General features: G+C 63.9%; 9 protein-coding genes across 14 annotated transcripts in view; 1 reads left to right on the top strand and 8 right to left on the bottom strand.

Annotated features, from left to right (window-relative positions):
• Window positions 1-2,552, bottom strand: part of TOP2A (DNA topoisomerase II alpha) — a 27,252-nt gene extending 24,700 nt beyond the window's left edge. The window contains exons 1-4 of the mRNA XM_068166998.1: window positions 2,447-2,552; window positions 1,912-2,058; window positions 1,667-1,757; window positions 395-458 (exon numbers count right to left, since the gene is read on the bottom strand). Of these exons, the coding sequence (XP_068023099.1) occupies window positions 395-458; window positions 1,667-1,757; window positions 1,912-2,058; window positions 2,447-2,479 (335 nt within the window). The 5' untranslated portion in view covers window positions 2,480-2,552. The remainder of the gene's footprint in view (window positions 1-394; window positions 459-1,666; window positions 1,758-1,911; window positions 2,059-2,446) is intronic.
• A 951-nt stretch (window positions 2,553-3,503) lies between these two features.
• Window positions 3,504-10,457, bottom strand: LOC137455867 (collagen alpha-1(XVIII) chain-like). 3 transcript variants are annotated; one of them, XM_068166999.1, is made up of 23 exons: window positions 10,245-10,457; window positions 9,874-10,016; window positions 9,494-9,565; window positions 9,276-9,338; window positions 9,126-9,191; window positions 8,670-8,888; window positions 8,100-8,462; window positions 7,881-8,000; window positions 7,745-7,798; window positions 7,542-7,568; window positions 7,288-7,389; window positions 6,634-6,678; window positions 6,379-6,459; window positions 6,209-6,250; window positions 6,073-6,100; window positions 5,810-5,868; window positions 5,581-5,715; window positions 5,371-5,433; window positions 5,190-5,258; window positions 4,943-5,008; window positions 4,556-4,750; window positions 4,207-4,319; window positions 3,504-4,015 (listed from the first exon to the last, which is right to left on the bottom strand). In XM_068166999.1, exons 1-23 carry the CDS (start codon window positions 10,414-10,416, stop codon window positions 3,805-3,807), a joined length of 2,508 nt encoding a protein of 835 aa, XP_068023100.1. In that variant the 5' UTR covers window positions 10,417-10,457; the 3' UTR covers window positions 3,504-3,804. The 3 variants fall into 3 exon arrangements, with proteins under 3 accessions (XP_068023100.1, XP_068023102.1, XP_068023101.1); XM_068167001.1 differs by having other exon boundaries at window positions 8,100-8,459; XM_068167000.1 differs by having other exon boundaries at window positions 9,494-9,562.
• Window positions 10,458-12,925: 2,468 nt separating this feature from the next.
• On the top strand, window positions 12,926-22,119 carry IGFBP4 (insulin like growth factor binding protein 4). The gene is given in 5 exon segments (XM_068167008.1): window positions 12,926-13,266; window positions 13,268-13,373; window positions 18,843-18,997; window positions 19,156-19,290; window positions 19,573-22,119. Coding segments are annotated over 5 exon segments (783 nt in total). The 5' UTR covers window positions 12,926-13,008; the 3' UTR covers window positions 19,702-22,119.
• A 2,688-nt stretch (window positions 22,120-24,807) lies between these two features.
• TNS4 (tensin 4) lies at window positions 24,808-45,701 on the bottom strand. 3 transcript variants are annotated; one of them, XM_068167002.1, is made up of 13 exons: window positions 45,609-45,701; window positions 37,819-38,436; window positions 33,805-34,195; window positions 33,189-33,604; window positions 32,291-32,377; window positions 31,599-31,718; window positions 31,018-31,110; window positions 30,595-30,672; window positions 30,026-30,097; window positions 28,033-28,201; window positions 26,243-26,311; window positions 26,000-26,026; window positions 24,808-25,461 (listed from the first exon to the last, which is right to left on the bottom strand). In XM_068167002.1, the coding sequence occupies exons 2-13, from the start codon at window positions 38,306-38,308 to the stop codon at window positions 25,332-25,334; spliced, it is 2,142 nt and encodes a 713-aa protein (XP_068023103.1). In that variant the 5' UTR covers window positions 38,309-38,436; window positions 45,609-45,701; the 3' UTR covers window positions 24,808-25,331. The 3 variants fall into 3 exon arrangements, with proteins under 3 accessions (XP_068023103.1, XP_068023106.1, XP_068023107.1); XM_068167005.1 differs by having other exon boundaries at window positions 33,189-33,601; XM_068167006.1 differs by lacking the exons at window positions 24,808-25,461; window positions 26,000-26,026; window positions 26,243-26,311 and having other exon boundaries at window positions 28,093-28,179.
• Window positions 45,702-65,975: 20,274 nt separating this feature from the next.
• On the bottom strand, window positions 65,976-78,124 carry CCR7 (C-C motif chemokine receptor 7). The gene is given in 4 exon segments (XM_068167007.1): window positions 65,976-66,671; window positions 66,673-67,205; window positions 69,930-69,979; window positions 78,042-78,124. Coding segments are annotated over 4 exon segments (1,128 nt in total). The 5' UTR covers window positions 78,052-78,124; the 3' UTR covers window positions 65,976-66,136.
• Window positions 78,125-87,449: 9,325 nt separating this feature from the next.
• SMARCE1 (SWI/SNF related, matrix associated, actin dependent regulator of chromatin, subfamily e, member 1) lies at window positions 87,450-106,123 on the bottom strand. Of its 2 annotated transcripts, XM_068167108.1 has the most exons (11): window positions 106,039-106,123; window positions 104,397-104,447; window positions 103,723-103,766; window positions 100,709-100,813; window positions 98,230-98,310; window positions 95,894-96,025; window positions 94,063-94,234; window positions 90,965-91,137; window positions 88,953-89,054; window positions 88,360-88,570; window positions 87,450-87,690 (listed from the first exon to the last, which is right to left on the bottom strand). In XM_068167108.1, exons 2-11 carry the CDS (start codon window positions 104,401-104,403, stop codon window positions 87,479-87,481), a joined length of 1,239 nt encoding a protein of 412 aa, XP_068023209.1. In that variant the 5' UTR covers window positions 104,404-104,447; window positions 106,039-106,123; the 3' UTR covers window positions 87,450-87,478. The 2 variants fall into 2 exon arrangements, with proteins under 2 accessions (XP_068023209.1, XP_068023210.1); XM_068167109.1 differs by lacking the exon at window positions 100,709-100,813.
• A 1,034-nt stretch (window positions 106,124-107,157) lies between these two features.
• Window positions 107,158-113,196, bottom strand: KRT222 (keratin 222). Its single transcript, XM_068166951.1, has 6 exons — window positions 112,991-113,196; window positions 111,717-111,845; window positions 110,858-111,078; window positions 110,409-110,485; window positions 110,106-110,217; window positions 107,158-108,947 (listed from the first exon to the last, which is right to left on the bottom strand). Exons 2-6 carry the CDS (start codon window positions 111,819-111,821, stop codon window positions 108,734-108,736), a joined length of 729 nt encoding a protein of 242 aa, XP_068023052.1. The 5' UTR covers window positions 111,822-111,845; window positions 112,991-113,196; the 3' UTR covers window positions 107,158-108,733.
• Window positions 113,197-114,781: 1,585 nt separating this feature from the next.
• On the bottom strand, window positions 114,782-119,087 carry LOC137455832 (keratin, type I cytoskeletal 12-like). The gene is made up of 8 exons (XM_068166948.1): window positions 118,427-119,087; window positions 118,070-118,152; window positions 117,516-117,672; window positions 117,009-117,170; window positions 116,780-116,905; window positions 115,998-116,215; window positions 115,692-115,774; window positions 114,782-115,183 (listed from the first exon to the last, which is right to left on the bottom strand). Exons 1-8 carry the CDS (start codon window positions 119,057-119,059, stop codon window positions 115,086-115,088), a joined length of 1,560 nt encoding a protein of 519 aa, XP_068023049.1. The 5' UTR covers window positions 119,060-119,087; the 3' UTR covers window positions 114,782-115,085.
• Window positions 119,088-121,050: 1,963 nt separating this feature from the next.
• On the bottom strand, window positions 121,051-126,583 carry LOC137455834 (keratin, type I cytoskeletal 20-like). Its single transcript, XM_068166950.1, has 8 exons — window positions 126,125-126,583; window positions 125,128-125,210; window positions 124,113-124,269; window positions 123,073-123,234; window positions 122,868-122,993; window positions 122,033-122,253; window positions 121,766-121,800; window positions 121,051-121,329 (listed from the first exon to the last, which is right to left on the bottom strand). The coding sequence occupies exons 1-8, from the start codon at window positions 126,530-126,532 to the stop codon at window positions 121,232-121,234; spliced, it is 1,290 nt and encodes a 429-aa protein (XP_068023051.1). The 5' UTR covers window positions 126,533-126,583; the 3' UTR covers window positions 121,051-121,231.
• Window positions 126,584-130,189: the final 3,606 nt, after the last annotated feature.

Here is a 130,189-nt window from a genome sequence, read left to right as displayed (position 1 = left end):
ACAAAAGCTCTGGGGAGAGGCCATTTCCTGAGCAGAGTGCTCGGCGAGCGCAGCAGCCGCCGGCAGAGGGAGGACAAGGCAACAGCAAAAGGCTCAGCCCTGCGGAGAGGGAAAGAGACCACCACAGGGAAAAGTCCTCCCTCTGCGCTCAGCTACACCACCAGGAGGTCGGCAGGGAGAAAAGAGGGCAGTGGCCCCAACGGCAAGCAGCTGTTTCCCAGGGCAGCCCTCGGTGAGAGACCCCAGGGCTCAGCAGGGAGCTTTCACAACTGCCTGGAGCTGGACTGGCCCTGAGCCCCTCCAGTGCTGCAGCAGCTGAGGGAGCAGCACAAGCAGGGACACATCTGAGCTGCTTCAGCTGGGAAAGCAAGGAGCCAAACCGAAATCCACTTACACATCGATGGTGACCCTGATGCAGGACATGTTTTTATCCCTCTGCTTGTTGTCTGCAGCGTTGACTGGAAGGGAAGGATCACTGCTGTTAGGGCAGGGTCTCCAGCGAGACCAAGCTATTAGCTGTGAAGTGCCTTCCAGCAGAATGAATGCCAAACGCCCACGAGCTGCTAACAACCATCCCGGGGGTGCAAATGCCTTGCAAAGGGCAGCCCCACGGTTTCAACACAAAAGGGAGAGTTTGGGGGCTGCATGAAACTGGGTTTGTAACAGAATGTGGCCAGCAGGCTGTGGAGGGGATGTGAAATAGAGCTGCTGGAAGGCCAGCAGCAGCCAGGATTTCCAAGTGGGAGCATTTGATGGGGGAAGATGATGCTGAAGGTGCATGCAGGGGGACCTTACTTGGCCAGCAGTACAGCTGGACATCACAGTATCACAGTATCACTTAGGTTGGAAAGGACCTCGAGGATCATCGAGTCCAACCTATCAACACAGACCCCATGCCTAGACCATGGCACCAAGTGCCACCTCCAATCTCCCCCTGAACGCCTCCAGGGTCGATGACTCCACCACCTCCCTGGGCAGCCCGTTCCGATGACGAATGACTCGCTCGGTGAAGAACTTCCTCCTCACCTCGAGTCTAAACCTCCCCTGGCTCAGCTTGAGACTGTGTCCCCTTGTTCTGGTGCTGGTTGCCTGGGAGAAGAGGCCAACCCCTTCCTGGCTACAACCACCCTTCAGGTAGTTGTAGAGGGCAATGAGGTCACCCCTGAGCCTCCTCTTCTCCAGGCTAAGCAACCCCAGCTCCCTCAGCCTCTCCTCACAGGGCTGTGCTCAAGGCCTCTCCCCAGCCTTGTTGCCCTTCTCTGGACACCTTCAAGTGTTTCGATGTCCTTCTTAAACTGAGGGGCCCAGAACTGGACACAGGACTCAAGGTGCAGCCTAACCAAAGCAGAGTACAGGGACACTATGACCTCCCTGCTCCTGCTGGCCACACTATTCCTAATGCAGGCCAGGATGCCATTGGCCCTCCTGGCCACCTGGGCACACTGCTGGCTCATATTCAGGTGGCTGTCGATCAGCACCCCCAGGTCCCTCTCTGTTTGGCAGCTCTCAGCCACTCCGACCCCAGCCTGTAGCTCTGCATGGGATTGCCGTAGCCAAAGTGCAGCCCCTGGCACTTGGACATCAGCACACCCGGGAACTGTTCACGTTTCCTAAGGCATTCTCAGAGCCACTGTTAACCTCCTCAACTCAGCAGGGGTCACCTTACCTAGAATCTCATCGAAGATTTTGTACAAGCCAGGCACAAAGGTCACATCCCTGCAGTTCAGCCCCACGTCCTCGTCAAAGACCCACATTTGCTGGAGACAAAAAAAGCCAGGCAGGAAAACACACATTAGGGCCCCAGGACCACCACCTCCTCCTCTGGGCCATCTGCTTGGTACGGCAGATGTCCTGTGCTTCAGAAGCAGATGTTCACAACCCTCCCCCCCCCGGGCTGCTCTGCCCCCGTACCTGGGTGACCAGCTCCACCGAGCCGATGTAGGTGTCGGGCCGGAGCAGGATGTGCTCCAGCTGCGTCTTCTTCTGGTAGATGTGCTCCACCGAGAGCTGCTTCTTGGGGCCATCGCCCTTGGGCAGCCGGAGGTTCTCGTCCGCCGGCTGCTCAGGGAGGAGACAGCGGCGGTGAGGGACCGGGAGGGGAGCCGGGAGCGGAGCCGGGAGGGGAGCCAGGGAGACGCGGGACGGGAGGGGAAAGCAGAGCCGGGAGGCCCCAGAGGGATCAAGCCAGGGAGGGAGGAATCGGAGCGGGCCTGGGCGACAAGGGGGCTAGCGGAGAGGGGATCAATCAAGAAGAAAGCCCCCGGGGAATGGAGGAGACTGGGGGGGGGACACAGTGGGGGCCGCCCCAGAGGATCAGGGCACCAGAGGCCGTGGGGAGGACCGCGGGAGGAGGCCTTGAGGGTCCTGGGGAGACCCCGAAAGGGCCCGGAGCAGCGAGGGGAGGGGGCGGCGGAACCGAAGCCCTGCAGGGACGGAGTGGACGCACTCGGAGGGGCGCGAGGGTCTCCTGGAGCTCCATGGCGGCGACGTGAGGGCTGCTGAGAGAGGCGATGGCGGCGGCAACGGCGCGGGGCCTTTCAAACCTCTGCTCAGCCCGCCGAAACCCTCCGCCAGTCACCGCCCGCCAGCCTCCGGAGCGCAGCCAATCGCAGCGGGAAGGCGGGGACAAGCCCGCCCCCTGCGCTCCCTCCCGCCACTCAGGAGCTACTCACATTCAAACTAGCCACTCAGAAGGGGCGCTTGCGGGACGGGCAGCGAAATTGACCAATAGAAGAGAGAAGAGGGAGGACAGTGGGAGGGAGAGCCCAACGCCTGGCCGGGGGCAGTTTGTGTGCTTGGGTAGGCTGGGCAGTGCCCGGGGTACACTGGGTGGGTTTAGGGGACACACTGGGGACACGAAGGCACAGTTCTACCTCTTCCACAGGTGCCAGCCCCCGGGGTGTGCCCAGATGCCAACCCCAGAGCCACCACCTGAGCAGGGGGCTGCTGCCTTGGCAGGTGGAGCCCCAAATTTTGCCGCTGCCCAGCCCCTGTGCTTTGCCCAGACCCCTCTGCAGCGCCCAGACCCCTCTGCAGTGCCCAACCCCCGTGCCCCAGCCCTGCCCTTGCCTTCCCACTGCCCGCGGAGGAGGATGATGGTTTCCGCGCCTTGGACATTCTGCCTCTGTCCGCTGTCTGTGCACCAGGAGAGACAAATTCTGCTGCCTGCACTCTGGAAGGGGCAACCCCCCTGCTGCCTGCACCACGAGAGGAGCAAAGCCCTGCCCGGTCTCCAGCCGAAGCAAACCCTGCTGCTGGCACTCTGGCAGGGCTTGCTGTGGTGCCTGGCTGCCTAGCAACGGTGGCATCACCCTGGCTCCATGGTATCCCCTCTCCACCCAGCCCCACCGTTAGCACCGAGCCCAACTGGGCTGAAACCCACCGAGGCTCCAGACCCTCTCCCAGCCCCTGGGCTGGCTGCAGTGTGTCCCCTGCCGTGCCCCTTGCTGCCCAGGCAGGGCCAGCCATAGCTGAGCACCGAGGGGCATCCAAAATACCAACTTTGTAGTGTCTTTATTTGTTGGGCAGTGACATTTACTTTGATGAAAGCACAGGGAGGCAGCTGTGCACAGCCTGGCATCACCCTGCTGCCCTGTGGCATGGGCATCGGTGGGGATGGCACAGTCAGGGGCAAGCACAGGGCAGCCTGGCTGCAGGGTTGGCATCCTCTCGGTGCTCTCACATGGCTGCCACGCCGCAGCTGTTGCCTTCGTGCTGCTCCTGGGCTCCCAGGGCTGTTTCCCCAGCTCCACAGGACCGGGGGTGCTGCCTGGGGCATGTAGCTGGGGGGCACTGCTGCCGAGGTCACCACATGTGCCGGTAGGGGAAGGCCACCTCCACGCAGAGCACTGCCAGCGCCTCGGAGCAGTTGTGCCGGTGCCCAGCCAGCAGCCTGCCCTCTCCCAGGGGGGTGGCCAGGCCCTCCCCGGGGCCGGAGCTGCGCCAGCCCTGGCAATCCCTCCTGCGGGCATGGCTGCCCCGTGGGGTGGATCCGTGCCAGGCCAGCCGTCGTGGCCTGTAGGTGGGGATGGGGCTGAGAGGGGCTGGAGGACACCACCCAGGGCACCTCCAGCTCTTTGCACTGGTTCCTGTGTCCGTGCAAGTGCCAGGGGCAGGGGGGCCCGCTGCAGACCCCCACCCTGGCTCCCGGAGAGGGTGAATGGTTCAGGTATGCCCTGCCAGTGCCCACCCCGTGGCCAGACTCACCAGAGGGCATCTGCCAGGACGTTGCGCCCGTTGAAGGAGTAGATGGGGGCCCGTGGGGTGGCACCGGCTGAGCCCTCGAAGAGGGAGCTCCAGGACTTGGCCAGCAGCTGGCCCTGTGGGGCAAGCACTGGTGCTGAGCTGGAGGCTGGGGAGATGCCCTTGTGCCCCCCACCTGTGAGCTGTGACTGGCTCTGGGTTCCCCTCTGCTGCCCAGAGCACCGGCGTGGAGCACAGCCGGGGTGCGGCAGACCCAGCACAGGACTGGGCAAGGATCCTCCTGCCGAGGCTCAGCGGGGGGCTGCAGGGCTTGGCCACCGGCAGCCCCCACGGGGGGCAGGGGGGTACCTGCCTTCAGGTTGACGATGGGGAGGTTTCTGTCTGTCCTCTTGACGATGGAGGCCAGGTCCTGGGTGGGGGCCGAGAGGAATGCCCGGAAGGTGCCATAGAGCTGAGCCTCCTGGGACTGCCGGTAGCACTGCAGGTCGGCCCCGCGGATCCCGCTGGTGTCGCCGGCGAGCGGCACGTTGAGGGCGGCCAGGCGGAGCTGGGGAGGGCAGGCAGGGCAGCGGGGAGGCTTGGGCATGGCCAGGTGTGGAGGGCTCTGCTTCCTCCTTCCCAGGAGGGTGGGAGCCTCCGGCAGTGCCAGCCGGGCATGGGGAGGTTCCCTGGGCACTTCTCCCCTGTCTCCCGTGGCTGGGCCACTCATCTCCCACCCCCGGGGCTGGGCATTGCTTACTGATGGGATCCGTGGGGCGATGGTGGTTGGCAGGAGCTGGGGCAGCCCTTCTCCTTCCTTCTGGACCTGGAATAATGTGGCCCAGGTCAGCCGTGGGCACCCGCCCCTGTGCCATGAGTGCTACTGATGCAGCACCCACCCCATCCCAGCCCCAGGATCTGTGTGTGCCAGGCTGGTGCTGCCCTGCCAACCTCTCCTCTCCACAGCATGTCCCATCTGGCACGGCCAGAGCCACGGCAAAGCTCACCAGTGAGTGTGTCAGGGCTGGCATGGGCTGTGCCATATCAGGACCTCTGGTCTGCACCCTCTTTGCCTCCTGGATGGACAGGAGAGGACAGTCCTGTGGGGTCTGTCCCCCTCCAGCTGGCAGAGGGCTCTGTCCCCTGGCTGGGACATGAGAGGACCCGGTAGGTGCCCGCCCCCCTCACCTGGTACTGGGGGGTGGAGGCAGAGGGGTCGTCACCGGCCAAGAGCGACTCTGAGCCCTCCACCTGCACAAGGCAAGGAGCAGAGGATGGCTTAGGGGGAAACCAGCTCCTTCCCAGGGCTACATCCAGCCCGGGGCCAGCTGCCAGGGCTGGAGCCTGGTGCCCTGCTCTGTGCAAGGCACCCCGAGGGGCACCCTCGGTGCGCGGTACCAGGAGGCGACTCCAGCCGGTGGGGGTCCGGAGGAAGGCGCTGCCCCCTTGCCGCACGTAGCCCAAGCTGCCCTCGGGCATGGCGCTGCCCAGCTTCAGCATCTCCTCCTTGGAGCTGAAGACCCACGTCTGGCGCTGGGGGGGATGCAGAGGGTCGCGGCCTGGCTGTGGGGCGCGGGGGGGGCCGGGCAGCCTGGGGGGCTCGCCCCTGGCCACAGCCAGGACGCACCCGGGGGTCAGAGTCGGGGTCTGGCAGCTCCGTCCGAGAGATGTCAGCATCTGGAGAGCCTGAAGGGGGGGCGTGGGGGGAGGTGTCACAAGGTGCCCTGGTGCAGGGGCTTGGTGCTCCCGTGGGAACCAGCCCCGCAGGGATGTGGTGGTGGCAGTGCCAGGGGAGCCGTGCAGGGTGGCACAGCCCCGGTGCCCACGAAGGGATGTGGCATCGGCACAGGCAGGAAGCTGGAGCTCAGAACACCTGGGACCTGCCCTTACCTGCGGCCCAGCCTGCGCTGCTGGCTGCCTGTGAAGGCAAGGGGGAGCCCTTTACTGCCACCGGGCACAGGGACCCCCTCCCTGGCACACAGGGAGGGGACAGGTCCCTCCTGGGGGCAGTGTGGCCATGGCTTACCGGCTGCTTGCAGGGGGGCTGGGCACGGACTGGGTAAACCCTCTGGAAGCACAGACGGGGGTGTGGGGGGGTGGGCAGCCCCTCGTGCCATGCACACTCACACACGTGGGTGCCCTGGCACGGGTGGGTGCCCTGGCACAGGTGGGTGCACAGCCTCTGCTGGGACTTACATTGAGGTAGAGGAAACCTGGTGCTCCAGGGGGGCCAGGGGGGCCGGGGGGGCCGGGGGGGCCAGTGGGACCTCGAGGACCCTGCAGTAGAACAGTGTGGAGATTGGACTGGGGGACTTTGATGCTGCCTTTTGGGGGGGGCAGCTGTAAGACACCCCATCATTGTCCCCTCCCCCTGCCGCTCCATTCCCCTCCTGGGGCTCAACCCCCCAGGACAGGGCAGAGCGTGGGGGGCAGCCTGGTGCCAGGTCTCACGTGGGGGATGATTGCTCCATAGATCTCTGCATCCTCTTTGCTGCCCTGCAGAGAAGGTTGAGGCTGATCTCCATCCTCCACCTCTCCATCCTCCATCCATCCCTCCATCCTTCATCCCTCCATCCTCTCCCTCTTCATCCTTCATCCCTCCATCCTCCACCTCTCCATCCTCCCCCTTTTCATCCTTCATTCCTCCATCCTCCCCCTCTTCATCCTTCATCCCTCCATCCTCCCCCTTTTCATCCTTCATCCCTCCATCCTCTCCCTCTTCATCCTTCATCCCTCCATCCTCCACCTCTCCATCCTCCCCCTTTTCATCCTTCATCCCTCCATCCTCCCCCTCTTCATCCTTCATCCCTCCATCCTCCCCCTTTTCATCCTTCATCCCTTCATCCTCTCCCTCTTCATCCTTCATCCCTCCATCCTCCACCTCTCCATCCTCCCCCTTTTCATCCTTCATCCCTCCATCCTCCACCTCTCCATACTCCCCCTTTTCATCCTTCATCCCTCCATCCTCCACCTCTTCATCCTTCATCCCTCCATCCTCCACCTCTCCATCCTCCCCCTTTTCATCCTTCATCCCTCCATCCTCCCCCTCTCCATCGTCCCCCTCTCCATCCTTCACCCCACATGCCATCTGGGGCAAGGACTCACGGTTTGGTACCCCCTGATAGGCATCCAGGAGCTGGGCTGGCTGCCAGTGCTGGGGAAGGGCTCCTGGCCTGGTTTGCACTCCTGTTCCCCATAGCAGCACCCCTAGGGGAGGCAGGGTTAGAGCCTGGAGGTGGGGGGGTGGGGGGGCATGGGGTGTGCCCTGTGTGTGTGCATGGGGGCTCACACTTGGGGTGCAGGTAGGGGACCCCCCAGCCAGCTCCCCCCATGCCAGTGCAGTGCCCGTGGCTACCAACCCGCTCTCCAGGGTCTCCCTTTTCTCCCTGGAAGGGAAGCAGAGAGGTTCCTGTCAGTGCCATGGCTCCGGGGGTCCCTGGGCACAGCACTGTAGCAGCTGCCGTGGGGCTGTTTGGTTCTGGGGAGCAGCCATGGGTGGTGCTGCCCCCCTGTGCCCTCGCTGCCAGCACCTGGTGCCCGCAGTGCCCCTGCCCTGGCTCACCTTGGGGCCGGGGGGCCCGGCCGGCCCGCGGTGCCCTGCGTGGTGTGAGTCACACTGCGAGGAGAGGATGTGCTGGGGTGAGCGTGGGGCTGCCCCCCAGCCCTCACCACCCCCAGCCCTGAGACCCCCTACTCACCCTGTAGTCCCCCGGTGGCCCTGGTGGCCCCATGGGCCCGGGCATGCCCGGGGATCCTGTCTCTCCCGTCCTGCCAGGGCTCCCTGGCATGCCTGGCAGTCCATGTTCACCCTTCTCGCCCTGCCAGACCACACGTGTGGGTGGTGAGCTCGGGGGCTCAGCCCCCCACGACCCCCAGGTGCCGCAGCAGCAGGGCTGGGGCAGCCCTGGAGCCCTTACCTTCGGGCCGGGGTACCCTGGCTCCCCCCGGAGCCCTGGTTTGCCAGGCAGGGATGCAGGTCCTGTGGGACCAGGGGGTCCTTCGTGCCCAGGCAGCCCGGGGGGACCTTGTGGCCCTGGGAGCCCTGGTGGCCCTGGGGGTCCGTCTGGCCCAGCCGAGCCTGGAGGTCCTTGAGGTCCTTCGGTCCCAGGGAACCCAGGTGGTCCCAGAGCCCCGGGTGGGCCAGGGGGTCCTGGCTGCCCATCCCGGCCAGGGACCCCCGGGGGGCCATCGTGTCCTGGGTATCCTGGGGGTCCGGGCAGGCCGGGAACTCCGGGGGGGCCTGGGGGTCCTGGGTTCCTTGCAGACCCTCCCAGCTGCTTCTTGAGTTGAAGGGAGAGAGGAAGGAGAGAGCAGAGTCAGTGAATGTTCCTGACCCATCTCCTGCGCCCCCCCCCCCCCCCCCCTCGAGCTGCCCCCTCCCATGGCCACATACCCCAGCCCTTCCCCATCCCAGACCCTGCAGCCAGCACTGGCATCACCCACCTGCCCTGGCATTGCCAGCCTGTGCCCCCCATGCCATCACTCACCTCGTTCTCCAACCCCCTGGAGGGGAGTGCAGAGAGTGCAGCTGGGCTCCTGGCTCCCCAGGTTCCTGGTGGTCCTGGGGGCCCTGGTGGTCCTGGAGGACCTGGAGGGCCGCGGGGCCCCTGGTGACCTGGCTGCCCCGGGCTGCCGGACTTTCCTCTGTCCCCGGAGGATCCGGGCTGGCCTCTCTCCCCCGGGAACCCTCGGTCACCTTTCTCTCCCTGAGAGGCAAAGACAGAGCCTGGCTCCTGGCTCCTTCCTCGGCCGTGCCCCCTGCGGGGGACTCCCTGCACCCCTGCCCGGGGACACCTGAGCCTCCCCCCGCCCTGATCCCGGACTGAGAGTTCCAATTCTGAGCACAAAAGGCTTTGCCTGGCCAGCAAAGCTGCAGCATTTCTCCCACTGAGTCCCACTGAGACCCATGGGTCCCCGTGCCCCCGAGCCTCTGCCCAGCTCACCTTCGGGCCAGGGGGGCCAGGGGGGCCAGGACGAGCGGGGCAGACGCAGCTGGAGCTGTTGTGCACCTGGAGGAGGAGACAGAGAGGAGCTGTGGGGATGGGAGCCCTGGCTGCAGGGTCTGGCACGGCTGTCCTGTGCCCACCTCGCACCTGGGGAGCAGGGTCCACCTCCGGGGGCGGGGGCACCCTTCGGGGCAGCCCCTTCGCTGTTGTCTGTGCAGAGGAGAGGAGGGGCTGAGTGTGAGACCCCTGAATCCCCTTCCCATCTCACCCACCCTGCCAGCCCACATGCCCCAGAGCCCCTCAAGTGGGTGCCCATCCCAGGCTGCCCCTTGCAGCCCCCCTGGGGAACAGGACCCCTCCACCACCTTGATCTGCAGGAACTCCTCTTCCTCAGCACTGCCTTCGAAGATCTCCGGGGTGGCCGTGGGTTGGTGCTGCTGGGGTGGACAGGAGAGCTCAGTGCAGGGCATGGGGCGGGGGGGGGGGGGGTGTCCCGGGGGGCACGTGGGACCCTCCCGCAGCCATTGCTGCCCACAGAGCTGCTCTGTGTCGGGGGGGACACTGAGAGCTGCTGTGGCACCGTTCCAAGGAGGCAGAGGCAGCTGAGCCAGGGCTTGGAGCCAGAGCAGGGCACAGATAAAGGGGGGAGGTGAGGAGGAGCCCAGCAGCAGCTGGGGAGTTTTGGGAGGGCACGGGGGAGGGCGGGGGGGGGGGCAGGGAAGGGATGCTGCCCAGGGAATGGCACCTGGCCTCGTGTGCGTGGTGGGGCATGGCCCGGGCCCTTCACTGCCCCCCTGGCGAGGGGCTCCCGGCGCCTGGGGGCTGTGGCCAGGGGGGGTTTGTTCAGGGGCATCTTCCGCACGGGCTCCACACTGAGAGGGTCTCCGTCTGCAGGAGCAAAGGGGAGATGGGGCAGGAGGTGCCAGGGCTGGGGGGGGGTGGAACAGCACTGCCAGTCCCAGCACTCTCTGTGGTTGCAGTGGTGCCACCAAGCTGCCCCACACCCTGGCACCCCGTGAGTCACCCTCCAGCCTTATGCTGGAGATGCCCCCTCCCTGCCGGGGTGCAGGAGCTGGGGGTGCCAGGGAAGCTGTGCCCCCGTCCCAGCGTGCCTACCTTCATCCCTGTCCAGTCTGTGTGCCGCGGGGGCCGTGGGGCTGGTGCCTGGGTCCGCTGTGGTGTCCTCCGAGGCCGTGTTAAACCAGGCCGTGGTGGGGGGCAGGTGCCCGGCCAGCACCAAGAGGATGCAGAGCGTGCAGAGGAGGTGCTGGGGGCTGCTGGACCCCATGGCACTGTCCCGGGGCCAGGCTGCCCAGGGCAGGGGTGCTTGGCTCATGCCACTCGCCCGCGCTCTGCTCCTCTGGCCCTGGGCCGGCTCCCGCTGTTATCACCGCGGCCCCCGCACCGCCCGACACGCCCCCCGGGCCGCATCCAGCGGGGGCTGAGCACCCATAAAGCCAAGTCACCCTCTGCCCTGCTGGCGAGGGGCAAGGAGGGCAGCCAGGAAGGGCTGGGAGGGTGCCAAGGCCAGGAGGAGCTACTGGGACTGAGGCGTGGGAGGGCAGGGGAGAGATGCTGCCTGGAAATGGGGAATGAAAGCAGGGAGGAGGGGAGGGGAGGAAGGGGCTGGCTGCCAGCAAGGGTGGTCGGCTGCGGTGACAGCAGCTGGGTGCCAGTGCCCGGTGCCAGGAGGGGACAGAGCCTGGGGAGGGGGCTGTGAGACCCTGGGCGACGTCCTGCAGTGGGTGCCATGCCTGTGCCCTGTGCACTCACTGTGTGCCACTGTGGGTACAAACCACCCTGAGTCTCCCCAGCTCCCTCAGGGACACCCTTGGCTGGGGGTCTGCAGCCATCTCTAGCCCCCAGCCCCAGTTCTGTCCCTGCCCTGTGTGACCTGAAGCCTCTCCCCAGGGCTGGGGATTGCCTCAGAGCCTGCTGGGGGAGTTTCAGGGAAACATCCTGAGCCCCCCCCCCCCCCGTCCCCCACCCCTGCCATCAGCCTCGGGACCCCCAAAGAGGTTCAGAAGGAGGTGCTGGGGGCCCACAGAGCCCCGGGCTGGGGGCACAGGACTGCCCTGTCATGGGGCACCGAGCACTGAGCTCTGTGTGCCAAGCACTGAACCCCATGCCAGAGGATGGGGGTGGCACAGCTGTGGGGTGCACCAGCCCAGCCCCTCCCCATGGTGCAGGATGGTGCTGGGACAGGGAGCTGGGGCTGTGTGCCCTGCAGGCCTCGCCAGCCGCTGGCACTGCCCTGCTGCCTCTGCCTGCAGACACAACAGTCTCCCCGGCGGGCACTCGGCGCTGCCAAGGCCTGATAAGGAGCTGCCACCCGGGCAGGGCTGGGCACCTGTTTGGGTTTGGTCCCCCCTTGGACACCATGCCAAGGCTGGCGCCTCTGCCCCGAGTCATGGCCACTGTGCAGCAGTGCCAGGTGGGGCAGGGGCTCCTGAGCAGTGCTGGGTGCCGATGCCTTGCTGGGCACTGTGCCAGCTGGGGGGGGGGAGAAGGGGAGCTGTGGACCACAGGGGACATGGACTCTGCCTGCCTGTGTGCTGCCTGCATGCTTGGCACTGCCCAGCTCACTGGCACAGGAGAGAGGTTGCTGGGAGCCCCTGCAGCCAGTGCTGGCGCCTGAGACTTGAACTGCCACTCGAGCACTAGATGCACTCACCCATGAGATGAGTTTGGGGTTCTCAGACCAGCACTCGGATGTGCCAGGGCCTGTGGGACAAAGTTCCTCATCCCATGGCATGAGATCGTTAAGTGCCAGTCCTGCTGCAGCCTGTCCTGCCCTTGGGTAGCATGAGGGAGTCTCTGCCCCCCTGCCACTCCCAGCAGTGAGCCTGGTGTGTGTGGCACAGGCCTGCCAGGGCACTGTGGCAGCTCACACAGGGCAGGGGTAGTGAGGCCGTGCTGGTGCCAGGGACTGTGTCCAGCACCCTCCTAGTGCATCCGGGCAGGTCCCCCCTGGCTGTCCCCTGCCTGGCGCTGGCTGCGATGCCCCTGGGGGTAGCTCAGGGCTCACCAGGGGCTCAGGGGATGCTCGGCAAAGTGTCGCCCACCGGGCACAGAGCCTGGTCCCTGCCCTCTACCGAGCCTGCCACCTCCCGCCGTGGTGCCCGGTAGCCCTTACCCAGGCGCTGCGCGGACCGGCGGGGCCGGTGTGCCGGGGGAGGCCGCTCGGGCTCCCAGCCCGCTCCCGGTTTTCCTGAATAGCCACTAGATGCCGGCACCTTTCAACTTATCCCGGGACAGTGCGGGGCCGGGGAGGGCAAGCGGGGAGCCAGCGGCCGCGGGGGCCGGGGTGGGGCGGCTCAGGGAACCGGAGGGTGCCCTGGAGCGTCGCTGGCAGCCGGGGCTGAGCTGCCAGGGATGCTGCTGCCGGCAGCGCTTTTGCTCCTGCCGGGGACCCCGAAGCCCCCAGCCCACCCCGAGGCTGCCCAACGCTGGGGGGCTTGGGCACAGTCCCCGCCGTGTGTCCCCGTGCGGTGTGCCCCTCTCCCAGGTCATCCCAGCTGCTCTCAGAACCGGCATGAGCGTCGGTGCGGCCGCCGGTCTGCGGGGCAGGGGGCTCAGGAGGACGCAGGGTCGGGGGTCTCCGCGCTCTCCGGCGTCGGAGCTGCCCCGCCGGCAGCCCCGGTACTGAACCCTCCTTCCCCGGTGCTGAAGCCGCCGTCGGCGGGCAACGTCTCTCCCCTATGGCTTCCCGGTGGCGGCGGGGGCGGCCCCGCCGGTGGCCCCGGTGCCGGCGGCGGGAGGTGTGGCCAGGGGCCGCATAAAGCCGCCGCCGCCGCTGCCGCCGCCCCGCGCCCGCCGCCAGCCCAGCGCCGCCCGCAGCGGGCCCGGAGCCGGGGCCGGGGAAGCGGTGGCCGCCGCCATGTGCGGGGGCACCGGTCGGGCTCTGCCGCCGCTGCTGCTGCTGTTGCTGGCGGCGGCGGCGGGGCCGGGAGGCGGGGAGGAGGCGATTCAGTGCCCGCCGTGCTCGGAGGAGCGGCTGGCTCGCTGCAAAGCACCGCAGGGCTGCGCGGAGCTGGTGCGGGAACCGGGCTGCGGCTGCTGCGCGACCTGCGCCCTCGGCCGCGGCACCGCCTGCGGGGTCTACACCGCCCGCTGCGGGGCCGGCCTGCGCTGCTACCCCCCCCCGCGGCGTGCCGCGGCCCCTCCACACTCTCATGCACGGCCAGGGCGTCTGCACCGACCTGGCCGACGTCGAGGCCATCCAGGAGAGCCTCCACCCACCAGGTAAGGCCGGTCCCGGGGCGCTGGGTGGGTGCCCGTGGGGCCTCGACCCCCGCGGGGTTGGTGGCATTGCTCCCCCGTTGGCACCAACCTGCTCTCTGCTTGCTTGGCAAGAGGTAGGGACGTGGGGCTGAGAGCTGGGATCCAGTGGCAGGCTGGGATGGAGTGGGACAGCCAGGGACGGGCATGCATGGAGTGTGTCCCAGGGGAGAGCGGTGATGTGCTGTGATCTCTCACATCTGGGTATCAATGGGTCACACTTGTGCCATCCTTACCCACTGTGGGCACAGGCAGTGGCATGGCACATGCTGGACTGGTTCACAGGGACTTGTCACCCACCGTGGCCTGGCTGCAGAGTGCTCCTGGATGGCAGAGCAGCCCAGGGTCCCTGGGGACAGGTTTCAGCTGCTGGGGAAACTCTTGGTGACCTCTGTGCTGCCCCTTCCCTGGGATGCTCCTGGCTGCTGCTGGGAGGAAATGGGAGGGAGGCCTCAGGGCACCTGCGTCCCTCGCAGACAGCTGGGGCTGGGCTCTGCTCTGGGTGCTGCCAAGGGCTCTGTCCTGCCTGCAGCTGGACAGGGCAGCAGGGTGCAGGCAGCCAGCAGGGCCAGGCCAGGGAAACCAGGTTCTGCCTGCAAGTATCTGCCCCAGGAACCTCTTGTAGGTGTTGACTGTGGTCCCAGTGCCACCCTCCTGCTACTCCAACAGGGTCTAAGGGCCAAGAACTGAGCTGGTGGAGGGAGCCCAGCCCCAGAGCTGTGCAGGTCTCACCATGACCTTGGCAGTTGGAGTGGAGCTGCTCACAGGGGTTGAACATGAGACCTGTCCCGTGGGACTGGATGCTGTGCTCCCCCTTCCCTGTCCTGCAGGATGTGATGGGGACCATGTCCCCTGGAGCTGGGGAGCAGCATCCCACCATGGGACAGTCCAGGGCTGGCCTGGCCCTGTGTCCACACAGCCACCTGGGGCAGATGGGGCTGGAGCAGGGTCTGTCCCTGTTTGCCTGAGGGCTGGATCCCGGCTCCATTCCCTCCTCCACGGCTGCTCCCTGGCAGCTCTGCTGATGTCCCCGTGGTGAGGAGGACCCTTTGAGGCTGGGCCCCTCTGCCTGCCCCTCTCCATGGGCAGGAGTTGGCTGGGAGTGCTCAGCGTGGGCTCTGCTGCGGAGCCCCCTGCCCTGCCTGGCTCTCCTTATCCCACATCCTGCAGGAGCTGTCTGGGCTGCCTGGCCCGGGGCTGTGTGGAGCTGCCAAGGGCTGTTGGTTTTGGCTGTGCCCTGTAACGCAGTATTTTTTTCCCAGAGCCTTTAGGAAACAGACTTGCAGTTTTTTCCCTTCCTTCCCGCTGTGTTTTGGCCTTGCTGGGCTTGGGTGGGTGGCCGTGGGAGCCGGGCTTGCCCGCTGGGCACTGTGCCCACCTGTAGCATCACAGGTGGCAGGACAGGGGAGCAGGCAGCAGCAGGGAGCCTCTTCACCTGGGACAGCCCAGCAGGACACAGCACTCACTGCTCCGTGCAGCCCTGCTGGGACGTCCAAGCTGCAGGTTCCTGCTCTGGCAGCCTGGAGCCAGTGGTTATGTGGAGCTGAGTTCCATCTCTGTCAGCATAGCCATGCCTGGCACAGCCAGGGCACCCTGGCATGGGCACTGCATCTGTTGTGTGCCCTCTGCATAGGCAGAAGGGAATTAGATGCCTGGTTAGGGGCAGAGGTGTATGGAGGAGTTGCCCTTGGGGCTCAGTGGGTGTCCAGTGGGAGAGGGCTGGGATCAGCAGGGGCTGGGCTGAGGCTGGGTCTTTCCCAGGGGTTGGATGATGCCTCCTTGCCCCGTGGTCAGGGCAAACCCTCTCTGCTTGCTGCCTGGACCCTCTCCAAGCAAGGCAGTGGCTACCCACTCTCCTGACTCAAGACCCTCTCCTGTGGCTGGGGGTCTGGGTACCTTGAGCAGGACCCTGCCTCCCCCTGCCAGCCGTGCCAGCTCTGGGCTGGCTCCTGGCTCATCCCAGTGCTCAACTGGAGCCCTGCAACAGGAGCCTCCAGCCCGCGAGTGCCCCGGGGAGGCGGTGGCTGAACCCCGGCGCGGCGGCCGGGAAGAGGTGAGGACACTTCCCCCCAGCACGCGTGATGAGTGATTTAATGCTGGGTAATTAATTATGTCTGGGAAGGACTGACCCCGCGGGAGTTGCGCTCATCCCGTAGCAGGAACGGATCCTGTTACAGCGCTGCGCAGCGGCTGGCAGGCGCTGCGCTGTCCCGGCCCCAGCTGCGCAGGCAGCAGCGACAGGCTGGCTTCAGCCTCTGCTGGCAGCCACCCCCCGTGCCTTCCTCACTGCCCCTTTTTAGCTCGGTCGGGAGGGGCAGGCAAGGCTGGTGCCCTGCCCCTTCTGTCCCCTGGGATGAGGATGCCCACACTCGGGTTACTCTGGGGTGGGTGCAGCTCCCAGCAAGGTCCTGGTCCCTGCAGGAAAGGTTCTGCATCTGCATCCTGACTCCCTGCTCTGCACCCTGACTTCTCCCTCGGGCTCACATCAGGTGCCAGGCTGGAGGTGCAGATGCATTCGGCCGCGTTTGGGCACGGCAGGGCTCAGCAGCGTGCCCTGCAGAAGGGGATGGGCCAGGTTTGCCAGCCGGTGCCCAGCCACCCCCCGAGCCCTGGCTCTGCCGGGGCCAGTGCTTGGCAGGACAGCAGAGACTTCCCTGTGCTGCTGCCTGCCAAATCGAGGCTGCCAAGAGATCCGGTGCTGTGCCTTGGCACTGCCAGGGCCACCCACAGGTGACACCAGGGGTGTCAGACAGGGAAGCAGATGGTGCTGGCACCCACCGTGGCTCATGTGCTGAGTCGGCCACAGACACTTGGATGTGTCCCCTCTGGCCCATGGGGCATGGGTCTGGTTGGTCGCTGGGGACTGGGGCTGGGGTGGCCCTGACACTTGTCCCTCTCTCACACAGAGCCCCAAGGCCTTGCCCACTGCCCCTGGGCTCTCCTCCCATGGGAGCCGCGCGGTGGAGCCGGAGCCCTGTGGTGCTCCTCGGGAGCTCAGCCTGCGGCCAGCCTCGTTTGCTGCTGCTGTTAATTGAAGGCGACGCTGAATGACTCATTTGTGTCTCCTGTCCGCAGCCCGGGCAGAAACCCTCCTCCTGCCAGGACGAGGTGGCCAGACTGCGCTGCCAGTGAGGGCAGCACCCGTGCCCAGCCCCTTGGCACCTGCTTCCATCCCGAACCCAGCAGAGGGGAGGCTTTCCCCAGCCCTCTGCCAAGCAGGGACTCCCCCTCTGCTCTGCCTGTCCTCCTCTGCTGCCCGGGCACCTCTCTGCTGGCACAACCAGGGTGCTGGTGGCTGCTGCATGGGTGCCCTGCGTAGCCGAGGCTGCCACACAGAGCAGGAGAGGGGAAAGAGGTGCAGGAGGACTCGAGAGCACCACAGTGGCATCAGTGCTGGGGCAGAGTGGGCTGCACTGGGAGCTGGGGGGAGGCTCCAGGCTCCACAGAAGTTGCCTTGTCCGTGGCTTTGTGCTCACTGTGAGGAGCTTCCTTCTCCAGCCGGTGCCAGAGGATTGCTAGAGGAGGCCAGAGCACCCCCGAGCTGCTGCGTGTCATGTGGGGGTGGGTGGGAAAATCACCCCAAGGACTGCAGCGATCCCTGCTGCGGGGAGGGGTCCTGAAGCTGGCATGTCCCGGGTCCCAGAGCCCTGTCCCCAGAGCTGAGCGCTGGCAGGAGCTGCCTGGCTGCCCGCAGGCACCGGCGCTTCATGTGACCTTATGGAGACGTCAGCCGCATCTGGTTTTGCTTAAGCCGGGATTGGACTCTCCGGAGGCGGCTGGCGGGGGGAGGAGGGGTCCCGGGGCAGAGCGGGCAGCGGCTGGTGCCTCCTGGTCCTGCCTTCCCGTGGCACAGGAGCAGCTCACGGAGGTGCCAAGACTTGCATGGCATGGTGGTCCTCAGCGGTGCCAAATCTCCCTCCCGGATCTTCTTTGCGTGCAGGGGGGAGGCAGGGGAGGGGGGGAGTCCCCCAAGCCCCTGCCGGGGCTCTGCTGCCAGCGCCCGCGTTGCGCCACGGCCCCCCGGTTAGTGCCGCCGGGGCTGGCATCGCTCTGCGCGGGGTCCTGGAGTCTTTGGGTTTGTGTTTCAAATTTCAAGGGCATGAGTCGTTTCCTGGAAAAAAAAAACCTGACAGATTAAGCAAAAAGCAAATAAAGTGAACCAAAGAGAAGCTTTGATCAGGGCTTCGCCGTGAACTTTAACCAGGCTGCTGGGAGCTGCTCCAGGAGCCCTCTGCTGAGGTGCCGGTGGGAGACCGGGGCCGGGATTCCGTGGGGCTGCTGCGGGCAGGAGAGTGTGGATCCGACCCTACTCCCTGCCTGCTGCCTGCCCGTGGCGCTGGGCATCACCCTGGCAGCCTCCATCCCCGGTGCTGTGAGCCCCTGGGGTGCTTCCATCCGTGCTGCGTCATGGCCACCCCCAGCCCCAGCTGGGAAGGTTTTTCCCAGTGCAATCCCAGCTCCGGGATGAGCTCGGGCAGGGATGAGCTCGGGCAGGGATGCGCTCGGGCAGGGAGCCCTGGCTGCTCTCCTCCTCCTACAGCCCAGGCAGGCTGGGAGTTCAAACTGCTCCTCGGGCTGTGCCTGACGTGGCTCCAAACCCAGGCAGGACCCCAGCCCCAGGCTGTCCGCTCTCCACAGAGCTTTCATGGGCCCCAAACCGGAGGGACTGGCAGCCGCCTAAGCACTAAAGCCGCGCCGAGAGCTCGGGTCTCATGACACTGCGTCCAGCTGCCAACATCTGGGATCGCAGTTTGGCCGCGCTCCTGGCGAGGCTGCCAAACTCCTCCTTCTCAGATCGGCCCCGCGGGAGATTAACTTTTCTTATTCCAGGAATTTCTTTCATGTCTTTGCGGGGGCTGTGCCCCACGGCAGAGCGCTGCTCCGCTCCTGGCTGCGGTGCCCGGCGCTGCCCCGGGAGCTCAGCACCACACGGGTGCCGCCCCGGTGCCCCAGTTCCCGCTGTGGTTCCTCAGAGGCAGCTTTTTGGGGAGCACTGAGGTCTGCCTAGGTGTGCATCCCAGGGTCACCTTCCAGCCCAGTGGGTCCGGTGCTGTGGGTGAGCACCTGGTGCCCGGTGCCATGTGGCTGGTGAGGGGCACGGCCGGACCCGTGTGCCCTGTAGCACCCTGGTGCCATTTGCCCGCTGCTCTGGCAGCCCTGCAATAGCAGACACGTGGCAAGGAGCCTGTGAGTTGTGGCTGATGGGTGGCAAGGACTCCCAGGATCCTTTCCCAGTGCTCAGCCTGGGGCCCGGGGCTGGGGGTGACACCCGTGGGGACTGAGAAGGGCAATGTGGGGTCTGGCAGCACCAGCTGCACGTTGTGCTTGGGGCTGCAAGTAGCTCTGCAACTGCCAGGGCATTACGGGGGCACTGCAGCTGTGGCACTGACCCCCCCCCCCCCCCCCGCTCCCCCCCGCCGTGTGTCCTTGCAGAGAAGGAGGAGATCGACCACCCCAACAACAGCTTCAGCCCCTGCAGCATCCACGACCGCAAGTGCCTGCAGAAGCAGCAGGCGAAGAGGGTCAACAACGGCAACAAGATGCGCAGCAGCGGCAGCCCCCAGCACCGCGAGGAGGCGCGGCCCATCGTGAGCACCGCGGGGCACCGCGGCGGGCACCGGGCTGGGGAGGGCAGGATTGGTGCTTCCGGGGTGCGCTGCAGGGCTGGGGGACCTGTGGTGCTGGGGGACCCAGGGTGCTGGGTAGGTGCAGCCCTGCTGCCGGCTCAACCCCTCCTTTCCTGCAGGCACAGGGTTCGTGCCAGAGCGAGCTGCACCGGGCGCTGGAGAGGTTGGCAGCCTCCCAGACCCGCACCCATGAGGACCTCTACGTCATCCCCATCCCCAACTGCGACCGCAACGGCAACTTCCACCCCAAGCAGGTAGGAGAGGGCCTGGGGGGCCTGCTCACGTCGGGGCATTTTGCAGTGCCAGGGTGAGGCTGGGAGGGGGCACAGACGGATGGTGCCAGTGCTGGGACGTGGCAAAGCCCATCCCTGGCTCCTGAGGTGGGTGGGAATCATCCTCTGGATGTTGTGAGGCCTTTTGCAAGAGCCCTGGGGTGGCAGTGGGGTGGCAAAGGCGCCAGGGAGAGCTCCTGAGTGCCCTGAGCAGGCAGGCTGGGGGGCCAGGCTGGGTGTCCCTCACCAAGGCTGTGCCCTCAGTGTCACCCGGCGCTGGACGGGCAGCGGGGCAAGTGCTGGTGCGTGGACCGCAAGACCGGCGTGAAGCTGCCAGGCTTCCTGGAGCTGAAGGGGGACCTGGACTGTCACCAGCTGGCAGACAGCATGTGAGCGCCACCCGGTGCCCCCCGCCGTGCCCAGGACACCCAGGGGCGCCGCACAGGCCGGGAGGAGAGGAGGGGAAGGTGGCTGTGGAGCGGCTCCCCGGTGTCGCAGGACCCTCGGCACGCTCCCCGCGCCGCCGCCGTGCTCTGCACCACAGGCTGCCCCTGGCACGGGGCATGGCACCGCTGCCCACGCCATGACCACTAACTGCCACTGCTGAGGGGCCCCTGGCACGTCCCAGCGGCTCCTCCACCCGCACAGACACTTTCTTGGACAGATGCTGCCCTGGGGCTGGTGCCAGGCTGCCCAGGTGCAGTGGGGGAACAGCACCCACGATGCCACTGCTCGCCTGCCCTGTGGTGACCCCCCCCCTCCACCTTGTGCCCTGGACCCTCCATGCTGTGGCACAGCTGGGGCACCTGGAGCCTGGCAGCTGTGGCAGAGGCTTGGCTGCTGCCTCAGCCCAGCCTGGCCCAGCAGGCAGCCATGGACACGCTGGCACCTCATGAGGTGCCAGGCTGGCACCCCTGCCCACAGTGCATTGCTGTCCACGCCAGAGCTCAGCGTGTGGCAGCAGGAGAAGTGCCTCATCTTGCCCTCCCTGGCTGTCCTGGCAAGGACTTGGGAGGCTCAGAGAGACCCCTCCCCACTACCTGCCTGGGGCCCTCCTACCAACCCCCTCCCCCAAAGCGTGTGTGTGCCACGGGCATCACAGCCACACCGAGCAATAAGAGACCTTCCCCCTGCCCGCTGCTGCCCCCAGCCCAGCTGCTGCCTGCCCCATGGCCCAGCCCCAGCCTGCTGCCCCGCAGGGACACAGCTGCTGGCTGCAGCATTCCTCACCCCCTTCCCTCCCTGCCTTATCCCCAAGGAGGTTGGCACCCCACGGCCCTCGGGCACTGCAGGTCCGAAGGGGAGGGCCGGGGGATGAAGGCTGCCCAGGAATCTCTTCCCAAGGCTTCTTTTATTGCCTTTTTTCCCCCCTTCTATTCCCCAAAGACGTTTGATATTTAAAGCAGTGTCCTTGGTGGGGCTCTCAGGAGTGGCCTTGTGGCTGAGCTCCTGCGGCCTCAGCGCCCTGGGCACTGCCAGCTCCGGGTTCTGTTTGCTCTGCTTCCAACTTGGCCAAGGTGCCCAAAGCAGGATGAGTTTCTGGAACATCTCGGTGAAGGGATCTGTGGATTTGGCCAGCACCAAGTTCTCAGCTGAGAAATTCTCTCTGGCTTTGTAGCTGTTGCTTTTTGCCCTTTTTTTCCCTCCCCTTTCCCCTTTGGTCCTTTTGGTTTTCTTTTGGTTTTCTTTTCTTTTCTTTTCTTTTCTTTTCGAATCTGAGCTGGAAATTTTTCACCTAAAAAAAGGCCTTTTGGGTGAGAAGTGTCCATGCTGGCTGCCCTGGCAAGCCTGCCAAAGAAGGGGGCATTTGTGCTGGTCCTCCCCTCAGCCCATGCCCTGGCTCCCACGGCTGCAGAGGGAGGTTTTGTTTTGCCTCCTCCCCGCTGGCAGCTCCCGAGATCCCTGATGGGAATGAAGTGTTTCAGTTTTAGTGAAACGCCCCCCCCCCCCCCCCCGCCCCGGGCCCTGGCAGCTCCCTGGCACAGGTGGGCATGTCCCTGTGTGGCTCTGTGGGTGGGGGACAGGGACTGGCAAGCGGCACCATCCTGCTGGCCGGGGGCTGGCGGGAGGGCGAGGACGGAGCGAGCCGGGGACAAGGGCTGGCACTGGGCTCAGCATCGCGGCTCAGCAGCGCAGCTTCGGTTTCTCCTGCAGGTGACAATGTCCCCATGCCATTCCCCGTGTCCCCAAGGTGCACGTGCCCCAGTGTGGCTCCAGCACCTTCCACTGTGTGTCCCGTGGGGCTGCTCTTCTGCCCCTGCCCTGCCGCCAGCCCTGGCAGAGTCTCTGCTTGGTGCCTTGCCAGTGACTGCCCTGACACCCACCCTACCCTGCCCTTGTGCCCTCCCTGCCCTTGTGCCCTGCTGGATCCTCTTCCTGCCCTTGTGCCCTGTCATGGGGCCCATGGCTGAGCACAGCCACACCAGCAGCACCGCCGCGGGGTGCAGGATGCAGCCCCAGAGCCTCCTCGCAGGCAGCCAGGGCAGCGCTGGCAGACCCCACGGAGCCACTCCCAGTCTTGGGGTGGCCAGGAAGTGACTGGGGGATGCTGGCGCTCCGCGGGACAGGTCCTGTGCCCAGCTCCGAGGGCTCTGGCGGTTTTCCTCCTCTCTCCTCTAGTTTAAGGCAGTATTTACACACCGTCATGTACCAGCTCCCCGCCCCCAGCGGCGTTTTTCTGCCCCGTCGTGATTTCTGTCCGTCCCTTTGGACCCCCTCTCCCCCCTAGCAGCCCGTCCCCTCCTCTTCTGCAGTAAACTTGAACCTTTGTATCGTCAAACAGAACAAAAAGAAAGAAAGATCAAAAACGGAGCAGTTGCTGTGTTTGATCTTCCCTCTCCTTCCTGGCGACTGCATTTTATCTTCGCATCGCTTTAAAGCGAAGGAGAGGGGAGGGGGAGCGAGGGGTCCGCGGGGATCGCAGCAGCTTGGAAGTGGAAAAAATGCCTGAGCCGAGGGCGTCTGGTTTGGAGATCCCGGGATGGGGCTGCGGGAGCGGAGCCAGCTCCTGCCTGCGCTCGGCCGCACCCGCAGCCCGCGGGGCTGGGGGCCAGCGCCGGGCATCCCCCTGGTGTGGGGCCAGGCTCGGCCGCGCTGCCCCTGTCCGGACACGCAGCACCCCCGTCCCCTCCTCCCCCCACAGTCTGGAGACCCCGAGCTGGGGGTGGGGTTCAGCAGCCCTGAGAACCCCAGCACCCCGGAAAGCCTCGGGAAGAGCTGCACCGAGCAGGGGTGGGGGAGGAAGAGAAGGATTTTGTGCCTCCTCTTGAGCGCCAGCTCAGCCTCTGCGCGGTGCCACCGTGGTGCCAGCAGCCCAGCCCAGCAGCACGGGGAGGGCAGTGCCAGGCTGGGACGGCACACGGCGCGGGAGGTCACATCGCCGGACGGGACGGGTGGGTGCCCGGTGCGGCGGCTGCCCGGGGCAGGTGCCAGCCCGGTGCTCCGGTTGCCGGCTGCGGGCGGCCCCGGTGCTCAGGGTTGTGCAAACAGCTGGAGGAGCTGGGCCGGAGGCCGCGGCTGCAGCCAAGGCTGCAATTTGCTGGCGCAGCAGATTGCAGCCGCGGCAGGGGCGCCGCCAGCTCTCCCGGAGCCCAGCATTGCACTGACGACTGCCCAGGGCTGGGGCTCCCCCGGCCCTCCTTTGGGGTCCCCTTCCAGTTGTCCGCAGCCCTGGCAGCTGTGGGGGCACTGGGCTGAGCTTGGGAGCTGATTGGGCTGGAGAGACCTCTGTGTGTCCTGGGCAGAGCCACTGCCAGAAACATGGGGGCTGGTGCCATGGGGGGCTGGTGCCATGGGGGGCTGGTGCCGTGGGGGCTGGGGGGGGTCTTTTGTCCCTTCCTGCACCACTTGCAGGCTGGGGGAACCCACCTGGCTCCCCTGCATGCCCTGTGGCCACTTCCCTCTTCTGGAGGTCACCAGGGAGCTGGTGGCAGGAGGAAACCAAACCCTTTGCACCCTCCAGAAGTGCTGCTGGCTGGGACCCCCGGCAGGACCCCACTGGGATGGGATGGGATGGGATGGGAGAGGTGGGTGATGATGCTGACCCCTGGCCAGTGTCCCATGGGTCTGGATGCCAGCTGAGCCAATTCCACATCTCAACGGGGGGCAAAGCTCCATCTGCAACAGCCAGCAGCTCCCCCTGCCCAGGGCCTTCCCCAGGGCAAGGACCTCCCTTGCAGGAGCCCTCACGGCCACCGTGCTGCCACCTGCCCTGCTGCCACCACAAAGCTGTGTTGGGGCTCAGTTTGTCACCCACACAGGGGCACAGCTGCCTGTGCAGGGTGGGTGGGCACCAGCAGGGTCTCTGTCCCCATCCCCGGGGACCAGCCCTGCCCCCTGCTGCAGCGTGGCTGGGGTTGGGGTCTTGTGGCATCCCCTGCCGGCAGCAAAGCTGCTGGGAGCCAAGCCGGGAGCCTGGCCAGGGCAGGGGCTGTGCTTGTTACAACACATCTGGAACTGGACCCAGGGACCAAACCCAGGAGCTGAGCTTCCAGGAAGCTTGGGACACACTCTGGAAGCCACCAGGAGCTCAGAGAACTGTTTGCTGTTGGTTTTTTTCCTGAATCCAGGGGGTTTTGGCTGACCTGTCCTCAGCCACTCTCAGCTGGGAAAGGGTTTGAAATGAACTAAAAGTTGCCCTCTGCAGCAAGCTGGTGCCTGGAGAGGGGCAAATGCCCATCCCAGAGGGAGCCAAAGCAGCCATGGGCCCACTCCCTCCTGGCTGTGGCAGGAGCACAACCCCCACTGCCCTGTGAAGGAGGTAGGTTTGGTGACAAAGGGGAGCAGGGCTGGGGGGGGGGGCAGCAGTGTGATCCCCCCCAAAGGGCTCCATGAGGTTCCCCAGCCAGGGTGGCTGCTGCTTTCTGTGCCAGGGTGGGCACCACTCAGTGTTTGAGGGCAGAGCAAAGTGTTTTTTGGCCACTGCCAGCTCTGCAGGGTTCATGGTGAGGCAAATCATAGAAGCTGAGGATTGCTTGGGTTGGAAAAAACCTCTGAGTTCATCAGGTCCAACCCTCAGCCCACCAGCACCACCCCCGTGCCAATCACACCGTGCCCACAGGTGCCAGGAGAATGCCCCTGAGCAGGGTTTGGTGGCACAGGGGGCAACACTCAGCCACCAGAGAGGCAGCAGGTGAGGCAGGGCCCAAGCAGATGAACCGTGGTGGAGTGGGAGCTGCTCTGCTCCACTCTGAGCTTACAGCCAGGGCTGGACCTCCAGCTGGTGTAAACCACAGCGGCTCCGAGCCCGGGGCCAGGCCGGTGTACGTCAGCTGAGGATCCGGCCCAGCCCCAGCCCCCCCGCAGCGATTTACTGTCATGCAAATGTCAGCTGCCCCTCTCAGCTCTCCCTGCTGCCCCTCTCAGCTCTCCCTGCTGCCCTTGGACCCTCCCCCCTGCTCGGCAGCAGAGGGCAGGAGGCTGCAGCAGCACTGGGCACAGCCTCCCTGCGCTGCCCTTCCTGCCTCCCCCCTCCGGGGAAGGAAGATTTTCCACCCAGGCTTGGTGATTTTATAGGCTTTGATGTACAAAACTCCTCCTGATGCTGAGGGGGGGCTCCACCCCCTGCCCTCCCTTCCTGTGGCACTGGGGGAGGGGGGTTAGGGCTGAGCCCTGAAGGTAGGAGCTCAGCTCCACCGAAGTTGGGCACCCTGAGTGCCAGCATCCCCTGCTGCGGTCCCAGCGCAGGGTCCCCGCGGTGCTCCGAAGCCAAGGGGAGGGGGAGGCAGGCAGCAGTTCTGTATGGTGAGCACAGCTCCCATCCTGCAGCCCTGCTCCCAGCCTGGCACGGCTCCCCGTGGGTGGCACTGCCCCCGTGAAGCCTCGGGGAGGGTCCCGGAGGAAGATCTGCTGCCAGCAGAGCTCACAGTCCGTGACTGGGACTCTCAGCGCCACGCTGCCCAACCAGCTGCGATAAATAGGAGCTGCTGCCCACAGGCAGGGCAGGAGCAGGGCCAGGTGAGCAGGAGAGGCTGAGCAGCACGCAGGCAGCTGCCAGCCCCGAGCTGCCCTGGGCTTTGTGTCCCCTATGGGCCTGGCAGGAGCCGGCAGAGCAGGCGGAGGAGCGGCGCCGCGGGCTGCACGCTGTCGTACTCCGCAAACAGGTGGCAGAGGTTCTGTGAATCCGTCTGGCTCTTGGCCACAAAGCCAAAGATCCTTTGAGGAAGAAGAGAGGATGAATCAGTTTTGCATCCAGGAATCCGAAGGAATGGGCTGCAAGCAGCCCCAGCCACCAAGCCAAGCCCCAGCCCCAGCGGTTCCACCTTGGCCTGCTCCCCAGTCACGTTTCCTTTCCTTGGGAGCAGAGCAGCCCTGAGAAGTGTTTCTGGCAAAGCTTCCCCAGCTGGGAGCAGTCTCCTGGACACAAGGTAGAGCCAGACAGAAACTCCCTTCCTGAGCCCTGAGCAGGGCTGGGTTTGGCTCTACAGCAGGGGATGTGGAGGGCTGGGCTTGGCCAAGCCTCTCAGCAAAGCCCACACAGTGCAACCCCCTCCCCACCCCGAGCTTCTCCCATCTGTGCCTCCTCATCCTGCCTCCACCTTCACTTTGCTCACTTCAGTTTTAAGCTTTGACTCTTTGCTGCTCTCAGAGCTTTGCAGGGCAGCCTCTGGAGAGGCCAGGATGGGCCAAGGCAGCACCCAACCCCCCCCCCCCCCCCAGCACATCTCAGCTGTGTCCCCCACGCAGGCCTCACCTCGAGGACTTGCAGTACTTCTGCCACCTGAGGGAAGAAGAGGATTGGGGCTGTCAGAGGCTGAGCTTTGCCTCATTCCAGCAGCTGCAAAGCCAAGGCTTAGCTTTAGCTAAATCCTGCTGCACCCAGCCCAGGGCAGGGATCTGGGATGTGAGCAGCAGAGCAGTGCTGGGAACCCTGAGGAATCCAGCACCCAGCAGCAGCCCTGAGACCCTCAGCCCCCCAGAGCAGCCCCAAACTCACTTTCTGTTCTCAGGATCCATCCCACAGAACCTGAGGGCAGCCAGGGGGTAGTGCCTCCTGAAAAACACCCTGCAGGGCAGGAGAGTGAGGGGTTTGGGGGGGGAGAGAAGTGCCTGGGCAGAGCTTGGGGTGGGGGGAGGAGGGGGGCAGCAAAACCAGGGGTCTGCAAATTCAAACCCTGCTTGGAATGTGGCTGCTGGGTTGGGGGTGTGGGACAGGGAGGGTGGGAGGGGAGGTGTGAGGATGCAGCTCCCCAGGGCTGGAGGCTGTGCTGGCAGCTGGCAAGGTGCTGTCAGCTCTTGGGTTCAGCCAGCTCCTGGCTCCCACCGCTGAGATCTTCCTCCCAGCCTCCCGCCCCGGGGCAGCTTCCCTCTGTGCTGCAGCAGGGCTCAGCCCCAGCCCTGCTCTGCTTGAGCCAGCCAGCCCCTGCCGGGCTGCAGAGGAGCACCGGGCCAGGCTGGCAGGAGGGAAGGCAGCTGGGGGGGGGGGGGGGCTCAGGTGAGCTGCCCCTCCAGGAGCCATCCAGCTCTGCCCTGCACCTCAGCACCAGCTGGCCGGGTTGGATGAGGCCTTGAGCAGCCTGGGCTAGGGGGAGGCAGCCCTGCCAGTGCCGGGGCGGGGGGGGGGGGCAGGCAGCCCTGCCAGTGCCGGGGGAGGTGGGGGGCAGGCAGCCCTGCCAGTGCCGGGGCAGGGGGGGGGGCAGGCAGCCCTGCCAGTGCCGGGGGAGGGGGGGGGGCAGGCAGCCCTGCCAGTGCCGGGGCAGGGGGGGGGGGCAGGCAGCCCTGCCAGTGCCGGGGCAGGGGGGGGGGGCAGGCAGCCCTGCCAGTGCCGGGGCGGGGGGGGGGGGCAGGCAGCCCTGCCAGTGCCGGGGCAGGGGGGGAGGGAGGCAGCCCTGCCAGTGCCGGGGCAGGGGGGGAGGAGGGGAGGCAGCCCTGCCAGTGCCGGGGCAGGGGGGGGAGGAGGGGAGGCAGCCCTGCCAGTGCCGGGGGAGGTGGGGGGGAGGCAGCCCTGCCAGTGCCGGGGGAGGTGGGGGGCAGGCAGCCCTGCCAGTGCCGGGGCAGGGGGGGGGGGCAGGCAGCCCTGCCAGTGCCGGGGCGGGGGGGGGGGCAGGCAGCCCTGCCAGTGCCGGGGCGGGGGGGGGAGGGAGGCAGCCCTGCCAGTGCCGGGGGAGGGGGGGGGGCAGGCAGCCCTGCCAGTGCCGGGGCCGGGGGGGAGGAGGGGAGGCAGCCCTGCCAGTGCCGGGGGAGGGGGGGGGGCAGGCAGCCCTGCCAGTGCCGGGGGAGGTGGGGGGCAGGCAGCCCTGCCAGTGCCGGGGGAGGTGGGGGGCAGGCAGCCCTGCCAGTGCCGGGGGAGGTGGGGGGAGGGAGGCAGCCCTGCCAGTGCCGGGGGAGGTGGGGGGCAGGCAGCCCTGCCAGTGCCGGGGGAGGTGGGGGGCAGGCAGCCCTGCCAGTGCCGGGGGAGGTGGGGGGCAGGCAGCCCTGCCAGTGCCGGGGGGAGGTGGGGGGCAGGCAGCCCTGCCAGTGCCGGGGGAGGTGAGGGGCAGGCAGCCCTGCCAGTGCCGGGGCAGGGGGGAGGGAGGCAGCCCTGCCAGTGCCGGGGGAGGGGGGGGGGGCAGGCAGCCCTGCCAGTGCCGGGGCGGGGGGGGGGGGAGGCAGCCCTGCCAGTGCCGGGGCGGGGGTGGAGCTGGGAGATCTTCAAGGTCCCTTCCAACCCAACCCACTCTGTGCACCCAAAGAGCCCTTGAGCCCCTCCCCCTGCTGAGCGCCCCCCAGGCAGCTCTGAGCTCTTACTTCCTCTGGATGTCGGTGAGGGTGATGCCCTGCTCGGTCACTCTGAAGTGCACCAGGGTGGGCGTGGGGAGGGGCTCCAGCTCGAAGGTGCTGGAAATGGCCTTCTGGATGGCTGGGGCTCCCGTCAGGGTCTCCACGTTCACAGAGCTGAGGTAGAGGACGTTGCACACTGCCAAGGGGCAGCAGGGAGCCTGAGCTCAGCGTGGGGCTCAGGCTGGCTCCTCCAGAGCAGCAGGGCCAGAGCTGAGCTGAGTCCCAGCAAGCATCACCACCATCACCCTCATCATCATCACCATCAGACCTGGCCACGGCTCTGACCTTTGTTTTGGCGAACCAAACCAAACCAAAACACAACCAAACCAAACCAAAACCCCCCCCCAAAAGGGTTTGGTGACTCAGAAATTCCTCAGGGGTTGATCTTTGGTTTGCTTCAGCTCCTTGCACCAATTGCTGTGAAGGTCCAAGGCTCTCATTTCCGCTCTCCAAATGTCACTTTGGGGTTTCTCTCTCCCTCTCCCTCTCTCTTTCTTGTGCTTTGTTTATTGCATATTTCCTTTAATGAAAAGCAGAACCCCCCCCCCCCAGCACCTCCAAGCCAGCAGAGGGCTGAAGGCCAACCTGCAACATGACATTTGAGGCTGCCTGAGCTGTTTGAAGGCCTCTGCTGGGTCAAACTAAACCTTTCTGCTGGCCAACTTCTCCTTCAGAATTTCCATCAATGTAAAGCAGCTCCTGGCCCCCTCCCCACCCCTCCCCCAGTGGGCTCCTGGCTCCCTCCCCACCTTTCCCCCAGTGGGCTCCTGGCCCCCTCCCCACCCTTCCCCCAGTGGGCTCCTGGACCCCTCCCCACCTTTCCCCCAGTGGGCTCCTGGCCCCCTCCCCACCCTTCCCCAAGTGGGCTCCTGGCTCCCTCCCCCAGTGGGCTCCTGGCCCACTCCCCACCTTTCCCCAACTGGGCTCCTGGCCCCCTCCCCACCCCTCCCCCAGTGGGCTCCTGGCCCCCTCCCCACCCTCCCCCAGTGGGCTCCTGGCCCCTTCCCCACCCTTCCCCCAGTGGGCTCCTGGCCCCCTCCCCACCCTCCCCCAGTGGGCTCCTGGCCCCTTCCCCACCCTTCCCCCAGTGGGCTCCTGGACCCCTCCCTACCCTTCCCCCAGTGGGCTCCTGGATTCCTCCCCACCCCTCCCTGAGTGGGCTCCTGGACCCCTTCCCACCCTTCCTCCAGTGGGCTCCTGGCCCTCTCCCCACCCCTCCCTGAGTGGGCTCCTGGACCCCTCCCCACCTTTCCCCCAGTGGGCTCCTGGATTCTTCCCCTCCGAGTGGGCTCCTGGCCCCTTGCTCTCTGCTCTCAGCTCAGTGTTAAGGGCTGGAAGGGACCTCCAAAGCTCCTCCAGTCCAACCCCCCCCCGCCAGAGCAGGGTCGCCCAGGGCAGCTCACACAGCAGCTCTGCTCTCCCTGCAGCCCACCCACTGCTGCAGGAGGGAGAAGCCAAGACCCTTCCTCATCCTGCTGAGCCGGTCCATGCGTCTCCCATGAGCTCTCTCTGTGATTTAACGACCTCCCCCCCCCCCCGCGCCCCCCGCCCTCCATTAACCCTTCCCTCTCCTGGAGCCTCCAGATCTCCAGCAGCCATCAGCTGAACGCTGCCTGAGGCCAGCCGGGAGAGAGGCTCAAACCTCAGAGGCTGTTTAGAGCTCTGGGGTGGTCTCTGATCAGCCCTGGGAGCTCAGGAGCTGTCACTTCAGGCCTTACCCTACCCCCACGAGGACCTGAAGTCTCTTTCCATTCAACCCCTCAGGTTCCCTTGCAGGCCAGGAGCTGAGGGGGTGCCAGGAGCCTGCAGGCTCCCCCAGCCCCGGGGAGGAAGCCAGGAGGGGGATGTGGCACCAGCACCCACAGCTGCTCTGGGGTGCCCTGCACAGCTCCCTGGATTCCCAGCTTCTGCTGGGCATGGGGTCAGGGTGGGGCCCGTGGGACCCTGCTCCTCTGCTCACCAGCAGCCTGCTTCAGTGGGGCCAGGGTGGGCTCCGTGGCACACTCGGAGCTGTCTTCTGCATCAGCGAGATCTGCCCAAATGAGAAGCAGGAGCACAGCTCAGGCTGCTCTGTGCCACCTCCCTCTGCTGGGGGCTGATTCCTTCTCTCACAAGGAGGCCCAGAGGCTCAGGGACCACTTTTAAGCCAAAGGGGCTGAGAGCAGTAATTAACTTAATTGTCCTCCACCCCCTCCTCTTGTCACAGAATCACAGAATGGGTTGGCTTGGAAGGGACCTTTGAAGGTCCTGGCTCTTCATCTCTCATCTCCCCACCCCTCCTTCCCTTGCCCCTGCCCAGTGGTCTCCTGCTCCTTGCTGACCACTCTCCAGCCCCAGCAGAAGTCACCACTCTGCTGGTCTCGGGTCAGCTCTGGCAGGTCCCTGCTCCACCTCCCGCCAGGGCAGCCAGCCCCATTGTGGGGGCCCCTGGGCAGCTCCCCCCGCCCTGCCCACTGCAGGACCATTCCCACCTCCCCAGCTCAGCAGGGGGGAACCATTTTGAGCACCTCTCCTGCCCCCAGCACCTACCTCTGGTGGGGATGCTCAGCTTGCAGGGCAGTGCCAGGGGGGTGATGGCATGCTGGTACACGAAGGCAGAGAGGCTTCCTGCAACACAGAACTGCCGCTTGGGCTGGGGGGTCCTGGTCCTGAGACCTCCCACCCTTGCACCTCTGGCCCCCCAGCAGTGTCCCAGGCAGCTCAGAAGTGGGAGAGAGGAGGCCCAGCTGGACTCCTTGGGGCAAACAGAGGTTTTCCAAGCCCCATCCCATGCTCCTGTTCTGCAGCCCACTGCCAGAGCCTCGCTGGCAGGGGAGTGGGGCAGGAGCTGGGGGCTGAGTGCAGCTTCCCCCAGCACTGCAGAGCTGAGGAGCAGCCTCGGTGCTGGGTGGTGCCTCCAGGGGCTCTGGAGGCAGCTGCTGGGGCTGCAGCAGGCCCTGGCACTGCCCTTACCAAAGTAGAGCTCCTCGCTGGCCCCTCGCAGGTGCACTCCCTTGGCAGAGGACTCGATCAGGAAGTGCCGAACCAGGTCCCCACTGCCATCCCCTGCAGGTGAGACCCAGGGCAGTGTCAGGCACCACAGCTGCTGTTTCACCCCTCCCCAGCCCACCAAGGCTCTGCTCTGTGGTGCCAGCCCCTGTGCAGGGGTGGGAAGGGCACTCCCAGACCAGCATCTCCCAGCCAGGCAGAGTCCTGCAGCTTCTCCCAGCCACAGCCTCCCAGGATGGGTTGGGCTGGAAGGGACCTTCAAGATCAGCCAGTTCCATGGGCAGGGTCACCTCCCACCAGCCCAGGCTGCTCAAGGCCTCATCCAGCCTGGCCCTGAACACCTCCAGGGAGGGCACATCCACAGCCTCCCTGTCCCAGTGTCTCCTCACCCTCACTGTCAAGAATTTCTTCCTCATCTCCAGCTTGACTCTGCCCTCCCCAAGCTCCATCCCTTTTCCCTCTCATCCTCTCACCTCACTTCTCACCTTGCTTTAGCTTGGCTGCTTTCAGCCCAAGCCAACCCCACCTTCCCCAAGCCCCTCTACCTGTCTGGCTGCTGGGGGCAGCGCTGGGAACCTTCATGGCCAGCCCGAAGGACCCCCGGTAGGACGTGCTGTCCCGCACCACGAACGTGCCTGGCTCCTTGTCCCGCAGCAGCTGGATGGCTGTCAGAGCACAGGCAGAGGCTCAGCCAAGCAAAACAGGTGGGGACCTCCCTGCTGCGCTGCGCTGCCGGCCGCAGCCCTCCCGCAGCCCTCCCGGAGCCTTCCCGGAGCCCTCCCCCGGCAGCAGCCAGGAGCTGCCGGCCGCTGCCCTCCCGCAGCCCTCCCGCAGCCCTCCCCCGGCAGCAGCCAGGAGCTGCCGGCAGCGTCTGCTGAGGACCTGCAAGTCCCTCCTGCGGGCACCCCCTGCGGACTGAGGGGTCCCAGCTCGGTGCTGGGGGTCTCTGCGGTCCCCAGGGCACGCAGCACCCAGCCGGGGCCGTGCTGGGCAGCAGCAGCAGCAGCGGCAGAGGCAGGAGAAGCTTTGCTGGGCTCGGGGAGGGGACGGAGGGGCTGTGGCACACTGAACCTTCCCCCAGCACCTCTGGGGGGGGGGGGTGTCTCTCCATGCCTGTTAGCCCCCAGAACACTTCAGACTGCCACCAGAGTCCACACAGGACCTCAGGACGGGCAAGAGCTGGAGCCAGGCGCCGCAGGGAGCAGCCCTGGGGGCGGGGGCAGCCCTGCAGCCTTACCTTGGTCCCTCGTTAAGCTGGGCTTGAACCAATACTTGGATGTGTCCATCACGAACTTCATGGTGGGCTGCCCAGCCCCGAGGGGACCTGCAAGAGACCTCACAGTGTCACTGTGGGCCCTGAAAGCCCTTCAGAGCAGCCCCAGCCCTGGCAGGGAGATGTCTCTTTCAGGCTGGCCAAGGTTGAAAGGTTTTTGTTGTGTTTTTGTCTAACCCTTTGGAGCAGAGCTTCCTCCCCTCAGAATCATTCGTCCCCCACATAATTATCTCTCTTGGCAGGCTGTGCTGGGGCACAGAGAGGCAGCAGATGGAATCCCTCAGCAGTGCCAGCCTGCCTGACCCTGCACAAGTCCACTGGCCCGTGGGGGTTTACACCAGCTCAGGATCTGACCCACAAAGTCCTCCTGCTGGTCCCATAAGAATCCCAATTAAAAGCCTCTGCCCTGGGAGCTGCCTCTGCTCATCTCCTCCAGAGAACAAGGACCTCATTGTCCCCCCCTGAATGAGGACCTCAGGAACTGTGGTGTCCTCCAGAGCAAGCTGCAGCCCTGTCCCCTCCTCCCCACCCACTCTGGGCCCCCAGACAAGCATTGGGTGAGGGAAAGCTGGGTCCCATCCTCAGGTGCTAGCAATGACTGCACCTCCTGCAGAGGGGCAGAGCCCTTCTGCCTGCTGGGCAGCTGTCCTGGGACCCTGGAGGGGCAAAACACCACAGGCAGTGCAGGCTCATCCCCAGCCTGGGGAGCCTGCAGCCTGGGGAGGTACAGCAAAGCTCTCCAGCTGTCCTTCGTGCCCGTGAGGCAGTGTGAAGTGGGATTTGCTCCTCGCTTCCTGGCAGCCATCTGGGTCCGCAGCTCCTTTCCCCCCCGGCGCTGCCCAGGGGCATTTAGGGGACTTACTGTCAGGGACACAGGAGAGTGCTGGAGCCGACAGAGCATTGTTCAGGCCCCCGAGCCTCAGGGTGGGGCTGCAGCCGCGGGGAGAGGTCTGCTTGGCAGAGGCTGGGGGCTTCTTGGCCGGCCTGGGAGCTTCCTCTGCGTGCTCCGGGCAGCCGTTCACCAGCAGCACTGGGATGTCGCCTGCGGGGTTGAGGATGGAGGGGGGGCAGCTGCTGGCCTGGCCCTTCTGGGCTGGGGAGGCGTTGGCTTTGGTGGAGCAGGCTGCCCTGGGCTGCTGGGGACTCAGGCCAAAAGCTTCCCCAGAGTGAGCCCTGATGCTCGGGGAGGGTGGGCAGGGGCTGCCCAGGGAGCTGGCAGGGGATGGGCAGGCAGCAGGGTGGGCGTCCGAGTCGTCAGTGAGGAGCGAATGGGAGCTGCTGCGAGAGGGAGAGAGAGAGAGAGAGAGAGCAGGGGGAGGTCAGTGGGGAGAGCCCACCCAGGACCACGCCAGCCCTGTGGGCATCGACCTCCAGCCTGAGGAATGAGGTCCTGGGCAGTGGGACTTGGGGCGATGACCACCCCCTGCCCTTCCCATCCCCATGCCCGACCCGAGCGTGGCACACGAGGCGGCATCTACCTGCCAAGGACGTAGCTGGTGTCCGAGCCAGGGCTGGTGGAGAGCGTGGAGACCCAGCTGCCCCTCTGCTGGGCCTTCACCACCTGCACAGGCTTCAGCAGGCCGTCCAAGCCCGGGGAGGTGCCGTAGGAGATGCTGTCTGTCTGTCCGGCTGGGCAGGGCTGGGGCGCGGCGGCGCTGCGGGGTGGGGAGGCAGCAGCGCCCGGGCTGGGGCTGGGGCTGGAGGGTCCGGATGGGCTGGAGAAAACCAGGCTGCCACCGGCGCCGTAGGTGCCTCTGAGCCCCCCTTGGTGGGGCAGGAAGCCGTTGCCCTGGGGGGACCTGGTGGAGGGGCTGGGGCAGCCCTGCGGCCCCTCGGCTCCGCCCGCTGCCAGCTCGATGCAGTTGATGTCTGCAGGGAGAGAGAGCAGCTCAGCCCCGGGGGCTCAGCGCGGCTCTGCTCCTCCTGGCTCCGGTTTGCACCCCACACAGGACCCCGGGGAAGACCCCAGGCTCTGCAGGGAGACCCCCGTGGCCCACCAGCAGCCCTGGCTGAGACCCTCCAAGGGCTGATTTCTTCACAGACACCCAGCCCCAGGGACCCACCCCAGCGCTGGCAGGCTCCCAGGGGAGGGAGAGAGGTTAGCCATGGTCATGTCTGCCTGCACAGCCCCCCCCCCCCCCCCAGCGCTGCACAGCCCCTGCCTGCCCAGACCTGCAGCCAGAGGAGGGAGTTTCCTCCTGCAGCTGCTCTGTTGGTGCCTGACTCAAGAGAAAAACATCTGCCTGCCCCCCCCGGGGACGACAGCAGGCTCGGGGGTGCCCATGGCAGCAGTGCATGGCCCTGCAGGGTGTGGGGGCTGCCTGGGTGGAGGAGCATGGGGGGCATGGTGCCACCCACATCACCCACGCCAGCCATGGCATCTGCACCACTGGCACCACGGCTGTGCAGCAGGAGGCAAAGGGCAGTCACAAGGCTCTAGCTGTCACCTCTGGCCCAGAGCAGGGGCCAGCTGCTCCCCCTCCCCCTCTCCCACCCCGCACAACTCTTCAGAGCTTTAGTTGCCAAGGCAGAGCCTGTGCCCTGCTGTGGGTTTCCTCCTGCCCTCTTTCCCTGCCATGATCCTCATGGGCACACACCTGGCAGAGCATCACCTGCCCCAGGAGCTTCAGTGAAGACCCACAGCCAGGACAAGAGGGTGCCTGGCACCCCAGGTGCCCGATGGAGGCCAGGCCCTGGGCATCAGTCCTGGCTGAGCTAGGAGAAGCCCTTAGCAAGAGGCACTCAGGCTGGAGCTCAGGGCTTGCAGCCATGGCAAACTCCTGAGCTGCAGGGGAGCTGCTGGGTGGTTGGTACCTGCCCTGCCTGTGCCTCCCCACAGGCCTGAACCTGCCCAGCTTTGTTTCCAGCTCCTGCTTCTTGCTCTGCCATGGAGCTCAGAGAAGCTTCTTACCTCAGAGGTGTCTCTGGGACAGAGGAAAAGCTTTCAGCTGCAGCAGTGGCAAACTGCTCCCAGCAGCCCTGAGCTCCCTGGCAGTGGATGTGGAGTGCCCTGGGAGCTGGCAGTGAGGAACTGCCCAGGGCAGAGCAGCTGGGGGGCTGTCCAGGGCTGCAGGCCTTGGTTACTGCCAGGCACAGCCAAACTTCTGGGGCACAGAGCTCCAGCAGCAGCAAAAGCACCAAAGTTACTCTCTGAGCCCCTTCCCTACACCGACACCTGCCTGGGCCTGGGTTGGCACAGCCAGCAGGGAGATGCCAAGGAGGCACCAGGTGAGCCAGGGCTGGTCCCAGTGGGGACACAGCTGGACCCTGCACAGGAAGGGGCCACAGCTGCATCTGTCCCCCCCAGCACCCCACTGCCACTGGCAGCAGCAGCAGCCCCTCCAGAGCAAGTCCTTGGAGAGGCTCTGGAGCTGCATGGGGCTGGTGCCAGGGGGCAGACCCTTGCAGCAAGCTCTTGGCCTGATGCCTTTTGTCCAAGTCCCTGTCAAAAGGAGCAGAGAAATGGGGATGGGAATGGGGCTGTGGAAGAACTAAGTGAAAGGCCTCTGTGTGCTGGGCAAACAGAGCCTTTTGCCTCCTGCTTCTCTGCCTTCTCTGCTGCTTATCAGGTGTGGTTAAACCTCAAATATTTGCTCAAGACCTTGGCAACTTCTTCAGCATCAAGGAGTGGCAAAAGCACTGCGAGGAGCTGCCCAGCTGCCACGCAAGCAGTGAAGCTCCTCCTCTCCAGGGGGGCTGGGCACTCTTGGAGGTGCTTCCTGCTGCTGCAGAAGACAAGAGCAAGGCTCTCTCTTGGGCTCTGGGCACCACCAGCCTCCTGCCAGCCCTCACATCAAGTGGCTGCTTGCAGGGACTTTAGACCTTAGGCCAAAGGAGAGGCTGTGGGGCTCTGTGCAGGACCCCCTCCCCCAACAGCCAGGGGAGCAGAGGGAGGCAGGGGATGGATGGAAGCATTTCCACAGGGCCAGCTGGGCTGAAGTGGGAGCAGCAGCACAGGCAGAGGCTGTGTGTCTGGAGCAGGAGGAGGGTGAAGGAAGTTTGTGTGTGAGAGTTAAAAGCAGAGGAAAGCTGAGGTGAGGCTTTCCCCACGGGATCCAGGGGCAGGCTCCCAGATGTCCAGGCCCACACTGTGAGCCAGCTTCTCAAAGGCAGCAGCAGGGCACCTGCTGAGCTGCTGGGGACTGCAGCTGGAGCAGTGCCTGCAGGAGGGGCACTGAGCACCCCCTGGCACCCTCTGAGCAGCCAAGAGCTGAACTCGCCCTTTGCCACAGAGCTTTATCTGCAAGGCCAACCCCTTCCAGCCTAGTGGGCAGCAGGATGCCATCTGCTCCAGAGTCACCCTGGAGGTGCTTGCCCTGCTCTGGGCCCTGTGCCCCCTGGCTCTGGCTCAGCTGCTCCATGCTTGGGCTCTGGGCTCTCCCCAGCTGCCCTAGTGCTGCAGGACCTGCACCTTGTCCTCCTCCAGCCCTGCATTCCTTGCTCATGAGGGCTCAGGGAGAAGGGGATTTTTCTCATGCCTTCCACATCCTCTCATTTGCCTTTCCCCTGGGGAGAAGCCTGGCTCAGGATTTCAAGGTATTTCCGTGCCTAGGGACACAGACACCGGGGGAGGCCCTCAGGCACCTGAGCACACCGCGGGGCTGTCCTCACCGCCCCTGAGCCTCCGCAGCTGCCTGCAGGGTGCTGCCTGCAGGGTGCTGCCTGCTGGTGTCCCCCTGTGCAGGGAGAGCTCTGCAGCTCTCACACTGCAAGAAAGCCAGGGGCCAGTGCCCGGGTCAGGAGCAGCACAGGCAGCAGAGCCTTGGCTCAGGGGATGCCAGGGCAGTGTTGCCAGAGGGGTCACATCAGCAGCCCCCAGGCATGGGAGCAGGGAGAGAGGGTTGCTGCATTCTGCTGGTGCTGTGCCCAGCCTGTGCCAGGTGTGCTGCTGGAGGAGTGCACGGCCCTGGGGAGGTGTCAGTGGGGTGCTGGTGCAAGGAGCAGTACCTTGGCCCAGGGCTTTGGAATCTGCCTTCCAATCCTTGTGCTTCCACAGGGCAAAGCTGACCCTGGGCAAGGCTCCGCCGCGAGGCTCCTGGCATCGCATCCCGAGGTCAGTGCCTGCCCCTGGTCACTGGCAGCAATAACTTGGGTTAGGCATCTGCTGAGAGCTGCAGGTCCCTTTGCTAATGGGAGATGTGTCCTCCAAAGCCAGGGAACCAAACCCCAGGCTGAGCCAAGGCTCTGCTCCCTGCTTCCCTTGGCGTCCTGCCGAGCTGGGCACAAGTGGGCAGCCTGGGGCTACCTAAGCGTGTGAGCCAGGCAGAGAGCCTGGCACAGCCTCTTCTCCTGCTCCTGGACGTGAAGCTTGGGTGTCAGGAGAGAGCAGCCCACGCTGACCCCGCTGGGGGATGTCGCCAGTGCCCTCCTCAGGAGCACAGGACCTCATCCTGCCTGCTGGGGCTGGTGCGTGGCCAAACCTCTGCTCTCTGAGCTTTCACTCTGCCCCTTGCAGGGGGCTGCCCCTGGGTCTGACCTGCCTCTGGCCTCACCTATTGGCTCCGGCTCTGCTTTCCTGGTGGTAGCAGCGTCGCCCTGGGCAGCAGGCTGCAGCTCCTCCCTCGGCGGCTCGCAGCGCAGCGGCTGGAAGGTTGGATCGATCTCTAGGATCAGCTGGTTGAGGCTCTCTATGGAGATGTCCAAGGTAGGGGACACCAGGTGAGCCTCAGCATCCGGGCTGGTCTCCTCCTCCTCCTCCTCCTCTGGCTGGCAGGGGGCCGTGGGGGTCTCCACAGAGGTGCCCAGCGAAGCCAGCCCCGGGTGGGCAGCACCCAGCCGGGCACCGGGGCTCAGCCGTGTGCTGGTGGTGGGCAGCACGGAGGGGGCGCTGGCCCAGCTCTCCCTGGAGTAGTAGACACACTGGATGGGCAGGGCAGGGCAGCCTGGGTACCCTGCTGGGCTCAGGCTGGGGCTTTTCTCCCGGGAGGAGACGCAGACGCTCTGGCCCACACGCAGCACATGGTTCTGCAGCACCTGCGACATGCTGCGGGGGCTTTGGAGTCCACGGCAAACCTTCCTCCTCCTCCTCCTCCTCCTCCTCCTCGCCTGCCCTCCTTCAGCAGGGACCTCAGAGCCCTTCTCCTGTGCAGCGTCTGGAGCAGCAGAGGAATCTGAGGAATGCAGAGCGAGAGGAGCGGTTACAGAGCCCGGGGCAGGAGCCGGCTCCAGCGAGGAGTCGATAAAGCGCCGGGATCTGGAGCGCGGGGCTGGAATTCAGCTCCTGACTAAACAACAGCAGCTCCTGGGCTGCCTCTCTGCCCCCCACCCCCCCGCAGCCTCGGCTGCCGGTGCCACAGCGCAGCTGGGCAAGGGCAGGGAGGGTTTAACTCGCAGCAGCCGCTCCGGCCCTTGCCTCACCCCCGCGGTCTGCCCAGTGCTGATCCTCTGGGGCAAAGCACAGCCCCAAACGTCCCCGAGAGCCGCTGCGGGGACCCTCGGATGCCATCCCCAGAGGTGACAGCAGGCAAAGGTGCCACCCGGGGTGGGCTTGCAGCGGGAGACGGAGCAGCTGCCAGGCCGTGCCCGCCGGGTGGGTGCCCACTGAATGCCAGGGTTTGTTTTGCTGGTGCTGAGCCCTGGAGCTGCCTTCTGAGACCTGGCTCAAGGAATCTGATTGCTGCTGGGTTTGGAATTCCCATCAACCCCTCACCCCGGGCACAGGGCAGCCCTCCCCTGGGGGGGTTCTGAGCCTGAGGAGGCCTCAGGACACCCTTTGGAGCTGGAGAAAGTCATCCAACTGCAGCAGCAAACAAGTGGGGTGCCCCCAGCTGCTCCTCTGCAGGGAGGGAGCTGCTGTTCAGCAGCAGTCACTGCACCAAACACTCAGGAGGAGCCTCCCACGTTTGTCTCAGGACAGCAAAGCTGTCCCCTCCGTAGCCACCAGGGCAGCCACCCCCCAGCCTCTTGCACACCACAGCCAAGCAGATCCCCCACCCTGCACTGGCTGTGTGGGCCCCACAGAACAGATCTGGCTGGAAGAGAGCTCCAAGATCCTCCATCCCATGTGCCCATCCTCCCCAGACAGCCCTGCTGGGGGCCAGGGGACATCCAGAGCTGGAGCCCAAGGCTGACAGCGAAGCCTCCAGCTCAGGGCTTCCCCCTCCCTGCCCTGCGTGGCTCTGGGCTGCCACACACCCGCAGTGGGCTACCCTCGGTGGAGCTTTTGTGCTTGCCTGCACGAGGCCTGGCTGAGTGCCTTGTTTGCTCTCCTACCTCAGCCTGATTCACCCTGGAGTCAGAGGATTCGGGGGAGCCAGGCTGCTGGGGGGCAGCGGCCCCAGCGCGGGCGCAGGGCTGCCGGCTGCGTCACGTCTGGGCAGCGGTGACTCACAGCCCCGCCGGGTGCTCGGGGCTGGCATGCAGGTGGCCTGAAGGGGCCAGCTTTGCCCTCAGTGCAGAACATAACCCTGAGGGAGCCTTGCTAGAGACACCCAGAATAGCACAGCCCCACAGAGCGGTCGAGCAGGAGCCAAAGCCCTCTGCTGCTGCTGCTCCCGGCACAGCGCCGTGAGTCACAGCGCTGAGTGCTCCCAGAAGGGCCTGGAGAGGTTTTCAAGGACTTGCAGGAGTGAATAAATACTTCAAACCCATTTAGCTTCCTCCCAGCCCCAAACCTCACTGTGTCTCCTGAGAGGTTTTATTTCCAGGCCTGGCAGGCTGCTCTGCCAGCAAGGCTGCAGGGCAAGGACGTGTCCTGCGCCAGGCCCTGCGCTGCCGGAGGGAGAGCAGCTCTGGGAGGGACCTGGTGCCCCTTGGGCTGCAAACCAGGCAGGTCCATGGCACCTCTGAGACTGTAACCGAGGCATTAATGCTATGGGAAAGATCTGCAGCCCCCCCCTAGGCATTCAGGGCTGTGTCCTGCGAGCCAGGGCTGTCCCAGCCCCCATGGGAGATGGACAGAAGCTGGAGCAGGGCATCCCCAGGCTGGGACCTGGAGCAGGGCAGCCCCAGGGCTGGGTTGGCTGTCAAGGGGTTTTTAATAGCTGCAGGGATGTGGTGCTGAGGCCCATGGTTTAGCCTTGGCAGAGTTAGAGAAGGGTTGGACTGGATGAGCTGAAAGGACTTCTCCAACCCAAAATGATTCCATGGGGGCTGGACATCAGGGTCCAGGGGCAGGTGGGCACAATGCAACAGGCAACACTGCTGGGGTCCCTGCTGTGATGCAGCCCAGGAGCTGCCCAGCCCCTGGTGCTTTGCCAGCCAGCTGTGCCAGCACCCACCCCTTGCTCTTCCTTGGCCTTTCTGACCCTAAACCTTAAGGGGCAGAGGATGCAGGAGTGGGCTGGGACCTCAGGACCCCTTTCCCACCAGCCCAGCCACGGCCAGGCCCTGCCTGCAGAGCTGTGCCAGGTCTGGCCCTGCCTCAGGACAGGTCTGTGCCTGAGGCTGTGAGCAGTGCAGGGCTTGGGGGAGCCTTGGTTAAATATAAAGAGGGAAGTCATCCCAGGTCAGAAACACGAGCTGGATGGAGTGAAAATGGGATTCTCCCCTGGGGAGAGGAGCTGCCTGGCTCCAGCCAGCGTCCACAAGCCAAGGCTGCTTTCAATTTGGGTAGGTACAGCAGCAACGTGCAGCACGCATGCAGCGGGGCTGCAGCGGCTTCCAGGAGCATGCACGCAACAGCTTCCCTCCTCCTGTACTCCTGCCCCGGGCTTCCAACCTCCCTCCTGCCTGCTGCTGCCAGAATCGGCCTCCAGAGCTCAGCTCTCCTCCCTCCCCTGCTCTGGGTTACAGGGAGAGCTCCCCCAGGCTCCTGGCAGCTGCCAGCTCTCCTGCTCCGAGGAGCAGAGGAGGAGCAGGGCTGGGCTGAAGGAGGTTAATCACAGCCTGGCCGCTGGCCACCGGCGTGGTGCAACCCTGAGAAAGACAAACAGTGCCCCCAGACACCAGGGCTCCCCAGCAGCAGTCGGCAGGAGCGGTGCCAAGGCTGGGCAGTGCCCGGCTGTGCCCCTGCACAGGGCAGAGGGGTTGGGCTGCTGCCCGAGCACAGGCAGGGAGCTGCATGGGGCGGCTGTGCTGTGCCACCACCTCTGTGCCCTGCCACCAGGCATGAGGCTGTCACTCCAGCGGCAGGAGCAGCAAAGGCTCTGCAGGAGTAGCCTGGCAGCCCTGGCAGGGGCACCCCAGAGCCAGCAGATGCCTCGCAGGGCTTGGCTGAGCTGGGGCTGGGGGGCTGGGGGCAGTGGGGGCAGGAGCACTGCTGTTGGAGCCAAGAGCAGGCCAGCAGGAGAAGAAATGGCAATGAGCTGCCCCCAGACATGTCTGGGCTGGAAGGGGCAGAGCCTCTGCCTCTGGAGCAGGCTGGGGGAGAGGATTCCCTGCAGGAGGACAAGGCACAGAGCCTGGGTGCAGAGGGACACTCAGGTAAAGGCTGCTGGCTCTGGGGGGCAGGAGCTGCCATGCAGCCCAGGTAAACCCAGCCCTGCCCTCCACCTCCAGCCTCCTGACAGGAGAACACAACCCCCCCTGCCCCAGAGAGCTGCTGGGCCTGTGCTGGGGGTGGGGCTTGGGAGGGCTGCAGGCTGCCTCCTGGGCGGTGGTGGAGACGCAGGGTGCCCTTGGGCCAGGGCTGTGCCAGACACACCCTGGCTGTTAGATAACTGCCTGCATGCCCTGCCCAAAGCCACAGGCATGGCACAGCCCTGCCAGGCTGCCACAGCCACGTGGAGCCAGCCCCTGAGGATCCTGCATGGAGCAACATCCCCTTGCCCAGGGCCCTGTCCCGGCTCGGTCTGCTGGAGAGCAGTGAGCTCGGGGTGGAGCCCAGCTGCATCTCCTGGGGCTGTGCTGGGCAGCTCAGGGAAGGTCCCAGCAGTGCCAAAAGTGGCTTCAGCTGGCAGCTGCCCAGGCAGAGCCCTGCATGTCCCAGTGTGGCTATTTGGAGCTGAGACATCTGAGCTGGGACACAGAGACCCCAAAACAGCAGAGCCAGCTGCCAAGCCTGGGTTGTTTTTCCTTGCAAGAGGAGCCCTGGGAGCCTCCTGATGACAAGGCTCCTCCAGATCCCCTCACAAGCAGAGCAGGAGGAGCTGCTGGGACACCCAGCTCCTGACACACTGGGAGGGCTCTGGGTGCCTGAGCTGGGAGTGCTGCTGAGCCAGAGCAGGAACCTCCCCGGGGTCCTGTGGAGCTCGGAGCCGGGCAGTGCCACCCAGCAAACACAGCTGGGGCAGGGGGGCAGCCCCTGGAGCAGGAGGCAGCTGGAGGGGGGAGCAGGGCAGCTGGGGGTGCAGAGCTGCCTCCTCCCTGCTCGAGCAGAACCGTCAGGAGCAAAAGGAAGCCTTCAGGGCACCCAGAGAGCAGCGCTGGCCCCCGGGGTCCGGTCAGCCCCCGCGGCAGGGCCGCATCTGTGTGACCACTGCCAGAGGAGGACTTTTGTGCTGGGGAAGCTTCTCCAACGCAGCCTGGCAGCATCCAGCAGCAGGAACCAGCCTCCCCCATTCCCCCCCAGAGCTCTGCTTGTTTAGCAACATTTCAGGCTCCTGAGAGGGTCTCCGGGGGGTTGGCCAGGGAGGGCTGTTAGCAATGTCGAAACTGCTGCTCAAGGAGCTCCCCCTCCCCCCCTGCCCTCTCCATCCCCCTTGGCAAACTCTCCTCTGGGCAGAGGGCAAGCAGCAGAGCTCCCAGCGCGGCCAGGGGGGCTTCCCCTCCAGGGGGGTGGTGGACATGGGGAGCTCAGGGAGCAGGCAGCAAGGAGAGCATCTTTGGAAGGTTAAAATAGAGCAAGTTAGCCAAGCCTGGGGACGTTTGCCACGAGTTAGAGGAATGAGAGACTTTCCCAACACATTAATGAGCTCCTTGGAGCACCAGCCTGGAACTCTGCCTTCTGAGCCCACGGTCACAGCTCCCAGCTGCATTAGGCAATGTGATGATGGAGGCTGCAGCACAGCAGAGGCTGTTTGCCTGCACGTTGGAGGTGCCAAGGGAGGGGAGAGGCTGGGAGCTGCTGCACAGAGAGCTCTGCAGTCTCAGAAGGGCACTGAATGTCTGCAGCCCCCCCTGCACCCCAGGGCTTGAGCCCCTCTGGAGCAGCAAACCAGGCTCCAAGGGACAAACAGCAGGAGGTGGGAGCAGATACTCCTCCTCCCCTCCTCAGACCTCATTCTTCCTGCCAGTCCATCTGCCTCCATGGGCAGGGGGCCTGCAGTGCTCCTCTAGAGACCCCTGGGTGCACAGCACCCACACCCCCATCCCCTGATGCTCTGCTCTCACTCGGGGATGGAAGCCCAGGGCCAGGCTTCACCTCCTGGTGCTGCCCTGAGCCATGAGGCTCTGGCCTTGCTGACTGCCAGCAGCCTAAGCAAGCAGCAGGGTAGCACAGCCCCGGCTGGCTCTGCTGCTGAGCTCTGCACCAGCCCCTGCCTGCAGCCGGCCCCTGCCTGCAGCCGTCCACTGCCTCCGGCCACTGCCTCCAGCCCCTGCCTGCAGCTGGCCACTGCCTCCAGCCCCTGCCTGCAGCCGGCCCCTGCCTGCAGCTGGCCACTGCCTGCAGCCCCTGCCTGCAGCCGGCCACTGCCTGCAGCCCCTGCCTGCAGCCGGCCCCTGCCTCCAGCCCCTGCCTGCAGCCGGCCCCTGCCTCCAGCCGGCCACTGCCTCCAGCCCCTGCCTGCAGCCGGCCACTGCCTCCAGCCGGCCCCTGCCTCCAGCCACTGCCTCCAGCCCATGCCTCCAGCTGGCCACTGCCTCCAGCCACTGCCTCCAGCCCCTGCCTGCAGCCGGCCACTGCCTCCAGCCGGCCCTTGCCTCCAGCCACTGCCTCCAGCCCCTGCCTCCAGCCCATGCCTCCAGCCGGCCCCTCCCTGCAGCTGGCCACTGCCTCCAGCCCGTGCCTCCAGCCGGCCCCTCCCTGCAGCTGGCCACTGCCTCTGGCCACTGCCTGCAGCCCCTGCCTCCAGCTGGCCACTGCCTCTGGCCACTGCCTCCGGCCCCTGCCTGCAGCCAGCCACTGCCTCTGGCCACTGCCTCCGGCCCCTGCCTCCGGCCCCTGCCTGCAGCTGGCCACTGCCACCAGCCCCTTCCTCCGGACACTGCCTCCAGCCCCTGCCTCCGGACACTGCCTCCAGCCATCCACTGCCTGCAGCTGGCCACTGCCTCCGGCCACTGCCCGCAGCCCCTGCCTGCAGCTGGCCACTGCCTCCGGCCACTGCCCCCAGCCCCTGCCTGCAGCTGGCCACTGCCTCCGGCCACTGCCCCCAGCCCCTGCCTGCAGCTGGCCACTGCCTCCGGCCACTGCCTCCGGCCACTGCCTCCGGCCAGCCACTGCCTCTGGCCACTGCCTCCGGCCACTGCCTCCGGCCACTGCCTGCAGCCGGCCACACTTCTTGCCCCCATGTGGCATTTGCACTGCCTTCAACTCCCAGCACTTCAGTGCAGCCCTGACTGCAGGGCTGGGGGCACACAGAGGGGGGCTGGGGGGGGAACACAGAGGGGGGCTGGGGGGGGAACACAGAGGGGGTGCTAGGGGGCACACAGAGGGGGTGCTAGGGGGCACACAGAGGGGGGGCTGGGGGTGCACACAGAGGGGGGGCTGGGGGGGGCACACAGAGGGGCGCTGGGGGGCACACAGAGGGGGCGCTGGGGGGGCACACAGAGGGGGCGCTGGGGGGGCACACAGAGGGGCGCTGGGGGGGCACACAGAGGGGCGCTGGGGGGGTACACAGAGGGGGCGCTGGGGGGGTACACAGAGGGGGCGCTGGGGGGGGCACACAGAGGGGGGCTGGGGGGGTACACAGAGGGGCGCTGGGGGGGGCACACAGAGGGGGGCTGGGGGGGTACACAGAGGGGCGCTGGGGGGGGCACACAGAGAGGGCGCTGGGGGGGCACACAGAGAGGGCGCTGGGGGGGGCACACAGAAGGGGGCGCTGGGGGGGCACACAGAAGGGGGCGCTGGGGGGGGCACCAAACAGCCCTGGAAGTCACAACCAGGTTCCCAGGTCTGGGTGAAGGAGGGAGATGATTGCTAACAAAACAAACCCCAGGAACTCCTGGGGAAGGTCCCGAAGCTCAGCCCCAGCAGGGAGCACTCTCCTAAGCCTTCCCCCACCCCGGCCAAGCCCTCTGTGGCCTCTGCCAGCCAGCAGCAGCATTGTTCAGCAGTGGCAGCCACGTCTGGGCTGCCTGGAGAGCCCTGCAGCAGAGCTCTCCCGAGGCGCAGGAAGCAGCAGAGGGGGAAAGAGAAGTGATGGAAGAGAGGAACTGATACAAACTTCAAACAACATCGGCACAGAGGATTGAAGGAGGGAAAGGAGATGTGGAAGAGGCAGGGAGGGCCCCTCGGGGGTACCTGTGCTGCTGCTGCTCGTCCCCTCTCCTGCAGGCTGCTCCTCCTACAGCACCTCCCACAGCACCTTCAGCTCCTCAAACCAGCACAAGGCTGAGGCTGTGCTGGGACTCAGTCCCCTGGGAGCCTGGATTTAACGGGAGCCCAGTCCCTCCCACCTGGGCTGAGCCTCCTCACCGCCCCACGGGCATGGGGTGCAGCCCTGCTTAGGCCAGGTGTGAGCAAGAAGGGAAGATCCAGGCTCCAGGCTCCAGCCCAGAGCTGGCAAGAGCCCAGGCTGCCTCCAGAGCAGGCTGGCACAGGATGGCTGAGGGCAGGGAGCTGCTCAGGGGGATGGATTTTGGCTGGTGCAGAGCAAGGCAACTGCTGAGGATTTGCTACAGCTGCCAAGGGCCAGGGCTGAGCTGTGCCCCTGCAGCCCCAGGTGGGTCACAGGAGCCCAAACCTGCTCCAGCTAGGACCATGTCTCAGCCTCACTCCTCAAAGCTAGGCTGGGGAAAGGGAATGGAGGGGAGACACAAAACAGCCAACTGCTGTCCAGCTGGGCACTGGAATCCTGGCTCCTTTCTGCTGCTCTCCTGTTGCTCCCTGGCACAGATGGCAGCAGCAGAGCTGTTGCTGGGAGGAGCAGTTTATGAGGTGACAAAGTGTCCCCCTGCCACTGCCCTGGGTGCCAAAGGTGCTGCAGCATGGAGTGAGATTGGCTCAGTCCAGTGCCCAGGGAACCCAATGCCCTCCCAGCTCGTCTGGCCAAAGGGCAGCTCTGGCTTCCCAGGCTGCTCCAGCTGAGCTAAAAAAAGCCCCAGGTGTGCCCACACCCTGCCCACAGTCCAGGGAGGAGACAGACCCAGCCCCAGAGGCTGCAGAGTGCCCAGCCCCAGAGGCTGCAGAGTGCTCAGCTCCAGAGGCTGCAGTGCTCATCTCCAGAGGCTGCAGTGCTCAGCTCCAGAGGCTGCAGAGTGCTCAGCCCCAGAGGCTGCAGTGCTCATCTCCAGAGGCTGCAGTGCTCAGCTCCAGAGGCTGCAGAGTGCTCAGCCCAGGAGGCTGCAGAGTGCCCAGCTCCAGAGGCTGCAGAGTGCTCAGCTCCAGGGGCTGCAGTGCCCAGCCCCAGAGGCTGCAGAGTGCTCAGCTCCAGAGGCTGCAGAGTGCCCAGCCCCAGAGGCTGCAGTGCTCAGCCCCAGAGGCTGCAGAGTGCCCAGCCCCAGAGGCTGCAGTGCTCAGCTCCAGAGGCTGCAGTGTGCCCAGCCCCAAAGGCTGCAGAGTGCTCAGCCCCAGAGGCTGCAGTGCTCAGCTCCAGAGGCTGCAGTGTGCTCAGCTCCAGAGGCTGCAGAGTGCTCAGCCCCAGAGGCTGCAGTGCTCAGCCCCAGAGGCTGCAGTGCTCAGCCCCAGAGGCTGCAGTGTGCTCAGCTCCAGAGGCTGCAGAGTGCTCAGCTCCAGAGGCTGCAGTGCCCAGCTCCAGAGGCTGCAGAGTGCTCAGCTCCAGAGGCTGCAGTGCTCAGCTCCAGAGGCTGCAGAGTGCTCAGCTCCAGAGGCTTCAGAGTGCTCAGCCCCAGAGGCTGCAGAGTGCTCAGGTCCAGAGGCTGCACTGCCCAGCCCCAGAGGCTGCAGTGCTCAGCCCCAGAGGCTGCAGAGTGCTCAGCCCCAGAGGCTGCACTGCCCAGCCCCAGAGGCTGCAGAGTGCTCAGCCCCAGAGGCTGCAGAGTGCTCAGCCCCAGAGGCTGCAGTGTGCTCAGCTCCAGAGGCTGCAGAGTGCCCAGCTCCAGAGGCTGCAGAGTGCTCAGCCCCAGAGGCTGCAGTGTGCCCAGACCCAGAGGCTGCAGTGTGCCCAGCCCCAGAGGCTGCAGTGTGCTCAGCCCCAGAGGCTGCAGAGTGCTCAGCGCCAGAGGCTGCAGTGTGCTCAGCCCCAGAGGCTGCAGTGCTCAGCCCCAGAGGCTGCAGAGTGCTCAGCTCCAGAGGCTGCAGAGTGCTCAGCCCCAGAGGCTGCAGAGTGCTCAGCCCCAGAAGCTGCACTGCCCAGCCCCAGAGGCTGCAGAGTGCTCAGCCCCAGAGGCTGCAGTGTGCTCAGCCCCAGAGGCTGCAGAGTGCTCAGCGCCAGAGGCTGCAGTGTGCTCAGCTCCAGAGGCTGCAGTGCTCAGCCCCAGAGGCTGCAGAGTGCTCAGCCCCAGAGGCTGCAGAGTGCTCAGCTCCAGAGGCTGCAGAGTGCTCAGCCCCAGAGGCTGCAGAGTGCTCAGCCCCAGAGGCTGCAGAGTGCTCAGCCCCAGAGGCTGCAGAGTGCTCAGCCCCAGAGGCTGCAGAGTGCTCAGCCCCAGAGGCTGCAGAGTGCTGAGCCCCAGAGGCTGCAGTGCTCAGCCCCAGAGGCTGCAGAGTGCTCAGCCCCAGAGGCTGCAGAGTGCTCAGCCCCAGAGGCTGCAGAGTGCTGAGCCCCAGAGGCTGCAGTGCTCAGCCCCAGAGGCTGCAGAGTGCTCAGCCCCAGAGGCTGCAGTGCTCAGCCCCAGAGGCTGCAGAGTGCTCAGCTCCAGAGGCTGCAGTGCCCAGCCCCAGAGGCTGCAGAGTGCTCAGCTCCAGAGGCTGCAGTGCCCAGCCCCAGAGGCTGCAGTGCTCATCCCCAGAGGCTGCAGAGTGCTCAGCCCCAGAGGCTGCAGAGTGCTCAGCCCCAGAGGCTGCAGAGTGCTCAGCCCCAGAGGCTGCAGAGTGCTCAGCTCCAGAGGCTGCAGAGTGCTCATCCCCAGAGGCTGCAGTGCTCAGCCCCAGAGGCTGCACAGTGCCCAGCCCCAGAGGCTGCAGTGCTCAGCCCCAGAGGCTGCAGTGCTCAGCCCCAGAGGCTGCAGTGCTCAGCCCCAGAGGCTGCAGAGTGCTCAGCCCCAGAGGCTGCAGAGTGCTGAGCCCCAGAGGCTGCAGTGCTCAGCCCCAGAGGCTGCAGTGTGCTCAGCCCCAGAGGCTGCAGTGCTCAGCCCCAGAGGCTGCAGTGCTCAGCCCCAGAGGCTGCAGTGCTCAGCCCCAGAGGCTGCAGAGTGCTCAGCCCCAGAGGCTGCAGAGTGCTCAGCCCCAGAGGCTGCAGAGTGCTCAGCTCCAGAGGCTGCAGTGCCCAGCCCCAGAGGCTGCAGTGCTCATCCCCAGAGGCTGCAGAGTGCTCAGCCCCAGAGGCTGCAGAGTGCTCAGCCCCAGAGGCTGCAGAGTGCTCAGCCCCAGAGGCTGCAGTGCTCAGCCCCAGAGGCTGCAGTGCTCAGCCCCAGAGGCTGCAGAGTGCTCAGCTCCAGAGGCTGCAGTGCTCAGCCCCAGAGGCTGCAGTGCTCAGCCCCAGAGGCTGCAGTGCTCAGCCCCAGAGGCTGCAGAGTGCTCAGCTCCAGAGGCTGCAGTGCCCAGCCCCAGAGGCTGCAGTGTGCCCAGCCCCAGAGGCTGCAGCGTGCTCAGCTCCAGAGGCTGCAGTGTGCCCAGCCCCAGAGGCTGCAGAGTGCTCAGCCCCAGAGGCTGCAGTGCTCAGCTCCAGAGGCTGCAGAGTGCCCAGCCCCAAAGGCTGCAGTGCTCAGCCCCAGAGGCTGCAGTGCTCAGCCCCAGAGGCTGCAGTGCTCATCCCCAGAGGCTGCAGTGCTCAGCCCCAGAGGCTGCAGTGCTCAGCCCCAGAGGCTGCAGAGTGCTCAGCCCCAGAGGCTGCAGTGCTCAGCCCCAGAGGCTGCAGAGTGCTGAGCCCCAGAGGCTGCAGTGCCCAGCCCAGGGCAGCCAGGGGCTGGCTGCAGCCTCAGCACTCCCTGCATGGCCAGTGGGGGACCACAGCCACAGCCCGGGGGGGTCCCTGCAGGCTTTGGCTCAAGGGCTGCTTCCAGATGCAGAGCTGAGCAGCAGCCCTGAGAAGCACAGCCCTGAAATGCCCTCTGCCAGGGGAAGTGCTCTCTGCCAGGGGAAGTGCCCTCTGCCAGGGGAAGTGCCCTCTGTCAAGGGAAGTGCTCTCTGCCAGGGGAAGTGCCCTCTGCCAGGGGCAGTGCCCATCCTGCTGCCCGCTGTGCCGGTGCCAAGGGATGCTTTGAAGTGCCCGACTGGCATCAGGAAATGCCACCCAGGAGCTCCTGCCTGGCACTTTACAACCTTCCCAACGACTTCTTTGTTATCAGTGCTGCTGCCACCTGCACCCCCCCTGAGCCCCTCCTGGTGGTGTGGAGCATGTGGGCACTGCCTGAGGGTTCCACAACATCCCTGGGGGTGTGTGGTGCCCAGTGCAGAGGACTGGGGGCAGACTGCTGCTGGGCACAGCCCTTCACACCTCTGCCAAGCCCTGGTGCTCCTCTGAGGGCCAGGTGGGTGCTGCAGAGCCCTCCTGGCCGGCTGAGTCACCCTTTGTGCTGAGCACCAGCACTGACTCAGAGCCCTCTGATCCCCGCAGGGGATCTGAATCAGCTCCTCTGCCCAGAAAGGGCTTTCTGTTTGCCAGGCCTGAGGTTGGCATTTCCACAGCCGGGGTGCCTGAGCCTCCCTGACAGCCACGTCATGCCCAGGAGAGGCAGCAGGAGCCACGAGCAGGGCCAGGGGAAGCAGTGGGGGCTGCCCGGGCTGCCCCCAGCCCCCAGCTGTGTCTGGGCAGGAGGGCTGAAGCCTGCCAGGCTGGGCTGTGCCAGGCTGGGCTGCGCTGTGCCAGGCTGGGCTGCGCTGTGCCAGGCTGGGCTGCAGCAGGGCCCCATGGATCTGTCTGCACTTGCCAGCTGCTGGGAGGGCTTCAGCAGGCAGTGAGGGGAAAACCACTGACGTCAAGGGGAGGATGAGGCCCTGCTGCTGCCCTGCACGGGCAGAGCTGAGGTGGCAGCACAGGGTGGGTCCTCCAGCTGCCCTCAAGGAGCTGCCTGGCACTGAGAACTGCCCTTTTTTGGCCAGTGCTGTGTGACACTGGCAGCTCCCCTTGTGTGGGCAGGCTATGGGCAAGCCTGGCACCTGGAGGCTCCCTGCCCCAGAGGGCCCTGAGGATGCTGCACAGAGGTTGCTCAGCACAGAGCACTGAGCCACTGCCCCCCAAGGTGCCCACCTGGGAGTGCTCAGGGGGCTTCTCAGGGGCCAGGGAAGTTAAAGGCAGCAAAAGGTGAAGCTGGTGGAGGGTCTGGAGAAGAGGGCTGGGGAGGGGCAGCTGAGGGGCGTGGGGGTGTTCAGCCTGGAGGGAGAGCTCACTGCTCTCTGCAGCTCCCTGAGAGGAGGCTGGAGCCGAGCCAGGGTTGGTCTCTACTCCCAAGGAACAAGATAGGACAAGAGGAAATGGCCTCAAGTTGCCCCAGGGGAGGCTTAGGTTGGACACCAGAAGAAACTTCTTCCCTGAAAGGCTTCTCAAAGCCTGGCACAGGCTGCCCAGGGAGGTGCCTGAGTCCCCAGCCCTGGAGGGGATTCTAAGAGGCAGAGCTGTGGTGCTGAGGGCCGCGGCTTAGCCCCAGCCTGGGCAGAATGCTTGGACTGGGTGAGCTTAGAGCTCCAATGGAAACCATTCCAGGAGGCTGTGAGAAGAGCACAGAGCAGCTCCCTGCTCCCCACAGCCTGCCCTTTGCTCTCAAAGGCTCAGACTGGGTCCTCCTCCTCCTCCCTGCTCCCGGGGGCAGCCCTTCCTGGCTCCTCAGCGGTGGGGAAGCCTCACGTGGGGAGCCAACGTGGGCTGCGATGCTGCAGGAGGGCAGGACCCAGCTCCCAGGGGCTGAGACATCCTGCTCCAACACTTTCCCTGGAAGAATGCTCCAGGACCCACCCCGGAGGCAGTGTGAAGCATCCCACAGTGAGCTAAGCACCCAGTGACTCATGGAGCCTGTTGCATCCCGGGCAGAGAGGGAGCTCAGCCTGTGCCAAGCGACACCAGCGCCTTGCAGCTCACCACCAGGGGCTGGTGCAGGGCCCTGGAGGCCACCTCCACCAGCAGGGCCCTGGGGGACCCTCAGCTGCATTGCTTGAGGGGGCTGTGGGGAACTGGGCCGAGGTTGTTTGTCTCAGCATTGTTCTGTGGGGATAGCAACAGGAGTGGTTGGTTGGCCCTCCCTGCATTACCCTTCCCAGCCCTCCCTGCCCTCTGCATTACCCTTCCCAGCTCCTCCCTGCCCACTGCATTACCCTTCCCAGCTCTCCCTGCCCACTGCATTACCCTTCCCAGCTCTCCCTGCCCACTGCATTACCCTTCCCAGCCCTCCCTGCCCTCTGCATTACCCTTCCCAGCTCTCCCTGCCCTCTGCATTACCCTTCCCAGCTCCTCCCTGCCCACTGCATTACCCTTCCCAGCTCCTCCAGCCCTCCCTGCCCACTGCATTACCCTTCCCAGCCCTCCCTGCCCACTGCATTACCCTTCCCAGCCCTCCCTGCCCACTGCATTGCCCTTCCCAGCTCCTCCCTGCCCACTGCATTACCCTTCCCAGCTCCTCCAGCCCTCCCTGCCCACTGCATTACCCTTCCCAGCTCCTCCCTGCCCATTCCATTACCCTTCCCAGCTCCTCCAGCTCCTCCCTGCCCACTGCATTACCCTTCCCAGCTCTCCCTGCCCACTACATTACCCTTCCCAGCTCCTCCCTGCCCACTGCATTACCCTTCCCAGCCCTCCCTGCCCACTGCATTACCCTTCCCAGCCCTCCCTGCCCACTGCATTACCCTTCCCAGCCCTCCCTGCCCACTGCATTACCCTTCCCAGCTCCTCCCTGCCCACTGCATTACACTTCCCAGCTCTCCCTGCCCACTGCATTGCCCTTCCCAGCTCTTCCCTGCCCACTGCATTACCCCTTCCAGCTCCTCCAGCCCTCTCTGCCCACTGCATTACCCTTCCCAGCTCCTTCAGCCCTCCCTGCCCACTGCATTACCCTTCCCAGCTCCTCCCTGCCCACTGCATTACCCTTCCCAGCTCCTCCCTGCCCACTGCATTACCCTTCCCAGCTCCTCCCTGCCCACTGCATTACCCTTCCCAGCTCCTCCAGCCCTCCCTGCCCACTGCATTACCCTTCCCAGCTCCTCCAGCCCTCCCTGCCCTCTGCATTACCCTTCCCAGCTCCTCCCTGCCCACTGCATTACCCTTCCCAGCTCCTCCCTGCCCACTGCATTACCCTTCCCAGCTCCTCCCTGCCCACTGCATTACCCTTCCCAGCTCCTCCCTGCCCACTCCATTACCCTCCCCACCTCCTCCAGCTCTCCCTTCCCACCTCAGAGCTGCATTTTCCCTGCCAATTTTCCCTGTTCCAGGAATGTGACTCCTGCAACCCCAAGGGCAGGGATCCATCAAGCAGCTTTTGTCCCGGAGCCGGCGTGGCCCTTATCGAGGTGAAGCCAAAGAGAACAATCGCTGCCCACATTCCCTTTTCCTCTCTGCAATCAGCTTTGTTTGCTCACCCCGCACCGTCCCGAGCCGGCGGCTGATAGGGGCTGGCAGGGAGGGGAATTGCATCCTGCAGACCCCTCTCAGCCAGGGCAGGGAGGGGAATTGCATCCTGCAGACTCTGCTCAGCCAGGGCAGGGAGGGGAATTGCATCCTGCAGACCCCTCTCAGCCAGGGCAGGGAGGGGAATTGCATCCTGCAGACCCCTCTCAGCCAGGGCAGGGAGGGGAATTGCATCCTGCAGACCCCTCTCAGCCAGGGCAGGGAGGGGAATTGCATCCTGCAGACCCCTCTCAGCCAGGGCAGGGAGGGGAATTGCATCCTGCAGACCCCTCTCAGCCAGGGCAGGGAGGGGAATTGCATCCTGCAGACCCCTCTCAGCCAGGGCAGGGAGGGGAATTGCATCCTGCAGGCCCCTCTCAGCCAGGGCAGGGAGGGGAATTGCATCCTGCAGACTCTGCTCAGCCAGGGCAGGGAGGGGAATTGCATCCTGCAGACTCTGCTCAGCCAGGGCAGGGAGGGGAATTGCATCCTGCAGACTCTGCTCAGCCAGGGCAGGGAGGGGAATTGCATCCTGCAGACTCTGCTCAGCCAGGGCAGGGAGGGGAATTGCATCCTGCAGACCCCTCTCAGCCAGGGCAGGGAGGGGAATTGCATCCTGCAGACCCCTCTCAGCCAGGGCAGGGAGGGGAATTGCATCCTGCAGACCCCTCTCTCAGCCAGGGCAGGGAGGGGAATTGCATCCTGCAGACCCCTCTCAGCCAGGGCAGGGAGGGGAATTGCATCCTGCAGACCCCTCTCAGCCAGGGCAGGGAGGGGAATTGCATCCTGCAGACCCCTCTCAGCCAGGGCAGGGAGGGGAATTGCATCCTGCAGACTCTGCTCAGCCAGGGCAGGGAGGGGAATTGCATCCTGCAGACCCCTCTCTCAGCCAGGGCAGGGAGGGGAATTGCATCCTGCAGACTCTGCTCAGCCAGGGCAGGGAGGGGAATTGCATCCTGCAGACCCCTCTCAGCCAGGGCAGGGAGGGGAATTGCATCCTGCAGACCCCTCTCAGCCAGGGCAGGGAGGGGAATTGCATCCTGCAGACCCCTCTCAGCCAGGGCAGGGAGGGGAATTGCATCCTGCAGACTCTGCTCAGCCAGGGCAGGGAGGGGAATTGCATCCTGCAGACCCCTCTCAGCCAGGGCAGGGAGGGGAATTGCATCCTGCAGGCCCCTCTCAGCCAGGGCAAGGGCAGGGAGGGGAATTGCATCCTGCAGACCCCTCTCAGCCAGGGCAAGGGCAGGGAGGGGAATTGCATCCTGCAGACCCCTCTCAGCCAGGGCAAGGGCAGGGAGGGGAATTGCATCCTGCAGACCCCTCTCAGCCAGGGCAAGGGCAGGGAGGGGAATTGCATCCTGCAGACCCCTCTCAGCCAGGGCAGGGAGGGGAATTGCATCCTGCAGACCCCTCTCAGCCAGGGCAGGGAGGGGAATTACATCCTGCAGACCCCTCTCAGCCAGGGCAGGGAGGGGAATTGCATCCTGCAGACCCCTCTCAGCCAGGGCAGGGAGGGGAATTGCATCCTGCAGACCCCTCTCAGCCAGGGCAGGGAGGGGAATTGCATCCTGCAGACTCTGCTCAGCCAGGGCAGGGAGGGGAATTGCATCCTGCAGACCCCTCTCTCAGCCAGGACAGGGAGGGGAATTACATCCTGCAGACCCCACTCTCAGCCAGGGCAGGGAGGGGAATTGCATCCTGCAGACCCCTCTCAGCCAGGGCAGGGAGGGGAATTGCATCCTGCAGACTCTGCTCAGCCAGGGCAGGGAGGGGAATGGCATCCTGCAGACTCTGCTCAGCCAGGGCAGGGAGGGCAGTTCCGGGCACAGCCCCCACCGTTAATTGCGGCTCCGGCTGCCGAGGGCCGGCGCAGGAAGGGGAGAAGCGGAGCCGCAGCGCACCGAGGGCCCCCGGCCGGCCGGGCGCAGCAGCAGAGGGCTGCGGCTGTGCTGATCCCTGCGGGTTTGACCGGGGCAAAGTGAGGAAGGGTGGGGAGATAGGTGAGAAACGTTGGGTGCTGGAGGGCTGCCAGGGGCTGCGAGTGGGACAGGGCAGCGCAGAGGGCACGCAGCCACCTCCCTGCAGCTGGGCAGGGCAGGGCAGGCACAGGGAGGCCTCCCTGAAACCCACCCGGACCTGCAGCAGCCCCTGAGAGGGGGAGGATGAAGCACTGCCAGCAGCTGTTCCCTGAGCTCCTTGGCAGAGGAGCCAGGCTGTGCTCTCAGGGTCTGCTTTGCTCCTTGGGCCACTCTGGCCAAGCACCAAGTGCCACCTGGAGAGTGGCACCTGCCCCTTGGCCGCCTGGCACCGCGTGGTGCCTGCTCTGCAGCCCAGGCAAGCTGCTGGGCTGGGCTCCTGTGGGGCTCACATTCCAGGGGACCCAGAGACAATGGGGCCATGGTCTGTGTGGCTGGAGCACGGCGAGGGGCTGGCTGCCAGCTGCTGCCACTTGTCAGGCTGGCGGCAGGCTGAGAGTTCCAGCAGGCTGCTCACATCTGCAGGGCAGGGCCAAGAGCTCCTTGTGCCTCTCCACACCTCTGCCCCAGCCTGGCTGCTGCCAAGGTGCCAGCCCCAAGCTGCCCAAGGTCACCCCAAGGTGCCCAGGCTGTGCCATTCTTTGTCCTCAGTGCAGCTCCATCCACTCCTATCCCAAACAGCTCTGCCATGTTTGCTTCTCCAGCTTTGCCCTGGGCTCTACAATTCCCTGCCAGGAAGCCGGTGCCAGGCTGGGGTTGGTCTCTTCTCCCAAGGAACCAGGGACAGGACAAGAGGAAACAGCCTCAAGTGGCACCAGGGGAGGCTTAGGTTGGGCACGAGGAGCAGTTCCTGCCCCAAAGGGCTGTCAAGCTCCAGCCCAGGCTGCCCAGGGCGGTGGTGGATTCTCCCCCCCTGGATTCAAAGCCTTGGAGATGTGGTTCAGCAGTGCCCTGGCAGTGCTGGGTCAGGGGTTGGGCTCCATGGTCTGGAAGGTCTCTTCCAACCAAAACAATTCCACGATTCTCGTTTTGCCTCTGCTATTGTCCAAGCCTGCAGGAAAAGGAAGGAGAGGCCCCAGGGTTCCTTCCTGCAGTGAGCCCTGGCCGCCTGTGGCCAGGTTCTGGGGGGCTGCTCTGCCGGCAGCCAGCTCCTCGCCGAGCTGGAGCAGGCTCCCACCCCTGGGGGCTGCCCCCACAACACCTTCAACACCGACCTCACTTCAGGGCTAGAGGAGAAGCAGCTGCTAATGGACTCTAATGGAGCTGCGGCATCTCCTGGGAGGCAGAGGAGCTGCCCCGCGGAGGAGCAGCAGCAAACCGATCAGCAGCACCTCCAGGGCTGTGCCACTCAGCCATCCCCCGGGCTCACAGCTCCAACTAACCGTGACAGAGGAGGAGCTGCTGCTGCGGGCAGGGAGCTGGGCCCCAGTGCCACCCCCGCGGAGCACTTTGGGCATCACCTTCTGCTTCAGCAGCGTCCTGGTTCCACCAGAGAGCAGCAGCCCCTCCCCGCCCAGAGCTCTGCTGTGGTGCCCTGCTGGGGCTGCCCCTGGCAGCAGGGACAGCCTGGCACCCGCAGCGGCTGTGGCACCAGCCTGGCACATGCAGAGACCGTGGCACCAGCCTGGCACATGCAGAGACCGTGGCACCAGGCTGGCACATGCAGCGACCGTGGCACCAGCTTGGCACAGGCAGAGGCTGTGGCACCAGCCTGGCACCCGCAGCGACTGTGGCACCAGCCTGGAACATGCAGAGACCGTGGCACCAGCCTGGCACATGCAGCGACTGTGGCACCAGCCTGGCACATGCAGAGGCCGTGGCACCAGGCTGGCACATGCAGCGGCCGTGGCACCAGCCTGGCACACGCAGCGACCATGGCACCAGCCTGGCACATGCAGAGGCCGTGGCACCAGGCTGGCACACACAGCAGCTGTGGTACCAGCCTGGCACACGCAGCGACCATGGCACCAGCCTGGCACATGCAGCGACCGTGGCACCAGGCTGGCACACACAGAGGCTGTGGCACCAGCCTGGCACACGCAGTGACCGTGGCACCAGCCTGGCACACGCTGCCCTCATTCAGTTGTATTTTGCAAGTGGGATTTCCTGTGCTTTTCTCACGCCTGCCAGAACTGTGCCATGGGGCACAAGGAGGAAGCCAGAGGAGAAGCCAGAGGAGGAAGCCAGAGGAGGAGGCCAGCGGAGAAGCCAGAGGAGGAAGCCAGAGGAGGAAGCCAGAGGAGGAAGCCAGAGGAGGAAGCCAGAGGAGAAGCCAGAGGAGGAAGCCAGAGGAGGAAGCAGGAGGAGAAGCCAGAGGAGAAGCCAGAGGAGGAAGCCAGAGGAGGAAGCCAGAGGAGGAAGCAAGAGGAGAAGCCAGAGGAGGAAGCCAGAGGAGGAAGCCAGAGGAGAAGCCAGAGGAGGAAGCAAGAGGAGAAGCCAGAGGAGGAAGCCAGAGGAGGAAGCCAGAGGAGGAAGCCAGAGGAGAAGCCAGAGGAGGAAGCCAAAGGAGGAAGCCAGAGGAGGAAGCCAGAGGAGGAAGCCAGAGGAGAAGCCAGAGGAGGAAGCCAGAGGAGGAAGCCAGAGGAGAAGCCAGAGGAGAAGCCAGAGGAGGAAGCCAGAGGAGGAAGCCAGAGGAGGAAGCAGGAGGAGAAGCCAGAGGAGAAGCCAGAGGAGGAAGCCAGAGGAGGAAGCCAGGGGAGGAAGCCAGGGGAGAAGCCAGAGGAGGAAGCCAGAGGAGGAAGCCAGAGGAGGAAGCCAGAGGAGAAGCCAGAGGAGGAAGCCAGGGGAGGAAGCCAGAGGAGGAAGCCAGAGGAGGAAGCCAGAGGAGGAAGCCAGAGGAGAAGCCAGAGGAGGAAGCCAGAGGAGAAGCCAGAGGAGGAAGCCAGAGGAGGAAGCCAGAGGAGGAAGCCAGGGGAGGAAGCCAGGGGAGAAGCCAGAGGAGGAAGCCAGAGGAGGAAGCCAGGGGAGAAGCCAGAGGAGCTGCTCAGCACTCTCAAGATGCTTTTGTTTGCCTCCCCTCTGGAGCAGGCCCTGCTTGTCCTCCTCCTCCCTCCTGCCCCTGGCTGTGGGTAACCTACAGGCTTGCAGCTCCTGGACCTCGGCCAGGAAGCCAACTGCTGCAAATGCCAATGCCTTGTAGCGCAGCAGGCAGGGGGCACTGGGTGCTGATGGGCTCATTTGAGTACCACAAGTGCTGCTTTATTACCTCCCTGCTCAGTCGAGGGCCACAGCTCCATGCCAGCAAAGCAGGCACAGGAGCCAGCTCAGGGCACTGGGAATCCAGGCCCAGCTCCAGGCTCTGCTCGTGCCCCCAAGCATCTCCTTCCTCCTGTCCCTCTGTAACACACTCCCAGCTCAGCTCTCATTTCTGGAAGGCCTCAAGACCCTCAGCAGGGAGCAGAGAAAGGCAGGGAGAGGCTCTGCTGCTGCGCTTCCCAGCTGGGCTTTCCCCCTGCCTTGCTCACACCTCAGTGGCCGCTGCCAGGACGCAGGCAGCTGGGATGCACTGAGCTGCTGCTCCGAGCTCAGCCTCAGCTCCTGCCCAGATTGTCTCCTTTCTGGACTTCCTGGGCATTAGCTGTCCCCCTGCAGCAGCAGCAGCAGCTTGTAACAGCATCCACCTGGGAAGCAGGAGGACGTTCAAGCATCAAACTGAGCTCTCAGAGCCTGTAACAAACTCAGGGAGGGCAGCAGCCTGCCCCCAGCCCCACCAGAGCAGCAGGACACAGCCTGGGGATAGAGAGAGAAACTTTACTGGGAAACAAGAGAGAAGGAAACGTCTCAAAGGCTGATCAGGGCTCGATCCAAAAAGGTTGATCAGGGCTCGATCCTCAAAGGCTGATCAGGGCTCGATCCCCAAAGGCTGATCAGGGCTCGATCCTCAAAGGCTGATCAGGGCTCGATCCCCAAAGGCTGATCAGGGCTCGATCCTCAAAGGCTGATCAGGGCTCGATCCCCAAAGGCTGATCAGGGCTCGATCCCCAAAGGCTGATCAGGGCTCGATCCTCGAAGGCTGCAGCCCCCTCCTCTCCCTGCCGGGCTGCGCTTTGCAGCGGAGCCGTTCCGCAGCAGCCGGCAGCTTTCATTGCCCCTTTGTGCTCGTTTCGGGTCCTGCCGCAGGTTCGGGGGTGTGGGAATCCGGTGGTCTCCTGTTGCCCTCCAGTGGTAGCGGCTCCGAGCAGCTCCAGCGCGGAGCGCAACGAGAGGCAGCGCCGCGCTCCGCACCTGCAGCCGCCGGTAATGTCCCCCTGGTGTTTAATAAGCAGCTAATGAACAGGCAGCTAATGAACAGGCAGCTAATGAACAGGCAGCTAATGAACAGGCAGCTCACCCAGCCCAGCTGTGCGCAGCTGCCGCTGCCTCGCTATGACCCACTCCAGGGGGAGGCTGAAGCTGCAGGCAGCTCTGCACTCCTCGCTGGCTGCTGCAGCTGCACCTCTGCACTAACCACCTCCAGCTGGGCAGTGGGAACGGCCTGGGTTTAAAAGCTTTTCCCCCCCTCTCTTTTTCTTTCCCTCCAGGGGATGTCAGGAGGCCAGCAGGCAGCGCTTCCAGGACTGTGACGTTCCCCCTGGGGCAATGGACACACAACTGACCAGGTGAGATTCTTCCAGCTGATGCTTTCCCCTCAGCCCCGGGGGAGCCCAGCTCACAGCTTCCCACACACCATGGCCCAAGGCTTCCTCTTCTGGTCAGGTGAGCGACCCTCTCCTGTGCTTTCTCGGAGATAAGGCACTCCTGGATGAGCTCTTAGTCGGCAGCCTGCTCCCTGAAGCGCTGATCCCCCTGCCCTGATACACAGAGAGCTGCCCTGCCCCAAACCCACCCCTGCCCCCCAGACAGCTGCCCTGCCCCAAACCCACCCCTGCCCCCCAGACAGCTGCCCTGCCCCAAACCCACCCCTGCCCCCCAGACAGCTGCCCTGCCCCAAACCCACCCCTGCCCCCCAGACAGCTGCCCTGCCCCAAACCCACCCCTGCCCCCCAGACACCTGCCCTGCCCCAAACCCACCCCTGCCCCCTAGACAGCTGCCCTGCCCCAACTGCTCCCCCCCCCTGCCCCCCAGCCCACGCAGCAGAGGAGCTCAGCGGGCTCCAGCTCTCACCACGCTGCTCAGGCCACGCAGGAGGTGCCCTGTGCGACCTCCCCAGCCACAGACAGCGCCCCCCCACCCCCGGCCCCCATTTTCCTTCTCAAGGCTCCTTTCGAGGCGCGTTGGCAGCTCCCCCCTGCTGCAGCCCTGCTGCCTGCGGCGCCCTGCGGCGCTTCACCTCCCGACGTCCGCCAGGGGGCGCCGCGAGGGCGCCCGCGTAAGGCTTGCGCGTGACGTCACGACGGGGAGAGGCACGTGCGGGCGGGGGGCGGCGGGGGGGGAGGCGGTGATGATGTCACGGCGGGGCGCGGGGGTGTGTGACGTCAGAGCGCTGGCAGTGCGCAGCTCAGGCTCTGGGCTCAGCTCCGGGACCCTCACTCCCAGAGGGACATTGCGCAGCGGGGCTGGGGAGGGAGCTCCGGGGCTGCCCAGCCTGGGGAGGGGTCTGGGGAGCAGCAGCCAAGGGAGCTCCGGGGCTGCCCAGCCTGGGGAGGGATCTGGGGAGCAGCAGCCAAGGGGGCTTTGGGGCTGTGCAGCCTGGGGAGCAGCAGCCGAGGGAGCTCCGGGGCTGCCCAGCCTGGGGAGGGGTCTGGGGAGCAGCAGCCAAGGGGGCTCCGGGGCTGCCCAGCCTGGGGAGGGGTCTGGGGAGCAGCAGCCAAGGGGGCTTCGGGGCTGTGCAGCCTGGGGAGCAGCAGCCGAGGGAGCTCCGGGGCTGCCCAGCCTGGGGAGGGGTCTGGGGAGCAGCAGTCGATGGAGCTCCGGGGCTGTGCAGCCTGGGGAGGGGTCTGGGGAGCAGCAGCCGAGGGGGCTTCGGGGCCGTGCAGCCTGGGGAGCAGCAGCCGAGGGGGCTCCGGGACTGCCCAGCCTGGGGAGGGGGCTGGGGAGCAGCAGCCGAGGGGGCTTCGGGGCCGTGCAGCCTGGGGAGGGGGCTGGGGAGCAGCAGCCGAGGGGGCTCCGGGGCTGCCCAGCCTGGGGAGGAGCCTGGGGAGCAGCAGCCAAGGGGGCTCCGGGGCTGCCCAGCCTGGGGAGCAGCAGCCAAGGGGGCTTCGGGGCTGTGCAGCCTGGGGAGCAGCAGCCAAGGGGGCTTCGGGGCTGTGCAGCCTGGGGAGCAGCAGCCAAGGGGGCTTCGGGGCTGTGCAGCCTGGGGAGCAGCAGCCGAGGGAGCTCCGGGGCTGCCCAGCCTGGGGAGGGGGCTGGGGAGCAGCAGCCAAGGGAGCTCTGGGGCTGTGCAGCCTGGGGAGGGGGCTGGGGAGCAGCAGGCAAGGGGGCTTCGGGGCTGTGCAGCCTGGGGAGCAGCAGCCAAGGGGGCTTCGGGGCTGTGCAGCCTGGGGAGCAGCAGCCGAGGGGGCTCCGGGGCTGTGCAGCCTGGGGAGGGGGCTGGGGAGCAGCAGCCAAGGGGGCTTCGGGGCTGTGCAGCCTGGGGAGCAGCAGCCGAGGGAGCTCCGGGGCTGCCCAGCCTGGGGAGGGGGCTGGGGGGGAGACTTCACTGCCTTCCGCAGCTCCCTGCTGTAGGCTGGAGCCGGGGGGGGGGGGTGGCTTGGTCTCCTCTCCCAAGGAGCAAGCAGCCAGACAGGACACAAATGGCCTCAGGGTGCCCCCGGGGCAGGTCTGTGTTGGACCTGGGGAGCAGGAGGGTCGCCAGGCACTGGCCCAGGCTGCCCTGGAGGCTGCCTGGCCCCTGCTGCGCTGCGCTGTGGGGAGGGGCAGGGAGCTGGCAGCACCCTGGGCAGCCAAGCAGTGCGGTGTGTGGGTGAGGGGGCGTGGGGCAGCTGTCCCTGGTGGCAGAGCTGATGTCACTCTGTTTACTCCTCTCAGGCTCGGGTGGGTGAGGCCTGGGCTGCAGCCTGCTCAGGTAGGAGCTGTGTGCCGAGGTGGGGCAGCCTCCGCCTTCTGTGGTTCTGTTTGGTTGGCTTCTGCAGAAAGCCACAAAGAGAAGGCTGTGCCTGGCACCCAGGGGCAGGAGGCACCAGCAGGGAGGCCACGTGGAGCCTGGGAGCTGCCAGGGGGCTGCCAGCACCTTTGAAGGTCTGCTCTGCTGGGCAGCAGGGCAGCAGAGGGGATTCTGCCCCCTGGCTCTGCTCTGCTCTGCTCAGACCTCACCTCCAATCCTGCCTCCAGCTCTGCTGTCCCCAGCAGGAGGAGGACTCAGAGCTGCTGGAGAGAGCCCAGAGGAGGCCACAAAGATGCTCCAAGGGCTGGAGCAGCTCTGCTGTGAGCACAGGCTGAGGGAGCTGGGGCTGTGCAGCCTGGAGAGGAGAAGGCTCCAGGGGGACCTCAGAGCTGCCTGCCAGGACCTGAAGGGATCCTGCAGGAAGGCTGCAGAGAGACTTCTCCTGAGGGGGTCTGGAGCTAGGCCCAAGGGGGATGGTTTGGAGCTGAGGCAGAGCAGGGTCAGAGTGGAGCTGAGGCAGAAGTTGCTGAGTGTGAGGCTGCTGAGGCTCTGGCCCAGGCTGCCCAGGGAGGCTGTGGCTGCCTCCTGCCTGGGAGTGTTCAGGGCCAGGTTGGTTTTGCAGTGCAGTGAGTGAGGCACTGGGTGCCAGGGGCTCCTCTGGGCTGGGCTGCAGGGGCTGCCTGCTGCTGTGCAGTGCCTGGGGAGCAGCTCGAGGGCCTGGGCTGGGTTTGGGGTTCTGCAGAGCCTGTGGTGGTTGTGCTGCAGCAAAGAGGTTTGCAGCTGAGCTGCCTCTGCAGCGCAGGTTCCGGTGCTGCACGTGAGGGGCAGGCATGGAGCTGCCCAGGGGTGGCTCAGAAGCTGGGTGAGGCCTCCTGGGCACAAATGCACATCTGGGAGCTGCACTTCAGCAGGGCTGCTGCCTGGAGAATCCCTTCCTGGTGCTCCTGGCTCCCTCTGCGGCCCCAGAGTGGCTGCAGCAAGGTCTCATGGCAGGAGGGGACTGCAAAAGGCCTTTCGTGGTTTGTCCCCAGAGCTGCCCAGGCAGCCTGGGGGTGCCGCCAGCAGGTGATGCCCTGCAGATGCCACCTCGGTGTCAGGAGGGTGCTGAAGTGCAGCATTCAAAGGACTTCCAGGCTGAATCCAGCCCTGAGGGACTTCACTTTCTGTCCCCATGGCCCACAGAGGGTTTGGGCAGGGCTCAAACCCTCACCTGGATTTCAGGGCAGATTTTCCCTGCCTTTTCCCCGGGGTCCCAGCCGGGAGGGGGGCTGGGGGGTAGCTGCAGCCGGAGCACTTCTCAGCCTTTCCCACATGGTGTCAGCAGCTGTCCAGGAGAGGCTGAGCTTGGTCCTCCTCTGGATGCCCCTGGCTGTAGCCAGCGAGCTGGGAGCCCTCTGCCGAGGGGGGTTGGGTGGGTTTGCATCCCCCGGGGAGGAGTGTGTGAGAGGGCAGCAGCTCAGAGGGGAGGCAGAGAGCTCTGAAGGTGTTCAGCTCTCCAAAGCAGCCCTGTGCCAGCCCCTGGTGAGCTGCAGAGGCTGTTGGCTGTGTTTAGTCATCCAGAGAGTTGTTTTGCTTTCTCCGCTTCCCCACCCTGGCACGGGGGCAGAGATTCTCTCTCGGTGTGGCCAAACCTCAGCCCAAGAAGAAAGGTCTTTATCTGCCAGGGGATCTGCCCCTCCACACAGCAGCAGCCCTGCCAGGGAGGTTTCTGCTCCCCTGGTGCTGAGTTTGGGTCTGAGACCAGCCCTGCACGCAGCAGGGAGCCTCTGGCAGCCTCCTCACCTCCTCCCTCCCCAGCGGTGCCCTGCAGGTGGGTGATGCCCTCAGGCCAGATGTGCAGAGGGGAGGCTGCTGCAGGAACCTGCAAGGCTGTGCTGGTTCCAGCACACCGAGGGGAGGGCAGGGGCCCTCTGCACCCCCCAGGACAGCAGACCTCTGCCTGCTCTTGTTTTGGCCACCGGGGCCGCAGGGAGGGAAGCTGCAGTTTCGGTTCCTGCGAGCCGCTGATTTGCATAGGCTGAGCGGTGGCGAAGGGATGAGCTCACGGCTGGCCCAGCCCTGCCCCTGCCCCGCTGAAGGGCAGCCCGGGGCCTCCCTGCTTGTTACAACCTGAGCTTGGTGAGCAGCTGTGGCAGTGCCAGGCCTCGCTTGGGTACGAGGAGGCTTCGCTCCCTGCCTCAGCAATGCAGAGCTGGGCTCTGGCTGCCAGTGCCAGTGAGGGCAGCCTGCTGCCCAGGGCTGGCAGCTGCCCCTGCCTGCAAGCACCTCAGCACCTGAGCTCTGCTGTGTGCCAGCAGCAGGGCTTCCAAGCTCCTCAGCTGCACAGGACCTGTTTGCCTCGCAGAGCCCCAGCCCAGGGAGAAGGACTTCCCCCTGCCAGCTGCCCCAGGTGGCACAGCAGAGCCCACAGCCCAGCCTGGAGCAGCTTCCCCTTCCCCACCATCACTCACCAACAGGGACACACGGAGGGGGCAGGCCAGAGCCCCCACCCTGGGTAACCTCCCCCAGCTCCCAGCCCTGTTTGGCACTGAGGGGTTTCAAACCAAAACACACAGAGGGTAAGGAACTGGCAGCGAAGCAGAGGGGGTTGGCAGCAAACCTTTCTTGGCAGTGCTGAGGACTCCACAGCTCCTGAGCCCCCATGGGGGTGAGAAGGGCTTGCTGCACCCCCCTGGAGCCCAGCTGGGTGCTGGTTGCCTCTCCTGCTCATCACAGAGTGGCTCAGGGTGGGAGGGAGCTCAGAGCTCAGCTGCTCCAACCTCCCCTCCGTGCCCAGGGACAGCTCTCAGCTGGCCTCAGCTGCTCAAGGCCTCATCCAGCCTGGCCTGGAACAGCCCCAGGCAGGAGGCAGCCACAGCTCTTGATGTGGTTTATTGCAGCCCCGTGGCCAGGGCCAGGCTTCTCCAGTTGACTTCTGAAGGAGATTGGAAACTGAGTCTGGGTCTGAACTGGGTGACCCCCCCCCCAGGAGCTGACTGCCCTGCTCTGGCAGCTTCTGGGTGCTGTGCTGGGGCTGTTTGGGGCTGAAGGTGTGACCCTGGCTGCTTCCCTGGTGGCTTGGGTTTGATTTCCAGCAGGTTGTAAATCGGAGTTTCCCTTCCCTTAGGCTTCAGGAACTCTCCAAGCTTGGCTGAGAGCCACCCCTGGGGGGGCTGCTGGAACCTGGTGGTGTTCTGCTCTGCTTCATCCCTGGGGATGCTGGAGCTGGGAGCTCCTCTTGCAGCAGCCCTGTGAGGGAGCTGCTTGGGCAGCTGGGTGTCCTGAGCTAGCTGTGGGGAGCCAGCCCTGGGGGTTTGGTTTGGGGAGCTCTGGTTTGGTGGCTGTCACTGTGCAGAGCTGTGGTCTGCAGAGGCTCTTTCAGCTGCCTCAACCTCAGGCCGGATGCTGAAAGTCTTTCTCTGCTTTCTCTTCTAGGGAGAAGCCCTGAGAGGCATCAGCAGCGTGGGGAAAGCTGCCATGGGCCCCAGCTCTGGCACTCAGCAGCTTTGGTGTCCTCTGGGTCTGCTTTGAGCTTCCTTCCTCTTTGAGTCCATGGCTGAGCTCTGGGAGACTTGCAAAGGACATTGGTGGCTGGCTGGGGAGAGGCACAGACTGCATCAGGCTGGAAGGGACCCTCCAAGGGCATCTTGTCCAAGCCCCCTGCGGGCAGCAGGGACAGCTCCAACCAGAGCAGGCTGCCCAGGGCCACAGCTCCAGGCGTGGGGCCTCGAGCACGTCCCTGGGCAGCCTCTGCGGAGCAGAGAGGCTTTGTGCTGGGATCCTTCACAGCTGCCCTTGTGAGCTGGCCTCACCCTGGAGCCTGAGGCTGCTGCTGGTCTGTCTGAAGAGCGGATCAGGGGCAGCACTTCCGTGGGTGTGGGAGAGCAGCAGGGAGGCTTTGGCCCGAGCAGCACCCAGAGCGAGGGTGATGCTCCTGGAGGTGCAGCTCAGGGCTCTTCTCCTGGGCCCTGCTGCTTTCGGGGGCAGTGCTGTCTGGAGCAGGTCTCACTGGGAGAGGGGAGGCTGAAGTCGGGGGGGGGGGTAGATGGGCTCGAGCGGCTCTGGGCTCCCCGGTGTCCTCTCGCTGCCAGTCAGAGCCTTGCTGCAGCCACGCAGCAGCGGTCCCAGCGCTCCGGGTGCTGCTGGCAGCCGCCGGCCCCGCGGGGCTGGGAGGTCTCCCTGCGGCAGCCGCTCGGAGCGCAGGAGCTGTCCAGCTCCGTCAGAGCCTGCCCGCGGCCGGGCTCAGGGGGAGAAGGTGGTGGTGGTCTCTGTCTCCATGGCAGAGGAGAACCTCTTGGTGTCCCTGCAGGCGGTGAGCTGCCAGAGGCGCTGCTGGCTGAGGCATCCCAGCTCCTTCAGCAGCCTGAAGAGGTCGTGGCGGAACTTGACGCCGATGAAGGCGTAGAGGAAGGGGTTGAGGCAGCACCTCAGGCAGGCCAGGGTGTAGGTGACATCGTCCGCCACGTCCAGCTGCTTGCTCTCCTCGCAGGACCTGGTGTGGTTGAAGGCCGAGATGGTCCTGGCCAGCAGGACGCCGTTGTAGGGCAGCTGGAAGACCACGAAGGCGACGACCACGGCGATGATGACCTTGATGGCTTTGTTCTTCTCGAAGCTGCGAGCCTGCAGCAGGGTCCTGACCACCACCAGGTAGCAGAAGGACATCACCAGCAGGGGCAGCAGGAAGCCGAAGACCATCTGGGACACCTTGACGCCGGTGCTGAAGGCTTGCGGGTCGCTGGCCAGCAGGGAGCAGCGGGGGGGCCAGCGGCCCCGAGAAGCTGAGGCCGCTGTGGGCCAGCTCGGGGGTGGAGAGGCCGAAGGCCAGCAGCCAGATGAGGACGCAGGAGGCTCTGCTGGCCGAGGCCATGCGGGGGCGCAGGCGGTGCGCGGAGGCCGCCTGCACGATGGCGAAGTACCTGTCGATGCTGATGGAGAGCAGCAGCAGCATCCCGCTGAAGAAGCTGAGCCGGCAGAGGCAGTAGAGCAGCTTGCAGGTGAGCTCCCCGAAGAGCCAGGGCAGGGCGGCGCTGCTGGCCCAGAAGGGCAGCGTCAGCAGGAAGAGGACGTCGGCCAGCGCCAGGTTCAGCAGGTAGATGTCCGTCATGGTCTTCAGCCTCTTGAAGTAGACGTAGGTGAGCACCACCAGGCCGTTGCCCAGCAGCCCTGTGAGGCAGATGAGGGAGTACATGGCCGGGAGGAAGGCGGCGCGGAAGGTCCTCACCTCCTGCTTCTCGCAGGGCGTCTCGAAGAGGCTGTAGTCGATGGTGGCGTTGGAGTCGTAGTCCTCGGTGACATTGTCCCCGAGGCAGAGCTGGGGCAGGGGGAGAGCACAGGGCAGAGGAGGTCAGGGGCTGGAGGGGGCCTCTGGAGAGCACAGAGGAGGTCAGGGGCTGGAGGGGACCTCTGGAGAGCACAGAGGAGGTGAGGGGCTGGAGGGGACCTCTGGAGAGCACAGAGGAGGTGAGGGGCTGGAGGGGGCCTCTGGAGAGCACAGAGGAGGTGAGGGGCTGGAGGGGGCCTCTGGAGAGCACAGAGGAGGTGAGGGGCTGGAGGGGACCTCTGGAGAGCACAGAGGAGGTGAGGGGCTGGAGGGAACATCTGGGGAGCACAGAGGAGGTGAGGGGCTGGAGGGGACCTCTGGAGAGCACAGAGCAGGTCAGGGGCTGGAGGGGACCTCTGGAGAGCACAGAGGAGGTGAGGGGCTGGAGGGGACCTCTGGAGAGCACAGAGGAGGTCAGGGGCTGGAAGGGACCTCTGGAGAGCACAGAGGAGGTGAGGGGCTGGAAGGGACCTCTGGAGAACACAGAGGAGGTCAGGGGCTGGAGGAGATCTCTGGAGAGCACAGAGGAGGTGAGGGGCTGGAGGGGACCTCTGGAGAGCACAGAGGAGGTCAGGGGCTGGAAGGGACCTCTGGAGAGCACAGAGGAGGTGAGGGGCTGGAAGGGACCTCTGGAGAGCACAGAGGAGGTCAGGGGCTGGAGGGGACCTCTGGAGAGCACAGAGGAGGTGAGGGGCTGGAGGGGACCTCTGGAGAGCACAGAGGAGGTGAGGGGCTGGAGGGGACCTCTGGAGAGCACAAAGGAGGTCAGGGGCTGGAGGGGACCTCTGGAGAGCACAGAGGAGGTGAGGGGCTGGAGGGGACCTCTGGAGAGCACAGAGGAGGTCAGGGGCTGGAGGGGACCTCTGGAGAGCACAGAGGAGGTCAGGGGCTGGAGGGGACCTCTGGAGAGCACAGAGGAGGTCAGGGGCTGGAGGGGACCTCTGGAGAGCACAGAGGAGGTCAGGGGCTGGAGGGGACCTCTGGAGAGCACAAAGGAGGTCAGGGGCTGGAGGGGACCTCTGGAGAGCACAGAGGAGGTGAGGGGCTGGAGGGGACCTCTGGAGAGCACAGAGGAGGTCAGGGGCTGGAGGGGACCTCTGGAGAGCACAGAGGAGGTGAGGGGCTGGAGGGGGCCTCTGGAGAGCACAGAGGAGGTCAGGGGCTGGAAGGGACCTCTGGAGAGCACAGAGGAGGTCAGGGGCTGGAGGGGACCTCTGGAGAGCACAGAGGAGGTGAGGGGCTGGAGGGGGCCTCTGGAGAGCACAGAGGTGGTCAGGGGCTGGAAGGGACCTCTGGAGAGCGCAGAGCAGGTCAGGGGCTGGAGGGGACCTCTGGAGAGCACAGAGGTGGTCAGGGGCTGGAAGGGACCTCTGGAGAGCACAGAGGAGGTCAGGGGCTGGAGGGGACCTCTGGAGAGCACAGAGGAGGTCAGGGGCTGGAAGGGACCTCTGGAGAGCACAGAGGAGGTCAGGGGCTGGGAGGGACCTCTGGAGAGCACAGAGGAGGTGAGGGGCTGGAGGGGACCTCTGGAGAGCACAGAGGAGGTCAGGGGCTGGAGGGGACCTCTGGAGATCAGAGGGTGCCAGGGGCTGGAAGCGACCCGGAGAGCTCCTGGAGTCCAACCCCCTGCAGGACCTCAGAGTCTGTCCCAGGTCACAGAGAAGCAGAGCTGGGATGTGCTGGGGAGCAGCAGGGAGGAGGTGGCAGCCACGGAGGAGCCCCAGGGGGTTCCCAAGCCTCAGCTGGAGCCAACATCACCACCAGAGCTGCCCACGGGTGGGTGAGGTGTGGGGAGCTCTGGTGGGGCTCAGGACAGGAATTCCATGGGAAACGTTTTGTGCTCAGCCAGGGCCGAGGCTGCCCTGCTGGGGGGGGGGTCAGGGACCACACAGTGAGTGAGCAGCGGGAGCTGGGGAGGAGCTGGAGGGGGAGGATGTGGCCAGGGAGCCGTTGGGAGCCGTTGGGTGCCGTCGGGAGCCGTCGTGGCCCCACTGCCGCTCCCTGCTCCGGACCCCTGCCCCTGGAGCAGGCTCTGGTCGCTCTCCGATCCCTCTCCGATTGCTCTCCTTTCATCTTCCCCCAGCCGCGGGGCAGAGGCATCGCGCCCTGCCCGCCCTGCCGCTCCTCCCCGGCGCTGCCAGATCAAAGGTCTCCCCTGGGTACCTCTCCGGTTATCTGCTGGCATCTCCAGCTCTGCACCTTGGCTCTCACCACATCCTGCCTGCTCTGGGCCACGCCACCAGCAGTGAAAGGGAAGGGAAAGAGGCTGCAGAGCTCTTCCCCACGCTGCTGAGCCTCTGGGCCTGGGGGCTGCGGGGTGCCCAGGGCTGCTCTGGGCTTGGGGCAGGGGCCAGCCTGGGGGGGCAGGGTCCAGCCTGGGGGGGCAGGGGCCAGCCATGGAGTCACAGAACCCTTGGGGTTGGAAAGGACCTCCAGAGAGCATCCAGTCCAAGCCCACTGCCAGGGCAGGGTCACCTGGGGCAGGTCACCCAGGAACACCTCCAGGGGGGGTTGGAAGCTCTGCACAGCCTCCCTGGGCAGCCTGCTCCAGGGCTCTGCCACCCTCCCACCCAGGAAGTGTCTCCTCCTGTTGAGGGGGAACCTCCTGGGTGCCCCAGAGCTCCGGGGGGGCTGCTCCTGGCCTGTCAGAGTCACCAGGCTCTCTCTCTTTGCCCCCCAGCTGGATTTCAGCAGGGCTGCTTTGGAGCCTCTTACCTGGAAGATCAGAGGAAGGCTGAAGACAAAGCTGACCCTGAGCTGCTTGCCTGCAGGAGAGGGAGACAGCAGTTAGAGGCTGGGCTGGGGGCTTCCTGCCCCCGAGATCCTCAGCCCTGCAGAGCTCCCACAGCTGCCTGAGCCCAGGCCTGCCCCAGATGCTCCCAGGGGCACGGAGCAGGAGGCTGCCAGAGCACAGAGCAGCCTCAGCACCTCCCCAGCTTCACCTCCAGAGGCTGAGGGCTGAGGACAGGTCACTCCCTGCACCTCTCTGCCTTCATTTGGTGCTTTTCTCTCAGGAGCTCATCTCCTGGGCCCTGCTGTGTGCTGGGAGGGTGGAAGGCAGGCAGCCCCCTGCAGCCATCCAGGCTGTGAGCCAGCTGCCTGCTCCCTGCCTGCAGCAGAGGGAAGCTGCCAGCAGGAGGGACAGGCCTGGGGCCGGCTGAGATTTATTGCTGGTCTCTCAGCGTCAGAGCTGACTTCTGCTGCCCTGGGAAGTGGAGCTGCAGGAGGAGAGAGGCAGTGCAGAGGCAGATGTGCTGCTGGGGAGAGCAGGCTGGGGCAGGCAGCTCTTCCTGCTGTGGTTAGCAGGGGCTCAGGGGGCAGTGAAAGCTTTCTCTCTGCTCTATTTACAGCCCTGCCAGCCCCTGCCTCAAGGCAGTGGGGCCAGAGTTGGGCAGAGCAGAAGGTGAGCTGGCAGTGTTCTTCCTGGGGGGCAGCTGCCAGAGCTGTCCTGGGCCTCTTGCTGCTCCTTCCCCCACCCACAGCCTCTCCCTGCCCTGCTGGTGCCTGCTGCAGGGTCTCTGAGTGGGGCTGGGGCAGGGGCAGGAGAGGCCTTTGGGCTTCCAGCTGCCTGCTTCCCGTGGGGCTTCCCCCTCAGGACCTGGCTGTGAAGCTGCTCAGCCCTGCTCTGCCTCCCCCCCCAGACACTGGGAGCAATTTGGTGACCACGGTGTGGCCACCCCCCTCCACCCCCCCCACCCCCCCAGGCTGCTGGTCTGACTGCTGTGTGTCACAGGGACGTGCAGGAAATGCACCCAGAGCCCTGCAGCCTGCTGGGGGAGGCTGGAGCTGCCCCCTGCCCCCCTCCCCGGGCTCCCTGCCCCCCTCCCCGGGCTCCCTGCAGGAACCAAGCACCGGGGGCTGGCCTCCCGTGCTGCAGCCTGGCAGGCAGGGGCCCCCTGCTGCCTGTGCCTCCTGCTGCTGCTGCTCATGGCTGTCCCTGCAGCTGCCCCTGCAGGCTGCTTGGGAAGGAGGCAGAGAAGGGTCCCCAGAGGCACCAACCTGCCCCCCCTGCCTGGGCACAGTGCTGCCAGCCTGCCTCAGCTGGCACTGGGCTCCCCGAGGGATGGGGGGGGCCCTGGAGCAGCGCCAGCACCACCTCCTAACCACCAAACCTTCTCCCCTGCCTCTGTGGCCCCTCCAGGCCTGCAGCCCAGGCTGGGCTCCTGCTCTCTGCCTATTCTTACTCAGCAGGAAGGGAAAAAAAAAGCCCCAAACCTTCCTTCTGCTCCCCAGGGAGCTGCAGGGACTCAGATGAGGCACCTGGAACCCTCCTGCAGCTTTGCCCTGCAGGGCTGCCCAGCTCCCTGCCCTCCCTGGGGTGCTCTTTCTGGTGTCAGATGGCAGCAGCTCAGAGTCCCTTGCTCTGTCGTCCTTGCCCCCTCTCTGCCTTCCCTTCCTTGCCCCCCCTCTCTGCCTTCCCTTCCTGGCTCCCCCTCCCTGCCTTCCCTTCCTGGCTCCCCCCCTCTGCCTTCCTTTCCTGGCTCCCCCTCTCTGCCTTCCTTTCCTTGCCCCCTCCCTCTCTGCCTTCCCTTCCTTGCCCCCTCTCTCTCTGCCTTCCCTTCCTTGCCCCCTCTCTCTCTGCCTTCCCTTCCTTGCCCCCTCTCTCTCTGCCTTCCCTTCCTTGCCCCCTCTCTCTCTGCCTTCCCTTCCTTGCCCCCTCTCTCTCTGCCTTCCCTTCCTTGCCCCCTCTCTCTCTGCCTTCCCTTCCTTGCCCCCTCTCTCTCTGCCTTCCCTTCCTTGCCCCCTCTCTCTCTGCCTTCCCTTCCTTGCCCCCTCTCTCTCTGCCTTCCCTTCCTTGCCCCCTCTCTCTCTGCCTTCCCTTCCTTGCCCCCTCTCTCTCTGCCTTCCCTTCCTGGCTCCCCCTCTCTGCCTTCCCTTCCTGGCTCCCCCTCTCTGCCTTCCCTTCCTTGCTCCCCCCCTCTGCCTTCCCTTTCCTGGCTCCCCCCCTCTGCCTTCCCTTTCCTGGCTCCCCCCCTCTGCCTTCCCTTCCTTGCCCCCCCCCTCTGCCTTCCCTTTCCTGGCTCCCCCCCTCTGCCTTCCCTTTCCTGGCTCCCCCCCTCTGCCTTCCCTTTCCTGGCTCCCCCCCTCTGCCTTCCCTTTCCTGGCTCCCCCTCCCTGCCTTCCCTTTCCTGGCTCCCCCTCCCTGCCTTCCCTTTCCTGGCTCCCCCCCTCTGCCTTCCCTTTCCTGGCTCCCCCCCTCTGCCTTCCCTTTCCTGGCTCCCCCTCCCTGCCTTCCCTTTCCTGGCTCCCCCCCTCTGCCTTCCCTTTCCTGGCTCCCCCTCCCTGCCTTCCCTTTCCTGGCTCCCCCTCCCTGCCTTCCCTTTCCTGGCTCCCCCTCCCTGCCTTCCCTTTCCTGGCTCCCCCTCCCTGCCTTCCCTTTCCTGGCTCCCCCTCCCTGCCTTCCCTTTCCTGGCTCCCCCTCCCTGCCTTCCCTTTCCTGGCTCCCCCTCCCTGCCTTCCCTTTCCTGGCTCCCCCTCCCTGCCTTCCCTTTCCTGGCTCCCCCCCTCTGCCTTCCCTTCCTGGCTCCCCCTCTCTGCCTTCCTGGCTCCCCTCTCCCCTTCAGAGAGGCCTCTCAGGCTCTGCTGGGTGACTCAGTCCTGTCCCAGCATCACCACTTTCAGCCTGGGTGAGTCTCACAGCCCCCTCCAGTGCTCTTTTCTTTTGCGGGGGGGTGGTGGCCACAGAGGAGTTGCAGGGGGGCAGGGAGGTGCCCTGGAGTGTTCAAGGGCACTCAGAGGTAGCTCTGCTCTCTGCTGTCCCCCCCCCCCCCCCCGGGGGCAGCTCTCTGCTGTGGGTATTTTCCTGAAGTTTTGTTCCTCAAAATATGATGGAAAAAAAAACCCCCAAACCCCAGAAAAATCCCCGGGGGGAGCAGAAACCTCCCAAGAAAAGCCCCAGGGCAGCTGAGTCAGAGCAGGCAGAGAGCCCCAGGGCAGCCTCTGTGCCCTGCAGCTGCTGCTCTGCTGCCTGCAGGCACCGAAGGCTTCTGCCCTGCAGCACCTGGGAGAGGGGGAGAGGGGAATGGCTCCGTGGGGATGGGAGGGGGCAGGGGGGGGGCAGCTCCTGCCCCAGTGGGGCTGCCATGGAGGAGCCACTGCTGACCTCTGCTGAAGGGATCAGAGGGGGAACCAGGGCTGGGATGCTCCAGGGATGCTCCAGGGAGGAGCAGGAGCCAGGGATGCTGCAGGGATGCTGCAGGGATGCTCCAGGGAGGAGCAGGAGCCAGGGATGCACCAGGAAGGAACCAGGGAGGAGCAGGATCCAGGGATGCTGCAGGGAGGAACAGGAGCCAGGGATGCTGCAGGGAGGAACAGGAGCCAGGGATGCTCCAGGGATGCTGCAGGAGGAGCAGGAGCCAGGGATGCTGCAGGGAGGAACAGGAGCCAGGGATGCTCCAGGGATGCTGCAGGAGGAGCAGGAGCCAGGGATGCTGCAGGGAGGAACAGGAGCCAGGGATGCTCCAGGGATGCTGCAGGAGGAGCAGGAGCCAGGGATGCTCCAGGAAGGAACCAGGGAGGAGCAGGAGCCAGGGATGCTCCAGGGATGCTGCAGGGAGGAACCAGGGAGGAACAGGAACCAGGGAAGCTGCAGGGAGGAGCAGGAGCCAGGGATGCTCCAGGGAGGAACCAGGGAGGAACAGGAACCAGGGATGCTGCAGGGATGCTCCAGGGAGGAGCAGGAGCCAGGGATGCTGGAGGGAGGAACCAGGGAGGAGCAGGAGCCAGGGATGCTGCAGGGAGGAACAGGAGCCAGGGATGCTCCAGGAAGGAACCAGGGAGGAACAGGAACCAGGGATGCTGCAGGGAGGAGCAGGAGCCAAGGATGCTGCAGGGATGCTCCAGGAAGGAGCAGGAGCCAGGGATGCTGCAGGGATGCTGCAGGGATGCTCCAGGAAGGAGCAGGAGCCAGGGATGCAGCAGGGATGCTCCAGGGATGCTCCAGGAAGGAGCAGGAGCCAGGGATGCAGCAGGGATGCTCCAGGGGTGCTCCAGGGAGGAGCAGGAGCCAGGGATGCAGCAGGGATGCTGCAGGGGGTATGGGCAGGGCCAGGCCAAGCTGCTGTGGCTCAGCCCTCGTGGTCAGAGGGTCTCCTGCTCTCTGCCAGAGCTGCCCAGCACAAGCTGCAGCCCCAGCAGGGTGGCACAGGGGGGCAGGGAGATGCCCTTTGTGTCTCTGAAGTGGTTTCTGTCAGCTTTTGGGCAGAGCCCTTGGAGGGGTCTGGAGCCCCTCACAGCTCCCACAGCTGCTGGCAGCCAGCAGCTCAGGGCCTCCTTCTGCCCCCTTTGCCCTCTGCTCCCAGCTGGCAGAGGAGAGAGCAGCCCTGTGCCCCCAGCCCATGCCAGGGGTTCCTCAGGCTGCCACAGAAGAAAGTTGCCACTGCTCTGCCCCAGCCCTGGTAGGAAATGGTGAACCAGGAGGCAGATGAGCAGAGATAAGGAAATTCATTCTAGAGTCCTCCAGAGCTGCTTCCACCCTGCCCCTGCCTGCTGGGGCCCAGGGCAGCTCCAGCCTGCAGCCCCCTGCAGCCCCCAGGCTCAGCCAGGGCCTGGCAGACCTGCAGCTCCCCTTCAGCCCTGGCTGCCCAGGTGTGGAACCTGCCCCTGCCCAAGCCAGAGACCCCTGCCCAAGCCAGAGACCCCTGCCCAAGCCAGAGACCCCTGCAGAGCCTGCAGGAGGACTCCCTGGGGGGGGCTGAGAAGTCCCTGCCCCAGACCAGGGCTCCCCTGAGGGCTGAGGCAGCAGCCAAGGGCAGCAGAGGAGCAGCTTCTTGCCCAGCTGCAGCAGAGCAGCTCTGGGAGGTTCTTCTGCAGCTCCATGTGCTCAGAGGAGGAGAGGGGCAGCAGCCTGAGGGGGCACAGGCCTCCAGCAGTGCCCCAGCTGGGGCTGGCCAGCTCTGGGCACTTGTGCAGCAGGGCAGAGCTGCTGCTCTGCAGCTGCCTGCTGCTGGGCACAGTTTGGGAGGGACCCTGGCAGCAGGGGGCTCAGCCTGGGCCTGGCCCCCAGTGCCCTCAGCCCAGCCTGGCCCCCAGTGCCCTCAGCCCAGCCTGGCTCCAGTGCCCTCAGCCCAGGCTGGCTCCCAGTGCCCTCAGGCCAACCTGGCTCCCAGTGCCCTCAGCCCAGCCTGGCTCCCAATGCCCTCAGCCCAGGCTGGCTCCCAGTGCCCTCAGCCCAACCTGGCTCCCAGTGCCCTCAGCCCAGCCTGGCTCCAGTGCCCTCAGCTCAGCCTGGCTCCAGTGCCCTCAGCCCAGCCTGGCTCCAATGCCCTCAGCCCAACCTGGCTCCCAGTGCCCTCAGCCTGGCTCCAGTGCCCTCAGCCCAGCCTGGCTCCCAGTGCCCTCAGCCCAGCCTGGCTCCCAATGCCCTCAGCCCAGCCTGGCTCCAATGCCCTCAGCCCAACCTGGCTCCAATGCCCTCAGCCCAGCCTGGCTCCAATGCCCTCAGCCCAGCCTGGCTCCCAGTGCCCTCAGCCCAACCTGGCTCCCAATGCCCTCAGCCCAGCCTGGCTCCAATGCCCTCAGCCCAGCCTGGCTCCCAGTGCCCTCAGCCCAGCCTGGCTCCAGTGCCCTCAGCCCAGCCTGGCTCCAATGCCCTCAGCCCAGCCTGGCTCCAGTGCCCTCAGCCCAGCCTGGCTCCAATGCCCTCAGCCCAGCCTGGCTCCCAGTGCCCTCAGCCCAACCTGGCTCCCAATGCCCTCAGCCCAGCCTGGCTCCAATGCCCTCAGCCCAGCCTGGCTCCCAGTGCCCTCAGCCCAGCCTGGCTCCCAGTGCCCTCAGCCCAACCTGGCTCCAATGCCCTCAGCCCAGCCTGGCTCCAGTGCCCTCAGCCCAGCCTGGCTCCAATGCCCTCAGCCCAGCCTGGCTCCAGTGCCCTCAGCCCAGCCTGGCTCCAATGCCCTCAGCCCAGCCTGGCTCCCAGTGCCCTCAGCCCAGCCTGGCTCCCAATGCCCTCAGCCCAACCTGCTCCCCAGTGCCCTCAGCCCAGCCTGGCTCCCAGTGCCCTCAGCCCAACCTGGCTCCCAGTGCCCTCAGCCCAGCCTGGCTCCCCGTGCCCTCAGCCCAGCCTGGCTCCCAGTGCCCTCAGCTCAGCCTGGCTCCCAGTGCCCTCAACCCAGCCTGGCTCCAATGCCCTCAGCCCAACCTGGCTCCCAGTGCCCTCAGCCCAACCTGGCTCCCAATGCCCTCAGCCCAGCCTGGCTCCAATGCCCTCAGCCCAGCCTGGCTCCAATGCCCTCAGCCCAACCTGGCTCCAGTGCCCTCAGCCCAGGCTGGCTCCCAGTGCCCTCAGCCCAACCTGGCTCCCAGTGCCCTCAGCCCAGCCTGGCTCCCAGTGCCCTCAGCCCAGCCTGGCTCCAATGCCCTCAGCCCAGCCTGGCTCCAGTGCCCTCAGCATGGCTCCCAGTGCCCTCAGCTCAGCCTGGCTCCCAGTGCCCTCAGCCCAACCTGGCTCCCAGTGCCCTCAGCCCAGCCTGGCTCCCAGTGCCCTCAGCGCAGCCTGGCTCCCAGTGCCCTCAGCCCAGCCTGGCTCCAGTGCCCTCAGCCCAGCCTGGCTCCCAGTGCCCTCAGCCCAGCCTGGCTCCAGTGCCCTCAGCCCAGCCTGGCTCCCAGTGCCCTCAGCCCAGCCTGGCTCCAGTGCCCTCAGCCCAGGCTGGCTCCAGTGCCCTCAGCCCAACCTGGCTCCCAATGCCCTCAGCCCAGGCTGGCTCCAGTGCCCTCAGCCCAACCTGGCTCCCAATGCCCTCAGCCCAGGCTGGCTCCAGTGCCCTCAGCCCAGCCTGGCTCCCAGTGCCCTCAGCCCAACCTGGCTCCCAGTGCCCTCAGCCCAGCCTGGCTCCAGTGCCCTCAGCCCAACCTGGCTCCAGTGCCCTCAGCCCAACCTGGCTCCCAGTGCCCTCAGCCCAGCCTGGCTCCCAGTGCCCTCAGCCCAGCCTGGCTCCAATGCCCTCAGCCCAGCCTGGCTCCCAATGCCCTCAGCCCAGCCTGGCTCCAATGCCCTCAGCCCAGGCTGGCTCCAATGCCCTCAGCCCAGGCTGGCTCCAATGCCCTCAGCCCAACCTGGCTCCCAGTGCCCTCAGCCCAGCCTGGCTCCAATGCCCTCAGCCCAACCTGGCTCCCAGTGCCCTCAGCCCAACCTGGCTCCAGTGCCCTCAGCCCAACCTGGCTCCCAGTGCCCTCAGCCCAACCTGGCTCCCAATGCCCTCAGCCCAACCTGGCTCCCAATGCCCTCAGCCCAAACTGGCTCCCAATGCCCTCAGCCCAGCCTGGCTCCAATGCCCTCAGCCCAGCCTGGCTCCAGTGCCCTCAGCCCAACCTGGCTCCCAGTGCCCTCAGCCCAACCTGGCTCCAGTGCCCTCAGCCCAACCTGGCTCCAATGCCCTCAGCCCAGCCTGGGCCTGGCTCCAGTGCCCTCAGCCCAACCTGGCTCCAATGCCCTCAGCCCATCCTGGCTCCAATGCCCTCAGCCCAGCCTGGCTCCCAGTGCCCTCAGCCCAGCCTGGCTCCAGTGCCCTCAGCCTCCTGCCCTCTTTCATGCAGGGCATGGAGGGGAGGTCCCAGCAGAGCTCTGCTCTGGCACTTTGCAGCCTCTCGGAGCTGCCTCCCAGCCTGGGGCTGCCTTTTGGGGTTGTACTTTTTTGACTGCTTCTGAAGGGATTTTTGAGGCTTTCCTGAGCTCGCAGAAGAGGAATTCGCCTTTTCCTCAGCAGTGAAACGGGAGGGGGGCGAAGGCATTGCCCAGGCTCTGCGCTGCCCCATCCCCGTGCCCGAGGGCAGGGGGCTGGGCACGGGCTGGGCACTGCGTGGTGCGGCCAGGGCAGGGCAGGGACTCACCGCCGTCCATGGTGCTGCTTCCGAGGCCGAGCAGTCAGAAGGTGAACATCCTGCGGCCCCAGCACGGCCTCAGCGCTCCGCGGCTCTGCCAGGGACCCTCTTCGGGGACCTCTCTTTTATACTTCCTGCGCCTCCGCCAGGCGCTCAGGACCCGCCCCGGTGGGGCTGACATTTGGCGGACCCTCCTCCTCCTCCTCCTCCTCCTCCTCCCGGGGCTGTGAGGCGATGCAGGGAGGTGCTGCTGTGCCATGCTGCCTCCAGACACTCGGCCCGGGGCTGCAGGGGCCCTTGGCACCCAGAGCCAGGCAAGAGAAGGGAGTTCGGAGCCCTGCTTTTGCCCTGGCACGGCAGGAGCAGAGGGCACAGGGGGCAGAGGCTTCTCCCCTTCACCCCCCAGGGCTGCAGGGAGGGTTCCCACTGCTCCCCCAGCCCCTCAGCTGCCACAGGGGGAGGTGCCAGGCTGCAGCCCTCTGGCACCAGCTGCTGCCACCTGAAGCCACTCTCCAGCTCAAGCCAAGGGGGGGGCTCAGAAGCTCTGCCCCCCTCTGGCTTCCTGCAGCCCAGGACAAACCTCCCCTGCTGCTTTGGCTCCTCGAAGGAGCAGGGCTGAGAGGGGAGGTGGAGCAGGGCTGAGAGTGGAGGTGGTGGAGCAGGGCTGAGAGGGGAGGTGGAGGAGCAGGGCTGAGGGGGGAGGTGGTGGAGCAGGGCTGAGAGTAGAGGTGGTGGAGCAGGGCTGAGAGGGGAGGTGGAGCAGCAGGGCTGAGAGTGGAGGTGGAGAAGCAGGGCTGAGGGGGGAGGTGGAGCAGCAGGGCTGAGAGGGGAGGTGGAGGAGCAGGGCTGAGAGTGGAGGTGATGGAGCAGGGCTGAGAGGGGAGGTGGAGGAGCAGGGCTGAGGGGGGAGGTGGAGCAGCAGGGCTGAGGGGGGAGGTGGAGCAGCAGGGCTGAGCCCCCAGGCCCCCCTCAGACTCTGTGCCAGCCCAGCTGCCCCTTCACCACCTCCTCAGGAGACCTTGCTGGGGCCGGGGGGAGGTCAGGATGGCTCCACAGGAGGTGGCTGCTCCTCCCTCAGCACCCAGCTTTGCCCTCTCTGGGGTGGGGGCAGGGGCAGGTCACAGCTCTCAGCTCTTCACTGCTCTGATTTCCTTTGTTCATCACCTCCCCAGGTGTCCCCCCCCCCCCCCAGCCTTGAGAGCTTTGTGCCCTCACCACTTCCTCCCCCGAGGAGGGCTGCAGATCAAAGCCTTGCCTCAGGTACAGGCAGAGCACCCGGGGGGGGGTGAGGCCTCTGAAGGCAGCTCCGGGGCTGCAGAGGGAGGGGAGAGGTGCAGGGACTGGCAGCAGCATCCCGGTGTGCCCTGCACTCACTGCTGCCAGAGCAGGGGGGCAGAGGCTGGGGGCAGCCCCCCTGCATCCAGGCCCCCCCTGGCTGAGGCCAGAGCCAGGCAGGGGCTGGGGGCTGCTCTGCTGCTGCTTTTCTGCTCCTGCTCCCAAGCTGCAGCCTCAGAGGTTTGGTGCATGCCAGGCTCTGCCAGTGCCCAGCTATGGGGGGGGGGGGAGGGGAGGCGAGGGGAGGGGGGGTCCCTTGCTGCCCCAACCTCCTCCTCTGACCCCTGCCACAGCAGCACTGAGCAGATGCCAGCTCCACCTCCACTCCTCTCAGCCCTGCTCCTCCACCTCCACTCCTCTCAGCCCTGCTCCTCCACCTCCACTCCTCTCAGCCCTGCTCCTCCACCTCCACTCTCAGCCCTGCTCCTCCACCTCCACTCCTCTCAGCCCTGCTCCTCCACCTCCACTCTCAGCCCTGCTCCTCCACCTCCACTCCTCTCAGCCCTGCTCCTCCACCTCCACTCTCAGCCCTGCTCCTCCACCTCCACCCTCAGCCCTGCTCCTCCACCTCCCCTCCTCTCAGCCCTGCTCCTCCTCCTCCATTCCTCTCAGCCCTGCTCCACCACCTCCACTCTCAGCCCTGCTCCTCCACCTCCACTCCTCTCAGCCCTGCTCCTCCACCTCCACACCTCTCAGCCCTGCTCCACCACCTCCACTCTCAGCCCTGCTCCTCCACCTCCCCTCCTCTCAGCCCTGCTCCTCCACCTCCACTCTCAGCCCTGCTCCTCCACCTCCACCCTCAGCCCTGCTCCTCCACCTCCACTCCTCTCAGCCCTGCTCCTCCACCTCCACTCTCAGCCCTGCTCCTCCACCTCCACCCTCAGCCCTGCTCCTCCACCTCCCCTCCTCTCAGCCCTGCTCCTCCTCCTCCATTCCTCTCAGCCCTGCTCCACCACCTCCACTCTCAGCCCTGCTCCTCCTCCTCCATTCCTCTCAGCCCTGCTCCACCTCCACTCCTCTCAGCCCTGCTCCACCACCTCCCCTCTCAGCCCTGCTCCTCCACCTCCACTCCTCTCAGCCCTGCTCCACCACCTCCCCTCTCAGCCCTGCTCCTCCACCCCCACCCTCAGCCCTGCTCCTCCGAGGAGCCAAAGCAGCAGGGGAGGTTTGTGCTGGGCTGCAGGGAGCCAGAGCCCCCGGGGCAGCAGGGGGCAGCTCAGGGGCAGCTGTGCCCAGTGCCCACTGACGTCTCCCTGACGTCAGGAGGGACTCTGAGGTCCCCTCAGCTGCCTTCCCCTGCCCAGCAGCCAGAGCCTGCGGTGCTGGGGATCTCCCAGCCCTGCTTTGCCTCCTGCCCACAGCTGCCCCAGCTCTGAGCTGGCACTGGGGGGGGGTGCAGGGCACAGGGTTTGCTTGGGGGGGGGCGGGGGGAGGTCTGCCCCAGCTGCTCCTCAAGCAAACAGCAGAGCAGAAGTGAAACTGAGAGTAAATTCCTGACCTTCAGAGGGGGCTGAGCTGGGACCCTCCCCCCCAGGAGGCCTGGAGGGGATGCCCTGCTCAGAGCCTCCTGATTGTGATCTCACCCTGAGGTTGTTGAGATCCTTATCCTGCCAGGGGAGGAAGCAATCAGTGCAGGCTCCCAGCAGCCACCTGCAGTTGCCCACTTTGGCCCCTTGGTAGCCAGGGCAGGGCAGTTGGTTCCTCCAGCCCTGTGCCACAGCCCCCGTGGTGCCCTCCTGCCCAGTGCTGGCTGCAGGAGATGCAGCCTGGGCAGCCTGGCACCTGCTGGGCTCTGAGGCAGCTTCCTCAGCCTGGAACTGAGCTGTGCCAGCAGAAGGGACCCAGGGGCAGGGGTGGGGAGAGGCTGGGCCGGCAGAGGCAGCCCCTGTGCCAGCAGGAGGGGCAGGGGGCAGCCACTGACTGCATGAGGCTGCTGCCACTGTGCCCTGGGTCGGGGCTGGGTGGCTGCCCACAGGATCTGCTGCCCACACTGCCAGAGGCCCCCTGGAGCAGGCTGCCCGGGGGGGAGGCTGAATCCCCAGCCCTGGAGGGGGTCCAGAGAGGCAGAGCTGTGGTGCTGGGGGGCCAGGGCTCAGCCCCAGCCTTGGCAGGGTTGGGCTGGGGGAGCTCAGAGGTCCTCCTCCAGTTCCATCCTTGGGGCTGTGATGAGCAAAGGAATCCTCTCTGGTCAGCCCGGGGGGGGGAGTGGGGAAAGGAGAGGAGAAAGGGGAAGCAAAAAGCTCCTGGGGTGGTGCAGGACCTGTGCTGGGGGAGGGGCTGTGGCCCCTGGCCACGGCCAGAGAGGGTCTGGAAGCCTTCCCTGGGGAAGGGCCTGCAGGCCCTCCCTCACTGGTGAGCAAGGAGAAGTTTGTGTCCCCCTGGAAGGGGCTGGGGGGGTGGAGGGTCTGCTGCCCCCAGCCAGCAGCCAGCCTGCCCCAGGGTGCAGTGCCCTGCAGCCTTGGACCCACAGCTGGCTCCAGAGGCAGGGAAGGGTCCAGGGGGTGCTGCCTGCAGGAGGAGCTCCCCCAGCCCTGGCTGCCACCCTCCAGCCTGGCCTGAGCCCCACAGCAGGGAGAGATGCTCTGAGCCCTGCCCCTGCTGTCCTGGCCCCCTGCCTGGCTGGGCTTTCCCCCCCCCCCTCAGCTCCCTCCCTGGCTCTGGTGGCAGCACTCAGAGAGCTTCTGCTGTGGTTTTTGTTTCTCTTAACCTTTTTTCACAGAATGGAGTGGAAAAAAGGCAACTTGAAAGTGGCTGTTTACAGAGATGAGAGAGCTGCCTGGGCCAGCAGCCAGCCCCTACCTGCTGGCTGCTAGCAAAACAGGGCTCCAGCCCCAGCCCTGCAAAACCACTTCAAAAGCAGCCTCCTGGAGAGGCAAACAAAAGAACTGTCAAAGAAAGGAACTGAGAACAAAAACAGCTCCAGAGCCCAGGCACAGAGAGGGCTCAAGCCCTGCTGGCCACTTGGTTGGCAGCACAGATCCCCCTGGGAGGGCTCTGCCCACCCCTGGCACAGCTCTGGAGGGCTCCAGAGGCAGGGATCAGAGCATTTGGTTCAGGATTCAGAGCTGCCAGCTCCTCTGGGGCAGCAGCAGCAGCCAGAGGTGAAGCAAGGTCTCAGCTGCTGCCCAGGGCAGAGCCAAGTGCAGTGAGCCCAGGGCAGGGCAAAGCCAACTGCAGTGAGCCCAGGGCAGGGCAGAGCCAACTGCACCAAAGGCCCAGGGCAGGGCAGAGCCAACTGCAGTGAGCCCAGGGCAGGGCAGAGCCAACTGCAGTGAGCCCAGGGCAGGGCAGAGCCAACTGCAGTGAGCCCAGGGCAGGGCAGAGCCAACTGCACCAAAGCCCAGGGCAGGGCAGAGCCAACTGCAGAGAGCCCAGGGCAGGGCAGAGCCAACTGCACCAAGGCCCAGGGCAGGGCAGAGCCAACTGCACCAAGGCCCAGGGCAGGGCAGAGCCAACTGCACCAAGGCCCAGGGCAGGGCAGAGCCAACTGCACCAAGGCTCAGGGCAGGGCAGAGCCAACTGCACCAAAGGCTCAGGGCAGAGCAGAGCCAACTGCAGTGAGCCCAGGGCAGGGCAGAGCCAACTGCACCAAGGCTCAGGGCAGGGCAGAGCCAACTGCACCAAATGCTCAGGGCAGGGCAGAGCCAACTGCAGTGAGCCCAGGGCAGGGCAGAGCCAACTGCACCAAAGGCTCAGGGCAGAGCAGAGCCAACTGCAGTGAGCCCAGGGCAGGGCAGAGCCAACTGCACCAAGGCTCAGGGCAGGGCAGAGCCAACTGCACCAAGGCCCAGGGCAGGGCAGAGCCAACTGCACCAAAGGCTCAGGGCAGAGCAGAGCCAACTGCACCAAAGGCTCAGGGCAGGGCAGAGCCAACTGCACCAAGGCTCAGGGCAGGGCAGAGCCAACTGCACCAAGGCCCAGGGCAGGGCAGAGCCAACTGCACCAAAGGCTCAGGGCAGAGCAGAGCCAACTGCACCAAGGCTCAGGGCAGGGCAGAGCCAACTGCACCAAAGGCTCAGGGCAGGGCAGAGCCAACTGCACCAAGGCCCAGGGCAGGGCAGAGCCAACTGCACCAAGGCCCAGGGCAGGGCAGAGCCAACTGCACCAAGGCCCAGGGCAGGGCAGAGCCAACTGCACCAAGGCCCAGGGCAGGGCAGAGCCAACTGCAGTGAGCCCAGGGCAGGGCAGAGCCAACTGCACCAAGGCTCAGGGCAGGGCAGAGCCAACTGCACCAAGGCTCAGGGCAGGGCAGAGCCAACTGCACCAAGGCTCAGGGCAGGGCAGAGCCAACTGCACCAAAGGCCCAGGGCAGGGCAGAGCCAACTGCACCAAGGCCCAGGGCAGGGCAGAGCCAACTGCACCAAGGCCCAGGGCAGGGCAGAGCCAACTGCACCAAAGGCTCAGGGCAGGGCAGAGCCAACTGCAGTGAGCCCAGGGCAGGGCAGAGCCAACTGCACCAAGGCCCAGGGCAGGGCAGAGCCAACTGCACCAAGGCCCAGGGCAGGGCAGAGCCAACTGCACCAAAGCCCAGGGCAGGGCAGAGCCAACTGCAGTGAGCCCAGGGCAGGGCAGAGCCAACTGCACCAAGGCCCAGGGCAGGGCAGAGCCAACTGCATCAAGGCCCAGGGCAGGGCAGAGCCAACTGCACCAAAGGCTCAGGGCAGGGCAGAGCCAACTGCAGTGAGCCCAGGGCAGGGCAGAGCCAACTGCAGTGAGCCCAGGGCAGGGCAGAGCCAACTGCACCAAAGCCCAGGGCAGGGCAGAGCCAACTGCAGTGAGCCCAGGGCAGGGCAGAGCCAACTGCACCAAAGCCCAGGGCAGGGCAGAGCCAACTGCAGTGAGCCCAGGGCAGGGCAGAGCCAACTGCACCAAGGCTCAGGGCAGGGCAGAGCCAACTGCACCAAGGCTCAGGGCAGGGCAGAGCCAACTGCACCAAAGGCTCAGGGCAGGGCAGAGCCAACTGCAGTGAGCCCAGGGCAGGGCAGAGCCAACTGCACCAAGGCTCAGGGCAGGGCAGAGCCAACTGCAGTGAGCCCAGGGCAGGGCAGAGCCAACTGCAGTGAGCCCAGGGCAGGGCAGAGCCAACTACACCAAAGGGCCAGGGCAGGGCAGAGCCAACTGCAGTGAGCCCAGGGCAGGGCAGAGCCAACTGCACCAAAGGGCCAGGGCAGGGCAGAGCCAACTGCAGTGAGCCCAGGGCAGGGCAGAGCCAACTGCAGTGAGCCCAGGGCAGGGCAGAGCCAACTGCACCAAGGCTCAGGGCAGGGCAGAGCCAACTGCAGAGAGCCCAGGGCAGGGCAGAGCCAACTGCAGTGAGCCCAGGGCAGGGCAGAGCCAACTGCACCAAAGGCCCAGGGCAGGGCAGAGCCAACTGCACCAAAGGCTCAGGGCAGGGCAGAGCCAACTGCACCAAAGCCCAGGGCAGGGCAGAGCCAACTGCAGTGAGCCCAGGGCAGGGCAGAGCCAACTGCAGTGAGCCCAGGGCAGGGCAGAGCCAACTGCACCAAAGGCCCAGGGCAGGGCAGAGCCAACTGCACCAAAGGCCCAGGGCAGGGCAGAGCCAACTGCAGTGAGCCCAGGGCAGGGCAGAGCCAACTGCACCAAAGGCCCAGGGCAGGGCAGAGCCAACTGCACCAAAGGGCCAGGGCAGAGCCAACTGCACCAAAGGGCCAGGGCAGGGCAGAGCCAACTGCAGTGAGCCCAGGGCAGGGCAGAGCCAACTGCACCAAAGGCTCAGGGCAGGGCAGAGCCAACTGCACCAAAGGGCCAGGGCAGGGCAGAGCCAACTGCACCAAGGCCCAGGGCAGGGCAGAGCCAACTGCACCAAAGGCTCAGGGCAGGGCAGAGCCAACTGCACCAAAGCCCAGGGCAGGGCAGAGCCAACTGCAGTGAGCCCAGGGCAGGGCAGAGCCAACTGCACCAAAGGCCCAGGGCAGGGCAGAGCCAACTGCACCAAAGGCTCAGGGCAGGGCAGAGCCAACTGCACCAAAGGCCCAGGGCAGGGCAGAGCCAACTGCACCAAAGGCCCAGGGCAGGGCAGAGCCAACTGCAGTGAGCCCAGGGCAGGGCAGAGCCAACTGCAGTGAGCCCAGGGCAGGGCAGAGCCAACTGCAGTGAGCCCAGGGCAGGGCAGAGCCAACTGCACCAAAGGGCCAGGGCAGGGCAGAGCCAACTGCACCAAAGGCTCAGGGCAGGGCAGAGCCAACTGCACCAAAGCCCAGGGCAGGGCAGAGCCAACTGCAGTGAGCCCAGGGCAGGGCAGAGCCAACTGCACCAAAGGCCTTTTGCCTTCCATGGGGAGGTGACCTCAGTCCTGTGCTTGGGAAGGGTCTTCAGGAGCAGAGAGCTCTCAGAGGGCCAAATCCTCTGGGTGCCAGCAGCAGCAAAGCTGCTCAGCTGTGGAGCTGCTTTGGAGCAGCCTCAGGAGGAGCTCCCTTCACCCTGGAACACCTCAGCAGCTCTCAGGGGTTACCCCCTGGGCCCTCCCTGTGCTCTGGAGCCGTTGCTGGGTTTGTTTTGTAGGTCAGAAGGACTTGGGGGTGGGGTGGGGATGATAAAATCTGCTAATTACCTGAATGCAGAAAGAAGAACTCAAAGAGACCTCTCAGAGCCCTTTTCCAACCCAGGCTCCTTAACAACTTGCACTGAGGCTGTTTCTGGGGTGGGATAAAAGCACAGTTTGGAGAAGCACCCAGCAGAGACCCTTGGCCTGCCTGGTTTCACCTGCAGAGCCAAGCCAGGAGCAGAGCCAAGCCAGGAGCAGAGCCCTGCTGATGGCAGAGGTCACAAAGCATGAGTCAGGCTCTCCAAAGCCCTCCTGGTTTGACCTCAAAGGGCAAAACAAAGCAAAGCAAACAACTCCCCCGTGTCAGGCAGCCTCTGGGTTTGCCTCCTCACTTCCTCCTCAGGCCCCTGGGGGGCTGAAGGTGTCCAACTGTCAGCCAGGGCAACCTTGCTCCTGACACAGCTGTGTGGTGGCTGCTGAAGGGCAGAGCCCTGCAGCTGGGTCAGGCCAAGCCCAGCACAGAGCCAGGCTGGGTGCAGAGGGTTGAGAGCAGCCCTGGAGAAAGAGCCTTGGGGGTGCTGGGTGCTGAGCAGCTCCCCAGGAGCCAGCAGTGGTCTCCTGCAGCCCTCAGGCAGCTGGGTGCTGGGCTGCAGCCAGAGCAGGGTGGGCAGCAGAGGGGATTCAGCCCCTGGGTTCTGCTCTGCTCAGACCTCACCTCCAATCCTGCCTCCAGCTCTGCTGTCCCCAGCAGTAGGACACAGAGCTGCTGGAGAGAGCCCAGGGGAGGCCACAAGGATGCTCCAAGGGCTGCAGCAGCTCTGCTGTGAGCACAGGCTGAGGGAGAGCTGGGGCTGTGCAGCCTGGAGAGGAGAAGGCTCCAGGAGGACCTCAGAGCTGCTGCCAGGAGCTGAAGGGATCCTGCAGGAAGGCTGCAGAGAGACTTCTCCTGGGGTTGTATCCTCCAGGAGCTGAGGAAAGCCCCAACTCTAACCAGGCAGCAGCCTGAGACAGGACCCAGACCCCTGGAGGCTCACAAAAGCCAAAGGTGGAGTTTATGATTAGCTGTAGATCATTTAGAAAGCAGCCCCCAAGGCTCTGAGCCCCAGGAGCTCTGCTCCCTGCTGGGGGCTGCAGCACAGCCTGGGCTCAGCTGCAGGGCAGCAGCAGCAGCTTGGAGCTGTTGTGGAAAGGGTTTTTTGCTTTCCTATCCAGGGCCAACTGCAGCATTCTCAGCACCTTTGGAGCTCCCAGGGGCTCTCACAGCTCCTGCCAAGCAAAGCCCCTGCAGCACACCAGAGGCTTAGACCCCTCCTGCTTTCAGCTTGGCCACAGCTCTGCCTGAGGCAGCTCCAGGGCAGCCCAGCAGCAGGGGAGGGAGGAGAGTGGTGAAGAGCAGCAGGGACTTGGGGAAAGGATTCTCAGCCCAGGGCCTCCCTGTGCTGCACCAGCTCTGCTCAGGCACCAGAGGTTTGCTCTGCTCTGAGAGCTCCCTGCTGGCAGCCTGGCAGGGGGAGAGGCAGAGGCAGGGAGGGCAGGAGAGGCAGGGGGCAGGCAGGGAAGGCAGAGCAGAGTTTCACTGCAGACAGACACAGGCAGGAGTCATTGTTTATTCTTTCTTCTCAGTGTCCTCAGTGCTGGGGTCTGCAGGAGGCTCCTCCACAGTGGCACTGTTGCTCTCTGAGCCAGTGTTGCTGTCACTGGTGCCCTCCTCTGCAGTGCTGTCAGCCCCCTCCTGGCCACTCTCTTTGTCTTCTGGGGTGGAGGTTCCCTCCTCACCGTTCTGCTGGCTCTCTGTGCTCTCCTCTGGCTGAGGCTCTTCTGGAAGGAGACATTCCAGTGTCACTCCCCCCCCCCACTTCTCCAGCTGCTGCAGGCAGGATGTGAGGGAGCAGCCCAAGCTGTGACCTCCCCAGCAGCTGTGCCTGACCCTGGGGAGGTGCAGGAGCAGGCAAAGCTCTGAAGGCTTCTCGCTGCTGAGGACATCAGAGTCCTGCCACAGGGTCCTGAAAGGCTCAGCCTGGCCAGAGGCTGCCAAGTGCCTCTGGCAGCAGTGCCAGCAGGGTGCCAGCTCCTTGGGCTCCTGTGCCTCCTGCTGGCCAGCAGAGCCTGGCTGAGGTGGCAGCAAGAACACTTCCCAGTGCCAGTGCCCAGGACGCAAGGAGCCTGGAGAGCAGCCTGTGAGCAGCATGGCCACAAGGGCAGCTGTCAGCCCTGCCAGACACCAGGACAAGGACACACTGCCAGCTGCCCCAGAGGTGACTCAGGGTTAGGACCATTCCCCTGCACAGGGCTGTGAGGCTTCAGCCTCTCCCTGCCTAGAAAGGAGCAACTCAGTGAGAGCAAAGCAGCAGTGCCCAGCCCAGGGAACCACTGCACAGCTGCTCTGCTGGAGCCTTCCTGCACAGCAGCAGCACAGCTGTGAGGCCTCTCCTGCTGGCTGAGCCCCTGCAGAGGTCCCTGGGTGCTGCTGCAGCTGGGGGCAGTTACCTGTCTCCATTGGGGCACTCTCCTCTTCCTTCTTCTCCTCGATCTTGGCAGCTGCCTGCTCCTCCTCAGCTGCTGTGCTGCTCTGGCTGCGCTCTGCTTGCTCAGCTGCTTCCTTCTCCCTCTCCTCCTGCCTCTTCCTTGCCTGCTCCTCAGCCTGGGCAATCTCAGCTGCAATTTTTTCCATATCCACTTCCACCTTCAAGCTGCACAGCTGGCAATGGAGAGAACAGGAGAGCCCTTTACTGCCTCAGCTACACTGAGCCCCCCCCCAGCAGCAGCAGGGTAGGAGCTCAGCATTTCCACAGGCAGAGAGAGCAGAGCACAGGGCCAAAAGCAGCCAACCCTTGGGGTGTGCAGCCAGCCAGGGCCAGGCCAGGCACCTTCTCCACATGGCTTTAGGCACCTGCAGCCTGTGCTGGCTGAGGGTCACCACTGCAGGCCGCTGGAGAGCAGGAAACAGCAACCAGTGCAGGCTGCCCCCCCCGCCAGCCCCCAGCTCTGCAATCCCACCCAGCACAGAGCCACAGAGTGAGCAGAGCTCTTGCACAGAGGAGGAGGAGGAGGGGGGAGGAGGAGGAGGGTGAGGGCTGTACCCTTTTGAGCTCGTTGTTGAAGGACTCTGTGCTCTCCAGGAACTTTCTCTTCTTCTCCTGGTGCCGCTCCTCGATCTGCAGCAGCTCAGCCTCCAGCTTGCGCTGGGGACAGAGGCAGCGGTGAGCAGCTGGCCAGAGGGACCCAGACCCTGAGAGCAGCATCCCAGCACACACCCACAGCAGCCCAGGCTGCTCCAGGCCTCCCCCAGCCCAGCCTGCAACACCTCCAGGCAGGGCACAGCCACAGCCCCCCCGGGCAGCCTGTGCCAGGCTCTCCCCACCCTCGCTGCCAACAACTTCTTCATCTCCACTCTCAGTCTCTGCTCTCTCCCAGCCCAAAGCCACTCTCCCTCGGCCTGGCACTCCCAGCCCTTATCAGGAGTCCCTCCCCAGCTCTCCTGGAGCCCCCTGCAGGCACTGGGAGGCTGCTCTGAGGCCTGCCCGGAGCCTTCTCCTCGCCAGGCTGAGCAGGGAGGATTTAGGGTAACCGAGGTGGGCCAGAAGCTGCCCCCTGGGCACAGCTGGAGGCGCTGAGCTCCCACCGTGCACAGAGGGATGTGCAAGGACAGAGAGCAGGGAGGGAGGAGCGGAGACACTCCTGGGGCACAAACCCTGCTGAGCCTGAGCCAGAGAGCCCCACGGGAGCTGCGCTGCCAGAGCTGCCAGGGCTGTGCTGCAGGGCCCTGGGAGGCAGGCAGGGGCAGGCAGGCTGGGAGCAGCCGCAGGGAGCCTGGGGAGCTGCCGCAGGGTAGGGGCGGGGGGGAGCCGGGCGGCAGGCAGGGGCAGGCAGGCTGGGAGCCACCGCAGGGAGCCCAGGAGCCGCCACAGGGCCCCCTGGGAGCAGGGACCCCGGGAAGCTGGTGTGGGGGGGCCCCCAGGAGGTAGGCAGGGTCAGGCAGGCTGGGAGCCACTGCAGGGCCCCCTGGGAGCAGGGACCCTGGGAAGCTGGCATGGGGGGACCCTGGGAGGCAGGCAGGGTCAGGCAGGCCGAGAGCCAGTGCAGGGAGCCCAGGAGCCGCCACAGGGCCCCCTGGGAGCAGGGACCCTGGGAAGCTGCTGCAGGGCAGGGGGGCCCGGGAGGCAGGCAGGGTCAAGCAGGCTGGGAGCAGCCACAGGGACCCCAGGAAGCTGGTGTGGGGCAGGGGGGGTGGGGGGCAGGCAGGGGCAGGCAGGGGCAGGCAGGGGCAGGCAGGGCGGGGGCCGGGGCAGGGCTCCCTGGGAGCAGGGCCCCCGGGAAGCTGGCATGGGGGGACCCCAGGAGCTACCGGGGCGGGGGGCGCCCGGGAGGCAGGCAGGGGCAGGCAGGCTGGGAGCAGCCACAGGGACCCCGGGAAGCTGTTGTGGGGCAGGGGGGGTGGGGGGCAGGCAGGGGCAGGCACCCGGCGCAGGGAGCTAGAGAGCCGGCGCAGGGCCCCCTGGGAGCAGGGACCCTGGGAAGCTGCTGTGGGGGGCCCCTGGGAGGCAGGCAGGGAGCCACTGCAGAGAGCCGGTGCAGGGCTCCCTGGGAGCAGGGACCCACGGGAGCTGCTGGTGGGGGGGCACCTGGGAGGCAGGCAGGGGCAGGGAGGCTGGGAGCCAGTGCAGGGCCCCCTGGGAGCAGGGACCCTGGGAAGCTGGTGTGGGGGGCCCCCGGGGGGCAGGCAGGGTCAGGCAGGCTGGGAGCAGCCACAGGGACCCCGGGAAGCTGTCGTGGGGCAGGGGGGGTGGGAGGCAGGCAGGGGCAGGCAGGGGCAGGCAGGGGCAGGCAGGGGCAGGCAGGGGCAGGCAGGGGCAGGCAGGGGCAGGCAGGGGCAGGCAGGGGCAGGCAGGGGCAGGCAGGGGCAGGCAGGCCGGGAGCCGCCGCGGGGCCCCCGGAGCGCAGGCCAGGCCAGCACCGCCCTGCCCCGGCCAGCGCCGCCCTGCCCCGGCCAGCGCCGCCCTGCCCCGGCCAGCGCCGCCCTGCCCCGGCCAGCACCGCCCTGCCCCGGCCAGCGCCGCCCTGCCCCGGCCGCCCGCGGCCCCTCGGCCCTCACCTGGTGCACCATGAGGGACTGGACCTGGCGCTTGAGGACCTGCATGCGCGCGGTGGTGACGACGGAGCGCACGTCGGGCACGACGCTCTCGCTGAGGATCTCGCTGATGAGGCGGTGGTTGCGCTGGAAGCGAGCGGTGGCCGTGTGCTTCATGGAGAAGCCATCGTCGTAGTCTGCAAGAGAGGCCACAGCTGCCCCTGCACACAGCCCCTGCCTGCCAGGGCACCTCTGCCCCTGCCTGCCAGGGCCTGGGCACCCTGCAGCTGGACTCGGCTGCCCCCAGGCAGGAGGCAGCCACAGCCTCCCTGGGCAGCCTGTGCCAGAGCCTCAGCAGCCTCACACCGAGCTGCTTCTCCCTCAGCTCCACTCTGACCCTGCTCTGCCTCAGCTCCAAACCATTCCCCCTGGGCCTGGCTCAGACCCCCTCAGCAAAAGTCTCTCTGCAGCCTTCCTGCAGGATCCCTTCAGCTCCTGGCAGGCAGCTCTGAGGTCCCCCTGGAGCCTTCTCCTCTCCAGGCTGCACAGCCCCAGCTCCCTCAGCCTGAGCTCAGCAGAGCTGCTCCAGCCCTTGGAGCATCTCTGTGGCCTCCTCTGGACTCTCTCCAGCAGCTCTGTGTCCTCCTCCTATTGGGGACAGCAGAGCTGCAGGCAGGATTGGAGGTGAGGTCTGAGCAGAGCAGAGCCCAGGGGGTAGAATCTCCTCTGCTGCCCTGCTGCCCACCCTGCTCTGGCTGCAGCCCAGCACCCAGCTGCCTGAGGGCTGCAGGAGGCACTGCTGGCTCCTGGGGAGCTGCTCAGCACCCAGCACCCCCAAGGCTCTTTCTCCAGAGCTGCTCTCAACCCCCTCTGGGTGCCAGCCTGGCTCTGTGCTGGGCTTGGCCTGACCCAGCTGCAGGACCTTTGCTCTTTTGGAGCCCAGAGTGGAAGCCTGCAGCAGTGCTGGATGGTCTCTGAGAAGTCTCAGTGAGGCCCCAGGAGCACTGCAGGGCCTCAGTAGATGCAGGGCTTTGAAGAACACTTCAGGAGGAGCAGCCCCAAGCACTGAGGTCAAGTGCAGAGCTCCTGAGCAGCTTCTTGTGGAGAAATGAAAAGCAGCCCAACAGGAACTGAAGTGTCCTGGCTGGCACCCACCAGGGCACTAGCTACAAAGAGCTCAGAATACTGCAGCTCATGGAGGGGGTTTCCCCTCTCTGAGCTGATCAGAGGAGCTTCCAGCTGACAGCAAATCCTAAACCTTGCTTATTTTAACCCAGGCCCAGAATCCAGCCCCAGCTGCAGTGTGCTGGGCTGTGCAGAGCCCTCCCAGCTGCCAGCCCCCAGCAGCCTTCCTCCTCCCTGTGCTCCAAGGGCAGCAGCGATGATTCCCTGCAGGCAAAAGCTACCCCCAGGGTCTGCAGCAGAAAGTGCTGAGCAGAACTGGGCTCCTTGAAGCCTTTGTCCTCTTCAGATCCTGCTGCTGACCCCCCAGAGACACAAACCCTGCTGCTGGGCACAGCTGCAGACACAGGGCAGGGCCTGGTGCAGCTGGCTCTGGCTGAGCTCCCCTGGCCCAGGCAGCACAGAGCACCACAGGCTGGAAGGGACCTCCCTGAACTGGGCTCAGCTGCTCAAGGCCTCACCCAACCTGGCCTTGAACAGCCCTGGGGATGGGGACCCCACCACCCCCTGGGCAGCCTGTGCCAATCCCTGACCACTCCTGCAGCAGAGAAGTTTTTCCTCACCTCCAACCTGACCCTGGCACAGCTCCAGGCCATTTCCTCTCCTTCTGTCACCTGAGACTGAGGGGAAGAGCCCAAGCCCCACCTGGCTCCAGCCTCCTCTCAGGGAGCTGTGGAGAGCAGTGAGGTCTCCCTACAGCCTCCTCTTCTCCAGCTCCCTCAGCTGCTCCTCCCCAGCCCCTTCTCTGGACACCCTCCAACCTCTCCACCTCTGAAGCACCCCCAGAGGAACAACCTCTGTGGGCACTGCAGCAGGAAGAGAAATGTTTAGCAGCTCCCTGGCCCTGGAAGCTGCTCTGTGCTGAGCTTTCTCCCAGGGCTGTGCTTGAGCAATGAGGAAGAAACCAACCCAGGCTGTACCTCAGCAGATTTCCCCCCTCAGGTTTCAACAAGTATTTGGTGCCCTGGATTTCACAGCAGGCCTCAGGTGCCTGAGTTTCCCTCCCTGGGAGGGGTGCCTCTGGCTTGCAGGCAAATAAACCTGCAGCATTTTCTCATCCCCTTGTCAGGAGCAAGGGAGTTCCCCTCCTGCACAATCTCAACTGACAGCTGCTGAGCTCATTCACAGCTCAGCTGCTCTTCATCTGCCCAGATCCTGACCTGTCAGCCTCATGTGCTTCTGGTGAGAGAGCAGAGAGCTCCCCTCAGGCTGGATTAGCTCAGGCAGCTGTGCTGGAGCCCTGAGCAGAGCTGTCTGGAGCTGTGAGCTTTGCTTCACACACCACTGAGGGCTGGCAGCACTTTGGCCACCTTGGCTTTGGGAAGGGAGACAGAAATCAGCTGCTGGCTGCATGGGCTCCAAGGTGCTGGTGAGAAATCATTCAGGTTGGAAGAGACCCCTGGGCTCACCCAAGCCCAAGCTCTGCCAAGCTCATCCCTACACCACATCCCCCTTTAAGCACCTCCAGGGCTGGCAACTCCACCACCTCCCTGGGCAGCCTGCTCCAGTGCCTGACCACCCTTGCAGGACAGAAACTCTTCCTCATCTCCAAGCTAAACCTGCCCTGGTGCAGCCTGAGGCCGTTCCCTCTTGCTCTGGCACTACCTACCTGTGAGCAGAGGCCAGCAGCAACCTCTCCCCAGGGAGCTGTAGAGAGCAGTGAGGTCTCCCCTCAGCCTCAACTCAAACTCAGCCCCAGCTCCTGCAGCTGCTCCTCATGAGATTTATCCTCCAGGCCCTTCTCCAGCTTTGCTGCCCTGCCCTGCCCTCCCTCCAGCTGGTGCTGAGGTGCCCAGCACAGGACCCTGCCGGGAGCCAAGCGGAGCCCCAGGCAGCTGCACACTGGGAGGTGTCCACCTCTGGTGCCTGCTCCTCCGCACAGCTGGCCCTGCAGGGAGGTGCTGGTCCTGGAGGTGCCTCCCCCAAGTGCCCTCTCTTACCATCAGGGTCTTCTGCTGGCTGGATGCTCATGTAGGGCTCTCCCTTCTCCATGCGGGACTGCCGCTGGCGGCTCTCCTCCTCCAGCGCGGCCTCGGCGCGGCTCTTGGCGTTGATGTAGGCCAGGTAGGCAGGGGAGTTGTGGTAGGCCTTCATGGACTCGTTGTACTCGATCTGCAAGGTGACCAACAGGGCCTGAGTGCTACCCCTGGAGCCTCCAGGCTGGGGACCCCTCACTGCAGCTCTGCAGAGCCAGCTGCCTGCGCCCCGGGGCTGGAGCTCCCTCCTGCCCCCACCGAGCCAAGCTGGGCCCTCAGCTACCTTCCCCAGCTCACATCCCTGGGACACTGTCCTGCTGCAGCCTGAGGTACTGCAAACCCAAACACCTCAGAACGAGGCACTGAGGATGCCCCAAGCTCCAGCAGGGTTCTGGGGCTCCACCATCAGCTCAGGAGGTTGGAGCAGATCACTCCTGGGGTCCCCTCCAGCCTGGGAGAAGATCACAAAGGAGCTACCTCCAAATCTGCTCAGGGCTTCTCTGGAGCTCTGCCTACACCTTGGAACCTTTCCCTTACCCCAGGATGTCCCTGGGGTGACTTTTCCATCCTTTGCTCCAGCCCTGCACTGGGGTGAGCCCAAAGGCTGCAGGCAGGGTAGGGCCAGGCCAGCAGCAGGGCCAGGCTGCAGCTCTATCTCCACCTTCTTGGAAGCATGGCTGTTGTTTATTTCCCCCCCTCTCTGAATCCCTTCCTCCCCTCACTTTGCAAACCTGCCCAGCCCTGGGCTTTGCAGGGTGCTTCAATTCCAGTGGCACAAAGGTGTCTCCTGCAGCCTGGTGCCGAGCACCCAAGCATCACTGCAGGCAGGGCCTGGCTGGAGGGTTGGAGTTGGTCTTAAGAGGTCTTTTCCAACCTTAATGACTCCATAATCAACTTTCCTGTGTGCTGAGGACTGGAATCCTTCTACCTACATATAAAAAGCAAACCAGCAAGCAAGGTGCCCCTGCCCCAAGGAGCTTACAATCTAAACACCAGCAGGGTGGAAAGGATCAATCAGTTCCTCCAGTTGCTTTCTCTTTCTCACCTTTGAAGTCCTCCTCTATTATTGCCTTGGAACCAAAGCCAGCTCAGCTGGGAGCAGGTTGCACACACAGCCTCAGTTGCCTGCCAGGTGGTAAGCACAACCCAGCAGCTGGACCACGTTCCCCTTGGCCCTCAGGAGCAGGCTTGGAAAAGGTCCTCAGCCACTTACCAACCACCAGCACCTCGAGGCATTGAGGTGACTCACAGCACAACCCCAAGCGGAGGGAAGACCTCTGCCGGCGGGGAGCAGCCTTCAACCAGGACCAGAGCACTCAAGGCATTGTGTAGAGAGAGTGCCAGCAGCTTAGAGCAAGGCCACCAAGCCCTGTGGGTGACTGGGAAGTCCTTTCACAAACACCTGCAGGCCAGCGGCAGTCGCAGAGCAGCGCTCTGGGCAGAGGATTTGGGTGTTGAGGCAAAGCTTTCGCTGCTGCTGTCGCACAATCACATCCAGGCATTAAACCAGTTAAAAAGGCCAAGAGCCAAGGAGAAAAAAAGAAAAACCACCAAAAAACCAACAAGAGGTGGCCCCAAATCAGCAGCACTTCACCGGCAATTAGGGCTAAGAGCTGAGCCTAAGAGCTCTCCCCGGAGCCGCGGCCGGGACACACACACAGAGGGCCTCTCCTCCGCCACCGCCAGCAGGGCTTAGGATGGAGCCGGGCGTGGGGTGTGCTTTGTGTCTCTTCTCAGACCGGCTCCTAGAGGGCTCAGCTGTAAGAAACATCCCAGATTCTCTTCCAGAATTTACCTTTTCAGCTTCATATTCATTCAAATACTCTTGCTTCTCTTCATCAGTGAGATCTCGCCACATTCCTCCAATTATCTTGCCAATTTCCCATAACTTCAAATCAGGGTTGGACGCCTTCACTTGGTCCCAGACCTTAACAGAAACAGCTGGAGCTTTACTAATGATAGCTAAAGACTTCCAAAGCACACATTTTGCATTAGTTTTTTTTTTTCACACTGTCACCTCAGAGCTGTTCCTGGAACCACCACGAGAGAAACAACCACCAGAGTCCAATGGGATGGCATTCAACAAGTCCAAGTGCCGGGTGCTGCACTTTGGCTACGGCAATCCCATGCAGAGCTACAGGCTGGGGTCGGAGTGGCTGGAGAGCTCCCAAACAGAGAGGGACCTGGGGGTGCTGATCTCGACAGCCACCTGAATATGAGCCAGCAGTGTGCCCAGGTGGCCAGGAGGGCCAATGGCATCCTGGCCTGCATTAGGAATAGTGTGGCCAGCAGGAGCAGGGAGGTCATAGTGCCCCTGGACTCTGCTTTGGTTAGGCCGCACCTTGAGTCCTGTGTCCAGTTCTGGGCCCCTCAGTTTAAGAAGGACATGGAAACACTTGAAGGTGTCCAGAGAAGGGCAACAAGGCCTTGAACACAAGCCCTATGAGGAGAGGCTGAGGGAGCTGGGGTTGTTTAGCCTGGAGAAGAGGAGGCTCAGGGGTGACCTCATTGCCCTCTACAACTACCTGAGGGGTGGTTGTAGCCAGGAAGGGGTTGGCCTCTTCTCCCAGGCAACCAGCACCAGAACAAGGGGACACAGTCTCAAGCTGCGCCAGGGGAGGTTTAGACTCGAGGTGAGGAGGAAGTTCTTCACCGAGCGAGTCGTTCGGCATTGGGATGTGCTGCCCAGGGAGGTGGTGGAGTCATCGACCCTGGAGGCGTTCAGGGGGAGATTGGAGGTGGCACTTGGTGCCATGGTCTAGTCATGGGGTCTGTGTTGATAGGTTGGACTCAATGATCCTCGAGGTCCTTTCCAACCTAAGTGATACTGTGATACTGTGTGTGTGAACAGTGCAAGAGATTCTACCCGCCTAGGGCCGAGCCTGGCTAAGCTCCGCGCATGGGGCAGGAAGGCAGGAGGAAGCCATCCACTGCAGCCAGGCAAGGGCTGAACTGCTTTTGCTTTCCTGAGAGCACTGAGTGGCCTTTGACCCTCTCTCTTTTTTAATGCTCTTCTGAAATGCAGGAGGAGGAAGAGGAGGAAGAGGAGGAGGAGGAGGACAAGACCAAAGGGAAAACCAGGAAAGTACTACAGAGCACAACACATCCAGCAGGAGAGGTTGGGGCAAAGGAAGAAAACAGAGCACAGAGCCTCTCACATCACAATGGAAACCAAGTGCAAAAGTACTTTTCAAGTCTTGCTGAGCAATTTTGCTTTTGAGTTCCAACCAGTTCTGACTCCACCAAAAAAAAAACCACAAAGTTTCTAACTTTAAAGAGGGAAAAGGCCAAAAACAACAACAAAAAAAACCCAACCAACCAAACCCAAAAGAGAGGAAGAACTGCAAAGGGTTTGTTCAAGTCTTGCTGAGCAATGGTGGTGGGTTTGGTTGTTTTTTGTGAGGTCCAACAGGTTGTGACTCCCCCAACAAGCAAAGAGGGAAAAAAAAAGCAAAAGAGAAAGCTGCTAACTTTAGAGGGGCAAAAGCCAACAGCACCAAGGAGCTGCCAGGGTCAGTTCTTGCTGTGCCTCTTGACTTTAGGGGTTTAGCTTTGTTGATGGTTTTAGTTTTGGCTATGCTGGTAAAGAGACTTTACCAGAAGTGGAAGCAACACCTTCTGGCTCCCCTGCTTCGTGCCCTCCCCATGCCCCATCAGCTGCCAGGCTCCCACCAGAGTCTCATTCTCTCTCTCTCTCTCCTACTTTCTGTCAAACAGTTCTCAGCATAGCGAAGCAAACGTTGCCACAGAGCTAGGTTGGTGCAGGAGAACCATGCAAAGTCCACTCCTTGCTACTCTTCAGTCCAGCTACAGCACTGTACCAAGCCCAGCAGAGCACAAGGAATCCTTCCTTTACATAAAAGAAAGTCCTGACAGTAAGGCACAGGAGCTCCTGGACGTGGTGGGCTGGATCCTGGTCAGCAGAGCCTGCGGTAGGGTTTAGCATTCTCCCCCCAGAAATTGGGGCAGCAGCCTACTGCTGCCCTTCTCCTGCAGGGCCATGAATGCCTCTGGGCTTTACAGCTCCCCCAAAGCATGTGCAGGCTGTTAGGAGGCAGAGCTTAGGAAGCTGAAACTCGGATGACAGCAAATGAAAGAGCAAGCGCTGCGGCCCGGCAGCTCCGTACCCACCTTCCGGCTGTACCTCATGTAGGGCATCAGGGGCTTGTCTGGGGGCTTGGGGGGCTTGGGGATGGTGATGCCAGAGGAAGCCTACAAAAGAACCAAGAAATGCATTAGTGAGGGTGCTGGGCAGCTGCCACACACAGCACTGCTGGAGAACACTCCCCTCTTGCTGCACTGCAGCCCAGCCACACACCCCCACGGGGAGCAAGCGCCGGCACCGAGGCTCTCCCCACGCTCAGCAGGCGCTGAGCAGAGCTGCTCCCCATGGCAGCAGCTCCCCAGCCCCAGCTGCTCCTCTGCTGGGCAGGGGTAGAGGGCAGTGACCCAAATAAACCTCCAAGGGCTCCTCACTCTCACAGAGAAACCCTCACAGCTTGGAGGGCTGCATGGAGACCCCAACCCCAGCAGCTGGGCCTGGGGATTTTTCTCCCCCCGCTCCCCCTCACTTCTTAGGAGCTTTTCTTTTACCTGCTTGGATAAAACTCTTGTGGCTACTGTCCAGGGAAGAAAAGGTCAGGAGGAAGTGTAAGAGCAGGCAGCCAGGGCTGGATCTGCAAATCATTTGAGCTGGGGGTCTGGCTGCAGCTGATTTGGAGCCAAACTAAGGTGCTCCTTGTGGGAAGCAAAGGAGGCCACACAAGGGAGCTGCCAGCCTGTGTGGGAGCTGCCATCAGCTGCCCAAGCAGCCACTGCTGGCCCTCTGTGCTCCTCTCTCCCCCTGAGGGCTGCAGGCTGGCAGGAGGCCACTCAGCACTGCCTGGTGCTGCTGTAAAGCACCCACCAGGAGTTCCTCCTCCAGTCACAGAGTGACATCAGCCCTGAGCTGCAAAGCCTCCACCCCCCAGGCTCTCCCACATGGGAGGCAGCTCTGCAAGTGGGAGAATTTCCCTGGCAGCCTCAAGCAGCTGGAGGATTTCTCAGGACTACACAAGCCAGAGCTAAGCAACCCCTGGGGGGGTGGGAGTTAGCCTCAGGAAGGCTCAAACCCAGTGCTCAGCTCTCAAGTCCTTGCTTTGGTTTTCTCCCCCCCCTCCTGCTGTTCCTTTGGGTGTTTGTTTTTTGCTGCATTCATGGAGCTGTATGGAAGAATGCACACAGAGTTGTGTGTCAGGAATGTGCATGAGGCTTATGCATCACCAAAATGTGTACAGAGAGAGAGAGAGAGAGAAAGAGAGAGAGAGAGACACAGATGGAGCTGGGCGGGGGGGGGGGGGGGGAGGAAAAAAAAAGAAACAACCAACAAAAAGCAACCAAAAGAAAAAAACCAAATCACATCAACAGAAACTGTTTAATGCTTTTAACTCAAGAGGAGGTGAGAGACACCATCCATATAGCAATATATGCATGGCAGGGGCTGTGTGGGTGTGCTGGAGACATAGAGGAACAATGGAGAGGCCTTGAGACAAAACCTCCTGGGAGGAATGGGGGGGAAAAAAAACCCCACCAATAAAAACAACAACCCCAACCCCCAAAAAGGGGAGGTTCAGCCAAGCTCCAGCTGGCAGAGGTGGGGAAGGTGTGGGGGGGGAAAGGAATCTGCTGGAAAGGCTTCAACAAAAGCAATCCTGGTGAAGTTGGGGAGAAGGTTGGAGAGGGAAAGGAGGAGGGGCTGCGAGCTGCCTTCCAGAGCGCACCTGAGCTCCTCGCTGTCGCCTCCCAAGGCCAGCAGAGGGCTTGGAGGGGAGAAGCAAAAGCCTCCAAGTTGTGCAAGTGGCAGAAATCAAGAAGGAAAGAAAAACCAACCCCCAAAAAGACCCTGAGGGCTTTGCTGTGTGGCTGTTGCTGGCGCTGGAAGTGTTGCATCTCCACAGCCCGCTTCGGTTGTCCTAACCGCAGCCGGCGCTGGGGCGGCTCTCCCCTCTCTCAGCACTCTCTGCTCCATGTGGAAATGAAGCTGCAACAGCCATTTTGCCCCTCACAGAGCATGCCAGGCCTGCAAGGTTCCTGTTTCACCACCACCATGCTTTGGCTGAGCTCAAAAATGCTCCTGAGTTGGTGTTCTCCGAGCCTGGGGCTTTGCCGGTCTCAGCAGCCTGAGCGCAAGGAGGAAGACTCAGGGCCTGCAGCCCCTGCAGGGCTCAGCAGCAGCACGATGCAGCTGCTGGCAGGCAGCTCCAGCTGGCACAAAACCCCTGCTCCAATCAAACCAGCAGCTCCCTCCTTCAGAGCTCCTGCCCACCCTACACAGCTCCTCCCTGAGCATGCAGCGGTCCCTGGAGACCACAGAAGCCTCTGCAGGAGCCTTGCACCAACCACCACCAGCACCAGGTCCTCCTCTCTGCTCGAGCAGAGGTCCACACTGCCCTGCAAAAGGTTTCAGAGTGAAAGGGGAGGGAGGGGAGGGGTGGGGGGGTGGGGGTGAGGGGGAAGCAGCTGAGGATTTGTGCTGTCACCAGGAGTGGCAGCAGCCAGGGCTCAGAGGCTCTAACTCTAGAGGCGGTTGCCGGTCAGCTCCTGCCGCAGGATGTAAAGTCGATTCTCCTACCGTGACCCGGCTGTTGGTGCCAGGGTTCCCTCCCAGCCTGTAGTTGTTGTAGGCCAGATGGCTGTATGGATTGTATCCCACAAACCCTGGGGTGCTGGGCATTTGCTGATGGAAACAAATGAGACAAAAACACGCATGAGAAATGAGGGCTGGGACGAGGAGGAGACAGAACAACAATGACCATGGGCTGCCCAATGACTGCGATGCAGGAACAAACCCAAAGGCAACCAGAACCTCAGCAGAGGGCCAAGGCAGGAGCTGCAGCAGCTGGGAGGTCCTCTCAGCACACACCACTTAAACTCCAGTGCACACCTGAGTAAGGGAAACAGGTTGTGGGGAGGGTTAGGCAAAGGCTGCGCTCCCAAGTTTCTGCCCCAGGCAGCTGAATTTCCTTCCTGTTCCAGCAAGCCCTGCTGGGGGCATCCCCCTCCACCAGGCAGCAGCTCAGACTCTCCCAGCCAGTGGGGGGGGAAGCTTCCAAGGCCCAGAGTGAGCAGGAGCCCCCAGTACCGACCTGTCCCATACCTGGGAGTCCCTCTCTGCTCTTCTTCCAACAGCTGTGAGGAGAACAGGGAAGAGAAACCCAAAGAGCAACCCAAAAGCTCTCTCCCAGCGCCCCCTGAGCACCACAGCCAGCACCTGAAGGCTCTCCTGGTGCTTTGTAAGTGCAAACACTTTGGGGAGCTGGGAGAGGACAGCTCAGAGGCATCCTCCTGCTCTGAGGCTGGCTGCAGGCAGAGCCACAGCTTGGAACCCCCAAGTCCTAACTGATCACTGAGTCCAAGCCAGCCAAAGTTGTTCATCAATACATCTGCCCCCAGCCTTGAGAGGGGATGGATTTGTCCTCACCTCAGCAGAGAAACTCCTGCCTGCCTTCCAGTGCCTTTCCCCCTGGCAGCTCCACAGCACTGCCCAGCAGCAGGTTCATTCTGCTCCTCACTTCCAATCCCTCTCCTGGCTTTTTCCCCCCCACTGTCCTCCACCTCTCAACCAAACTTTGCTGGGAACAAAATGCATCAGACTCTTTCCCAGCCACTGGTGCCCCGTGCTGGCTGTGCTGGGCCCTCACTCCACAAGGCTTCACCACCTCCTGTGCCACCTCCAGACACCCAGCTGTCCCCTGCCCAGTGTCCCACTTCCAAACAGGCTCTGATGGGCTCAGCTGCTTTGCTGCCTTGGCCCCATCCCAGCTCACTGCTACCCAAAGCCCTCAAGTTCCAGGGCTCCCAGAAGCCAGAGCTGCCAAGGGCAAGCACTGAACACACAGAACCCACACTGCAGGCAGCTCATCTCTAAGCCTCCAGCTCCCCCCAGCCACACTGCAGGCAGCTCATCTCTAAGCCTCCAGCTCCCCCCAGCCACTCTGCAGGCAGCTCATCTCTAAGCCTCCAGCTGCCTGCACCCACTCTGCAGGCAGCTCATCTCTAAGCCTCCAGCTGCCTGCACCCACACTGCAGGCAGCTCACTTCTAAGCAGAGAGAGGGAAATGAGCCTTCCCCAGGCAGCCTGCAGAGGTTTAGTGCCCAAGGGCTTGAGGCCAGCAGCTGGCAGTGCCTCCCTCTGCCTGTGAGCAGGGCACACACAGGCACTGTGCCAGCAGCCAGCACTTCTCTGCCACCACCACAGCAGCTCTGAGCCTGTGGCACCAGAGCTCTTCAACACCACCAGCTGACAACTGGCATCTCCCTCTGCTCAAGGCCTTGCTGCTGCAAGGCAGGAGCTGGAGGTTACCAGGGAGCTGCCTTGCAGGCCATGCAGCACTTTTACTTCAGCTGTGGTTAGCACTGCTGGGCTTTGGGTGGCTGCAGGAGCTGGCTGTGGAAGGACAAAGTTATTTGATGGCTTGCACCAGGGCTGCACCTGCAGGGCTGGATAAAGACACAGGAGAGGCTGGAAGGATGGCACCTGGCACTAGTGGCACTTCTGGAGTGCTTTGTGTCCCTTTCTCCATGCTCCAGGTCAGCAGACTCCATGGAAGGAGGTCTGCAGCCCCAAGGAGCCCCACAGCTGGCAGTGCAGGAAGCCAGCTGTGGGAGCAGATGTTGTGCTCCTTCTGAGCCTGGCACTGAGCCTCTCTCAAGCTGTGTGCAGAAAACCTCTGCCCAGGCAATGCCCCCCAGGGTTTAGTGGTGGAAATGTGGCAGCAGCACTGAGCTGACCTCTACACAGGGGATGGTTTCCAAGCCTCTTGCACTGCAAAGCTTGGCCTGAGGGCTGTGAGGAGCCACACTGCATCCACCTCCCCTGCAGAGATCAGGGCCACCCTGGGGGGGGACACACAGCCAGCAGCTGCTCTGTCTCACCCCAACATCTCTGCTCACTCCTCTGGGCACTGGCTGGGATTCTCTCCTGTGGAGTGTGCTGCAGCAGAGGTGCATCTGCTGCCTGCTGCTCCCCTGCCCACAGCACACTGCCCCTGCAGTGCCTCTCTGTCCATGGACAAAGGCAGCCTGGCCACAGCCCCCAGCTCCTGGCCACAGCCCCCAGCTCCTGGCCACCTTCTCCCCAGGGTCATCCCACACTATCTGCCTAGGAAACATCTCTTCCCCCTGCCAGACTCCAACCCCCCCACTGGCCCCCAGGACTGGCCCCCAGCCTGCCTCACAACTCTTCCATGGTTCTGCTCCCCCCCTCTGCGCCCTCCTGCACCCCACTGAGGTGCAGCAGCAACAGGCCAGCCCTTGCTGCTTGCCCAGGGGCTGGGCACAAGCTGAGGGGAAAGCTTTAGAACTAAACCCAGGATTCCAGAGCCTTGCTGCAAGCCTCTGTGGCTCACCTCAGGCCAGCTGCCTGCTTCCAGGCCAGGGGGCAGCCCCACAAGGGGCAGCAAAGTTTGTTCAGCTTCTCCCTCACAAACTCCTGGAGCCAATGAGGCTGAGCAATGGCCTAATGAGCTACAGCTAGCTGTGTGCTGCCAGCACAGGGAGGTGATGCTGAGGCCACAGGGGGTGCTCTGGGTTGTTCCAGGCTGTTGCCAGCTCTGGGGGGGGAAGGAGAAGAATCACAATACTCACGGTTGCAGGAGCTGGGGTGGGAGGTGGGGCATAGGATGGCCTCTCTGTCAAGATAGAAATGCAAGCACATTTGGTTTGCTTGGCAACCTGAACAGTCCCTCAGCAGGCAGCTGCTGTGGCAAAACACTTTGTAAGCACTTGACAAGACCAAGAGAGAAATTGCTACCCTCAGAGGCTTGGCCTTCTTGGGTTTGCTGCTGCAAAAGCACAAAGCCAAACCAAAAAGCACACCAAGGCCAAACTCCAGAGCACTGAGCCCAGGCCATGGCTCTGCTGGGAGCCTCTGGTGGGGGCAGGAGGGGGAAGGAAGAGAGAAATCCACTGGCAAGCACAGGAGAGAAAAAGGTGGGAAGGGGAGGTGCAGCAGAAGAGGGTTGAGGAGCAGCCCCTAGGCGGGGAGGAGAGCTCAGGAGCAGCCCCCAGGGAGGGTGGGGGAGAGAGCTCAGGAGCAGCCTCTGGATCCTCTAGGAACACAACACTCCAGGGATCAGCACCAGCAAGATGTGAGGCTGTGGGTTTGGCCAGAGAGGACCTTGCTGCCCAGGATCCCACCCCTGCCTGCACCAAGAGGATTGATCTCCCAAGCAGGCTCTGCTGAGCTCGAATTCATCAAGTGAGAGGAGGAAGAAGAAAGGGAAGGGGGAAACCCCCACACCAGGAGTCTGCAGACTTACTTGACATTTTGACAGGCAAATTTTCAGCCACCTGACATTATATTTGTGCTTCTGCAAGACAAAAGAACATCAGGCAGTCAGAGAGAGGTCCCTTGGCTTCCCCAGGCCTTGGGAGCTTCAGCTCCTGAGGGTGAAAACCCCCCCAAAAAATAAAGGAAAAGAGAAAAAAAAGCCTGAAGAGCCTCTAAAAACCTTCTAAAACCTGCTTCTGAGCTTTGCAAGGAGCAGGGGCCTGAAAGAGCTGTGAGCTCACCCTCGAGTTTGTGTCAGCCTCACATTCAGCTGTAGGGTTTCCCCCCCCTCCCCTCCCTTTAAACCCCCAAGATCCCAGCGCTGTTCTGCACAGTTTCACCGAGGTGGGATGGAGGCAGAAAGGCTCAGACCGAAGCCAATCTTCTCTCCACAGGGCAAAGGAGACAAGCAGCAAAGCCAGCAGCGGGGTTCCGGGGTGGGAGCAGGGCGAATCTCGCAGCCCCCCCGCCCCCGGGGCGGGCCCCAGGCAGGGCTGGCCGCAGCCTTGCGCCAGGCTCGGAGCCTCCCCGGGAGCTCCCGCGCCGAGCTCCGGCCGCGCACGCAGCTCCTCGCCGCCGTCCAGCGGGGCCGGCCCGGGAGCGCGGCCGGAGGAGGGGCCGGGAGCGGCGGAGCTCAGCCGGGACGGCTCCGACAGCGCTGCCCCGCCGCGGCCCCTCGCTATGGGGAGCAGCCCCTCGCTATGGGGAGCGCTGCCCCGCCGCAGCCCCTCGCCATGGGGAGCTGCCCCGCCGCAGCCCCTCGCTATGGGGAGCGCTGCCCCTCGCTATGGGGAGCTGCCCCCCCCCCAGCCCCTCGCTATGGGGAGCTCTGCCCCGCCGCAGCCCCTCGCCATGGGGAGCTGTCCCCCCTCAGCCCCTCGCTATGGGGAGCGCTGCCCTGCCGCAGCCCCTCGCTATGGGGAGCGCTGCCCCTCGCTATGGGGAGCTGCCCCCCGCGGCCCCTCGCTATGGGGAGCGCTGCCCCTCGCTATGGGAAGCGCTGCCCCCCCCAGCCCTTCGCTATGGGGAGCGCTGCCCCCCCGCGGCCCTTCGCTATGGGGAGAGCTGCCCCCCCGCGGCCCCTCGCTATGGGGAGCTCTGCCCCGCCGCAGCCCTTCGCTATGGGGAGCTCTGCCCCGCCGCAGCCCCTCGCTACGGGGAGCGCTGCCCCGCCGCAGCCCCTCGCTATGGGGAGCGCTGCCCCTCGCTATGGGGAGCGCTGCCCCCCCCCCGGCCCCTCGCTATGGGGAGCTGCACCCCCCCTAGCCCCTCGCTATGGGGAGCGCTGCCCCCCCCCCCGCCCCTCGCTATGGGGAGCGCTGCCCCCCCCCCCGCCCCGGCCCCCTCCCCGCGCCGCACGCGCTCCGCACACCGGGAGACCCCAGCCCGGCCCCGGCCCCGAGGCAGCCGCCGGAGCCCCTTCCGTCCCTCTCCCCGGGCGCAGCATCCCCAGGCCCGGCCGCGGAGGCCGCAGCACGCCTCGGGCCCACCCACCGGCCGCTAAGCGAGGCGCGGCTGGGGGCCTGCCCCCTCGCCCCCCGCCGCCGGGCTGCTCCCCGGGCCCGCCGTGCCCCGGGCCTGGCCGCGCGGGGGGGGGGGAGGGGGGATGCCGGGGGGCCGCGCGCACTCACCCGCTCCGGCGCCGGCCGCGCTCCTTTGTTCGGCTGCGGGCCGCAGGGCGCCTGCGCGCCGCGCTCCGCACTTTCGACACGGCCGCCGCCGGCCTCGCCTCGCCCCGCCGCGCCGCTGCCTCACCGCGGGCGGTTTGCTCGCCCCTGCCGACCCCCGACCCTTTCCCCCCCCACCGGACCGGGAGCTTTCCCAGCGCCTCTGAAGGGGCGGCGGAGGATGGGAGGGGTTGTGGCGAATCTGCGGGAGCGAAACCTGGGACGCGGCCCCGCCCTGGCGGCGCCGGGAAGGAGGCGGCGCCGCAGCCTGATGCTCCGTGGGGCGCAGGGGATGCTGCCGGCGTCCTGCGCGGACCGCCCCGGGCTCAGGCTCCCAGCACCGGGAAGCTTCCCGCCCGGCAGGGCAGCCCCGGCCCTGTTCGCTTGCCCGCGGCGGTGGCGCCGGGGCCGGGGCAGTGCTGGATCCCGGGGGCGAATCTGCGGAGCAGAAGCAGTCGAGGGGGAGGTCGATAACCTCCCTGGGCAGCCTGTGCCAGAGCCTCAGCAGCCTCACACTGAGCTGCTTCTCGCTCAGCTCCGCTCTGACCCTGCTCTGCCTCAGCTCCAAACCATTCCCCCTGGGGCTGGCTTCAGACCCCCTCAGCAAAAGTCTCTCTGCAGCCTCCCTGCAGGATCCCTTCAGCTCCTGGCAGGCAGCTCTGAGGTCCCCCTGGAGCCTTCTCCTCTGCAGGCTGCACAGCCCCAGCTCCCTCAGCCTGTGCTCACAGCAGAGCTGCTCCAGCCCTTGGAGCATCTCTGTGGCCTCCTCTGGACTCTCTCCAGCAGCTCTGAGTCCTCCTCCTGCTGGGGACAGCAGAGCTGCAGGCAGGATTGGAGGTGAGGTCTGAGCAGAGCAGAGCCCAGGGGCAGAATCCCTTCTGCTGCCCTGCTGCCCACCCTGCTCTGGCTGCAGCCCAGCACCCAGCTGCCTGAGGGCTGCAGGAGACCACTGCTGGCTCCTGGGGAGCTGCTCAGCATCCAGCACCCCCAAGGCTCTTTCTTCACTGCAGCCCAGCACAGGGTGATACATTTGAGGTGCAGACATCAAGCCATACTCGGGGCGGGGCGGGGGGGGGAAGGCAATTTCCATCCTTGTTTTTATTGTAGCACTACCCTTTGGTAAGTTTGTTTCCCTGTTTAAAGTGCCTGGAAGCGATTAAAACGGAGTTGAAATTCAAGTACTGTAAAATGTACAGAGTCTAAGCACACAGACAAGAGACCAAAGGAAAGCTGCATAGTGAAAAGACCAGAGCAGAGCAGGCTGCTACATTCAGGATGCCATGGACTCAAGTATTCACAACACCAGCATTAAGGTTAATTAATGATCATTAGCCAGCTTCATACAGCAGGTCCAGCCCCGGGGCCGCTGGAAGTGCAGTGTCCTTGCCCCCACCAAAAGGGTGAAGCAGAAGTTGTGCTGCAGGGGATCTGCAGCAGCAGGTTGGGCTCCCCAGGCCCTCAGCTGGGAGGCAAGTTCTGACACTCAGCTTTGTCAGCACTCCCCAGAGCCAGGCCCTTGCCGGGCAGCTGTCTGCAGCCTGGAGAAGAGAAGGCTCCAGGGGGAGGGACCTCAGAGCTGCCTGCCAGAAGCTGAAGGGATCCTGCAGGGAGGCTGCAGAGAGACTTCTCCTGAGGGGGTCTGGAGTTAGGACCAGGGGGAGTGGTTTGGAGCTGAGGCAGAGCAGGGTTAGAGTGGAGCTGAGGCAGAAGTTCTTCAGTTTGAAGGTGGTGAGGCTCTGGCCCAGGCTGCCCAGGGAGGCTGTGGCTGCCTCCTGCCTGGGGGTGTTCCAGGCCAGGCTGGATGAGGCCTTGAGCAGCTGAGTCTAGCCAAGAGGTGTCCCTGGGCATGGAGGGGAGGTTGGAGCAGCTGAGCTCTGAGGTCCCTCCAATCTGAGCCATGATGTGGCCCTGGGCAGCCTGATCCAGCTGGAGATGTCCCTGCTCACTGCAAGGGGATTTGACTTCTTGAGGGTCCCTTCCAACCCAAAGCAACCTGTGGAGCTGCGCATTTCTGGTGGGAATTTCTGCTTCAGACCCTGTGGGAGAGCCTGGCTGAGAGGCTCCTGCTTTGTAAACCACTCCAGATGGTTTGGTTGTGTGAGGGAAGGGCGTCTTGGCTCAGTTCTGACCCCCAACCCCTCAACTGAATGGACACACACTGGCCACTGGGAGCAGCAAACCCTTCGGTAGCAGCCTTTGCATTTTCAGAGCATCTCTGTCTGGGATCCTTGCTGCTAGAAAGTGTTACTTGCAAATGGGTGTCGGGAGGAGTGCTGGGAATGATTGCAGGGGCTCAGCAGTCTGCAGCCTGGAGTAAGGAGGAAGTTGGGACTGGCATTTTCCCAGCTCCAGGAGGAGGAAGCAAAGTTCTGTTAGAAAGGCAGAAGATGTCCAAGTAGAAAGAGTTCTGTAAGAGGTGGTGAGGTTCTACAAAAGAACAGCAATGAGAACAGGGCAGGGCTGCACCTGGAGTACAAAACCAGCAGGAGTTGGGCTCCTGGCCTCTGAGCTCCCTTGGCTCTTCCCTGGAGCCCAGGAGGTTCCATGCTGCTACTCGAAGTGCTCCTAAGGTTTGCTAAGTCGCAGCAAGGCAGCAGCCTGCGTGAGGCCCCCCTGCAGCTGAGTCCAGAGCTTCTGGCTGGAGATGAATTGCTGGAGGCTAAGGTTTGATGGAGGGGATGCTGCAAGACCTCCTCATCACCAGCCTGACCTCGATGTCAGGGAGGGTTTTCTTCTTGGGGTGCAAGCAGCCCTCGTCGGTGGCTGCCAGGTGCAGGTCGAAGCGCAGCGACACTGACTTCTTCCTGAGCCGAGGGTTGTCCTTGAAGAAAGACCCTTCCCACTCCTTGATCACCTCATCCACCTTTTCTGTCCTGAAAGCACAAAGCAAATCTCTTCATGAGAAGAACCTTCTGCCTTCAGGACTGCTTTGAGGCTGTAGAGAGGAGTTGCACGTGGAGAGAAGCTGCAGCCAGAGGAGTGTGGGCAGCAGGGCAGCAGAGGGCATCCTGCCCCCTGGGCTCTCTGCTCTGCTGAGGCCTCACCTCCAAACCTGCCTCCAGTTCTGGTATCCAGACCTTCACAGGGTCCAGCTGGGAGCTCTCTCCTTGGTAATAGGTAAAAGGGAGGAGTCTCCAAAGGGCAGTGAGAGCAGCCAAGCCTGAATGTCTGTGCACAAACACACCCCAGGGAGACCTCACAAAACCTCTCTCTGCTCTCAGCCTTCAGCAGATGAATTATTCATAGTTTCATTCTTAACAGAAACTACAGATCCAAAGCTTCCCCAGGATATTGGTAGCTGAGGAAGTAAAATGCTAATGAAAAGGACTTCAGTGCATTGTTGAAAGCTGCCAAACCTTCAGGAGCTGGCACAGGAGCTGGCACAGGAGCTGCTGGGCTGAGAGAACAGATACCAGCCAAAGGCAGCCTGGAAGCTCCTGCCAGGCCAGGCCCTCATGGGGTGAGTTGTGTCTGAGGATGGAATATTGTGTCCAGTTCTGGGCCCTTCAGTTCAAGAAGAACCTCAGGGAGCCGCTTGGAAGAGTCCATCCCAGAGCCACAGAGCTGCTGAGGGCAGTGGAACAGCTCCCTGTGAGGAGCTGGGGCTGTTCAGCTTGGAGCAGAGCAGCCTGAGGGCTGCCCTCATGGCTGGGGATAAAGATGTGCAGGGCTGGAGCCAGGCTCTGCTCAGGGATGTCCAAGGCCAGCACAGGGGGCACTGGGTGCCAGCTGGAGCGGAGGAGGTGCCAGGGGAACAGAAGGGAAAGCTTTGTCCCTGTGAGGGTGCAGAGCCCTGGAGCAGGCTGCCCAGAGAGGTTGTGGATGTGTCCCAAACCCACCTGGATGTGTTCTGTGTGCCCTGCCCTGGCAGGGGCTTTGGGCTTGATGATCTCCCTTCCAACCCCTACCATTCTATGACTCAATCCCATGCGGCCTGGTGTTGAACATCACCCCCAGATCCACCTCAGCCCACGGCCCCTGCCCACCACTCCCTCTCCACTGCTGTTTTGTCAGAGCCATGTTTGCCTTACTGTACAGTGCCACGAGCTTCAGCACTTTCCTTCAAGACATTCCCATCCAGCACTGCTTGTTTTGTCAGCAGCTCCACCTTCTCAGCCCCCTTCTGCTCCTCCTTTGCACCACCTGGAAGAGACAAGGCAGACACAGCAGGGGTGCAGGGAGGGGAGGCTCAGGACACAGGACCTAGAGGTGGTTTTCCTCCTGCTGCCCTGGAAGAGGATCCTTGTGTGGTATCCAAGGATCTGCCCATAGTTAGGACCCTGCTGTGTGGCCCTGACCCCCCCAGGGGAGGGGGAAGGTGTCTGACAACTCACAGGCAGGCAGCACAAAGGTGATCTTGCTGGTGGTTGGCTTCTTGTCCTCCTTGGGGGCAGGGACGGAGCAGCCGAACCTATCAACAGCAGAATTACTGCAGTCAGCTCCTGGTGCTGAGCTCCTCCACCCCAGAACCTGTCTTAGGAGCAGCCCTGAGCAGTGTGGGAAGCATGGGAAGGTCTCTTTGCAGGAGCTGTTTGGTGGCACCGCTCATCCTGCGCGGCAGTGAAGGTCACTGCCGAGCTCTCTGCAAGCTCTGGGTTGTGTTCAGGCCACTCTGCGGTGTGCCTGGGGCAGGTCCTCAGGGCTGAGGTTCAGCTACACGAAGCCACTGCTGAGGAGCTGGGCTGTGATTTTGTCTAGTGTCTGCTGCCTGCGTTTGCAGCTCTGGTGAGGACTGCAGCGGGAGCTCTGACCTGGGAGGTGCCTCGGAGGCTCTACCAGGTACCTGCTCTCCTCTTGCTCCAGCAGGCTGCGGTAGGTGGCAATCTCCTCCTCCAGCTTCATCCTGGTGTTCAGCAGGATCTGGTGCTCTTGGAGCTGTTTCTCGATGCCTCTCCTGACTTCCAGGAGCTCTTTCTCCAAGCACTCAATCTCCCCTTCCAGGTTCTGCAGCTGCATGTGGTACTGCTGCTCCGTGGCACGCAGGGAGCGCTCCAGACCCTTTTCCTGTGGAATTTAAGCCACACAGGGGAGGGGAGGTGTAAAGGTGCAGGGTGCACTCCATGGCCAAGCTGAGGGTTTCACCTGGGAGTATCCTTTAGGAACAGGAGTAACCCTCTCAAGGTTTTGCTTTTCTGGTGAGCTCTGTACTGGTTGCAGGTGGGATGGGAGCCTGCAGCTGCCTGCAGTCCAGCAGTGCCCTGCTGGCACCTGGGTGACTCCCAGCTGAGCACAGAGCCTGCCTGCTCTCGAAGCTGCTCTCTGCTACCGCACCCAGGACTCCCCTGGCAGATTTTCTCATGGATTAACTGAGAATGGGGTCTGCATGCTCAGAAAAAGCTGCAAACGAGCTGGGAAGTGGTGATGGAGAAGGGCTGGGCGTGTGCTGAGGGGGCAGCATGCCAGCAGCTGCTTGGCAGGTGTGAGAGGTGCCAGCCTGAGTGGGTGGATCTGAACTGGGCTGGGTGCCTGCTGTGTGGGGGCTGCCAGCCTGCCTGCACAGCTCTGCTCCCGGGGGTGGGGGGGGAGGGGGCTGTGTTTCGCTGTGTGTGGGGCTGGGAAGCTGAACTGTCAACGGCTTACAGCAAGAAGAAAAGAGATTTACTTCTTCCAGGAGGTGTCCAGGTCCAGCTCCTGATGCTTACCACAGCGTGGAGAGATTCGATCTCGATCTGCATGTGGTGCCACTGCCGCCTGGCCTCACACAGCTCTGCTCTGGCTGCCTTCAGAGCTTCTGCATCTTTGTCCATTCTCTTAGTGGGAGCTTCTCCTGGCTGCAGGGGATGTGGCAAAGACAGCAGCGTCTAAAAACCTTCAAGCACCGGGACTCAGAATAGCTAAAAGCCTCCTTGGGTTCCCCCCTCCCCGAGCCGTGCGCATCTATGGCAGCCGACAGCGAGGAGTTAATGCCCCGGGAGCGTCCTGCTGGGCAGCACTTGGCCGCATCCTCAGCCCTCGGGACAAACGAACCCCTTGTACCGAGGCTTTGTTCACCTCCTGAGCAAGTGGGCTTCACTCCATGGACATCAGAGCAGTGCAGGCAGCTCAAGCAGTGGTGTTTATTTTATTCCAAACCCTGCCATCGTTCTGGGGGAGAAGCCAGGCTTGGCTCACCCAGAAGCGAACCCTCCACATCCTTCCCTTCCCCTGCTTTGCCTGGGTGCTGCAGGATTTTCGAGCAGCAGATGATCTCATCAGCCATCAGCTGCGTGGTGCCAGCCCCGAGATAAAGGTGGTTTAACTCTCCAGCAGACAGCTGCTGTGTGTCGCGGGGTCAGACACAGCTCAGCCAGGCTGCAGCAGGACCTGGCCTGGGGGGGTGGGGGGTGGGGTGGGGAAAATAAACCTCCTGGATTCCTGGAACCCCTCCAGCAGCACCAAGGTGATTTCCTCCCCTCAATTTCTTGCTGTCTGATGACCAAAACCAATCGTTTTGCTGCTTCATTTCCAGGTCCAGCTGGGGTTTGGAGCTGGGTTGAGTGTGTAAACCTGGGAGACCACTGGGGCAGTCTGTGCTGCTGGAGAGCAGAGCACAGCTCTGCTGCGTGAAGCACCGCCTGAAAAGGGGCAGTTTCCTTCCCCCTAGGTGCTGAAAATGGGAGCACTTCGGGTGTATAAATGGATCCCTCCTGCTGCCTTTGCTTTTCCTCTTTTCCTCCGGGATAACCCAAGGGAAGTTCCCAGGCTCCAGCGTCGGTCACCCTTCCTCAAATCACAGCAACATCCCTGCTGCAGGGCACGGGGACACATCCCGAGGCATGACCCAGCGCTCGGGCAGGGCGAATTCCATCCCCTCCCGGCATCCATCGCCCTCTCTCCCAGCTCCCGACCCCACGCAGTGCCGGGCAGAGCCCTTCCTTCCCCGCCGGGCAGAGCCCTTCCTTCCCCGCCGCGCCGCATGCAGAGGCTGATGCCCTACCTGGGGCGGGGGCCGTGGGGGCAGCGCTGCTCCTCACTCGGGCCGGTGCATGGCTGCTCAGCACCAGGCCTTTATCTGATCTCGGGCGAGGAGCGCTTCATGCTTTGCCTTGCTCTCAGCCAGCAGCCGGGACGGTGCCGTTCTCCTCCCATCCTCCACCTTGGCTTAACCCAGCCGCGGCGCTAGGATGTGCGGCTGCGGCAAGAGCTCCGCTGCCCGCAGTGAGGCTGAGGAGCACCGGCGGCTTTAAAGCTGCAGAGCCTCATTTCTGAGCAGGCAGCGGCTCCCGACCGCCCCTGGAAGCCTCTTTAATCAAGGCAAGGTCTGGCACTTGTGCGGCAGCCAAAGGAAGGAGCCTTCAGCGAGGTGCTGAAGGGATCGGTGCAGTGCATGCACCGGCGGCATGCTGGGGCTGCGCTGGGGCTGCGGGGGGGTGTCGGGTGGGGGGAGATAACCTCAGTGGGGTGCAGAGCACAACAGCAGCACAAATGGCAGCTGCACCCCGTGAGGTGCAGCCAGGGAGGGCAGTGGAGCAGCTTGCCAGCGGTGCTGGTGGCAGGGCCGCTGGGAGGTGCCCTCAGCATCAGTGGGGCAGGGCTGGAGAGGTTATTGAGAGACCTTATGGAATTTCCATCCTTGAAGGGTTGTGAGACTGGTGAGGCACAGCCCCAGGTGCTGACCTGATCTGGGGCTGGGGACTGTCCCTTCTGGAAGAAGGGCTGGGGTCCTGCACAGCCCCCAGCCAGCACCTCGCTGGCTCTGTGGCCAGGGACACAGGAGGAGAGGAAGCAGTGAAGCTGAAGGTGAAGGCTGCTTGTGTGCCTTGGGCAAGGGCTTTGGCTCCTCTCCTGCAGAGTGCTGCTGAATCCACCCTTCAAAGCCAGCTCCGTGCTGCACAGCAAAGGCCTGGTTTGCTCTGAAGGGGTCTCCAGTGGGGTCTGCTCACAGAGCACACAATGCCAGAGTCTTGTACCCTTCCTGACAGCTGCCAGGGAGGTTTAGAGACTCTGCTGGGCTGAGTTTCCTGCAGGTAAGTCCTGCAGGTAAGGATGTTTCTCTCCTGCTGTTCTCAGTCTTGTCACTAATGCAGCACAGCAGATACTTAGTGAAGAGGAATTCAGATTTCAGTAAGAAATCAGAATTCCCTCTCTGGGATGCACCCTCAGGCTGTGGATAAGAACAACCCTCAGGAACCTGAGGAGAAGAGCAGTGAGCTGTGGCAGGACACTGCTCTGCTAGGAGTCATAACCCTTGCAAGTCTCCTTGTGTGCAGAAGGATTCCTTGTGCCTGGCTCTGTCCCCTGGCACATGTCAAAGGCTGCTGTGTTCTGAGCTCATTTTTCTCAGCTGGCTGTTCTTCAGCTGACCTGGGCTGAGAGGAGGAAGCTTTGCTGCCCACAGCCTTTGCTACAACTGCCTTGATTGTTCCAGTCTGCTGCAGTCCTAACCCCGAACTGTTGGCAGTTCTCTTTTTCACTGCTGGGCTGAGAACTGCCCCAGAATGAAGCCCTGAGGACTCCCCCAGGCACAGATCAGATGCCACAGCTCAGAGCAGGCTGAACAGCAGCAGGAGGAGTCTGTGTGCCTGAGCAAGTGAGAACTCGAAGTGGAATTGAAAGCCTCCCCCTGCCTTGCCCTGCCACACTGATTGCCCAACCTGCTGCCAGCTCCCCGGCCCTCAGCACTCCTCCTGTTCACATCAGGTGGAGTCAGGGCTGTGGAGTGTCCAGAAGTGGTTTCAAAACACAGCTGAGATGAGGAATAAAGGGACACTGATAGCTGGAAGCTTGTTGAGTTCTTTTTATTAGCCAAGGGAAGTGGGAAAGGAGGTTAGAACAGCAAATTGTCTTCTCTGGTAATCACTGAACTAAAAGCACAGCTGAGTGCCTGGCGTGTGCAGCAGGCTCTGCTGGCTGATCATCTGCTCAGCAGAAGAGCTGCTGGGTGCCTGCAGAGAAGGAAAGCAACAGGTTTGTCCTGTGGGAAAGAAGCTCAGGGGGAAGCCAATCTCCTGGCATTTCACCCCAAAGAGGAGAGGATTCTGGCTTTGGGAGAGCATGGAGCAAAGGGATCCTCTGCAGGACCAGGCTGTGCTTCAGATCTTCTCTTCCACTTCCTTAACTTGGGAAGAAACAACTTTGCCATCTACCACCTCTTCAACTATTGTCTTGATCTTTCTGGTTTTGGTAGGATCTAAGCATCACAAAGAAAGAAAGAGGCAAACACTGATCAGAGTGTCAGCAGAGGCAGAGCAGAGCAGCAGCTGTGTAGGACCTGGGGACAGCCTTCTGCTTTCCAGCTGGCTTCCCCTTCTGCTGGGCTCCAGGCTGAGTTGGTTTATTTGTGAGCAAGACTTTAGAAACACAACCTGGGTGGGACCATGGAATTGTTTCAGTTGGAAGAGATCTCCAGGGTCATGGAGTCCAACCCTCAACCTCAGACCACTGATCCATGCCCCAAAGCAGAGATTAAACTGGGCAGACCAGGGCTCCAGTGAGTGCCAGCTTGCTGCCAGTGCAGGGAGCAAGTTCTAGGGCTGTGAGGGTGCCCAGTGAGGACATCTCACCCCTGGAGCTGTTTAAGACCAGGCTGAAGGAGGCTTTGAACAGCCTGGTCTAGTAGGAGGCTGCCCAGTGAAGCTGTGGACATCTCCTCCCTGGAAGTGTTTCAGAGCAGCCTGGCTGAGCCAGGTTTTACCTACCCTGAGAAGAGTCCAGGGATTGTGTTTGTGACTTGGACCCCATCAAGGATGAGCTTTCAAATGTGACTGCCTGTCCTGAGCTCCTAGAAGTGGATCAGAGAGAGGCAACGTTGGCCACTGCCAGCATCAGAAGTTCCCTTGCCAGGTCGGAGCTGGCAGCTGCTGAGCAGGGAGCTCCGTGCCCAGCCAGGGCAGAGCCGTGGCGGCAGAGCTGCTGCCTGAGCGCCGCTGCCAGCTGGGGAATGCTCTGCCCCTGCCTTGCCGGGCAGGGATTTGCAGCGGGGGCTGCGCCTGGAGGCCACTCACAGCAGTTCGCCGTCCAGCAGGCGCCGGTAGGTTTCGATCTCCATCTCCAGGCGGCTTTTGATGTCCAGCAGCTGCTGGTACTCCGCGTTCTGCCGCTCGGTGTCAGCCCGCACCTGGAACAGCTGCGACTCCAGGTTCCCGATCTGGAGCTGCATTTGCTGGAGCTGAGCACAGTAACCTCCTTCTGTCTCTGCCAAAGTGTCCTCCAGGGACTTTTTCTGTGGGAGAAGGACGTGAAACCATCTCTGGCTGAGGGAAAAACCTTCCTTACAGCGTGAATGAAATGGGCTGAGGGAGCAAGCAGAGCGCCTCTGCTGCCTGCTGGAGGCACCACCTGGGGAAGTGAATGTGACCAGAAGGGTTCTGCTTTGCAGTGCTGATTGCAGCCCAGTTCTCTCTATCTCTATCTCTATCTCTATCTCTATCTCTATCTCTATCTCTATCTCTATCTCTATCTCTATCTCTATCTCTATCTCTATCTCTATCTCTATCTCTATCTCTATCTCTATCTCTATCTCTATCTCTATCTCTATCTCTATCTCTATCTCTATCTCTATCTCTATCTCTATCTCTATCTCTATCTCTATCTCTATCTCTATCTCTATCTCTACCTCTTTGTCCCTATCCCTGTCCCTATCCCATCTCTTATCTCTGTCTCTCTCCCTCAGTGCTGCTGAGGAAGGAGCAGCCTGCAGGGTTGAGCAGCTGCCAATCTTCAATGCCCAGGGATGGGCAGAGGTCTAACAGCACTTGGGGTGCTGAGCAGCTCCCTGGGGACTCACCATGGCCAGCTGGGACTGCAGCTCGATCTCCAGGCTCTGCAGGGTCCGTTTCAGGTCTGTGATCTCGCTCTTGCCCGACTGCAGCTGCTCAGTGTGGGTGGAGATTTCCCTCTTCAGCTCCCCACTCTGAAAGGGCAGGGAAGGGCTCGGGGGTGAGTTTGCTGTTCCCAGTCCCTGCCTCACCTGGGCAGGAGCTTCCCACACTGGGGCTGCTGCCCCTGGCTGCTACCTTCTCGTTGAACCACGCTTCAGCCTCCCTGCGGTTCTGCTCGGCGATGACTTCGTACTGCCCCCTCATGTCGTTCAGGAGCTTGGTCAGGTCGGTCCCTGGAGCAGCATCCATCTCCACACTGACTTGGCCAACTGTGCTGCTCTGGATGCCCTGAAGCTCCTGCAGAGGTTGAAAAGAAAGGAAAGTTTCTGTTGATGAAAGGCAGAAAAAGCTCCACCCAAACCTCTCCCCTCCCTGGGCCGGGGGAAGGTTGGAAATGGATAATCTCTGAGGTCCCTTCCAACCCAACCCATTCTGTGAGTCTGGACACAGAAGGGACACAAATCCTGTCCCAGCAAGAGCCTGTGGCAGCTGTGTGCTTCCTTCACACCTCCACTCACTGAACTCAAAGGAGAGCAGCAGGCAAAGCAAACAGCCAAGGACCTCCTCTGGCAGAGGCGAGGGAACCCCCCGAGCCCGCAGTCCCATCTGCCTGGGGGGCAATCCCCCAAGGGCAGCCAGTACCTCCTCGTGGTTCTTCTTGAGGTAGGCCAGCTCCTCATTGAGGCTTTCAATCTGCATCTCCAGGTCAGCTCTGGTCAGGGTCAGCTCGTCCAGGACCCTCCTCAGGCCGTTGATGTCAGCCTCCACGCTCTGGTGCAGAGCCACCTCGTTCTCATACCTGGAGAGAGGGTCACGGAGCAGGACTCACTGTGTGGTTACTGAGGTCAGATGCAGGCTGCATCCGAAGAGCTTCTTCCTCAGCTCCACTCTAACCCTACTCTGCCTCAGCAAGCCTTGGCCTGTCTCCAGACACCCTCAGGGAAAGTCTCTCTGCAGCCTTCCTGCAGGATCCCTTCAGCTCCTGCCAGGCAGCTCTGAGGTCCCCCTGGAGCCTTCTCCTCTCCAGGCAGCACAGCCCCAGCTCCCTCAGCCTGTGCTCACAGCAGGGCTGCTGCAGCCCTTGCACAGCCTCACAACGACCTTAAAACACTGGATGAGGACAGAGATTCTTTTAGCTACAAAGGAAGTTTTTATCCTTCAAGTCTCAGGCAAAGCTTCCTGCAGCTTCCACTCACTTCAGCCTGAAGTCATCGGCAGCCAGCCTGGCGTTGTCCACCTGCAGGATGACTCTGGCATTGTCGATGGTGGCTGTGATGATCTGCAAGGCAAAGAGGCTTCAGGGAGTGCTGGTCTGCACCCACCCCACTCACCCCCATCCTACCATCCCAACCACCCCCTGCACCCCTCCCACTCACCCCCATCCTACCATCCCAGCCACCCCGATCCCAACCACCCCCATCCTACCATCCCCATCCCAACCACCCCCAGGCACCACTGCTGTTAGCTGGGCTCTGGTAGCCTCTCTTTGTCCCCTACTGTGGCCGTGCAGAGGGCAGGTCAGGGCTGCCCAGCCCCCTGCAGTGCTTCCCTACCCTGCTGCGCAGGTCCTCGATCACAGGGCAGAACTTGCTGTAGTCGTTGCCAGCCCCTGGCACGGCTGTGCCGGGGCCGTTCCTCTCGTACCACTCCCGGATCTTCCTCTCCAGCTCGGTGTTGGCATCCTCCAGGGACCTGACCTTGTCCAGGTAAGCAGCCAGGCGGTCGTTGAGGTTCTGCATGGTTTCCTTTTTGGAGCCAGAGAGGAGGCCTCCGTCCCCAGCACCGCCAGGGCCAAAGCCGCCTCCGAAGCCGGCGCCTGAGCTGCCGCCGAAGCCACTTCCTAACCCCCCGCCATAAGCGCTTCCTAAGCCACCTCCGTAGCCACCACCTAAACCACCACCAAAGCCTGCACCAAAGCCTGCACCAAAGCCTGCACCAAAGCCACTGCTCCCCAGGCCTCCCCCTGCGCTGCTGCTGAACCCTGAGCTGAAGCCGGAGCTGGAGCCAAGCACAGAAGCGGCACCGAAACCTCCGCCGGATCCAGCGCCAAACCCGAGGCCACTGCCACCGAAGCCTCCTCCTGCTCCTCCTCCCCCCCCAGACGTGGCCATTCTCAGGGACCCCCCTCCAAACCCACTGCGAGAGGACTGCCTGGAGCCCCCACTGGTGCGCACGGACAGGGCCATGGTGCCCACGGTGCCCAGGTGGGAGCTGTGGAACAGAGAGCAGAGAGCAGGGCAGGGGGAGCAGGGCTGAGGCTTTTATTGGGGCAGCTGCGGGTGGGGCAGCAGCAGCCCCACCTCCTCGGAAGATCTGCAGAGCTCTCCCCCTCTGCTGGCCAGGGGAAGTCCTGGCCAGAGCAGGTGGTCCCTGCCCATCGCAGCTGCCAAGGGGAGTGGAAACCTGGTGCCCTGCAGGTGTTAGCTGAGGGAAGGGAAGGGAAGGGGTGGGGTAGGGCAGGGCAGAGCCGGCAGGATAATGCTGGGCAGTGGAGCAGAAACATTTCTTCTGGGGCTGAAATCCTTCCTAAATCATTTCCCTGTCACCTCACATTCATCACCCTGCTGCCTGGGGCTGTGCTAGGAGCAGCCAGCCCAGAGAGCCCTTTGATGCCATCACTGCCAGTGTCACAAATGGATTTGTCTTCATCTTCCTTCTCTGGCATGAGCCTGTGCCAGCTGAGTGCTCCCTGGTCCTGTCAAAGCCAGAGAGCCAGAGTGGCTCAGGTGGGAAGGGAGCTCAGAGCTCAGCTGCTCCAACCTCCCCTCCATGCCCAGGGACAGCTCTCAGCTGGACTCAGCTGCTCAAGGCCTCATCCAGCCTGGCCCTGAACACCCCCAGGCAGGAGGCAGCCACAGCCTCCCTGGGCAGCCTGGGCCAGAGCCTCAGCAGCCTCACACTCAGCAACTTCTGCCTCAGCTCCACTCCAACTCTGCTCTGCCTCAGCTCCAAACCATTCCCTCTGGTCCTGTCTCCAGACCCCCTCAGGAGAAGTCTCTCTGCAGCCTTCCTGCAGGATCCCTTCAGCTCCTGGCAGCAGCTCTGAGGTCCCCCTGGAGCCTTCTCCTCTGCAGGCTGCACAGCCCCAGCTCCCTCAGCCTGTGCTCCCAGCAGAGCTGCTGCAGCCCTTGGAGCATCTTTCTCTACCCTTCCCCAACCACTTCAAGCCTTCTGCCCCACACCCAAACCTTCTGCCCCAGCACTCAGCATTTTCCTCTTGGCAAGACCAACACCACCCCAGGCCTCTTCCTTTTGAAGTGCCACTTGGCCACTCTGATACCTGCTGCAGATAAGCAGCTGCCAAGGGCACTAATCCTCTGCTCTGGGCTGTGACTCACTGTGCCAGGCTGCCAATGCACTTTGACAGAAAGGCTTCACTCAGACCTTTGATCTGTGCTCAGAGCACATTTCTGCCCCAAAAAGCAGCCTGGGAGCAGATAAATTAGAAATGAATCCCTTCCAGTTGACAAATCCCATGATAGAATTAAGCCAGGACAAAGAGGGGGAAAGGGGAAAAAAAAAGGGAGAAAAATTTGTGCTGTTTACCAAAACGACTTCAAAAGAAAACTTCTTGGTGCTGCAGAGCTCCCAGGCCCCAACCTGCTCCAGCTGCAAAGAGCTGGGCCTGACCTTTAGCTTCCTGCTACCAGGCACAGGCAGAGCCCTGCAGCTGGGTCAGGCCAAGCCCAGCACAGAGCCAGGCTGGGTGCAGAGGGTTGAGAGCAGCTCTGGAGAAAGAGCCTTGGGGGTGCTGGGTGCTGAGCAGCTCCCCAGGAGCCAGCAGTGGTCTCCTGCAGCCCTCAGGCAGCTGGGTGCTGGGCTGCAGCCAGAGCAGGGTGGGCAGAGGGCAGCAGAGGGGATTCTGCCCCCTGGGCTCTGCTCTGCTCAGACCTCACCTCCAATCCTGCCTGCAGCTCTGCTGTCCCCAGCAGGAGGAGGACTCAGAGCTGCTGGAGAGAGTCCAGAGGAGGCCACAGAGATGCTCCAAGGGCTGGAGCAGCTCTGCTGTGAGCACAGGCTGAGGGAGCTGGGATCCTTTTCCTTTTCAGTGTGTTGGGAGTGAGAGGGAGCTCAGGGCTCCAGCTCCTGTCTGCCTGGGGAGCAGCCACGCTTTGGCACAGAGCAGTTTGGTTCCTTTTCACCAAGTCACTCTGCAAGAAACCCAAACCTCTCCAGCTTTGTAATCCACTGACTTTTATTAGCACTTCCTCCCCCCAAACCAGAGCCAAATGACCCCCAAAGATTGGACACTTTGGTGCTTTTGGACCCTGCTGCCTGGCAGGAGACCCAGATGAGACTCTTCCTGAGGTGTAGGTCTGGCAGCAGCTGCAGGGAGCTCAGGGCCAGCTCCTCTCTCCTTACACCTTCTCTTCAATCTCTCTGACCTCAGAGGAGACAACTTTGCCATCCACCACCTCCTCGACGATGGTTTTGATCTTCTTGACTTTACTTGACTCTGGTAAGGAGAAGCAAGAGGGAGTTGGTGAAGTGTCCCTGCCAGAGGAGCAGGACTGCAGAGCCAGCACAAACCTCCAGCCCCAAAGCCCAGCAACCTTTGCACTGCACTGGAAACTTTTTGCCAGGGATGCCAAAGGATCTCTTTCAACCCAGGGATGCTCTCTAGGAGCCTCAGCTCCCTGTGCAGTCAGCAGGGCAGAGCAGATGCTGCTGCAGAGGGTCCTTCAAGCGTCCTCTGTCCTTCTCCTGGCCCTCTGAGGGGGCTGTGGCTTTCCTTCGGGCACCTGAAGCACAGGCATGGAGCCAGGCTTTGTGCAGCCCCCTCGGGGGCTCTGCTCACGCAGGTGATTGCCCTCCTGCTGCTAACTTACTTGCTCTGGGGTAGTTTTGTTTCGTGCAGGCTGCCACAGGCTGAGGCAGCTGCTGCCACTCACCTTTCTCTGCCTCTGCCAATTCCACCTCGATGTGGCTGCACAAAGAACAGATGGAAACAGATCAGTGATGGCTCTGGGGAGACAGCCTGGCACAGGATGGTGGCAGCAGAGTGCCCCTGCCCCAGGCCACTGGGCAGCAGAGTGCCCCTGCCCCAAGCCAGCTGGGCTGCGGCAGAGGTTAACCTGCCAGCTCCCAGGGGCACAGGCAGCGCTGGGCAGGGGGGCTGCCGGCGCACAGCCCCAGGGGGGTGGGGGAGGTGTCCTCACCCGATGTCCTCCCCCTCCAGCAGCCGCCGGTACGTGGCGATCTCCAGCTCCAGGCGCGTCTTGGCGTCCAGCAGCAGGCTGTGCTGGCTGCCCTGCGCCTCCAGCTCCGCCCGCAGCTGCCGCAGCTGCGCCTCCAGGCTGCCGATCGTGTCCTGGATCTGCGCCAGCTGGTAGCTGTAACGAGCCTCGACCTCGGCCAGGGAGCCCTCCAGGGACCTTTTCTGCAGGGGGTGGACAGAGCAAGGGGGCGCTCAGAAGGGGAGATCAGAGCGGGGAGGGGGCAGAAGGACAGAGCAGGGAGAGGGGGATGGACAGAGCAGGGAGGGGGCAGAAGGACAGAACAGGGAGGGGACAGAAGGACAGAGCAGGGAGGGGGCAGAAGGACAGAGCAGGGAGAGGGCAGAAGGACAGAGCAGGGAGGGGGCAGATGGACAGAGCAGGGAGGGGACAGAAGGACAGAGCAGGGAGGGGGGGATGGACAGAGCAGGAAGGGGGGGATGGACAGAGCAGGGAGGGGGCAGATGGACAGAGCAGGGAGGGGGCAGATGGACAGAACAGGGAGGGAGCAGAAGGTCAGAGCAGGGAGGGGGCAGAAGGTCAGAGCAGGGAGGGGGCAGATGGACAGAGCAGGGAGGGGACAGAAGGACAGAGCAGGGAGGGGGCAGATGGACAGAGCAGAGAGGGGGCAGATGGACAGAGCAGGGAGAGGGCAGAAGGACGGAGCAGGGAGGTCTCAGCCATTCCCTCCTCTGGGGCTGCAGGGTCTCTCTGGGTCTCTGGGGGGCTGTGGAGCTGCCTCCTGCCCAACCCTTTTCAAGCCCCCTGGATCCTTTACCATGCCGAGGGTGGACTGCAGCTCCAGCTCCAGGCTCTGGAAGATCTGCCTCCGCTCTGTCACCTCTTTCCTCTGGACCTGCAGCTGCTCCACGTTGATGGCTACCTCCTGGTTCAGCTCTTCAGTCTGCAGGGCACAGCAGGAGGGGCTGTGAGCTGCAGCTGGGCACAGCTGAGCTCCTTGCTGACCTCTCACTGGACCTCACCTGCTTGTCAAAGCGTTCCTTGGCTTCCTGGCGGTTCTTCTCTGCCAGCTCCTCGTACTGTGTCCTCATCTTCTCCATGATGCTTGCAAGGTCCACAGCTGGAGCAGCATCCACCTCAACACTGACCGAGCCTCCCACCTGCTTGTGCAGCCGGGTGACCTCCTGCAGCAGAGAGCATCGATTAGCATCGGCAATCCTGCGGGCTGAGCACTGGGAGCAGATCAAAGCCTACAGGCACAGGAGTGGTGCTTCGACAGCACCTCAGGGCAAGGCGACCTTAACCACCTGGGAAACGCTGCTCAGTGCCCCTCGGGCCGCGGCAGGGCTTGGAGGGGACCTGAGCTTCGAACATCTCCCTCAGTTTGCAGCAATCAAAGCTTCATCACAGAGAAACACAGAGGGGGAAGGTGAAATCCCTAGGGCCAGCTCTGTGGGGGGAGTGTAGGTGACCACCTCTCTGGTCCTGTGGGGTAGCAGCTCCTAGGAGCTGTTGGAGTAGCCCAGAGGAGGCTACAAAGATGATCCCAGGGCTGCAGCAGCTCTGCTGTGAGCACAGGCTGAGGGAGCTGGGGCGGTGCAGCCTGGAGGGGAGAAGGCTCCAGGGGGACCTCAGAGCTGCCTGCGAGGACCTGGAGGGATCCTGCAGGAAGGCTGCAGAGAAACTTTCCCTGAGGGTATCTGGAGCCAGGCCCAGGGGGAATGGTTTGGGGCTGAGGCAGAGCAGGGTTAGGTGAGAGGTGTCCCTGCCCCTGCACAGCAGCCCCAGCTCCTCTTACCACCAGCAGAGACCAGAGAGTGTCCCAGCTGGGCAGCCATGCTCTGGGCCATGCCTGCATCCCTGCCTGGCTCTCAGTGGTTAGAACAGAGCCAGAGCTGCCTTCAGAGGTGAGCTATGACAGGAGCCTGCACTTCCAGGAGCTGCTCTGGAGCTGGGTCCCTCCCTGCGGGAGGTCTTTTGGATTAGGCAGGAAGGTTCCCTTAGCCCCAGCGAGGCTGAGTCTGTGCCTGCTGCCAGCCCCCCCTGGCCCTGGCTCCCTCACCTCCTCGTGGCTCCTCTTGAGGAAGATGAGCTCCTCCTTCATGCTCTCAATCTGAGACTCCAGGTCAGCCGTGGTGAGGGTCAGGTCGTCTCTCACCCGCAGCAGGCCGCTGATGTCGCTCTCCACACTCTGCCTGAGCAGCAGCTCGTTCTCGAACCTGGGGAGGGAGCCTGGGCTTGGCACCCTGCAGAGCCTGCCTGCAAGGCTGGCACCCTGCACCAGCTGCAGCCTCGGCTCTGAAATCCCTTGCTTAAGCCTGGGGACTCTCAGCTCTCAGCTCCATCCCTTGGGGACTCTCAGCTCTCAGCGCCATCCGTTAGGGACTCTCAGCTCCATCCCTTAGTGACTCTCAGCTCCATCCCTTGGGCACTCTCAGCTCCATCCCTTGGGGACTCTCAGCTCCATCCCTTAGGGACTCTCAGCTCTCAGCTCCATCCCTTAGTGACTCTCAGCTCCATCCCTTGGGGACTCTCAGCTCCATCCCTTAGGGACTCTCAGCTCCATCACTTGGGGACTCTCAGCTCTCAGCTCCATCCCTTAGTGACTCTCAGCTCCATCCCTTGGGGACTCTCAGCTCTCAGCTCCATCCCTTGGGGACTCTCAGCTCTCAGCTCCATCTCTTGGGGACTCTCTGCTCCATCCCTTGGGGACTCTCAGCTCTCAGCTCCATCTCTTGGGGACTCTCAGCTCCATCTCTTGGGGACTCAGCTACATCCCTTAGGGACTCTCTGCTCCATCCCTTGGGGACTCTCAGCTCTCAGCTCCATCCCTTAGTGACTCTCAGCTCCATCCCTTAGCGACTCTCAGCTCCATCCCTTGGGGACTCTCAGCTCCATCCCTTAGGGACTCTCAGATCCATCCCTTAGGGACTCTCAGCTCCATCCCTTGGGGACTCTCAGCTCTCAGCTCCATCCCTTGGGGACTCTCTGCTCCCATCTTTGGCACCAAGAACAAGGACCTTGCAGGGTGAAAGAGGAGCATGGAAGAGGCTCCATGGAACAACCCTGGGACTCACTTCAGCCTGAAGTCATCAGCAGCCAGCTTGGCATTGTCGATCTGCAGGACCAGCCGTGCATTGTCCAGCTGTGCAGCACTGATCTGTAAAGGGATGGTTGAGAAGTGAGAGCTCTCTGTGCCCAAATGCACTTTGGAGCCACTTCTGGAGACTGATTCTGCAGCTGGGCTTCACCTCACTGCACTTCAGCTGCCCACTGGTCAGCCAGGCTTGAGCTGAGTGCCCTTGGAAGGGCACAGAAGGAATCAGGGCAGAAGGAAGAGGATACAATGGGGTGGAAGCCCTCAGGGGGTTCTGCTTCTGCAGGCTGGGAGATGGAACTGGTGAAAAGTGAGAGGGGAAAGGCTGAAGGAAGCTCACTGGAAACAGCAGGAGGCAGAGATAAGAGCTGCTGGCTGTGGAGATCTGCTTGGTTCAGCTCTTGGTACTCATCTGACAAACACTGAGCTCCACAGATGCTAAGCTGTCATTGAATATGCAAATTGCCAGCGGTGCTTTCACTAATTGGGGCTGCCCAAGGCAGAGATCAGAGAGGTTTCCATGCCTGAGCCACCTCAGCAGCTGTGCAGACCATGGCCAGGCTGCCTGTGGCCCAGGGGCAGCTCTGGGTCCTCTTAGCTGAGGCCACTGCAGTGTGGGGAAGTGCTGGGGAGGGACTCCTGACAAAGGCAGGGAGTGACAGGACTGGGGCTGGTGGCTTCAGACTGGAAGAAGCTGGACCTAGATTGGACAGCAGGAAGAAATTCTTCCTGGAACAGGCTGCCCAGAGAAGCTGTGGAGGCTCCAAGCCTGGAAGTGCTCCAAGCCAGGCTGGATGGGACCTCGAGGTCCTGGGGAAGCCGAAGGTGTCCCCGCCAGGGGCTTGGAGTTGGATGAGCCTTAAGGTCCCTTTCCCACCCCACCCATTCCATGCCTCTGTGATCTGCCTGCCGGGGCCTGCAGCTCCTGGGGGTGCAGGTGGCTCTCTGGGGGTGCAGGTGGCTCTCTGGGGCCTTACCTGGCTTTGGAGCTCCTCAATGGTTTTGAAGTAGGGGCTGTGGTCCTGCCTCACCCCCAGGCTGTTCTTCTCGTACCACTCCGTGATCTGCCTCTCCAGCAGGGAGTTTGCCTTCTCCAGGGAGCGCACCCTCTCCAGGTAGGAGGCCAGGCGGTCGTTGAGGTTCTGCATGGTGGATTTCTCGGTGCCAGCCAGCAGCACATCGCTGCCAGTGATGCTGAGCTGGAGGCTGCCCGCCAGGCCCTGCCGGGAGCCGCTGGAGATCCGCGTGCCGGAGCCGCCGGCGCCGCCGTACACGCTGGGCGCTGGCACCTTCTGCACCGACACTCTCCTGGAGACCAGGCTGGCGGCGCTGGACTGCTGCTGGGGGCCTGTGCCCAGCTGGGTGCTGCGGATGGAGAAGGCCATTGGTGCTCTCTGGCTTCTGAGGCGAGCAGCTGGGTCTGCGGAGCCGCTGGAGCGAGGAGCGAGGAGCGGGACCTGCTCCGGGGCCAGCTTTATACTGCGCCCCGAGGAGGAAGAGCAATGGTCACAAACCCCACCTCTGTTGACACACCATCTGCTGTCAGCACAAAGAGCAGGCAGCAGGCTGCCCCTCCACCCCCTCCCCCTGCAGAGCCAGGGGCTGTTCAGCTGCTCCTCTCTGCTGCGGCAGAGCTGCTTCGCTTGATTTCCATTTGCAACAAAGGAGCAAAGACAAAGCCACCTCTGAGCCAGCTGCAGCCCCTGCCCCGAAGCCCTGCAGCCCTTGGGAAGAAGCCTGCAGGTTCTTAGCCCCAGGAGAGCAGGCTCAATGAAGTGTTGATCATTGCAAGCAGGTCTCTGCTTCTGCTGAGCAGGCAATGGCCTGGGCCCCCGGGCAGCGTGGGGCAGGGGATGGAGCAGCGTGGGGCAGGGGCTGGGGCAGCGTGGGGCAGGGGATGGAGCAGAGTGGGGCAGGGGATGGGGCAGCGTGGGGCAGGGGATGGGGCAGCATGGGGCAGGGGATGGAGCAATGTGGGGTAGGGGATGGAGCAGCGTGGGGCAGGGAATGGAGCAGTGTGGGGCAGGGGATGGAGCAGCCTGGGGCAGGGGATGGGGCAGGGTGGGGCAGGGGATGGAGCAGCGTGGGGCAGGGGATGGAGCAGCCTGGGGTAGGGGATGGAGCAGAGTGGGGCAGGGGATGGGGCAGCGTGGGGCAGGGGATGGGGCAATGTGGGACAGGGGGTTGGTGGTTGAGAAGCAGCCCTGGTGTGAGTTCAGTTTCAAGTTACAGAGTCACTGGCAGGTGAACCCTTGCTGGCATCAGCTGGGCTGAATGTGAACCCATCTCGATCAGGAGCTGTCACCAGCTGAACTCCAGCTTGGAACTGGGTTAAAAGGCAGCAGAAAAGGGATTGCTGTGTGCAGAGACTCAAGAGCAGGAGCTCTGGGAGACTTCATTGCCTCTTTTGTTTCATCCATGAGGTGCTGAGCTCCAGAGGTGCTGAGCTCAAGCTTCCCTCATGGCTATCTCCCAGCCCTCCTGTGTGGCTGGAGGGGAAGCTGGAGCAGTGCCCTCCTGCTTGGCCTGTGCCCCAGACAGGGAGTGCCCCCTGAGGAGTGCCCCAGACAAGGAGTGCCCCCTGAGGAGTGCCCCTGCTCCCCTGCTGCTGCCTTCCTTCAGCAGCTGCTGTGTTCAGCACTTGGGAAACCAAACAGCTTCCTTCTGGTGGCTCTGGTGGATGCCTTTGGCACAGCAAAGGCAGCTGGAGAATGGAGAGCTGCTGGTGGGGGCTGCAGGGGGCCAGGAGCAGCTGTGCAGTGGGGCAGAGCTGGAGCACCTTGGGCACTGGACTGGCAGCACTGCAGTGCATTATTGATGGGCAGGGAGGACAGGTAGCAGAAATTGCTTTGTCAGTGCCAACAGCTGCTGTGCACACTGAGCTCCAGCCTGGGGCAAGGCAGGGGGGAGACTCGGGGCTTTGGTGGCTCTCAGCTGGGCATGGGGAGGATCTGCAGGCTGCTGAGGACACCTAAGCTGGGATCTGCTCCTGGAGCCAAGCTCCTGTGCTGCAGATGGGGCTCAGCAGTGTGGGGGCCGAGGCAAGGAGTCAGCCTGTCTGGAAGTCCTCCAGAGGCTAGGGAAGGGCAGGGCAGCCTGGGAGGATGCTGCCCGTTGTCTTTGGACCTTGGACTCCTTTGGGTGTAGCTGATAATGGAATGCATTTATGACAGCTGGAGCCAAAGTCTCCTCATATCAGCTGGCCTGTGGCTGCAGAGCCTCAGGGTGGGTTCTTGGTTCACTGAGGGCATGCAGGCTGAGTAAGAGGGGAAAGGTGCAGAGCTTGCACCTCTCAGGCTGTATGAGATCCCCTGCAGCTCCAGCCCGGGCTCTGTGTCACTGCCCAGAGCTCTGCCAGCATTGGGTCATCCTCTGCCTCAGGAGCAAACATCCTGCTTTGCCTTCTCAGTGTTTACCAGAAGCTGTTTCCTTGTTCTCTTGATGGGCTCCTTCCTAACCCTCCCCTGGAGGGTCTGTAACAGAGCAAGTGGCAGAGGCTGGTTGTGAGCTGCTGTGTGTGCCTGGGACTGCAGGACGATGCCAACCAGCACAGGGTGCTGCTCCCCCTGCTCCCCAGCCATGGGCAAGCAGCCCTCAGAGCTCAAGGGGAGAGCCACTCCCAGCTGTCTGCAGGTGGAACAGGGGCTGAAAGGAAGTCTGAGCTCAGCCTTCAGTGGGGACCCATTCCAGGAGTGGAGTCCAGCAGCCACTTGCTGGTCCCTGTGGCTGTGGTGCCAAAACCCAGCCCGGATTTGGTGTTGGGAGGATTTGAACCTGAAAGATCTCTTACAGCACAGCCCTGGGAGGGCTTCTGCTGCACAAAGGGCACTGAGGGAAGAGGGATTCCTTGGTCAAGAGTCAGTCAATAGTTGCTGTAGATGTGAGCCAGCAGCAGGCTGTAAATGAAGATATTCCTGACCCAGTGCCAGGAAAAATCCCCAGGGCCATTCCCCACCCTGAGAGCAAACTGCCTGCACCTGGAGCCTGCTGGCTCCAGCCAGTGCAGATGGGCTGTGAGCAGCAGCAGCCAGGAGACAGCTCCAGCTGATGGCCTCAGCTCCAGCTGATGGCCCCAGCTCCAGCCCTGCACCTTTCATAGTTTCATAGTTTCATTCAGGGTTGGAAGGGACCACAAGGATCAGCTAGTTCCAACCCCCCTGCCATGGGCAGGGACACCCCACACTAGATCAGCCTGGCCAGAGCCTCATCCAGCCTGGGCTTAAACACCCCCAGGGACGGGGCCTCGACCACCTCCCTGGACAACACATTCCAGGGTCTCACCACTCTCATGGTGAAGAACCTCCTCCTCACATCCAGCCTGAATCTCCCCACCTCCAGCTTCATTCCATTCCCCCTAGTCCTAGCACTACCTGAGATCCTGAGCAGTCCCTCCCCAGCCTTCCTGGAGCCCCCTTCAGATACTGGAAGGCCACAATGAGGTCACCTCGGAGCCTTCTCTTCTCCAGACTGAACAGCCCCAACTCCTTCAGTCTGTCCTCACAGGAGAGGTGCTCCAGCCCTCTGCTCATCCTTGTGGCCCTGCTCTGGACACCTTCCAGCACCTCCACATCCCTCTTGTAATAGGGGCTCCAGAACTGGAGGCAGTACTCCAGGTGGGGTCTCCCCAGAGCTGAGCAGAGGGGGAGAATCACCTCCCTTGCCCTGCTGGCCACACTTCTCCTGATGCAGCCCAGGATCTGATTGGCTTTGCAGGCTGCAAGTGCACACTGAGAGCTCCTGGTGAGCTTTTTGTCCACCAGCACCCCCAAGTCTCTCTCCTCAGGGCTACTTTCCAGCCAGTCCCTGCCCAGCCTGCATTTGTGCCTGGGATTGCCTCGACCCAGCTGCAGGACCCTGCACTTGCTCTTATTGAACTTCATGAGGTTGGCTTGTGCCCACCTCTCCAGCCTGTCAAGGTCCCTCTGGATGGCCTCCCTTCCCTCCAGCGTGTCTGCTGCACCACACAGCTTGGTGTCATCAGCAAACTTGCTGAGGGTGCACTCAGTGCCACTGTCCATGGCACCCACAAAGATGTTGAACAA

The sequence above is a fragment of the Melanerpes formicivorus genome, unplaced genomic scaffold (genome assembly GCF_026170545.1).
Source record: "Melanerpes formicivorus ecotype bairdi unplaced genomic scaffold, bMelFor1.0.p_v2 SCAF_112, whole genome shotgun sequence".
NCBI lineage: Eukaryota > Metazoa > Chordata > Aves > Piciformes > Picidae > Melanerpes > Melanerpes formicivorus.
Note: the sequence above shows the minus strand (reverse complement) of the source record. Positions and strands in the feature narration are given on the sequence as shown.

Excerpts from the sequence above, each read along its gene's own strand:
- LOC137455832 (XM_068166948.1), bottom strand. The coding sequence starts at position 119,059 with ATGGCCCTGTCCGTGCGCACCAGTGGGGGCTCCAGGCAGTCCTCTCGC. Across the intron at positions 118,153-118,426 it reads TCGAGGACCTGCGCAGCAGG|ATCATCACAGCCACCATCGA; the intron begins GTAGGGAAGCAC and ends TTTGCCTTGCAG. Across the intron at positions 117,673-118,069 it reads GCCGATGACTTCAGGCTGAA|GTATGAGAACGAGGTGGCTC; the intron begins GTGAGTGGAAGC and ends CCCTCTCTCCAG.
- LOC137455867 (XM_068166999.1), bottom strand. The coding sequence starts at position 10,416 with ATGGGGTCCAGCAGCCCCCAGCACCTCCTCTGCACGCTCTGCATCCTC. Across the intron at positions 9,339-9,493 it reads AGGAGTTCCTGCAGATCAAG|ACAACAGCGAAGGGGCTGCC; the intron begins GTGGTGGAGGGG and ends TCCTCTGCACAG. Across the intron at positions 6,679-7,287 it reads CTATCAGGGGGTACCAAACC|GGCAGCAAAGAGGATGCAGA; the intron begins GTGAGTCCTTGC and ends CCTTCTCTGCAG.
- KRT222 (XM_068166951.1), bottom strand. The coding sequence starts at position 111,821 with ATGGACAAAGATGCAGAAGCTCTGAAGGCAGCCAGAGCAGAGCTGTGT. Across the intron at positions 110,218-110,408 it reads CACCTTTGTGCTGCCTGCCT|GTGGTGCAAAGGAGGAGCAG; the intron begins GTGAGTTGTCAG and ends TGTCTCTTCCAG. Across the intron at positions 108,948-110,105 it reads GAAGCTCGTGGCACTGTACA|GACAGAAAAGGTGGATGAGG; the intron begins GTAAGGCAAACA and ends TTGTGCTTTCAG.
- LOC137455834 (XM_068166950.1), bottom strand. The coding sequence starts at position 126,532 with ATGGCCTTCTCCATCCGCAGCACCCAGCTGGGCACAGGCCCCCAGCAG. Across the intron at positions 122,994-123,072 it reads AGGAACGCTTTGACAAGCAG|ACTGAAGAGCTGAACCAGGA; the intron begins GTGAGGTCCAGT and ends TGTGCCCTGCAG. Across the intron at positions 122,254-122,867 it reads TGCAGTCCACCCTCGGCATG|AAAAGGTCCCTGGAGGGCTC; the intron begins GTAAAGGATCCA and ends CACCCCCTGCAG.
- SMARCE1 (XM_068167108.1), bottom strand. Across the intron at positions 98,311-100,708 it reads GCACCAACAGCCGGGTCACG|GCTTCCTCTGGCATCACCAT; the intron begins GTAGGAGAATCG and ends GTTCTTTTGTAG. Across the intron at positions 94,235-95,893 it reads ATGAATATGAAGCTGAAAAG|ATCGAGTACAACGAGTCCAT; the intron begins GTAAATTCTGGA and ends GTCACCTTGCAG.
- TNS4 (XM_068167002.1), bottom strand. The coding sequence starts at position 38,308 with ATGTCGCAGGTGCTGCAGAACCATGTGCTGCGTGTGGGCCAGAGCGTC. Across the intron at positions 33,605-33,804 it reads ACCAGCTACGTCCTTGGCAG|CAGCTCCCATTCGCTCCTCA; the intron begins GTAGATGCCGCC and ends TCCCTCTCGCAG. Across the intron at positions 31,719-32,290 it reads CAGCTTAACGAGGGACCAAG|CCATCCAGCTGCTGCGGGAC; the intron begins GTAAGGCTGCAG and ends GTGCTCTGACAG.